Consider the following 144,179-nt stretch of genomic DNA (forward strand, 5'->3'; position numbering starts at 1 on the left):
AGTCTAAAACCAGTAGGTGAGAGAATACGAATACTTCTGTGACTCACTGTACATATCGAAACGTTCGAGTTCAATTTAAAACGTTAAACTATCAAATAAAGTTGACGTCAGAAGTAGACAAGTACATCAACTATATACTTTTGTCTACATGCTAACACGAGGATACCATGTCTGGAAGTAAGTACGAGCATTCGTTAATTTGCGCCTCGTGCAAACTGTTGGACGACCGCGCCATTTTATTCTACATAAAACTTCCAATTGGGGTTCACGTTACACTCGTGATTAACAAAATAATGTAGTTGAATTCTCTAAAAAAGCGCGGTCGTCTAGGGGTTAGCGTAAGTATGAGCAGCGCGATTGGTTGCCCCAACCCGTTACTATTCACACGTAAATTTGGCAAACGCAAGGGTGGTCCAGACGTTGAAGAGATTCTTTCCCACTCGACAGGGCAAGACAATAGCAAAGGTAGCGGAGTTTTTTTCATTTTATATAAAACCTTCCTAATATGCTGGATCTCCTTCGGATTGGGATACATCGTTATGATCATGACTTTTATCGCTCGTGGTATGCGCAGTAAAAAGATCACGAGAATCGAACGTAAACTGGCGTTAAATTTAAAGCACACGCAAAGTAAGATCTGGAACGAATTCAATAAAGAGATAGACTATGTGCGCCGCGTCTTCAATGAACTCCAACTCTCCAAGGTCAAGGTAAAGGAATCCATACTTTAGCTGTCTTCGATTCTTATCTATCTACGCTTTAATTCTACAAAGCCATTCTTCCGGTGCGGCTTCCAAAATCTGCAGTGGACTATCGATCGATCCGCGATTGTTAATATTCTTACGATCGATTTCCAATTCGTTTCAGAGAGTGTACGTCGACGAATGCATTTACGAAATTCCACCTGCGAAGTTTCCTCGAAGCAATAGCTTCCCCGATCTTCGAGAGTTATTGCACGGCGCGAGGGGAAACGACAGTATGCGTCATTACAGACCTCGACGTCGTGCCAACAGCGAAGTGGTACCCACCGAGGTAAGAGATCTGGTCCCACGAGACGGCATGCGTCAGACGAAACGATCCATAGATCCAGGTAACGCATCGTTCCGTTTTTATTTTGTAGGAGGAGAAAATAACACGCGTCGTTTCCGAGACGGACCTCCAGAGGATTGATAAAACGGCAACCTTCGCCACTCACGCGATGGTTCAACCAGCAGAGCTCCTAGCGAGACTGGTCAATATCCTTGGTTATATTCCGCCAGCCACGGACGATATTGGGGTCGACGGCTCGAATCAGACCACTTTCGTCGAGCCAGAGATTATGCACCGAAGCAGAATCGACGATAACCTCAAGGATTCAACGGGAAAGGAACCGATCTACCCCCATACTTCAAACGGGACTGGCAGCTGGGCGATCGGCAACGAGCGAATTCTCCGATCTCCGCAGCCTCGTTCAAGAGCAGCCAGCGAAATCAGACTGCACGAGACTAAGAACGAGGATCGACACGTCGACTGGACATGGTCCGGTCCAATGGCTACCAGGAAGATTCGAGAGATGATGAGATCGCGAACGAACGAACCGCCGAGCAAGGATAATCGCGGCGGTAAGGATAAGTTCTCCAGGTTTCGTACCTTCTCGTTGGCCAAATCCGTCCCGAAAGCTTTGATCTCGTCAGGCCCGTGGAAAAGTCGTTTCTCCTCTAGCATGGAGAAGAAAAGTACGGAAGTGGAGGGCAACGCTAAGGACCCAGAAGAGTCGTTTGTATCGGGAGCGTCGTCGTTCGACGATAGACGACAAGACTCGATCACTGCATCGACCTCGAGAAGGAATTACTATACGCACACAGGTGCTGGCAACAACAATACTTCGGAAACGGAAGGCAGCAGTCTGCTCGAGGAAACCAGCCTGGCCGATTTCCTGCGGGCTCTTACTCTTCTACACGCGAGTGTAGCTACTACCGGCAGCTGGACTGCCGGGACCACCGACGATGATCTTGCTAATTTATCTCGACCACGAAGAAAAATGGGAACAGCCTCCCTGTCACCCCCGAAACTACCCAGCCTCTTCACTTTGTTTTCGTCTCCACCGCCTGGAACCACCACGCAGAGCAATCAAAATACCATCACGCAAGAGTCGAGCCTTCCCGCAGCTCATAACTTGAGAAGGAGCAGCTTGGTTTTCGCCAATCCTACGACTGTAAAACCCAGGCGATTTTCACTGAGGCCTGTGCCAACACCCATCAGTCCCCCAACACCACCAAGAAGTGGTTCGCCTTTCTTATCGGTAAGTTTAACTTTCGATAACTGTCAAATCGAGGCCAGTATAGTTGAATAACTAGAACGGTAACTGAAATTATATAATTCGGTTAATGACTTCTTTTATCAGGACTCGCGGCGTATGCCGTATGTAAATAACTCTACGTTTGCGTTCGATTCGTACAAGGAACCACTTATACGAACGGAAGGAGCGCCAGGTTTGTCATCGCCGATGGTAGGACCTCCACCGCCGTCAACACCCGTTAACAGTCGCCGTTTCTCGTTGCGACCCACTCAAAATCAAGGTGGAATTTCAACACCAGGAAGTACAACGACCACCCCCGTTCCTCCCCTGAAAGGTCTACCTCGTTGGAAGGCTGGTATGCTGCAACGACAAATCGGTCAAAAGAATCTTCGACGTCGAGTCAGGGCTTTCAGTCTGAGCGATGTTCACGTGGACGATGGCAAAGAAAAGACCGCCGACTCGTCATCCAATATCTATACGAAGAAAAACGGCCGCGACATACCTCGTAGAAACGATGGACCGCGCGAGACCGGTGGCGAATCCACGAGTTCAGATCTACGAGAAACAGTTCCCACTAAAATTCGGTTCGAGGACAAGGGCACGCCGCTGTCAAAGGATACGATCCAACGTACAACACCAGATGGAAGCGAAGGAAAGGAACAGTCGCGAGCGACTGTCCCTAGAAACGAATACACTTCGTTCGTCACCGCTGACATAGAGTCGCGGCAACCGTTAGTGGAAGTAAAAGTAGAAAATCCAGCAGTGAGTTCTGTTCAAGGAACAGATTTCCTCAATCTCATGGAACTGAAAGTCGAAAAACCGAATTCTAGTTCGAGCGAATCGTGACACAACGCCACCGTTGGAATGCCTGTAAATGCAATACCATTAACGAAGGAATTGTATTTTTTTTTTTGCGATACGATTCCTGAAATCACTCAAATTTTATTTGATCATTCAATACAATAAATTAAATATAATTTATATTATAATGGAACAAAATCTCTCTCCCCCTCCTCCCTCCTTCATTTTCATGTGCCGGGGGAGAGTATCGAACGTACGGATCGGTAAAAACAACCATAATAAGTGCATCGGAGTATCGAACAATCACGGTTTGGTATCAGATTAAATGCATGGAATAATGTTCTAAATTTTTAAGTAATTCATCATTGTTGTAGCCTTTTTCTTATTTCCTCGACGAGAGATGCTCGGGGAATCGGGACCTGCACTCGAGTCACGACGTCTCTCAACGTGACTTCGCCTCTCATCAGTTCCCCTTCACCGATTATTATGGCTAACGGTATACCATTCTCTTCGCAATACTGTAACTGGCCAAGTAATTTTATGTTCTTTTTGTACGAGTGTTCAGCTTTGAGTCCAGCGTTCCAAAGTTCCGATAAAATTCGCATTCTTTCCTCGTGTAAATTCTTTTGCGCACTCGCCACGAACACTTCCACCTCGGTCGTGCGTGTTTTTAAACCCTCGCGACTCAGTCTTGCCTCGAGGACACTGAAAATGCGTTCAACACCTAACGACAAACCGACGCACGGAACTGATTTATTTTTGCTGTCGAACATCCCTACTAAATTATCGTAACGTCCACCGCCCGCAACGCTACCAACTTCTACGTCGTCGCCTGGAAATTAAGAGAATGAAACAATTTTAATCGATTCGTAGGTGCTTGATAAAGTTCCACGTCGAACACTTACCGATTAATACTGCTTCGAAGATTACACCCGTGTAATAATCGAGTCCTCTGGCGAGACTAAGGTCGAACGTAACCTTATCCGTTATATTAAAAATATTACAATACTTAAACAATAGCTCCATAGATTCAAGACCTTTCACTGCAGGCTCGTGTTTCATCAATTCGACATCTTTTCTCAATTCAGCGATAAGTTCCACTCCACCGCTGCGCGACACGTACGTTCCAATTTTGTCAGCGCTCGATTCATCCAGTCCCTTTTCTTCTATCATTTCTTTCTTGACTTCCGCCCATGGACTCTTGTCGAGTTTATCGACAGCGGAACAAATGCCGCGAAACTTGTCTTGCGGAACGCCGCACGCAGCGAATATACCGTCCAGCAACGATCTATGGTTCAATTTGATTGTATAAGGTCCTATGTCTAGCGATCGTAACGCTTCGGAAATAATGAGGATGCATTCCACGTCTGGCATCATAGGATCATACTGACCAGCTATATCAAAATCCTTAGACAGAACAAATAACAAATTAAGGAAATGTTCGAGGACCCGTTAAACGTTACCGTTACTTCACTTACGCATTGATAAAATTCTCTATATCTGCCCTTTGTTGTGGCTGGATTGTCCCTTCTGTAAACTTTTGCTATATGATATCTTTTGATGGTAGAGACTTTTCCCATGGCCAAATACCTGGCAAAAGGTACAGTTAAATCGTATCTGAGGGCTAAAATCTCTCCTCCTTGATCCTTCAAATCATAGATTAATTTCGAATCCTCCCCATATTTTCCTGTCAATATATCCTGAATCAAAAGCAATTTAAATTAAAATACATACATAATTTTATTATATTAGTAGTACTTTACACATACTTTCAATTCAAACACAGGTGTATCTATTGTCTCTGCTCCATGTCTCTTAAAGACAGTAATTATTTTATCCAAAACTCCCAGCCGTAATGCCATTTGCTCTGGTCCATAATCTCTGGTACCTTTAGGTGTCTTAAGAATGAGCTTGGACAGTGGAGCATTTCGTTCGCCCAACCTAGCCTTTAGTTCCAACAATTTGGCAACTTCGTCCGCTATCTACGCAAAACAAGAACGATTCGAGTTAAATGTAATCGACGAGTGGATTAAAAATCAACAATATGATAGATTTAGTTCGATTTTTCTTCTTGTTGTTAGTCAAACAGAATGCTTATCCACTTTTGCATACCTTCGGCGCCGAAACCATCGTCGCGTAGCAATATTTTCGTACACCAAGGATGATATTGGTCGGCGTTGGACGTAGCATCGCGAATGATGCAGTCATTTTTAAACAACCAGAACGAAAGAGAAAAGTCCGCCTCAATGGTGATTATTAAACTAGCCGAAAGAACAGACAGTACCATGTAAGCAAGTCGACAAGCAAATGCTATAAATTACATTTTATTTATCTCTGACTGTGACAGATGCATGTATAATCGGATATTGCAAATATGAAACAAGAAAGTAACAATCATTTTCTGGGACCTATAATTTATAGCAACTTTGCTTGCGAGCAAACAACTGCCTCACCTTTTCATCAATTATATTTCTATCAAAGAGACAGAGGTTGCTTATACGATCAACCTTCTTCATTAAGGAAGACACAACTTGTCCTTCTGGATCAGGAAATGCAATACGTTCGGCTCTATCAAAGCTTTGAATATTTGTAAACCACCTTTTCAAATGTGACCATTTCGAGAGTTGCTCTGAGAGATTAACACAGAAGTCAAACAGTACAGCATCTTTTGTTGTAGGTACCCAACCACAGACATAACTGACATCCGCGAAATCTTGGTTTATGCTTTCCAATTCTGCCTCTATATCCCAAGAATTTGTTAAATCCTAAAGGATGGAAAGCATTGCGGCACTATGCGATTTTCATCAAAAATTTATATAAATAAGAAGTATTAAAATCCTTAATTGTTACAGGAAGTCAATAGATTTATTCTTTCTCATAAGAAAAAGCAGTGGGATGTTATACCTTCAGGGGATACAAGACAAAATGAAATTTGGAGTCCCCCTTTTGAAGCTGCATGCACATGTCTTGTTTATCTATAGAATAACACGCCATTGAAAACAAGATACAATGAATTGAACGACAAAGTATTGGTTTACAGCCATGTGCAACCAATGAGAATATGAATGTTAAAGCACGGTGTTGAATAACGTTAAATTCGGACATGTTGATGACGAAAGTTTGCGTTCCCAGAAGGTATCGGTTTCTTGCTCGTGGTGAAAGATTATTGTTAATAAAAACCAAAGACGATCATACTTAACGAATAAAAATACTTTATCGTACCTCGTTACTGTTGGTCTTCGCAGCCTTTAACTTTCGTACGATGTCTCCTTGTTCCTTCACCTGTTCCAGTAGTCTTTCTCTGATTTCGTCAGCCATAGCGCGTGGTTCGGTCTCTCTCCGTCAAAGTCCAATTCCAAACGTTTCACGCAACACGGCATCAGCGTACTTTCTGCTAGGTTATACCAGGTTATACTGACGTTACATTCGAATTTACTACGGTCTGCTCGCTTCGATGACATTACGATCGCCTATGATTCGTCCGTTTACGCTTCCCTGATTACTTTTTGCGAAACGTGGAAGTTTAGACGATAACAGTCAATTACGTTAGCGTTCTTACTGTTTCTGTAATGTGTATTCTACTAACGATAAAACATACCCGCGACCATTTCCTTTTTTCTTAAAATGAATTTTTTAATACACCAGAGAATTAAAAAAATTTTTTTTCCCATTCATTGATGCAAGGAAACTGTTCAATAGGTACATTGTTGTGTCTACATTTTCAAACGATGATTTTGAGAGGCATATTCTTTCTCATCTTTCCCTCTAACTAGGTATCTAATAGAAACAAACGAATTATAGGTTAACGATACATACTGCTGTCACGCATAAGTGACAAGGAAAGCCAAAATGAATTTAGAATTATTAGGTGAGTTCTTGAGAGTACTTATGGTAAAACATAACGAATTATCATCTTGCTAATGTTCTCAATTTTCTTATAGAATCGTTTGGTCAAAACTACCCGGAGGTAAGATATGAGTTTAAAATGCATTGTGCATTTTTCATTTATCACCAATGAAAATACTTTAATGTTTATAATTATTAGGAATTTGATGGAACGTTAGATTGCATATCATTAGCAGTAACTTGTACATTCAACAAGAGAGGAACTTTACTTGCTGTTGGATGTAACGATGGTAGAATTGTTATTTGGGATTTTCTGACTAGAGGTGTTGCCAAAATCATTAGTGCACACGTACATCCTGTGTGTTCTTTAAGGTAAGTAGTTCAAATTAAATTATATCATTATTATATTATTAAATATACTTCAATTATATAGTATCATCATTGGTCTTAAATAGCTGGTCTAGAAATGGACACAAATTGTTAAGTGCCTCCACAGACAACAATGTTTGCATATGGGATGTTCTATCTGGAGAATGTGACCAAAAGTACAGATTCCCTTCTCCTATATTAAAAGTACAGTTCCATCCAAGAAATCTTAATAAATTCTTAGTATGTCCAATGAGACATGCAGCAGTAATGGTTGATGCTGAGGGCACCCATAGAGTTATACCTCTTGATGATGATGTATGTTAATATAAATTTGGTAATATGTGTGTAATGCTTTCAATGTATATATTATAGTTTTCTTATTTTAGAGCGATTTGAACATAGTAGCATCTTTTGATCGTCGTGGTGATTATGTATATACTGGAAATGCACGTGGAAGAATTCTAGTTCTTGATGCAGAATCTCTAATTGTAAAAGCATCTTACAAAATATCGCAAGGCACTGCTAGTAACACAGCAGTAAAGAGTATTGAATTTGCCAGACGTGGATCTTGCTTTTTGGTGAATACATCAGATAGAGTAATTCGTGTGTACGATAGTACAGAAGTGCTGGCTTGTGGAAAGGATGGTGAACCAGAACCGATACAGAAGTTGCAAGATCTTGTAAATAAAACTATGTGGAAGAAATGTTGTTTTTCTGGAGATGGAGAGTATGTATGTGCTGGATCTGCAAGACAGCATGCTTTATATGTATGGGAGAAAAGTATTGGAAATCTAGTAAAAATTTTACATGGAACTAAAGGAGAATTATTACTTGATGTTGTGGTAAGCAATTAATTTTTTTATGTTTTATCAAAAGCAGATGGTTTACAAAATTATTGTGAAAATTTATTTTCATACAGTGGCATCCTGTAAGACCGATTATCGCTTCCATATCGTCCGGTGTAGTTTCCATTTGGGCGCAAAATCAAGTTGAGAATTGGTCTGCATTTGCACCAGACTTTAAGGAATTAGATGAAAATGTTGAATATGAAGAAAGAGAGAGTGAATTTGATTTAAGCGACGAAGATAAATCTGTTGTTCAAGGTGAAGAAGCCCAGGATGAAGAGATCGAAGTAGATGTTGCATCTATTGATAGAGTTGCTGCTTTTTGTAGCTCTGATGAAGAGATGGAAGATATTGGTTCACTGCAATTTTTACCAATATCCCCAGATGTAGAAGATTCAGAAGATAATCAGACAACACCACACGAACCGCCTCTGAAAAAGCATCGTTCTCACGATATTCATTTACAAGGGGCTCCGGTAGATGGTAAGATTTTTGAGGTTAACGTACGGTAATGCGATCAATCGATTCGTACAATTTATTATTAATATTTTTGTTTAAAGAAACTCATCCGTTATTGAATAAAGGAAAGGACAAACCTACAACCAAAAAGGGCAGACCAAGATTAGAGCATAGGAAGGGAAAATAAGTTAGAATACATTCTTTGTATATTTCTAGTGTTAAGAAATATTTTATAATGTACAGATTCACTAAAAGTACTTCAAATATATTATAAGTTGTGGTAATATTTTACATTGATAAGATATACCATAAAATATGTTACTACTTCCTATGGAATGTATCTTACATGTTGTTGCATGTACTATTCTTATACATATATGTGATATTGAAAGTGTATATACATTAGCATAGATAACATATTTTCAATTTCATAATTATTTTTCAAGTAAAAGAGTATACTTGATACAAACCCACCAAATTTTTATAATTATTTGTATTTCACATTAGTTATAAATATACTTAAATAAACCAGGAAAACAGAAAGTTCAAAATACATATATATAATTGCCCTCCACGTGCTCCTTACTGTTTTGGTTTTTTCATTAGCGCTGTTTGGCGCCGTTGAAATGCACTTAACCTGTAGTGTAGTTTTAAACATGAAAATTAACAAGGCGATAAATAATTTATCTTATCGTATGTAGCAATTTATGACGCACAATTAAAATTCCGTAGTTACTACGCCAACTTTTGCCACGAGTAAATAGTAATTTGTTTGCAACAGTTTGCAATGTTAGCTTCGAGGTTATTAGAGCTAGTCAATAAAAAATGGTTCAACGTTCAAAGAAAAACATCGAAAAGTGTACAGACCGCCAGAGATGTAATTTTAAGTGGCGGAATTATTATTGTTAGCGCAGTCTTCGTCGTTTGGTTATCTGTATTTCTCTATACGGCATTTTATTATGCCTACATGCCGAGTATGTCGTACATACGACCGGTGCATTTGCAGTTTAAGTGAGTTTTACTTCTCACTTGTACGTTGGTAAAACGAAATAATTTATGTCGTATTGTTTTTTTATACAGTGTTTTTTCACTACAGGTCATGCAATGAACAGAAAGGAATTTGTAGTTTTCCATTGGCACATGTACAATTAACAAATAAGCAGCAACTCTTAATGGTTGGACAGCCTTATAAAGTCAACTTGCACTTAGAAATGCCAGAATCTCCAGCTAATAAGGAACTTGGTAATATTGGCAATTATATTTCTCTCATAGAAAATATGAAAACATAATTATTAAAGTGTAGTCCTCAAATATAGGGATGTTTATGGTTTGTGCACAATTACGTAGCAGAGATGGTTTCCTTGTAAAACATGCATGTAGATCTACCATGTTGCATTATCGCAGTACATTGTTACATGCTCTTACAACATTTACATTTTCACCTATGATGATTTTTGGTACCACGGAAGAGAAGCAAAACATAAACCTTGAACTGTTTGGTAATTTTGAAGAGGATCAAAGTCATCCAGTTACAATTATTATTATTGAGATACAATCAAGACACATTGAATTTTACTCTGCAAACATTATGATTAATGCACACTTATCAGGCCTACGCTATCTAATGTTTCACTGGCCAATCTTGTCTAGCTTTGTTGGTATCAGTACAAATTTGTTTTTCATAGCCCTTGTGTGCATTCTTTCTTATCTCCATTTTCACGCATACGAGGAAACTGGAGATGATGGTTTCAGTTACGAAGAAAGTAAGACTGAAGAAAAAGAAGAACATACAAATGATTTAAATACCAAAGAAGGAAAGGAGGATACAACTGTTGGTGATCGTAAGTTGCTTTTTTTTTCATTTTTTTTCTAACGTGATAAACGATTGTACACGCTTAATACTACAATGCTTTATCTTTTAAAGAGCCATCCGACTCATCATCCTCAGAAGATGCACTTACATTGCCAGAGTTTGGCGAGGCTGCGGAAACAGCTCATTTATCTCACGTCGAACCATTGTAACTTTGTTTACATTCCAAAAAGTATGCACGAGTATAAATGATTCCTAAATAAATTAGTAAATAAAGATAAGATTTGTTATAAACATAATGTTAAAGAAAGTGAATGTTTAACAGATGGTTTTAGCTTAACACGCATATTTCTCAATCTGTGTCTCTAGTTTTGCAAAGATAAATGTATATTTAATAAATGTTTATTTTTCTATATTGATTTCTTATGACTCCTTTAGGTGTAATAGAAATGTATCTGAAGAATAATGTCTATAATAAAAAAACTACAACAATATATTGTGTCTTTCTTTCTGTCAAAATTATGTTACAAACAACAAGTGGAGCAATAAATGGTTACTATTTATGCATAATAATTATAAATTTACAGAGAAAATAAATATAAACATATAAAATAAGAAATTGCAATTCAAATTTTCGCGCGTTTTTCTTTCAACTCCGTAGTCATCTAGCGGTAGAAATGACGAACTAATTTTCGGAGTTTGGTCAGCGTCTCTATCGGGAAAACGCTCAAGTTTGTTGCCGAATAGTTCCTACGTGCACTGGTAGATGGCGTCATTTGTTCATTTACCGACATGTCGGTAAATGACATGGCAGCGCTCCCTATCGGGAAAACGCTCAAGTTTGTTGCTGAATAGTTCCCACTGAAACGGCTAGATGGCGCCATTCTACCAGTGCACGTAGGAACTATTCGGCAACAAACTCGAGCGTTTTCCCGATAGAGACGCTGACCATACTCCGAAAATTAGTTCGTCATTTCTACCGCTAGATGGCTACGGGGTTCAAAGAGAAGAGCGCGAAAATTTGAATTGCAATTTCTTATTTTATATGTTTATACTTATTTTCTCTATAAATTTGCAGTTATTTAGCATAAATAGTAACTTATGTAACTTCTGTTGAATCTATGTCTGCTTCGTAGGCAGCTGCGAAGTCCTGGTCATACGTAACTTTCATGAATTACACTTCTTACTGGAGACATCTAAAATACTAAGTACAAAGATTTCTGCTAGAACAGCCCACAGACAATACTTATGCAACATTCTTTTAAACTTATTTCACCCGGGAAGGGCTTTGATTAATGAGTTAACATTTTTTCTGTTTGCGAAGATTCACTTTCATCATGAACGACGCGAAGGAAACTCGTTTGAAGTCTAGAACGTGTGAGGTGACACTTAAAAAAGGGGAAAAGATTGACGAATGTATGGAAAGATGTCTGGTGCATGCATGTGTCGGTTTGGTAAAAGGAGGCGAAAGGGCTTGAGACGGTTGGGTGCATCAGATGCAGTCGTAGGTGCAAGTCGCATACGCAGAAGGTGCATAAATACTACAGGAACCGGTTTCATGCGTTCTCCAGGCTCCGCGCATCGCGGTGGGTTGAAAAGGGGAGCTCAAAGGAGCATCACGAATTCGTGGGGTCGCCTTGTGTTTCTCTTGGCTCGTTACTCGAGATTCAGACAGGTGTGCGAATCTCTCTCCTCTCGTTTTCTCTCCGTCTTGCCATTACTTCTCGTCTCTGAATCTTCTCGAGGGTTCTCGATTTACTTCAAAGCTTGTGTACTCGAGGATAGCCCTCGACGCATGCCATGGAAGTGATGAAATTGCATTGGTTGGACTGCAGTTAGGTATGCTGAAGGAACAACGTGACCGGCGAAATTGAAAACTTGATCAGTTGATTTCGCACGTTTCGAAAAATATTATGCATTAGATACTATAAGCGTTGTAACAGGAACACTTCGGGTATACGTTTTCATACTCAATAATTTTGTTTCAAATCCCGTTCAACCGCACTGCTGCATCTGGAATTTTGTATGCACCGGTATTCACTACCATGCACTACTAGACTACTGCTATATCTTCCAAGAGACCAATAGAAATAGTGTACATATGTATTCTACAGAGCGATTTTCGAAATAAAATTAGTTATAGACGTACAATTAATATAAATGTTTACAAATACAAATTATTATTTACGGGAAACGACTGATCGTTTTTCTTAGCCCTCTGGTGGTATTTCTAGCCTGTTAAAGAGGTCTCTATTTACAACAGTTTCTTTTATAATATCAAACATTTATTTATGTACACGTATAATATTAGGTAAACTTCAAATGTAAAATCAATACAGAGAAGGCTTATGTTTTACAATACATAAAGAATATTTAGGAAATTAGACATTTACTTTGCACCGAAATGGATAATTCTCGATATTATGACAATCCATTTAACGATTGTCTTGACAATTCAACATTGTGTCGTCCTCTTGTAAATGAAGATACGAAGCAGGTAAAACATATGTAAATATATATATTTATTTGTATAAGTATCGATGTACGAAACTAAAGAAATTTGTATTTGTTAGGTTAATGACGATTTTAAAGAAACATTACGTACACATACAAAAAGTTTGGTGGACCAGTTGATGGTGGAACAGAAAAATGTTTGGACAAGGAAAGATGACTATTCTATGTACACAGGATCAGCTGGGATTGCATACATGCTTTATCATTATGGAAAGTGTGTTAATGAACCTTCTTACATCGATGTAAGTACCTTTAGCTATTTTTATATCGATACAAAATAATTTTTTATTGAATATAAATTTTGCACAGAAAGCTGCAGAATTATTAAAAGTGTGCATAAGTAAGTTTAGAGGTAGAAGGGAGATTACATTCCTAACTGGCATTGCGGGTCCATTAGCCTTAAACGCTGTTATTCTCCACACTCAAGGCAATGTAGAGGAATCACGGAATATGATATCTAAGTATATTTATATATACATATACATATATAATTAATTAGTGTTTCATAATATTTACATAGAAATATATTGATTTGTATTGTACTATAGACTAAAGTCATTTTCACCGTACATACTGGAGGATGTCACCTTGCCTGATGAATTGCTTTATGGAAGGGCTGGCTATCTATTTTCTCTTCTATTTTTAAATTCAAATATATCTCCACCACCTGTAGAGGGTGAGCTTATTAAGCAGGTACATTCTGTAACAGTTAAAATAAAAATTAAAACATGGATAGTATGTACTTCATTATAGAATCAGTCGTGGTTATTAAAAAATATTTTCTCAGGTCATTGCAGTTATTATTCACTCTGGACATACATATTCCACATCAACAACATACAAAACACCTATAATGTATGCCTGGCATGATTCAGAATACCTTGGCGCTGCACATGGATTGGCTGGAATCCTATATCTATTATTGCAAGTACGCTTGATTTACCGATTTAATTTTTATTTTGAAAAATATACCAGAAAATAATTTTTCGAAATGTTTTAATCTACATATTTTGTAGGCACGACAGTACTTAACATCGAGCCAATTGGAACTGGAGATAAAACCGGCATTACAATTTCTCCAGAGCTTACAGTACCCGTCTTGGAACTTTCCATCTTCCATTGGAAGTCGTACAGACAAATTAGTACACTGGTGCCACGGAGCACCCGGAATGTCTATGTTGTTTTGTTTAGCTTACGAGGTTATTGCTATTATATTTATATAATACTGTCAATAGAATTAAATTCCTTCGATACGACGATATCTGTGTTTAAACAGATATATCAGGATGATCAGTATCTGAATACTGCTCTACAATGCGGAGAAGTGGTTTATTCCCGAGGATTGCTTAAAAAGGGATGCGGAATATGTCACGGAGTAGCTGGGAATGCTTATACATTCTTATCTCTCTTTCAGCAGACAAAAGTTAGATGACATTCATAGTAAGGTTATGTCAAGGTTGATATAAATACTAACGGAATATCAAATCCTTTAGGATGTCAAACACTTGGATAGGGCTTGTAAGTTTGCTTTCTGGTGCATGGATTATGGAAAACATCAAATGAAACTTGCCGATCGACCATTTTCATTATTCGAAGGTAGTTATTATAATCGCGAATATTTTCTTTGAATTAATAATACGCACATGTATTATTCTAGGTATAGCTGGGACCATTTACTTTTTAATCGATATGCAAAATCCGCTTTCAGCTAAATTCCCAGGATACACGGTGTAGAATATAGATATTCTAGCGATTAATACCTATTTTCCATAATTTTTCAGCCAACAAAATATTTCATGTAATTCAATGTATACTTCCCTGATAAACAATAAATGACAAAATTGACAAGTTGCATGTTATTACAAAATAAACCATTACCATTATTCGAAAAAAAGTTTAGCGCTTGTGTATTTGCACTTCCCCCCCCCCCCTTTTTTTTTAAGTAGTTACTAGTTAATTGCGTGCTGCTGATTTCGAGAACATTTTCGCATAGATATGCATCGTTGGTGCTTAATTCAATTTCTCAATGCCAAAAAACTGATCTAAATGCAAATTGGAATATTTGCACGCGTACGGTGTATTTTTTCGCTGCAAATGAACTACCGGTTGAAGCGTGCTACCATTTCCCAGTGAAATTGATCCTTGACGCGAGACAGAAATTACGAGTACATTTTCAGAGATTTTTCGGTTACAATATTACGCCAGTTCGTCGTGCTATTTATATTTGACCGTTTAATGGCAGTTTATTCGAATTAAAAAACACGTACTCGAAACCTATACCCTTATTACATATTTAATTCTCAGCGCTAAGGAAATAACGGATTGATTGGGTTTCCATACCTTCCATAGAGAAGTTGAATTAGATGTAATTTCCACAGGATAATCGTTAAAGATTATTCATCTAAATTATTTAGATAACAAGTGCGAGTTAAGACGTGTGCAAATACAGTAACCACGCGACAGTTACCGAACCGACGAGTATGTTTATTCAATGAGTAATAGTTGCTTATAATTTTTTGCCTATCCCCGAACAACGGTGAGCGATTCGGCGCAACAGAATGCGGCTCGGATAAAGACGTGAAATAAATAAATAAATACAAAAAATAAATAAAGAACGGTCTACCGTGCAGCTTTCGCGTCGGGTTTATTGACGTTTCAAAAATCGAAGCTCCGCGCGCAACGTGGAAAGCTCTGATTACTCTCATTGGTGTTTAATTTTATCGCGCGTGCTGACGTTTTCAATTAATGAATGCTCGATCTGCGGACCCGAATTACAAATTTTATAATTCGTTCGACGCGGGGCGCGGTAACGACGTCATAAATTGTCCGATTTTCGATAACTCGGCCGTGCATGCGCCGCGAATAACGTAATCGAGTAGACGTCATTTTTAAATCCATTACATGCAATTTCGAATCGCTCACAGTATTCTACAATAATGGATTCCGTAATAATACTTTCGTTTCGTGCGCTGTTTATAAATTAATTTAAATAAATTCGTTTTAAACGTCAATTTGGCGAATTCATTTGAAACGTTTACAGAGCCCCTGGCGATCGTAGAACAAACAGTCGAAAACTAAATTAAATAATGGTTTGTTTGCGACAGCAAACTAATTATAGTCGTCCTCGTTACTTTCAACGTTACGAAGAAATTTCTCCCGATATAATTTTGTACAGTTGCCTTTCTTCGACGGCCGACTTCAAGGAAAGTTATATTTAAGTAGTTCGTGCTGGTGCTAGCAAATCTCCGCGCGTCGACGCAGTTGCAGCACAACCAGACTTATTGCTGCTTCACGCTAATTACTTTGAGAGGTATTTTCCTATTTTCGAACGTTTTACGAAACGGCGAATAAAGAACCGACAGAAAATTTTAAATAAATTGTTGACTTACTTCCTACTCGAAGGAAATGAAATTCTACGTGAAAAAGTTCAATCAACTTCTTCTCTGCCTTCTTCAACGAAGTTTTGTATAGAGTGAGGAAGTCTCGCGACATATCCGTCTTTGTTAACTTTTAAGTGCAATCCTCTCGCTGTATTTCTGGGTGCTCCTCTTCGTCCACGAGCTCGACGCCGTAACCGACGCCCTATAGAGAGATGTTCTCCACCGAAGCTCGGTGATAATTCGATTTTCTTGCCGGCACGGCGGGTGATTGTCGCACAAACGAGGGACATCCGAGCGAGCGCGGCGTTAAAACGGTTCAACGACATTCTCTCAGTCACGGTGCCCACAAAACTTCTACAAAGAACCGCGAACGCAACGCGGCATCGCGCTTCGAAGAAGCGTATTATCCCACTTCGGCATTCGTCCCGCACTTTTCTAACGCTCGTCCCGTCTTTCTTTCCTCTTCTTTGATTAACCCCGGTTTAACGAGGTTATTAAATCATAGCGTTGAAATATTTCGAGGTGGATACGATAATTAGCAGTCATTAATTCAACCGTTCCCCGTCGGTGTTTTAATTGAGACAGATGCGGTGAAAGTTATATCGCCGGAACGATGAGCGCCCGATTCCAGGAACGATAAACCCGCCGCGCGTGAAAACACGAGTGATAATTCTCATTACCATTTTTACCCTCGTTACAGGCGTTCGATTCGGAACAATTCCGCAATTAACCCTTTGCGTTCAGCGAACGCAGACCTCTTGAAAATAACGAGGGTACGAGTAATACAGGGCATCTTTAAGGAAAACTCGTATTTATTTCCTTGGAGTCAATTCCCAAAGGGGAGTTCATGTCGGAGCAATTTGTCCCTTAAAAAGCGCGAAAGTTACCGCGGGGTCCGCGACGTATTGTCAACAATCCGAAACCCGACTGTTTGAGTCGCCAACGAAACACCATTGTCGAGTTAATTCGTCGAGTTTCGTAACGTCTTTAGCGATGCGACCTTTCTGGAACGGTTACGCAAGTTCGCGATACAAAGCTGTCCTCTAGGCTTAGGGGTGGCCCGTTCGAGAGACAGTTACTAACTGGGTTTACGAGGTCTGGTAATTTTAAGAGATTCAATCCGTTGGCAGTTGGCCACCGGACGCGAAAATCTCGTTCGCTTAACCGTCACGAAATGAAATCCGAGCGAATCTAATAAACCTCGGCCCGGGACGCGTCTCGGGGGTTGCTCATTCCAGATTTCTTCGGTTCCCGCTACACTTTCCGGTCAGGCCGACCGCGAGGGAGCCGCGGTTGCGTCGACGTGCAACTTTCTCAAAGGATTAAGCCGTATAATTCCCGACGCCTCGATTTACAGTCGGTTTCGTTGAAAGTGTTCGCGTTTGTTCGATGCACGAACGCGGCGCTTTCGCTCTCGGTGGATCGCAGGCAAAGCGAACAATAGCGAGGCTGCCTTCTAGACCCGCGCGATGTTTTTACCGGCCGTGGAGAACTCGCGCCGTGTCAGGGTAGGGTTACCATCCCTGAATCGCGAGAAAAGAGTACGCGAGTCCAGTGGAGCACTCGAAGATTTACCAAGGGGCGCAATTAAAAATTAACGGACACGAGTACGCCGCGATGCTTGCCGACACTTTAGAAAACTTTGTATGACCAGGTAGAAGAAAAGTTTGTTTCACCTTTTTATGGAACGTTAGCGGGGAAGCGGAGTTGGCGAGTTTCAATCGCGCGATTCCAGTAATTCCTATCCGAAACTGTAATGTGCCGCTTTCGAATTTCTCGATGGTGAATGGGTCGGTATTGGAAGCATCGTCGCGTTGAAAAATAAAAGACACGACGGGCGAAAGCGATCTCCGGTGTCACGCGATTCGAAGGACGCTCCAGATGGCATTTTACTCGATTTTGGTCGTACTGAAATGTCGAAGGTGCATCGTAACACGTTTCGTTACAAGGTAACGGCTTTGATATGCAAATTCTTGGGGGGGACGCCGCCGAAGTTATTTACCCATGCAGCGAGAATTCGTGTTCTTCGATAATTCACACGTGCTCCAAGATTCTTCTACTGCAGGCATGTCGAATTCACCGGAAGGTCTATTCACGCTTTGCTACCTTCTTGTTAAATTATCTGACAACGATCGAAAGCATTTTAACGACCATTCTTTTCATTCGTATCGAAAGCGATCCAGTACCAAGGGTCATAGTTACTCCTTCTGAACCCAAGAGGTCTAGGATATAAGATAAAAAAATCTTCGGAGTTGTATTTTTGAAATATATTCGTAAGTGTACGAATCGATCTTTATCGCGGCTAAAATTCCAGGATTTCCCTTTAAATCTTCCGTCCAACATCGAGGATACCTCGGTAGGATTTTAAATCACCCGACGGGTGATTCGTCCTTGCATTCATTAAGAGACTCGGTAACATCGTAATCGTTAACGAAGCGATGCGATTCCGGGGAAGGAAACCTTCGTGGAGTCTTCTTGGTATTCCTCGCCATTTTTCCGGCCTTCTTCGTGAGACTCAGTTCCAAACAAACCCTAGGATATATACGTTATGTCGTATCCCTGTGTTAATGGGACAACGGCTCGTGAATGTCCGTCAAACGGCGTAATCGTCTAAACAACAGGTGTTCGCGCCGCGTCGTTAAAACATGTTTTAGCGAACGGTACTTTCGCGAGTTTATAGTATCGCGTATGTGTTGTTGGCAATATCGCCACGTTTATTTATCGACAAAGCGACTGGAACTACTCCTTTTCGCTAACGTTAACTCCACTCAACAAAGTTCTCGTATGACACACTCGAGGTAAAAGAAATATATGCATTTTAGCGTCCCGTCGACTTTACATAATGTTGCCATTCGAATCACGCAACGGGCTGTAGTCGACTCGGTGCTGGATGCATTGGCGTCGCCAGAGGGGCGCAGACCACACCGAAGGCGAAGGGGTTGATGACGAACCAATCGCCTGTAGAATTTTTCTGCCTGTAGAATTTTCGTTCCCGTTCGCATTTCGTTTCTTGAGTAGCTTTCGAACCGTTTCACCCTCTGGTTAAGAGATCTATCTTTCAAATTAATAAATCCATGTACACGTTGATATCGAAACGAATGATATTCATCATCGATTAACGTTGTTCTTTATAACACACGAGTACTTGGATACGGTTCCGATTATTTTGTCTACTATAAAATACTGTAACAGTACGTTACATTTGTTCCCAAGTTTCTGGAGCCGCTTCTATGACGTGGCGACGCCATTGTCTAGATGCCAGGAATTTTTGGGCGATAAAGAGGGAGCATGTAGGGATTAATACCAGTGATACGTAACGCAAATCTCTCGCGACGATTCACTTTGTACTCCTAATCAGTCCACCTGCGAATGCGCAGCTGAACAAGTCCACGGCGCTCGGATATGGTAAATTAGGGTCGATGCACACGTTATGGCGTCTCGTCTCCCTCCGCGCGGATCGTTTCGCGTTTTGCTCGTGTTACACGATTCTGTGGCAGAGACGGTGTAGCAATTTATTCCGCCAGCTATATAATCGCAACTATCCGCGTAGCTTTTGCAACGATCGTTGCATCCACTTTGCCGTGCGCAGCTACGAGACGCGTGGATAAGTGAATCCACATTCCTATCCAGGACTCGTACAGTTCCCGTATACCGGTTCCAGTTCCAGTTCCGAGAAATTCGAAATAAAACTCCTGGCGAACGCGTTTCCGATTGGACCTGCCAGCGGTGGCCAGCAAACGTCATATAGATATACTCGTCGTCCAGCTACGGATTCCTCAAAACTTGGCCAACGTTCGAACGGTCCAGATGTATGCGTTCAAGAAGCGCGAGGGTCACTCGACGATTATTAACCCTTTGGCCTACGATTAAAATACAAGAATAAAATTCCTTGCGCTCTTTCATGGCGACGTGTCTGATTCTCACGTTCCACTCAAATTCTGTACCACGAGTCTCGCACGTTGTTATAAGTTAAAGGGTTAACATTAATCGTCGCATTTTCCACGTTCTGGTACCATCCACGATTCGATGTAAATTACGTCTCTGGTCACGTTTCGGGGGATTTTGTCTCAACGTGCGGCGACGAAGATTTATCTCTGGGGCCACGCTGGTAACGAGGCCGTAACGCTCGCATCCGCGGTTTGTGACGTTTTCGCGTTTCACTTGGCGAACGAGTGACGCGATACGTCACGGGGCCACGCAACTTTCCGGAACTTTCAACCGTAATTTCCCTACCTGGTCATGTGTAATATGTTCGCCGGGTCACGGGGTTGGCACGGAGCGAAGCAGTTTGCGGAGTTTCGGCTCGCGTTGCCTCCAACAGCGGGAGGTTAGGCGATACGCTTGACCTTGTAATAAAGTTGGACAATGTTTCGCGTCATGGCGAAATTTACGAGACCGTGCCGCGTCTTCCAAACAACGATCGAACCGACGTTAAATCGGCAACCGTAACGCTTTAACGAGGTGATGTCGAACCAGTTCCGAGTTGTCTCTATAAAAAACTGACATACCGATCTTAGTATAGAATGCCTGCGGTTTTCTGTGGCCTGTGACGTGGCGAGAATGCTTTGTTAACCGTGTATCTTCTTCGTTTGTAAATTAGGTAAAGCAGTTGCTATTTTGTACGTTATTCGAGCACTATGTTAATCGACCGTCTTTTCCAATTCAAATTTGGAATTACTTCGAACTCCTTGGCGCCGGCTTATTAGCGAAGTTTGAATTTGCATTTAAAACTATTGTCGGTCGGCAGCAAGTTCTCCGAGTATGGAAGAAATAGCGGTTCATTTTTTATCGAATCGATATCGGAATGCCGGCCAAGTTAACGACGCCAACGTTTCGCTAATTGCACGACTCAATTCTCTATCTGCCCGGCCTTATCGACGCATAATTTCCACCGTATAATAAGCTATTCTATCCTAAAACAAAAGTCGAAGGCCTTAGGAATTAAAGGCAATTTGCTACCTCGGATTTCTAGTTTCCTTATAAATACGACGCAATTAGGTAAATGTAGCGCTTCCTCTCTAGCCGTATTAAGGCATATCCAGGTGGGTCTGTTTAATTAATTTATATTATTTTATCAATTAAAGATAGTTCATTCGACGTCCTCGAGATTGGAGAAGAGAAGAAGAAACACGCGGGTTGCTGTTCGTTCCTGAAATTCGTTCTCCAGATGTAACATTAGGGTTGGTATTAGTTGAGAGTTGGTCCCAGGTCTGAACAAGTATCGGTCTACCCGATCCTTTGGTCGTGCGACGATGATTCTAGACTACCTCTGCGAGGACCGCTAACACTCCGTTAAGGGTCTCATTAAGGATCCGTAAAATTTACGTTGCGTCACTAATTGCGGTTCGGGTAGTGTCGCAGCCTGGATAGTTTCAAGTTTGCTTGTAACGACCGATCGGAAGAGGTATTCGCCGAATGAAATTTAGAACCAGCCGTAGATCCTGGAATGCCGCATTAGCGGCCGAACAGTGTGAATTATTTTCGAACTTGGCTGTCTGAACGAGCGCTACGGGCAAAATAAACCATCAAGATTATTAACTCTTTGCATACCGTCTCACGCAGGGAGATTGAAAATGCATTCCTCGATTGATCTGGTATTTCTAACCCTTTGCACTCGAGAGGTGACTCTCAGTCACCATTAGGTTTCACGCAGCAAATTTACAATACTAATGTTTCTTTAGGTACAATTTCTTTAGAGTTCGAAGTGTCGATAAAATGATTGTCGGCGAGGTAAAGGTGACCTTATTTTCAAATCTAGATAGCTTAGAATTCATAGCGATAGAATGCTAAGAAACATCTCGAGTTGCTGGCAGATACCAGAAAAAAAGGCCTCGAGTGCAAAGGGCTAACTCTCCCTCGACAACCACTTGAAACTGTTGTCTTCAAACAAAACAGTTCTCTGCAGCCTACAGTGAAGCCAATATCATCCAAGACGAGTATCAGCAGAGTACATACAGCGTTTCCAACAAAATCATACAGATAATTATTCCATTCATTGCCATCGATATCGTATTTTAATAAATATTTTCGGTACGAAACATTCACAAGCGTCACGTTAAATTATTTAAATCCTCTGCTGCGACTATAAGCGCGTTCCAAGGGCTCGTGCACGTATATGTACGTGTCGTTTCGAACGGCGAACGATTAATTGTCAATGCATGGAAACGCCTCGGGCACGTAGCGTTCTGACGACTCTGTTCGATTACACGATATTACAACGTCTCGAATCCCCGATTCCTATGATTATCTAACGAGAACGCAGGATAGACGCCCCTCGACGTGCTCGAACGATTTGAATGATCGGTTGTCCTTCGTCGAGAACTTCATCGAGAGCTCCCATCGGTTGCACGGACAAAATTCCGTTGCGGATTCGATCAACCTGCAGCGATTGGTGTCTAGTTATTTTGTTATCTACGAGGGAATCATCTACACTTTTCATTCTACAATTTATTTACGTAAAGTTCCCGTCGTGTTTTGTGTAAAAATTTAACGCGACGCGGTTCTATAAAGGGAAGCGTCACACGAAAACAACCGAAAGAAGTTTAAGAGGATTTGATAGTTATAACGAAATGGAATCTAACCAACGTCGCGTTTACTCTCGAACTCGTCCTTCGGGTTGACGCTTCCACTTCATCTTTGAACCCGCGAGTCAGTCAATTAGCGGTAGTGACTGACGGCGGAGTTTCGTTCGGTAACTTTGGTCGTAATTGGAATTCGTCGGAAGTCGAGTTAGATGCGAAACATGTGAAACGTATATACAGCTGTTAAACCGTAAATCAGTCTCCGCCGATTCGCGCATTTAAATTGTATTACCCTGATACGTGAATCGAAGTCGCCGTGTCTTTTCTCCTTCTGGCCAAGTTTCTAGTTGTCGCGCCGCTAGAACGCTAGATGGAGTTACCGCAACGATGGGGAACTTTTGAAAGCTCGCAAAAATCGTCGAAGGGTAACAATGTTTAAATTCCGTTTTCGTATACTTTTAAGGCAACTTTCACTCCCTCGCGTGATAATCTTTTCTTTTTTTCACCTTTACTATCATTACTAGCTAGGTATTCGTTCAGCCACCACTCGTTTACAGGCTTGCTGATCCGAATCTACATTTTTTTTTAGATCGTCGTATTTAGATCGTCTGCGATCTATGCAGAGAGATCGATTGCGCCACGAACTTTTCGCAGAGTCTCTCGAAGTGAGAAAAAAGTTGGATGGCGAAGAGTGGAGGTCACGGAGACGCAACGCGCAAACATTCCTTCGGGTTCGATCCTCCGAGGGATTGAAATATGTCGTCCCAGAGGATCGTCGGGCGTAATGAGGGCGATATTGTCGCGGAGAACGAGCCAGCCATCGGCGAAACGCGCTCGGATCGCTTACGGCCCATAAACCGGCGATGCGAGCCAACAGGATCGTTTTTTTTTCCACGCGGTAAAATCCGCGGCGGAAACACGAGCAACGAGGAGGACGCGCGCGCGCTATCATGGTCGCGCGGATGCTCCCTCCGTGGAATCCTCCAGCGATTCGAACGAAGAAACGAGAGAAACTTGCCCTGGCATACCTCGTTAACTCGTAGAACTGTTTTGTTCGATTCTGCTCGGGGGCTCGCGATTGAGACACCGCCGTCGTCGTCGCAGGGACGTTTTTTGCTAGAAATTTTCCGAACGAACGAACCCAATCGAATGGCGACCCGTCGCGGGAAGACTTCGCGCGAAGCCGGGCTTCTGGTTAGCTTGGATTAAAAGTCGACTTTCTTTACCCGAGTATAGTTATGGGTCTTCCGAGTAATGCCATGAAACGCGTGCTCAAATATGCGCGCAACTTATATCACCGTTCGAATAAATAAATTGGTACCAACACTCGACACATTCCAGCCCCGTCTAATCGTAACTCTTCCTATTCATAGTTTAAACGCAGACGAATCGTGGCGTGGAATTGAAATTTCGCGTGATAATTTTACTTCCAATGGTGCGCGTTCACGAGAATTGCTCGCTTTATCATCCAACGAACCAGAAATCTGCCTTAAACGCGATACTGTACAAAACGACGGCTTTAGATATTGCCGCGCGACAGGAACGTTGCCCCGTAGAAAATCGATCAGTCGAAGTGCTTCCAGATGTAAAACGAGATTAAAAATACTTTAAGCTGCCTCGTCTCGGGGCGGAGCGACGTCCCTTCTAGGAAGCGCGTTTTAAGAAGAAAATCGAGGAAGAAGGGGGCGAATGATCAAGAATTCGGTCGAATATCTTCTCGGGAACGTCGCGTTGTTGCGTCGAAAGTGGATTCCAGCGAACACCTGGACCGAACGTTCTTATCAACGCCCTTCGTGCTGAACGGTGGCGAGAGACATACGCCTCGGCTGGGAATCTGATCTCAAGCACGATGGACCCTTCCTGCTCCGTTTCGTTCCTACGTAAAAAGACGTCGATTGTTTTTACGTTCTTCTCGACGACTAGGCGTCTTCCCTTTCCTGTGGCGCAGTGACTCTTATCCCAAGAAAGGGATATCTTTCTTCTCACAAGAAAGAATTAGCGGTTGAATGGTAGAGACACCATCGAGTAGAGCTAAGTGAAAGAGTCGACTCGAAAGACCTCCTGCCAGTTGCCACGTCGAAGGGAATTCGTTCAACTGTTACAACAGTGTCCTTCGGGTTGAGACTCCGTCTTGCTTGAAATACTGTCGCGAAGGTTACAAGGTTAAGAACCACTGAAGCAGCGCGTGTTGCGGGAAACTAGAGGGGAGGAAGATTGGAGCCGTGGCCTCTCGTAAAGATTGCTCGTCATCGTGATCGTCGACGCTACAGTGTTTTCTAGCGCCGATCGGCACCGCCCAAGCCGTACCAGCACCCAGGATACACAGGTTGGCAGGCACTGGCGCGTAAGCGTGGCCCCGGATTCCAGAACCGGTTTCGGAGCAACCACGGTGGTGAGCCACCATCTTATGGCAGTCGATTTCTGTCCCTCCACCTATCTCGGAACCAGCTCTCCCCACCGTGACTCTACCTGAAGCCACACGACAGGTGCCAGCGGCGTACGCAGCACGAACAACCACCGCCTTCTATATTTATAGCCTTCGAGAACCAAGGGCCCGTGATATTTTCACCTGAAAGATTTTAAACGGGGTCGACGACAAAGTCGTTAAACAAAAATCAACTCCAATTGCTACGAAGAAAGAATCTACGAAGAAGATCGCTCCCTAACTTAAGCAAGTCACAACGGCGAAGGAAAGCTTCCGATTCATAAGTAGCGAGATGGTTTGCACCTGGAGCAGAGATCACGTATTTGCAGGTACTTTGGAAGTCTTCTGTTTCAGGATCCGTTGACCTCGAGTCTTCTGCTGTCCGTGTGTCAGAGCGATCGTTATCGTTATTAGATGGAACAATTGGAGGGAGGGAGGATGGTTTGAAAAGGGAAGGAATAAAGTGGAAAAGAGGGAGCGCTTCTAACGATCGACGATCGAAGAAGAACCTGTTTCCGTTTAAATTGCTGCGCCGTGGCGGCTGCTGCTTATTGGTTCAACGGCAGCGGTTCTTGCTGTAACTCGACTCTTGAGAGTCCTGGTTAGGCGCGACTGTTTACCTTGGGACGCACCTTGGATGTAGGTGAAGGGAATGCTGCGAACGCAACTGACGAGGAGCCCTTGCGAAGCGCGAGCGTTTTCGTCCTCGAAATTGGGTAAAATAAGGGGGACCCGGTGAGATACGAAACGAGAAACCAGAAAGCAGGCCCAGAAAGGACCCGCGAACTGTTCGCGATCGCAGAACCTGTTTCTATACAGGGTGACACACGCGATTGAACGCAATGTTCGTTTATTGGAAAGTGGCAGCGATTTGGAAATAAAGCGTGGACTATTTCAATAATTAAATATTGGAATATTCTTTCGGAATTTTATATTGGAATAGCTTGGTCGTGTTCAATAAGGAGGCAGCTCCATTTTTTCCTCAAATTTTTGGGAAATTAAAAGAGACATTTCACAATTCAGATTTTTGAAATTTTCTTATTTTCTCTTTTTCGCATAGCATAGGTGTTTAATTATGAAATTATGTCGTTCCGGATTCCATTCTTCCTTTTCAAATTGGTGGAGGGAGGATCAATGTTTGGAGCTGCCTCCTTATTGCGCCTTGTTGTAAAGAAACACCTGAAATTTAAGGGAGTTAAGGGATTTCCAAACAAAAAATGCAGAATACAAAAAATTGTAAAATTAGTGGAAAATTTTTTCTAGTGACCGGAGATGTCTCCTTATTGCAGCACATCCCTCAATTATGAGACTCTCGGGGAGAAGGATCAAAGACAGGCATCATGCTGATTTGTTCGGCGCCTCTCTATGCAACGCTCTTAATTAACGGGAAAATATTAAAAATTTCTGGATCCCATTGTCTTTTGTTTATTACTCGCCAAAGCAGAATGGGGGTAGTTTTTAATTAAGAAACGCACGCAAAGTCAAAGCGAAAACGCTTCACGGCGAGACATCGAGTTCCTAATTACGAGCGTTATTAACGAATAATTAAGCGGTCTCCTTCGACCAGAGGTTTAAGCTGCGATCGATACTATTGGAAAGTTAAAGACGCTAATACAGCCTTTAATTACGTTTCAACGACTAAAAGCATGCCCGTGTTAAATGGCGACACGGTACTGATTCACCTAATAGCCTGCAACAAGGTTACGTTCGCGGTACTGTAATTTTCGCGAGGCCAAAGCCCGTGAAAGCTCAGGTTTCGTCTCTGGTACTCGATTTCAGGCAGCTTTGAAGTTTACCAGCAGCTTTTGATTTTATCGGTATCCAAATCATCCATCTCGCCGGAATCCTTTAATCTCCTGCATTGTCGGCCGGTTTAGTCATTTCGAGCCGAAGCTGTTACAATTGTTCCCATCCTGGGGCTGTTGATGAATTAGACTACAGCGCAGCGATTCGCCAACATAAATGGTACACCGAAGGATTAGTCCAAAGCTTACGGTCAATACTGCGTCGAGTCCGACTGTTCCGTCGTTCTGACGTAACGTGGATTTCGTCGTTTTGTCGATGTTCGTCCCTTTTCGGATGATATCCACGTAGGGAGAAACTGGACGCAACAAAATGTTTGTTCGTTTTCGATCGTCAGATTCGTCGACGCAAAGAAGCTCCCAGACGCCACCATTTGTCTATGAGAGCGAATCAATTAGATAAGAGAGCGATCGGGAGGGCGGAAGGGTCAGGGAGGTCGACGTAGAAGAAAAGTTGCAGCACGAGGGAGATCGGTATACGAAGCAAAAAGTATCGTTTCCTCTAACTGCGGAAACTGATCCACGGGAATGGATCGAGGATCGGAGAAAGCTTCCGGACGAAAGTTCGCGCAAGAAACTCAGTCAATGATGGCCGAGACGCGTGATCGAGTTACAAGGGTGAGGCCTCTTAACCGGCGGGACCTCGACGGCGTCATTCAGCGGATACACAGCAAGGTAAACGTTTATTTAGAAGATATCATCTCTCCACCTTTCTCGAGTCGAGTAGACCACCGCCTTCGCCGCGTCGCGGGGGGATGCTTCATCCCGCCGACATAATCTGCGCGAAAGTGTTTACCCGGGGAAACGCGATCGCAAGATTTCATCTAATCTCGCGACGTATTCGCGACTGCTTCCGCGTGTCTCGAAGAATAATCGTGACCTCCCATGGGATCGCGTCGAAAGAACGAGGACGAGGAAAATGGGAGCTTTCGTGACTCGAAAATAATTCAATTCATCCCCGAACTTTACCACGCTTCGTCTTCGTATCGGACGAAGTCACGAGTCACTCCAGGCGTTTGTTACCTAAATTTTATTTTGGACTATTAATGAACGGTATAATTTATGGAGATATTTTACTTACTAAAATATCGTATGTTCCAAGCCCCTTAAAAAGAACAGAAAAAACACTGAATGAATAATGAAAACATTGAAACGTAGATAGACAAAGACGTTATGAATCATTCAATTCATTACGAGTATTTAAATTTTCGCCAAGAAATAATTAAGCGCGGTTTCGTCAGCGCGGCATTAACATTTCATCGACGGCCCCGATCGAGACTCGGTTTTGATACCGTTCTCAGGCGGTAATGATTAATCGACGTGGCTTTCGGAATTATTTTTGCAGCGACACTTGATGCGTAATAAACGAACCAGACGTATCCAAGAAGCGGGAACTGTATAATTCATTCGACGAGTAAACCAGTCTAATCAGGGATGGCAAAGCACGCGCTACATCAAAATTATTTATTTACCGTGAGCTCGGTTTCAACGGAGCACGTGTTCTAAAGGGGTTAATATCCTTGGGAAATTGGAATGTATTATTTAGCGAACAGCGAACGACGTAATTAAAACTCGCGGCGTCTAACAGCGCGGCTATCGAAAGTAAATTCTGTTGCGCGGGTTTACGTTATCCGCAACGTCTCGGCGTATCGCCGATAGATCCTGTCTTACGGTTTCAATTTTATGCACGGTTTCGTAGAATTTTATATCGGGTTCGCGGCTCCTTAAAGGTAGGTAACGTTTAAACGTTTCGAAGCTTCGCTCTCTTCCGCCATCCCACGAATGATGGCCGTATAAGTATCCATTTCACGCTGAACGAGTTAATATACTCGGAAAATTGGAATATTATTTAATGAACGGCTCTCGACCTAATGGGATTTTACGTCGTATAACAGTGCAATTTCACTGCTCCTGTATTCACGGTGTACGCCGTGCGCTGCATAATTGATAGAAACGGATGTACCCACAATGCACGTCAATTTGATACAATCGAAAATTAATTCGATACTAGCCGGTGTATGACTCCCAATCCTTTGCTTCCAGAAGTGTATTAAACAGCATTACGCTTTAAAGATCGCTAAAATAATAGGTGCTTCCGATTTAATCCCGTTTTCACGTATGCGCATATGTAACGATCGTGATAACGCCGTATCACAAACAATTTGAGTACATACCTATATGGGATCGGATCGCCGATGAACCTGGTTCGAAATTGAATACAAAGAATAAAAGATCAGAGTGAAAGTAAGTTGAATCTAAACCAGAATTAACAACGAAACGTTTCTATCACCCTTTGCCTTTTGAATTTTTCAGGAAATTTTACGGGGATTGGTAAAATTTCGCTGTGGCTCGAGGGCAGGGTACTCGAGAAAGTAAACGCAATGGTACTCGGTCGAATCGGTGGCTCTGGGCGTGGGAATGTAATCGGGAAATTTGCTTAACGGCAGCTGCAACTGGAGTCGACCGAGAGGGCCCTCGGGCCAGCGACGATTCCTCTTGACCGTGGCCAGATCCAGCCAGAGGTATCGAGAGACATTGTTCTCGGGCTGAGCGAGAAAATCGAAGGAAACGGGTGCAGGTTGATATAGAGAAATAATGGGGAGAAACGGTAACGGAGAAGAAGACTGGAAGCGAGAGAAAACAGACGTAGCACGGGAGGAACGGTGCGTAGGAAGAAGAAGAAGAGGAAGAAGTCGAGGACGAAGAAGAAGTGGTAGTATAATGTCCCGGACGTTAAAGCGGGCGAGGAAACAGCGGCTGTGCACGGCTTCGGCTCAATTAAATGATCGTCTTCTGCTCGAGGGTCTCGGCAGAGGCACCAGCCATTAATTTCGAAACATGGGGAACAAAGGGTCTACCTCGGAAATATTCTTTTTTCCCCACGTTTCTCTCCCCCTCGCGCTGCATTTGGTCTCTCACTCTCTCTCTCTCTCCGGCTAGACGGGCTCCTTCTTGCAGCCTCCACCTTTTACATCTCGACCTGCCGCCAAGAGGAGCGAGAGAAGGCTAACGAGCAGAACAAAGACGCGATTCGGTGTATCCCGGTGAAGAAGAAGAAGGCAGAGCAAACGCCGCAACCTGCTCAGCCTGCGGCTACGTTTCTCTTTTCCTGCGGTAGCAAGAGCCTCTATCAAGCCACGCTTCTTTCCATCTCTTTCTCCCTCTGGCACCCCGTGTCTCCGTTCACCTGTCCCTCTCGTATTTATTTTCCTTCTCCTTCCCCGGAGTGTCTCGATCGTTCCATCTTCTTCGCCTCTTCGACGTGCTTTCAGCATCACTCCGCAGCACGGTGCGCGGATAAGGCTACCTTCACACAAATCTCGCAGCCCTCGTCTCGAACGGCCGGTAATATTTTCGAAACGGAAGGTAAAATAAAAGTAAGGCTGCAATCATAATTTACCGTCGTGTTTTTAAACAGAAATGAATGGCAGGAGAGATGGAATAATCGACTGTGTCGGATCCATAAGTAATCGAGCGCGGACGATTTATTCAGGAACTAACGAAACTTTCAGATCTTCCCTGGCTACGTCTAGGGGATGAACGGTGGAGAAGGAAAGGCGCTTAATCAGGGATTTTATCTCGTACACGGTTAATGAGAGGCTCCTCGAAGGTGTTCTCCGCCACTAGGTAGGCGGCTATTACTGTATTACGTCGAACTTTCAGTTAAATATATACGGCATTAATAGACAGGATGCAATTTAGAATTCGCGACGGCCGGTTTTGGCTGTTTGCTAATACCATGGGAAAACGTATTAGATGTATTCCGGATTCTCCTTCCGAAGCTACGATCGCTTGCTTTCTTTCCATCCTGTCCGGTGGCTATTGCAGCCTGGCACTGGGAAACCCGCGATTTTTGAATTACGTACCTCCTGCGTTTATAAATTATGCATTCCCTAAATGACGTTTGGATGAATCTAGAAAATCCGCGACTTCCACCTCTGCAGGGTGGAACCTGCAGACACCCTGCCCCTATTATTATTATTAGTATCTGAAGCGGAAAATAAAAGAGTACGGAAATCGTTTTTTCAAAGATCTTTTTGGTCGTTTCGAAACTCGGCCAGGATTTTAAAGCCACGAGCTCTCCGTTGTTGATTCGTTGCTCCCGCTTTTACTTTTCTTGTCCGATCCGGCGAACGGTATCCCAGATAGACTCGGGCGCTTTAATTAATCACCAGGAGCAATCTTTATTTTCGCCGAGCGAACCGCGCAAGGAGAGTTTACCTGGTCCACGGTAAAAATTTTTGCATAGACCAAAGAGCGGGTAGAGAGCGTTCTTGAAATATTCACAGAGCCGAGAGTAGACTCTGGGAAGGGGTTTCGCGTTACGTTTTCACGACTTACGTGTCCGGTTGTTCCTACTCCTCTGCTCGCCTCTACCTCGTATTTATCGTCCGGGTTACGACTCCGACAGGGTATACAAGTTAACTTTAAATTAAAGTCTCTCCCTTAAAACCAAGGAAAATGCCAGTTAAACTCGTTCCGCAGCCCGTAAAAAAAAGATCTCGCGCCGTACACTGTATTTCTTCGACATACTCGTACGGCCGATGATATATTTCTTGCGCGTTTAGTGCGCGCGATGCGCTCGATATTCTACCCAGGGTGTAGCAAACTCCATTAAATATTCGAACATGCGGTAAAACCGCCTTTTCTTTGAGGCGTATCAATTTTACGCCAACATGCATGATTCACTTTCCTCCAGGAAGAGCGTCTTTTTTACACGCAGGAGAATCTCGGCTAAGATCGTGGCGATCCGGAGTTAAGTCTGGTTGCTTAATTAATACAGAGCATTTACACATTTATCGGAACGTATCCGACATTTTGTCACATAAACTCGAACAGCTCGAGGTCAACTGTTGGGAGAGTACAAATTCCTCTTGGCGTAACTGTATAATGTATATCGTTTCGCAAGTACGCGTTCTGTCAGGACATAAGTCTTCGTTTAGCAAGCATCGAACGCTTCGGTGGAAGTAAATGAATATTTGCGATTTCGATCGATGATACAGCGTGAACATGTTAATTATACCTTGGCGTTCGCGTCGCATGCTTTCGAAGAAGCTAATGCCTCAAATGTTCGTTAATTAACAGACGAATATCGACTAACCGCGCGTATTAATTGTGCTAACTGATATTGGCATGCCAATTAGGGGTCTCACACGCAACTTACATGTCAGTTTGCGCGACCACGGCACAGTTAGCTCGGTATTCGATTAACAGCACCCGTAGGTACTCGCGTAAGTGTGTACCGTGTACACCAATGGCGTCGTCCTCGGGGAAATTTTCTGAAAACAGGCAGTTTATGTTTGCGGTCAGAAAGTATCTAATACCTCGTTCGCTGCGCCGACGTATCCGTCCGATGATTTCATCTTCCGCCGGTTTACACAGGCAGCGGCGGTGGCCGCTCTGCGGAAGCTATCAGTTTTAATTAAATTTCTTTTTTTTTTACGATACGATGGGAACGCTTTTTACATGTACAGGCCAGATATTAAGCCGCACGTTTTTCTCGCCCACCATCCGCTTGTCTCCGCAGTCTCCCAGACCGCAGGCGTCGCCGTTTCGCGCGACGTCACCTGTCTACCGGAGGAACGAGGGTGTCGAGTCGTGTCGGAGAACGATTTTCGCGTGGATCGGTGGTCCGCGACTTCTCTCGACTCTAGGACAAACACGACGAACGGTATTCGTTTAGCAAAGTATGTAAGTATTCGTGACTGCGTATGTTTGTCGCAATAGTGGGGTGGTCAGCGAACATAGGCATTTCATATTCGTAATTTAATTCTGCGATTCAGGCGGAAATTTTATATATAACGCCGTTATACCTTTTGTGCAAAGGACGTACTTTAATTAGATTTCTTTGGGGCAAGCGCTTCTCTGCACTTGTTCGAACCAACTTAATTAAAGTACAGTCCCCGGGCGAACGCCGTCTGATACGTAAAGCCAAAAGGAAGAATGGTTTCGTTTATCTGTAACTTGTTTATCTTTTCTTTTTTTTATTGTTTTCGCCATCGGACAAACGCTTGTTTCCGGGGACAAACGCTACGCGAAATCGTCGAAAAATATTTCCACCGATTGGCAAAATTCGGTTATCTCAATTTTGCAGATTGTAGTATTTCTGGCCACGGTCCGAAACCCAGAAAAACTAGACGAAACGCTGGAGAACGGTCGCGGGTGGCCCGGCGAAGGATGGAAAGAGATAGACACGTAGGAAACAAATGTGATTCGCCCGGACGGGCAATTTACAGCTCGAAGAATATGGCATGGCGTGTAAACCGCATTGAAATTCACGGCGAGCACGGAACTGTACCGGGGTTGAACTATGGGCAAGCTGTTGCAACTTGCTGTTTTCTCTCCAACCCTCTGGCCACCTCGTTCCCCTCGCCCGTTCATGCCCGTCGTCCTCGTCCTGTCTCCGTCTAGTTGCCATTTAATTCCAGGCGTATGGCTCCCTTCGGCATCCATTTAAAATCCCCGGGTGGCGCACCTATCAGGTGGTCTCCGCGTTCGTACGCGTGGAATTCCTATGCCGGCCCGGAAAGACGCCACCGGAAATCGTTTATACGTCTGACCAGGACAAGCCTCTTCGTACGAGAACGGTCGCTTTCAAGGAGCTCCAGGCTCTTACGAATCGCGATAAAATTTCGGTTCGTCTGTGTTTTATTGGGATCTCGACTCATCTTAATCACCCCGAGAGGAAGACGAGAGGGTAAAAGGCTACAAATAACAGGGGTGGATCGGTAACGACGCTCAAGACCTCGAACAAAGTTTTAACGAAGGAATTAACTACCGGCACGTTCGAAATATAAAGACAAGTCCATCTTCTAAGCGCAAAGGTTATTAACGTCTTCGACGTTTTATTTCTGGCTCTGCAGTTGACAAAAATATTTGTTTAAAAATGATACGTGAAAAACGAATCCTAGGGTCCCTGCGACGTTTCGGTCAAGAGGAGGACGAAAGTGGACGTACCATATCGGCGATCGATTTGTCGCGCATCAGCGGTAATAACGCATGATGAGTGACGGTCTGACTACGACAGTACTGTGACTACTTGTTTCGTCGGCGGTCGCTGTGGAGATCGAGATCAAATCGCACGGTCCGCTGAGCACGTTGAACCGATCCCTCGATTGAAGGAAACAGTTGCTCGGCTACGAGGATACACGCCAAATCCTCGGTTGGAGGTCTTCGTTGTTTTGTTTATGTTTTCAAGCGATTCGCGGTGCTCGATTTGCATCGATCGTTGATCGATGCTTTCAACGATATCCCTCCCGGTATCTCCACACTCCGCACAGTGACTTAATATAACTTAAAAAAGTGAACCAATATTACAACAAGAAATTACCTGATCATTTTTATATTTGTATTTAAAAAAAGAAAAGAAAGAAAAGCTAATAAACGCTAATATTGCATTCTGGCTCACCGTGAGTCGTGAGGAGCTGTTTGTCGGGAAACAGGAGTTTCTTATTCGTCCCAACGACGAATAGAGTGCACCATCTGTCATGTGCGACGTTAGGGAACGATCTACGCGATTCCATCGGAAATCTATTCGTCTAAAATTCCTAATATAACGTGGAAGGCTGGGAAAAGGAAATTCCGATACGTTCGAGACGTTCGCTAAGTATCGAGAAGCTAGAGTATTCCTTTTGGTTTATTTTTCTTGTATTATTTGATTTATAAGTCCCATTTGTCTGTATCTTCCAGGATGTATCGCACCACGGTTCAGCACTCCTGTATCGCTGGTAATTATGGTGGTCGGGAGTATTATTGTTAATCATCGTTAAATTTAGCTTAGTCGTGCTCCTAATTCCCGCGTTACCGTTAGCTGGAAGCTGGCTCGCGAGGTCTCGAGCGCCTCCGCGAGCATTTATTCCCATGTTGATACATCGCCGATACGGAGAGAGGATGTATTCACCGCGTGTGCAGAGAAAATTCCAGCCGTGTATACCAGTCGGACGAGTTAAGTATAATGCGAGCAACGCGCCGCGGCCTCGAGTATACGTAGGTACAACGCTGCCAGGCTCGCCATCGACTTCTTCGTAATTTTCTGCGATACGAGCGCCGCGCCGTACCCTCTACGGGCTGATGCATCAAGGGGAAACTGGTGCCCTTTCAAATCGAGCAGGTGGCTCGACGGGTCTGCGTATATTTTGACGATTAGTTCAGGACCGAGCTCCTTCCAAGCGCGGAGGCTGCTGTTCCTTTCTCCTGCGCCAGGGCCGCACGCTTTCGACCGAAACGATTTCACGTGTACTCTAACTTGTTCCAACATGCAGGATTACTACGATGCGAAGGTTCGAGGGAGAAAACGATGGGAGACTGTTGTTGGGCAATTTCAAGGTGACCGTTCCTCAAGCTCCGATCGAACCATTTCACGGCTGTCGTAGGTTGATTTTATTCATCCCGGATATGATCGAGAGGGAAGGAGATCGAAATTTCCAAGTCGCTCGCTATTCCGTTTCAGTATTCACGGTATTGTTCATCATCGAATTTTATTCGAGACGAGAATGGATACTGAAACTTTTACTACCCCGAACGATAGGCGGAATACAAAGAGAATTGATACCGACAGTCTGGAGTGCACCATCGGATAACGCGTAACCATTTATTCCGCCCATGGTACGTACACCTTGCATAAACATCTCGCGCAATAATATTTTACGCCGCCGGTCGTAAAGAATCTTTATAGTCGGCCATTTTTCCACGCTGTCTCTCGCTAGACGCCGCCAGAAGTTCGTTAATGGCCACACTAATTTCGACGCTAATGCCTATCGTTCTTGGCGCGTATCATCGCTACGGCGACGTCTCCTTATTCGAATGGGACTTTCCGTCTGCCCAGGGGACCGCGTCGGACCATTCGCTTCTCTTTCCGTTGTTATTTGTGCAAATTTAGAAATATTTAACAAATAAGAGAAGAAACTGGCGAGTGAAAGTTGCGAGACAATCATAAAAATGTTCCGTGACAAGCTCGACGTTCGACGGCGTTCTTCTTGACAGTTATTCTACGCGTCGAGTAATCCTGCCCAAGATTACGAAAAGGGGAAAAAAGATTTGGAGTAGGGTAGACGTTTCCGCGAGAATCGTGACAGCCGTCGATACGGATGAAACTTATCCGAGGATGCATCTTTTGATGCAGGTACTGCAACAAATACTGTAGGTTCACCTTGACTTTCGATTGATGAAATAATAATGGCTTACGTATGGAAGACATAGAAGAATTAACGAGCCATGTAACGTTAGATTAGATTAGAATGCGGTTGGATGCCCGATGGCATGGGCGAGTTCCTTTGAAGTCAATAATCGATAGTGCTTAATTTTATTGCTGTTCTTGTCGTCCTGTTACTTCACCTTTCGATTAATTTCAGATGTTAGTCTTGAACGGTTGCCAATGAGGATTAGCGTTTGAACAGATCAACCTTCTCTTATTCGCTAGGTGTCGGCGATACGACTAAACGATATTAAACTTGACAGTATTATGGTATATAATATGGTATATAAGATGGTATTCGAAAACATAGCACGGAACGATTCGACGGGAGATTATCGATTCGAAAGATAGATGTATCGATAGTATCAACGTACATCTTGGTCTCACGGCTAGCCGTCGATCCGATCCTGGAAATGAAGACAGGGTAGACGCCTTGGAGGTGGTACCAAGCGACGACGTTCCTTTACAATGCCATGCACTTGCTGTCGGGGAAAGGTAGACGGCCCCGACCTTGATGCGCGTGGTTCTCGCGTGCCCGAAGGTTCACGAACATCCTCGAAGTCTGCCGAAGCAGGATAGGCAAGAGCGTGCGCCTATACCTGAATAAAAGTGGTCGCGCAGCCCGCTAAGGGCTCTCGAGTTCCCTTTTGCTGGCTCTCTGTCGCTCCCACGTTCCTCCTGCTCCTTCTACCCTTTCACCTTACCGCGTCTCGCCTTCCTCGGCCTCCTCCTCGATCGGGCCAGCGATTCTCGCTCAGCTCGCAGGTAAAGGGGAGTTGCTCGTGCCTCGAAGCTTCACGGAAGCAGGAACGACTATCGGGGCACGATAGTTGGAGCTCGACTTACCTGCCTAGGATGGGACCGGTATTTCAACTTAACCGGCCAGTCATCCGGACCGGAGCAGTGTCGCTCAACCGTGGCAACACGTTTTCCGCTGGCCTAGCTCGGAGAATTATGTCCGCGCGAGACCACTCTCTTTCGTCTCGAATTGCTCCGGGCGAGTTTAGCGTTTTCCGTTGGTTTTTCTAAAGGATCCCTTTCCTGCCAGCGTCGGTCACTCGTTACGCCGACTTCCGCTGCTAATTACCTCGTCGTATCTCCGCGATCATTCTCAAGCGTTTATCGCGCTGAATAACTTTGACAATTCGACGAGGAATATTATTATTATTATTATTATTATTATGTGTCTGTACACGTGTAACGAACGTCGAAGTTTATCCTCCGATAATTGTTTCGCGGAATAGAGAGATTATGTCTCTCGGCTCGCGACAGGATGACGAAAAAATTCCAGCAGTAATTGCGCGCCCGTTACTCCTCTTCCGGTTTCTTGTCGGCAATCGATCGACGAAGTACCGAAAGTTTCGTCGATTCGCGGCCACTTGGCAAACCTGTTCCAAAGCAAAGAGGGAAGATTAGGGGCGAGGGAGAAGGAAAAGCCGGGAGGGAATCGAGCGAGGGCAGCAGGATGGGAAAAAAGATACTTACGCTGAGGACCTGGAGAACGCCGCGTTCCCTCCCGCTTCCACCCAGAAAGCGGTCGAGTGCTTAGACATCTGATATTGACAGGCCTGAGATACCCTATCGCGAGGAGATCATACGTTACGTTTTCCAGGCCGAATATCGAGGATCCACAGAATGGGAATTTCTTTCCCTTCTCCTGGAACTTGGTCGCGATCGCCAAGGGACCGTGACGTTCGATAAGGAATTACATCTCGAGTTTCTCTTTGACCTCGATGGTCGATTAGTCGCGCAGCTTGCGAATATAGTAACGAAGACAGCTTTACGATTATCGCGATACCGCACATTTTACAATCGTCGTCCAAGCAGTCGTGATACGGTGTCAACGATAGTTGTACACCTTTACGACTGCACAAATTCGATTCGACGTTGGCCGTTTCCGTATTTAGCCCGAGGACTTCTCAATTGCGGGTCGGAACTTCGGTTGTCGAACTCTTTAGAGAGGTGTCCGTCTCGTGGTGTTAAGCGTCGACTACTATTAGCCATTAGCCGAGAACTTTCAGTTTTATGTGGATTCCGAAACGCCCAATTCTCTTAAACAGTCATCTGTACAAGCACCGGGGAATGCATCCGGGACAGTTTAACTCCGGTAATTGAAGGTGAACAGTCCTTTTACGGTGTATTAACTAGATGAATGTTGTTTCGCTCGAACAAATTTGTTACATCGACTCAAACAGTTCGCAACGAGAGACGCTGATAACTTTGATTAGCCAAACAGGGAGAAATAAAGTAGCGCTTGGAGAGGCGGCGGAAAGTAAATGTTTTATCGCGTACATTATTCGCTTTAATGCGCATTCTTAGGTACAGTATCGTCACGCCGATGTCTTTTATTTTCAGCTACGAACCTTTTAGCGCAGCCGATAAGAACCACGGTCCCGCGTTTTTCCAGGACAGCCGTGTAATTTAATGCATTCTATCCACCATCGCCGCGGGGCCTGAATTTTCATCGCGCGTGGCGGTTAACGGACCCGACATTTCCTAGTCCCGAGGATAATAATTTTCACGGTTCGCGCGTAGACGAACATTGTAATCGACGCAATAACGATCGCGGCCGCAGAAACGTAAAACAGTTTCGAAGGCTACCGCGTCGGATAATCTTCGAGTTGGCGAGTTATAAATTACTGCAACGCTGGCTCCGAGGTTTCATGTTCCCGAGTTGTATCAGTCACCCGGAAGCGAAATTTCTTCTTTTCTGACTCGAGCCTATGATATTTCGAACGTTTCTTTATACAGCGCGGTGAATCTAAAATTACGTAACGGTTCGATTTCAACTTCTCCCGCGGTGTATGACTTTTCCATCTAGAGCAAAAACTGTTGCTCTCAAATACAACCGTTAATTAAACGAGAAAAAACGCGGATCTTCGACGATTAACGATTCATCGTGAACTTCTTTCGTTTGAACTGTATTTGAAACACGCCACGGGCAAATATTTATTTCATCGTCCACGAATTTTCTTAACGTTTACATTTCTCGTAGCTGCACGTTCGATAGATCGATCGATAATAGTTAATTAAATGCTAGATGTTCGATGAAACTCTTCCACTAGCCCGTCATATTTCTGTGATTACGTAATGGCTGAGTTTCGACGTCATCCGCGAAGCACCGCGTAACTTTTCCATCGCAGAGCAAAAGGAATCGCTTTCCGAATACAATGGTAACGTTAATTAAACGAGGAGAAACATTGAGTTTAGCGGATTAAAAATTCATCCCGAACTTCTTTCGTTTAAACTGCCTTCGTGACCAAAGTACCGACTACGGAACTTCTGGAGAAGATTCTGAACAAGATTCTCGAGAAGAAATCGAAGAAACATAATTGCAGAGGATACACCTGTTCGTCCCCGTGGCTGGATTAAAACTTCAAACCTCGGCACGATCACACGGAAAAGAGCGAGTTGCCGTGGAAAAAGCTGCCACGTGGGAACGATGGATGACGGTAAGGGACGTCCTTGGCCGTAGCTGTGGCAGAAACCATCGACGCGACAGGCACCACCGCTGCTGAGGAATGAAGGTCGCCCGAAAGGACGTCCACGGCATGCAGAAAAGAGCCACAGAACGAGTTGCTCTATTTGTCCATGGTGAACCGAAAGGATGCGCTGTCCTTCGGAAAAGTTAGCTGCGAGCAAGCGACAGTAATACTTTAATAGGCCTGGTGCACGCGATCCGCTCTGCCGACTCGCCTCTGAAGCAGTGTATGTACGGTGCAACCTGCGCGCGTGTGGCTGATTGCAACTGTTGCATCCACTGCGACCATAACTACAGCCGAAGGACTTTCCAGACGTATCCTGGCTGCAACCTTTATCGATCGGTATTAGTCGCAGTTCGAACAGTCTCCAGTCCTCGTAAGGATACGCCGTACGAACACCGTGTGAGATCTTGTCGGGCATCGACGTTTTTACGACCTCAATTAATACCAGACTTAATTGCCTGTACACCGATAGGAGAATATCAAGGGAACCCCATGGATTTCGAGGAAAAAAGCAATCGTGATAACGGTCGCGACGTGTAGTAGATAAGCTAGGGGATGCCAAGACTTTGGGCTCTTTAAAAATACGTTCATTGTGCATGCAAGGCATAGCCCAGGATTTTACAACGAACCAAGAATCCTGTTGAAACGATTAACGATTTACTCACGATTGCCGCTTTCCAACTGCGAGTAACGACAGCTAGAACGAATCGGGTAGCTACATCGCCAACATATCACCGCGGGCACCCTGCGTTCCCAATGAAATAAGACTCCTCCCTATCGTGCCTCCGAACCACTCTAATTCGATTAACTCCCATGGAATTAATTTGCCGCGCGAGCAGAGCTGTACGAAAGTCGCGAGCGAGCTCGTCGTTCGCGATCCCCGCAGCTACATTAACATTGCGGCGATTGCGAGTCTCTCAGGAGGATGTTTTCCCCGTACGACGGTGCGCGTACGCGGCCAGCATCCGCAACGAGACCATTAAGGTTGCATCACGGGTTGCATCACTGTCATTGCAAAGTTACGCCGCAGATGCAGCCCGCGATGCGAGCTGAACGGCGTCGGGGCCAAGTTTCTCAGAAGATCTCGGGGATCGGAATGTCGATCGGTCTTCCATCTCCGACAACAATTTTCTTTTCTTTGCGCCACGCTCGAGCGATATTGGCTTAGCAGCTGTCGCAGCGTCACGATCCATCGCTTACTCGCCAACGGCTGGTAATTTTAATTATTGCTCCTGTCGCTGAATCATGCCGCCACGCCGCGCGGCTCGCTCCCCGCGAATACAACCGCGATTTCATTCCGGCAATTTGAGATTCGTTGTCCGCAATTCGAAATCTCTGAAGTACACCATTCGCAGGGACCGCGTACCATTATAATCGGCTTTTCTTATTAGAAAGATTACGCGTAGTACTCGTTAATAGGTGCTCGCGATTCAGTCAGAGCTTTTTAAGAGAGAGCATTCAACTTGGAAATCAACTGGCAGTAGCTATCAAAATAAAGTACGAAAATTGCTACTTCCACGTAATGACGCAGCTTAGGTAAAACGTAAAACCACGCGTTCGAGAGATGAAATAACGAGGCCTCCATTCGGGGGAATGATGCGCAAAATGAGAGTATCGGAAGCGACGGAATTATCCCTAAAAAACAGTCCGCGGTTTAAGTACATTCCTAACTGTCTCAAAAACATTAGAAGCGATCGTTGAGTGCCGAGAGCGGCGAAGAACAAAAAGTTCTGCGAGGCAAACGCGAGGTGACACCGTTAATTTCTGTATCGCGAACATGTCCGCTGGGCAAAGAACACGGTACCACGCAAGGTGTGATTTAGAAACGGACAGAGGCGTAGCAGCGACACATTTTTTGTACCGGTGAAATGCAACCGCAAAATATGGTGTTCCCGACTATCGCGATAATAACTGCAGGTTGTGTTCCACGCGGCGCATTTGGAACGGTTCTCGGTACACGAGCGTGTAATCGTACCCGTCGATGACGATCGTGTGCCTCCAATCGCGAATGACAGCAGGTCTTTCCATTTCTAATTGCACTCGCGGATATTCGCGAAGACAGTGTTGTAACATCTTCGTGCAATGAAGAATCGATAACTCGTTGCACGACAACTCTCGACGTCAGCTGACTATAATGTCTGATAATAATTTAATAATATTCTATTTTGCGTAAGTGGATATATCCTGCATAGGTTTTGCAAGTGTTCGCAGTTGCATAAAGTCCGTGGTTTAATAACTAGAACTAGAACGTCAGCTTCGGTAACAAGACAAGGAATATGATCAAGCTAAGTGAAAAACTATGTTTCTAGAATAGTTTAGGACCCAACGGACAGTTTAAACAGCAACACAAGCATAGGGAGCCTTTGCTACCGTTGCAGGTACCTCGGCCGTGACTCGTTTAAAACAGTCACTCTGGTTAATAGTTAATGCTCCTCTTTTGTTCGTTTCTCGTCGAGAGCTAAATCGTTAAAAGGGATGAAAAAAATTCGTTCGGTTCGCGACGTAGCGTTTCACCTGTCGACGTACGACGATTGACGCGGTAACATTGAAAACGGTTCGGGTAATCGCCACTTGTTATCGAATTCTTCGAATGACGTGCATCGTGTGTTCTTTAATTTACAGATCGTCCACGTGATTTAAACGTTACGCATTCCGACTCGAGGCACACGTACAACCCCGAGCAGCAACTACTCCGATCGCGGTATTTGCGTCGCTACATCGGTAAATAAAAGAGAAAAAAAAACATCTCGTACAACTTTTTCACGGTACGACCGTTCCGACTGACAACGTCCCTCCACGAGTTTCAAAGTTCGCAACATTGGTCGAAATGTAACTTCACCGTTGGCGCGTTATGTGTCACTCGGCGCGCATGCATGCTTGATAGAGTGCACAGGCCCATTGTACACCTGTACGCGCGTGCGTGTCCATGCAGTTTCGAGGAGAAGTGCTCTCCCGTGAATATAAAAGTTTAATGCCCCGAAGATAGAGTCAACTTGGAAGTTTAATGATATTTTATCCACGGCTATGGACAACGTCTAGACCAGTGGTTCGTAATCCCTTCGAGTTCAGAGCACAGGAATTACGCTTACGCGCGATATTACGAAATTTTGTGTAAAATTGTAACAATATACACCGAATAGAACTGAAACGTTGCACCGCTGATATTACGTTTAATTAAAAGTGGAATTTGAAAAATGATAAAAGATTAAAATTGATTACATCCCTCGTGAAACATTATTTTTACGACACAGTGGTCAGTTAGTTTCCCAGTGTAGGGAGAATAATTCGAAAAGTTGCAACTGGTGAATTTCCCGTGCTTCGACAATACGCACTTTCGTTACCAACGTTAATTCATTAACGCGAAAATCTCTCTTAACGGAAAACCCGTATAGCGGCGGGATCTCATGAAATTAGTTTTAAAAGCCCTATCGGAAATCACCCAGCAAGAGTCATCGACTGCTTTCAAACGCGCATGAGCACGCGATAAAGAATTTCTAGACGGGGACTCCATTGCGCTTGTTGCGTAGCGGTTGATTCCTTTTTTGTTCGGAATCGTGCGTCAATTGGTCGACCTCGTTCCGAGACGTACCTTCGAACCGAATATGTACACTCTCGGTGGATTAATAATTTTAGTCGGCCTCGGCGAGAAAGCGAGTCATCGACACGAAATGAACGAAAGTTCGTCACATATTGCTGGCCCCATTTTTCTGTAACTATCGCAATTTCGGCGTGTATGTTCCAAGATAAATAGGGGGTGCGTGCAAGTAATGAGATGCCGGCGGGCATGTTCCACGAGGCACCGACACATTAACGTTTTCCATCCGGCAACGGGGAACATTAACTTTTCCGGTGGTTTCGGGGCGACCCCACTTGCGGGCTCGTTCGGCGGCGAAAGACAGACGTGACAGGGACAATGCGTGTACATCTGGAAGGGGTTGCAAACTCCTGTCGGCAAATTTCGAAAGTTTCATACCTCGTATAACGCGCGCGTCTGTGATTCGAGGCAGCTGCTTTCAGGTATCCCGCTTACGTAATTAAATTCGAGCTCCGCGACGGTGCCGCTGGCCTTTTGCTCTAGCACGAATATTCGATGATTTTATTTAAATTGTAGCGAAAAAGAGTGATCGACGGTGAAAATAGTTCACCTATTTACAGAGGAATAATCCGTCTAAAATCACCTCGATCTATATAAGTCGGTTAACTACATACAAATAGCAAATCGAGGGCTCTTTTTATTTAACTCTCCTTCCTTTTCATTGGATCATTATCGTGACCGATTTCCTTAACACATCCGGTCGGAGAATGGATATAAGAGCTAGCAATCAGCTTTAAATTGTTTGTCTCGACGATTTCATCTGACAATTTAACTTGTAATTTCCGTGAACGCGAATCAAGAATATCGAATATAATCAGTGTTATTCAGTTTTTCTATAAAATACACCGCAAACGGATTTTAATTGTTTGAGTCGACTACGACCGGAGTTGATTTTAAATTTATCTCTCCCGTTCAATATTTTATTATTTCACTCGAGGTTAATACTATCGTTCGTAACGCCCTCGGTAGGAAATAAACGGCGCAGCAATGGAGTTAATCGCATTGTAAATTATGTCGTCGTTTGTTTGCTCGTCGAGGAAAATTCTACGAGTGTAAATTACGCACGCTCCACGCGATTAAAGGCAGGGAAAGGCAGTCGTACGCGAAAGAAACGTCGCGACATTCGAAGAAACGCTCTATTGTTCCAAGTTCGTTAACAACTACGTTCGTTTGATTATAGCGCCTGACGCACTCATCGCGGTCGATGGTTAAGCAATTACTCGAGCGCGAGAGCAAGGTACGTTTAATCCTTGCACGCAAACCTGTTTACATTTTGGATTTTCGTATGTACACGCGTGATCTGGTGCCTTCCATTACTTTCACTCGAGGCTACGGTATGGGGTTTTCGAGCATGTTGTTGTTTCGCAACGGTGTGTTCCGACTGACACCATCGCCGTGAAATTGGTATCGATAATACAGCGTTTGGGTGCCGGAGGAATGTAAATTTGATTAAAGCCGCAAACACAAGCGTTCGTCCGGCTCGAATGGTAATCGGCGAAATGCAAACTGAAACAGGAAACCGTATACTATTTTTTTTTCATCGTGCGTACCCGCGTTTCCGTTGATTAGAGACTGGGTTAGGAGACTTCAAAAAATGTTCGTGGTTCATGGAAAATGAACGATTGATTTTTTGTTTTGTTATTTCTATGCTAATTAGAGAGGTAACGAAGAAAAAGAACAACCGTTCGGAGCGACGAAGCGTAGGGGTAATGCACCGTTTACATAACCAAACTAATTTCAATGGAGTTTCACATCGCGGTGGGCATTTGAATTTGAATTGCTTAATAAGACGGGACGCGTGTTTGTTGGATCCCATCGAGGCGCGGAGAGTGCGAGCCTTTTGCAATCTTGCTCCTGTTATTAACGGTGGATGTCTTTGAAAATAGACTCACGATTCGCGGGTCTTGGAACGGCTCTGGAGAGGAGGGATTTAAACGTGCCCGGAGTAAATGAAATCGCGCTGGATGTAGTTAAACGATAGTACGCTTGATATACACCGAATATAATGGGGAACTGCAGACATTACGGATCCAACAATGTTCTCTTAATTTCCCGGCGAGCTTAATCGTTAGTAGTTACGCGTTAACGGGTACACTAACAGGCGCGAGGACGATTTAGGAAGTATTACAGTCACGTGGAACAATTGCAAACGGAAACGTTCTCGGTTTCATCGATCATCTCCCGAGACACTTAGTAATTAAAAGCGTCGAGTGTCCGTGCTTTTACGCGCACGTATTTCGTTTACCCACCTGTGCTTCCTCGGGGCCAAATCATTTTTCAACATCTCTAATTTATTTCGATCTTTGCGACGGCCGTCGTCTGTAAGTAAGTTTCAACAGTTTGGACGCTGAGAAAGAAATCGATTTAACGCGAACTTCCCTCGTATATCATCGCAGCTGTATTTGTTTAGCGCGATTTACGTAATTCCCGTTCTACAGGATACGCTAAAAGCGATGACGCGTTTCGAAGGAAGCTTGTCCTATTTTACGAAGGCCAAGTTTATACGATTGCTGAACCATCGGATACAAAAACTCACGGATTCCTCTTCTATAAAAACGAACGGATAAAATCTGCAGCAAGCGGATCTTCTAGAACGGGAGTATCGCCACGCGTCTTGCTATCAGATTAATGAGAAAACGGTAGCCAGCTAACTTAGCGAACTAATTCGCGTTCTAGCAACCTCGACAACGTTAGACCAGTAAATATCACGTGCAAGACCCGTCAGCCCCATTTCACGCGTAGGTCTCGTGATCGCCCTTAGCAGCAAAGTTCCTAATACAACGTAACAGCTCATGAGACTATTAGCCGTCCTTCCGAGGGAACCGAGCCTTTTCTGCGTCCACTGCCCGACATCGATCCCTTGGAAACTTTCCTCTTTTACCTGTCTTCTTAAAAGGCACCGTAATCGTGACTAAATTAACAACGAACACACTTTCACGAACACCTCTGCAAGGGACCTCGGTTCTTGTCTAATCTATGCAAATGAGTGGTGAATATATTCATGCATTAATATCTCCGGTGCGGATTCTTGTCAACTTTCATATCTGCCCGCATTAAGTAACTTGCGGAATTAAATAATCCTAACGAGACTCGTTTAATTTCATTATGCACGTTATTTCTGTCAAACAACAAAACCGATTTAAAGACTTGCTCGACAGTTGCAACGAATATCCTCGTACTATCGCTATACTTCGAGATCCTCGCATCCCGCATTAATCATTTCTGCCCCACTAACCTTCCGCTCTTATAAAATCCATATAAAACTGCCTGAGTGACGGATAACGTTCATAACAATATTTACATGTCGCGCGACACTAAAATTAACTATCAATTTCGTGCGAAGCAAATACGGGAGGAACCGTAAGAACCTTCGTGTGTATAATAAGCCGAACCGAAAGGTAGCAGGTTTCGAAAGCAAACACGCGAGACATAAGACCGGGGTAACTTCAACCCCCGAGCTGCTTCGAGCGACTCTGTCGGCAATCATTGGCGTCACGAAGAGACCCGAAGCGATATTCAACGAACGTCCCATGTTGACCCGATTGTTCTTTCTTTCGAGATCTCCCAACCCTCGGCACTTGGCTCCCTTGACGCTTTATCTATTCGCTATTTTTTTTAACCGCCATTAGGCGTAATAGGGCAATTTGTGTAATAGCAGGACTCGGGAGTTTCCGTCCAGGATCGGGACGGATCGGCCACGCGAGCAACACGCGATCGGTGACCTGGCTGGACCAGTCCTGAAGATCTTCCACGTAGGTCTGGTGGGGAAAACAACCGGCCTGGTCGCCCTCGTGCGTGTGATTCCACGCTTACGGGTGTACGTGTCCGCTACTTTTTTACCACGTAGCTGCCGGAGAAACCGGAGAACGAGGGGTCCAGAGATAAGGACGCGGATGGTAGCAAGAAGGACGGAGACCTGTTCTCCAAGACGCCGGGAGGCTTGACCCCGCCAAGAATCTCGCATCTGCTCTGTCTCTCTCTCCTTTCTCAACCTGCCGCTGCTGCTGCTCAGGGACTAATTTACCGACTCCGAGAGTCGGTTCTACCTGGCAGCTTCGCAACGTCCACGGATATGGGAACAACGTGGTACTTGCGCGCCGATGTGTCGGGGTTCGGGGGAGATGCCTGGATTTATGTCTCGGAGAAGTTGTAAGGTCGGAGGTGGGAGTTTCGTGTGCGCTCATTGGCAAGATTTGCTGGCGTTTTGTGCATGGAACACGCCACGCGATATGCCCCCACCCTAATTAATCATCGCTGTACCGAGCATTTTTCGTTACTCGGACTACCATCCTCGGGGTTAATAATGCGATCACCCCGTTAGATTCCACAGCTTCTCTCAGACGCGACAATCGCGTTCCCTTTGTTAATTCCCAAAGTTCTTCTTTTCTTTTCGCGTCGAAGCAATCCTGGTAAGAGGCGCCAGCCGACGCGGCGCGTCTTTTGTTCCCGAATAAAGGCTACTCCGTCGACTTAAACTAATTAAAGAAACGGGTCCGTCGGACGCGTTACTCGGTTCCTACGAACAAATGTTTACGTTTGTACGATCCGATACTGTATCCGGTCAAAGAAAGCGTCTGCTCCTTTTGAGCTTTTCTACCCGTTGTTTCTCCGCTCATTCGAGTTCTTCGACCGGATCGCGAACGAGCGCGAGGAAAGAAAGCACGAAAAGGAAAAAATGCAGAAAGAAAACGGTCGCGCTATTCAGTCGGTCCGCGTCTCTGAACTCTGAACTGAATAAGTACGGCGACGACGGACGGGAGCTTCTCTTTAATTCATTAAAACTTTACGCATGACGTTTTAGATATTTATCTCGGCAACCCCTTTTATCCTCTATAACTCCGCGTTCTTTGAGTCTGCCTCGGAGGCTCGACTACACTTTTATTCCTGCACCCGCGGTTTCGTTCTCTTTTTCTCCACCTCTTCCACGATCCTCCATCCTATTCCGGCTGTTTCTCTTTCGCGCCGTGTTTTACTCTTATTCTTGCCCACTCTTTTTCGCGCTCCTCTTTTCTCCTCGTAGTTCACCGTCTCCCGTTCTCCGCTACCCATTTCCAGCGCCGTACTATTCTATAGGCAAACAAGTCATCTGCCTAGGGCCCTGATCAAAGGGGGCCTCTTACGCGAATGTTTCGGAAATACGTGCACAATATAAGGAGAATGACGGCTATTGTACGCGGGGAGAATAAGCTTTTTCATTCGCGAATATTGGTACGTCGTAGCGAAATTGTAAGGGATATTTGCACTTATGTGCACGTTTCCTTTCATATCAAAATGATTATTACTTTCGATCACAATACTTTGAGAAATTAACAAATGTAACATATTAAGGGGGAAAAATAGATTTAGGACTACGTTTTTTAACTTCTAAAAAATTACAATATTTACTTGAATATATGTATATAACGGTTTCAAAGTTTCGTTAAATTATATACGTTCTTTTCTTTCTAAACAAAATTCATGCAAATCGCTAAAAAACACGTAATCCAAAACCAATGTCTCCACTTAAAGTGAGACAGCATACTTGTACTTGCTGCCACCTTGTCGTTCAAATGCAAGCTCCATTCGTCGATTGACCGTTACAAGTTTGCGACATTCTGAAGAAAGGAGGAACGAGGATTCCCATCACGGATCAACGAAGTCGTAAAGGAAACAAGAATGCTCGCAGCTTCCAGGATGAACTTGAACCGTGTTTACTCCGGGGTTAGATACGTTCTAATGATGCTGTCTGGCGCGGAGGTAGCAGATGCAGTGTTGGCTCGTTACGAACCGTGTATGTATCCGTGGGCTCGACGATGGAAACGGCGAAAACGGGGAAGCTGCGGGGAACTTTCAGGTGCCCCGTCTCTTCGCTGAGGTAAGCAAAGTCAATTTTCAATGCTCCGAGCTGGCAAGCGAGCACGCGTGCCGTTCAATCGTTCGATTTAAATTCAAATTTCCATGCGATATTGTTGCCAACGAAAACGAGTTTGTCTCCCGAGCGTTTTCGTCTCCTTTTGTCTTTTCCTTTTGTTTTTTTTTCCCCTTCGATCCGCGAACGCCGCTCGCAAGCAGAGCTACATCGATATTTACACTTTTCTCGCCCCGAGAACACTGCTGAAATCGCTTCTCAAGCGTTCATATCGACAATGCCGTTTGTCGACGCTCAGACTCGCACCGGAAAGATAGGCTTCCTGCCATATCGGAGTAGCGTGGACAACCGCGACATCTATAATGACGCGCAATTTTTATCGCGTCGTTTTTGACTCTTCGATTAGCTATAATTCAAATATTTTGTCGACGAGGAATTATTTCGTTAGCGTTGTTGAATATTTTATTTATGAGAACAGGGTGTCGTGGTTGATTTTACGCATTCTTATTTAAAGAAATATTTTTATCTTTACATGAAGTAACGAAAATATCGATAAATCGATGACGAATAGATCCGATTTTTAATTGTGAATTTCGATCAGAAACTCCAACTTGTTCTCGTCGTACCTTGACTTGCAAGTTTTTTAGCGTCAGATTTTAAACTACGAAAAGCACAATATAGTTTTTTACTCTTTTATAGGTTCTACGTCAATAGTGTGTAAGCTTCTTGGCTTATAAGAGTCTACTTGGAGTAGAACGGCGCACATCGGTGGTGCTCGAGAGGGACACTTGGAGTATTAAGGGTTAAGATACAATTTTTCTTTCGCTTCCGTCGTCGTGTACAATAATACAGGTAAGAGGTTCGCAAAGGTTACTGAAAATTACTGATCTAGACGATCTTGTTTTCCTTCGGTATTTTACTGTTCGATCGCATAGATTTCGCTAATTTTTTAACCGACTTCGGAAAAGGAGGAGGTTACTCAATTCGACATGTATATTTTGTTTTTTTAATTATGATCGATGTTCACCGGTGTATCCCAACGTATTGATCTTTTCATACGAAATACTAATATTTAGAAACGTTTCCTTTCATTTTTCGCCCCGGGCTTTTACAAGTATAATCAGCCAATTATCGCGTTCGAAAGAGCCACAAAACAGTTCTTTCGTCTTGCCTCGCTTCCTTTTTTTCCTTTTAAAACGCGGGATGATGTTGCCGAACGCTACTCGATTCGTTGAAACCAAGCCTCTAAACGAAGGACGAACGAGTTTCTTAGCCGTAACCTGCTGTTATGCTCCCGCTGAGGGCTTAGCCGGTTTTGCAGGTTGAAATTGGCTAGCAGTCTGTATTATGGTCTCATTATGTTGCTCCTTTTGCGGTAATCCGGTTGCCGCGTCGAAATTCGAGCTGTGATACGGAATACGGAGAGTCACGAAAACGGGCACGATCTGAATAATTATACGCTAGCACCTTCGTAACGTTTCATCTCGCGGCGAGGGTCTGCTATCCTAAAAAACTTGAAGGTCCATCGTGACCGGCGTCTTTAAATAATCTCGAACGGTGTCTCGATACTCGAGCCGAATTCAATTTCGGCTATCGGCAACGTAAGAGGTGTTCCCATTAGCCTGGTTAACGATCGTGCCGGAATTAAACACTCTATCATTAGGGCGATCTTCATTTGCATGTTTGCGGCAATTTCTGTTGGACAGCGCCCGACGTTTCGCGGGTCCTTTGAGTGATTCAACGATAAACATTGTATCGAGTGTCTGACGACCGATACGCGAGCAATAGTCAGTTTAATAATTACACGCGTTGGTTGGCATATGTTCTGGGTTGATGTACGGCTTTTCATTGGAATTATGAGGCGAAATTAGCGTTAATTGATTAACGAAACACGCGCGATATACCTGCTCTCAGCTGCGCGCATTGCGCGCACGTTGGGCTTCGTTTGCAAAGCTATGAGCTTTGTACGCTTTGGTTCGTCCCAAGCATTGGCATAATTAAATTTCTAACTATAGCGCAGACAGGGGAGCTGATATTTTATCAATTCAAAACTAATCACATTGAATAACGCAGCGGTAACATCGTAGAAATTGCGAGTCCATTATATTTGAATACCTTTCCTCGAGGAAAAGTGAAACGAAGCAGGTGGTTAGACTTATGGGAACTAATTGGATCTGACGAGTTGGCTTGCCGGTCAAAGAATTGGATTGTGGGAGGTTAACGTTTCGACGTTCCGTCTAGCAGTGCGAAATTAAAGTCCACATTCAGCCTGTACCCACTGTTTCCACGCGGAATTTGAACGTATCGAGGGGTAGTTTGCGCCATTCATGCTAAGACTTCGTGTACACATTAGAAGCGTAGCATTGCAATCCGCGCACAGACGGTTACCGAGTATTCAGCGTCGCGCCGCGGTTTCCCCGTCTGCCATGAAACCACCACGCATTCAGACTAATCGGCCTAAAAGCATTTCAAGAGTGACTCGTCGTCATTGCGACTTTCGCGAGCGTTCGCGAATGAAGGGATAGAACGAAAGGAAAATAAACACGACGAGTCGCATAAAGTCCGAGTACGCGGGGCTTTTCGGACCGGAGAAACATGGAAAACGTTTGAAAATCTGCCCCTCGCGACAGGGACTCCTCGCGCGACGTAATACGTATAAATCAGCCATTCATCGATTCCCTATGCTGCCTTCCCTATTCGCTTAATCAGCTGTTTTTTGCCCCGTGCTTGCGGAGTGCCGTCGAGTTTCTTTTTCAACATTCACGTCAAAGCACGGACTATTGGTGCTTCGAACTTTTCTTTCAGAAAATGCAACTTCGCGTGGTGTTTTCGACCTTTTCGTTAATTCACTCGTTGGCAATAAATCAACGCAAACTCCGACCTGCTTCTTCAGGCGTAACAAACATTTTCTTACCAAACAACAATTGTATCTCTGGCGGCGCAACGATGAATCGGCCACTTATCGATTCCCTCGCTTGCCTTCGCTATTCACTTAACAACCTGTTTTTGCCCCACGTTCGTGGAATTTCTTCCCCAACTTTGCATCAAAGCGAGCACCTGCGTCGCCTCGGACTTGTTTCTTTTCGCGAATTCCGAGATGATTCGAGAACTTTGATTGCACGTACGGTGAACTATACACAGGGTGTTTTGTACTTTTCCGGAAAAATTGTAGGAGCACGATCTAGAAATGAAAACAGTGAAAATTTGTTAACAACATGTGTCAAGGTCAAGGTCATAAGAGCTGCCTCCCCTAAACGTAAGGTTTACCAAGTAGGAAACACACCCTGTATAATGTCAATTTTCTGGATTTGTAAAAAATTCCAGAGACACGCTTACACTCGTGCGTTTTATTTTTACATCCGCCTTGATGAGCTTCGTCATTTGAAGAACCCTCTCGAGGGGCACTTGAATTTATCTTATTTTACACGATTCAAAAGTCTTCTAAAGACCGTGTGCGCGGCAAACGAAGCAGTCGCGTGCAAATATATACCCCGTGGAGTGTTTTTTTTTTGGTTTCCTTCAGAAATATTTTACGACGTTTCGTCGAAAATGAAGAGATCTTCTACGAGATTGGGATAAGATCGCGGAGACCTGTAATTTTCCTCGACCGATCCGTTTTCATAGAAATAATTAAGGTTACGCGCATCCTTTCTCGAATCAACCTGCAACTTATCGGTATCCTCACGGCTCTGGAATGTCATCGATCGTCGATAGGGACATTCTCGATGACAATAGGTTTGTCACAGTCTTGCAAGAGGCTACACACACTGGAAAGCATAAAATAAGAGCTTAGTTAAACATTTTTGAAATACAACAACAACAAAATTAACGTTGCTCATTATTTCTTTATAGTCTCAGGAATGTTACACTATTTTGTAACATTTAAGATATGTTTGCCTTTGGCCGTATCAATGAAAATTCGTAGAATCAGTTTTGCACTCTAATTTTTCGTAATATTTTGTCCACGATTCTGTCACTTTTATAACAGCTCTAATGCGTCTTGGCATACATTTGACTAATCTTACAGAAAAATCCTGCGGAATTTGATTCCATTGTTCTTCAACACGAGCGTGTGATTCGAGCAGTGAAGTTGGTGGTGAATTATTTATGGTTGACCCCTCTTGTAAGTTGCCTGGTTAGTGAAATTGAACGATCCCGTGGGTAGATGTCCATATTCGTCTGTAATTGTCATGCTGTGAAAGGTAACTCCTGGTCGGAGGTGTATCGCATACCGAATCGCACCATCCTGGCTTTTCCTGGATGTAACGGCCATAGTGGAGCAACCGTATGTACTGTTATGCGCCTTCGCACTGGTTCTCACCAGAACGGGCACCGTTACCCGTTGAAAATGGACTTTTCCTATTTCCTTAAACGTAATGCTCTGGATGCTTGTAGTTGGTTTCCCTTTGTCGTGCACCTATTAGCGAGAGAATCGATAGTGTCTTCGCGTCGAGTGTTTACATCGTTCCCAATTCCATTCTCCATTGTCTACCCTAACTTATCCGTATTGTAACTTGCTCAATAGCCTAACACTTTCGTCTATGATCGCTCCACCAAACTTGGACCTGCGAAACTACAGATAGTTCTAAAACTACAGATAGTTCTATAATCGAAAATGGTTTAGTTTGTAGTCTAGGACTCGGTGGTTCTGGAGATTTCTTTTTGAGGAAATGGTCGAACATATAATTTTGACCAAAAAGAGAGGAAACGCACGACGCTACCCATGATTAAATAATGAATATTCCGTTCCGGAATATAAAGCTATCCGCTTCGCCGAGCAGAGAAATTACTAATCACCCAGTAAAATTCATCTCTCTGCGTTGAACCGCGTTTCGACTGTTCCCACGACACAATATCGAGACGGGTAGACGGCGAGGGTGCGGAAATTCGTAGAAATTCGTATCCGCGCGGCGGCGAATTGTGCAACGCAAAATGTCTCGTTCGCTGATACGCGGATTGCTTTCGCAACTACAGTAAATTCGTTGGAAAATTTGCATTAAGATTTACATAATTAGCGTACGTACATTTACCCAGATTCAATTCGAGCTAGACAATTTCAGGCGATATTCCACGTAGTCCGGGGACTACGCGAATCAGCGAAGCGTGCGGGCAGGAGAGAGAGGAACGTAGGGCAGGAAAGGGATGGCGGAAGGAAGCGGAATTAATTCTTTGTGGCTGGCACATTTGCTGCGCGGAATTCGCACGGATTACCAAGACTTCCGTCGCCCGGTAAACGAACCCCGCAGAGTGGACTGATCTGCCGGAGATCCGTATGCACGTGGCGTTGCATTTCATTAGAACCAAGGTACCCGCGAATGAACTCTGGAAAAAGAAAGTCGCGGGGGCGCGGGGGAGGGCGGGGGTCGGAGGAACGGCACGAAAGGAACGTGTCCACGCTGGTCCAATTACCTCGCCCTCATGAAATTCCACCGGCCATCCTCGTTAACAAAGCCCCGCGACCGCGAGCGCCTCTCCGCGGAGCATAATAAATTTCAATGTTTTTTCCCCACATAATTATAATTTGAAAACTTTTTCTATTTCGTTAGGGGGCTGTAAATTAATATCACGCTCCCCGGCCTTAGCAATCTTGCTGTCCGCCTTTCTTCTCCGCCCGCGATATTACGCGAGTGTAACGTACTTGATAATTTTATACCGCGAGGGTGGCGGGGAGGGAGGACTAATAAGGTGTGCGCCGAGTTAACTTTTGGCGAAGGGAGTCCGACGAAATCGGCGTTAAAGTTTTTCCCCGAGGTTTACCTTCGCCCCAACGACTCGCTCGCGTTACCAACGTTTATTTTTTTCGACCCAAACGGGCGCCAGCCGAGTTCTCACCCGGATAAAATTCTCAATTAACTAACAAGAGATAGAAACGATCGTTAACTTGTAGAATTCGAATTGCAAAATGTAGGAAACGATGCTATCGCTTATATATTAATTATGTTCATTAATTCAGTTGAGTAGACCCTCGAAACAGTGGAAACATGCTTCCTTGGGCACGATTAGCATTTCGCCGCAATCGCGATCTGGGTAATAACGCGCACGCTGAAGAACTGTGCTCAGAGTTTGTTCATGCGTCGCGAAAACTGGATTTCGTCCGTTCGCCTCGGCTGTAGCATTCGTACCGGTCGCTTGTCGCGACTGTATTTATGCGAAAACTTAATTATTCTCGCAGTTACTTAAGAAATTCCACGCACACCGCGCCCCCCCCCCTCTCAACCCCGGCTCCTCACAAATTTACATTGCGACGCTGTTTCGAAAGTTCGTTTCTCTCGGTGGCCGAAGATGACGCGAACTTTCCTATCCCGACGACGAGGCGTCGAGCGGAAAATTATTGTCGAAGTTCACCGCGCGTCGACCTATCGACTTTTTCGCTTCTTTCAGCCGTGTACACGCGACTTCGGTTTCCGTCGCCGCCGACCAGAAGTTATCGCGCCGCGACCGGAAAAGCGCGGGGTTATAAGTTTGAATATTCATGAGCCCCGAGACTCGGCCAGAGAAATGTTTAGCACAATTATACCCACCATCCGCGTGGCTCTCGCGACGGTTGTTCACCGATATTTATTCTTCGCCGAGAAGTTCGTACTTCGAGTAGCGAGATTCTTCTTCTTCCCTTCTTCTGTCTCCCGGAGTCGGTTGACTTTCATCTTCGTATTTGAATGAGCAAACATTTCTTCGTTGATTTTATTTCAAGACGTTTTCTTTCGTACCGCTGTACTTTTACTTGGACGACGTTCTTCTTCTTCTTGGCTCTAGAAAAAAAAAATGGCGGTGTTCCACTTGCATTCTCGTTCATCAAATCCTGCCAATAATTGTACAGTTTACACACAAGGCTCCTTTTTTGCCACGAGTTAAGTCGAGTCGGAGGAGAAGGAGATATCGATCTTTCGGTTCGTATCCTGGTTATGTACACGCGATTGCACCCCCCGCCGGAAGATATCGTGCCGCCGCCAGAAATGCACCGAGACACAGATTTAAATATTCATATACAGTGAAAAATGGCAGAATACTATTTATTAGGGGTCATATTTACCCCGTGCTCTGAGGTGTTGCATACTGCTAATTTCTTCGCGTTAACCAACGTCTGAAATCGCTCAGCCACTAGATGTTTCCGTTCCGGTGGGAAACCTCGTTTGGTGGAAAAGACGAAACTATTTTCCGAGTTTAAAGAATTTACTTTGAAATCCTTTTGCTTCTGCTCGCCGCGTCGGAGGCGGGTTTCTCGGGCAAAGGGGGATGCAAACGGAAAGCGGTCGCTTTGAAAAATGAATTCCCTCTGTTTTCTTGCCCCGCAGACGTGTCCGAACCACGCGAAAGTACCGCGTGGAGACGCGACGGCCGCTTAGTTACCGCAAATCGTTCGAAATTCCGAGTGATTAAGTAATACGTTAGCAGGATGGTCGATTTTCACGCAAGAACCGTGGCGGTGAGCGTCGCTCGTAAACGGAACATAGACGCTGAGCCCAGGCCCTTTCTTCTTCGCCTCCTGGAAAGGCAAGACCGGATACGTTCGGTCCAGCGCGTCATTACAGAACCCTAGACGAATGCAAGCTCGTCTTTCCCGCGAGGAACTACGGGTACACTCCCAGATAAAAGAGCAGTTTGTATGCCATCTTTAAATTCTCTGGAATGCGCTACATATTTAAAAACAAATTAAAATTGACCAAGGAAGATTCTCAGAAGGATAGATTCTCAGTTTCCGTGTGGAAATTGTTGCCAAGAAAATTTCAAAGAATGTTCGATTATCCATCTACGGACACAATTAACGTGTTTTTTTATTTGAAAATGCCCGATGTACCATCGCTACCGCGACTCAAGCACCGGAATGCATCATCTGAAAACGAAAGATAGCGCGCGTTGTGTACCATTTCGTCCGGGATTGTAGTAAACGACGGGGAGGAGATCATGCTCGCCCGAGCCGCGAGTTCCGCGCCAGGGACAGAGGGAGAAAAATGTTAACATCCTGTTTTCGAGAGTGGTTCGAGTTGTTCTGTGCAGGGAGATCTATGGTTACAGTTACGCAGCGCCGAGCGGTCCGTTACACGGGAAATCGCGTCCAAGTTTTCAGACTCTCGAGAGTTTGAAATTCGTGCCGCGAAGGAAACTCGTTCGCAACGACGACTTTCGTGCAAGTTTTAACGGGCCTTTGTGTTCTTCAAAAACATCCGAAGAATTCGTTAGCCCGCCGCCCACTCCCTCCCCCCTGGCTCCGCGAATGATCCTGCGCGCCAACTTTCCTTCCCTCGGCTACAAAGGAATGCTCCTCCGCGAGCGCGAAATAAAATTACGTAATCGCGGTGAGATCGGCTCGCAGTCATCCCTATGGAAGGTGGAAAGAAGTTGCGGAAGAATGCCGGTCGGTTCGTTCGCCGTCTTCCCGATTTCTGATAATGTCGCAGCGGAGATTCGTACGCTGGCGACTTAATTGACTGCAGTGTTAAGGGTCCGCGTTTCAACTTCTTCGTTCGAATTTCCCCAGGAATTCGCGGGATGCTTGTTGAAACATTCTGGAAGCAGCACCCTTCTCAGAGACCAACACTCGTTTCCGATACCCAGTTTATCACATTCACCGTAATAAAAGTAAACAATAACATAGAACGTTTATTAACAGAATGAACGTCCGTTCGGTTCAAGGCTCATCACCATTCTGACCATTTAAATAATTCCCGGTCCTTGAATGACAACCGGAAGAACGGGACATCGCATCCGACGTTCGACATCTTCGCACGTCGCAACGATGCAACATCAAAATATTACGCGGCATTTCCATACCGTCGCAACAATAATTACGAATTACGGACTCTATTTCGAAGAGCAAACATTACAAATTATAAGCTCGATGCATTCGACCTACATGGCAAGTTTAGGACTTTGGAGTAGAACCGTTTAGGTTCGGAGATAGCGGTTCCCCTCGTCGCTGTGCATGGGGTTCTCCAGGGTTGGCTGGTATTTTCCAGGCGTCCCAAAGCCTTTAAGAAACATAACGGAACGGAAATACGCTGGCGGACGATCTCAAAAATGGCATTGTTCCCTTCGCGCATAGCGACGAGACGTTAACGGAATCCTTAGCAAGTGGCAAGCCAGAGACTCGGGCTAGTGGTCACACGAGAACCTCAACGCCGGATACGGAATTCGCGGGGCCATAGTCGGGACGTCGTTGCACGGCGAAAATTTCAGTTACAGAGCCGTAGTCCGGAAACTACTCTACAACCGGCTGGGCAATAAAAGTCTCGTGAAACTAGAGGATCTCTCCCCTCGAAATGTTCCGTTCTCTTGCTCGTCTTTGACGTCTCGCTCTTTCATCTTGCGTTTCTACTTTTTTGTTTCCTGCTCCTTTGACTCGTTCGATCCAAGGGCGCCGTTCGTCCCTATTTTACGTCTCGAAAAGGTAATATAAAATATTTTCATACAGAAAATGTCTAATAGTCCGGCAGATTTAGCGAAAGTATATGCAAGAGTATATAAGTATTTAAATTGTGCACGAATACTTGTATAAGATTCTACATCGATACGTCTAATGCTTTTCCTTAGATTGATACGAAAAGAAGCTTAAATTTGCGGTCCCCAGACCCGGCTACCCCCTTAAGCAGCTTACTTTCAATACGAGAAACTGGAAACTTGCACGGTGGGAAGATTCCGCGATTCACTCTCTCCATTTCCGTCACCAGCTGCCCATCTCGCTCTACCAATCGCGATCTCGACGTATCGCTCTGGGTTTTCTTCCCTCCAACGTATCAGGTCTTTTGTCCCACCGTCGCGACCTTCTCCTGTCAGGTTCGCGACTCCCGCTATTCCCTCCCGTCTCTTTTGTCGATGCCAGACGCGTCAGACGTTGTCTGCCGGTGTTCGTCGCGCCAAACTTTTGACGGATCTGTTTTTATCCAGCTATCGCGTTCCCAGAAGTCACCGTGATAAATCGTTCGTCTCGAGTTCGCAATGTCGCGCGGATCTCCGCTACGCGTCAACCTATTTGGTTGTTCTTCCTTCTCTCCTTCGTCCCGCGAACTCGTCTGCGAGGGTGAGCTCTCAGTTAAGCGAGGATTCTGATTTAAGACTCCTCGAAGAGGATATAACATGAATTCCTTAAGAATTTCGTAGAACGGAATCGTTCATCGGAATGCAACAGGCTCGAAGAGATCGAGGTCTATCCATCGTGCGGGTTTTTAGGGTGGCACGAAGCAGTTTTGGATGATCGCGAAGCTGTGGAAGATGACCTTCGTTTCGAAATCCCCTCGCACGACAAAAACTGACGAAAAGCTGACAGAAGCGAGGATTCTCATCACATCTGATCGACGTCCACCGTGAGGTTCTCGAAAGGCTCAGAAAAAAGGTCGTTTGTGTCCGGTCTGAGATTGCTCGCACTCGGATGCCGCATCATGGCGACTCTCGTGTCACGCTGCGCTCTTTGTGAGCGAGTTTTTGGCGAATAAGAGTGGTTTAAAGATTCTCTTCCCTCCCTGCCACGGCGTTTCTTTCCCTTCCTAAACATCGAGACTCGAGGGTCGTTATCTTTGCGGCGGGGACAACGATGCAACGCAAACACCATCGTCGCGACAAAAGCGCAATTAACGGTGGTTTTTCTTTGAGGTTTCTTCGGTTACGTGACTAGCGATACATGCGAGACGCGTTTAAAACCCGCGTGTCTCTTACTTGTTGCGTCTTCTACGAGCACACGGATTTTCAGCTGGGAAATATGGCAGGATTCGAGTCCCGGCTCCTCGTCTTTCCATCACCTGCGATACGACACGCTTTTTCATCGATACTCGAAGCCTTTCTTTTTTATGCTCTTGTTATTCCCATCGAGTTGTTACGGAGACTCGTTGGTAAGTTTCTCAGGGATCCGTTGCAGCAACGTTTAGAAATTCTTTTAACGTAGAAGTTTCGTTCGTTCTTGGCAACTTCGCATTTTTCCGAAGTGCAACGAAGGAAGTTTGTCTCTGCTCGCATCTCGAAAGACCTTTGTCGGGTATGTAATAACTCTCTGCGTACGCCCACGTAGATGTAACCACGAAATGTTACTTTGTTTTGGTGAAAATCACAATACGTCATAGAACAACTCATTTCTTTTCGAAACGGAAGGAGTCGAAGGCGATCCTCGTTTCTGGAGTTTCGCAGGGAAGCAATATACAGGAACGGCACGGTACCAGTGCGAACTTGTAACGGAGTAACAAGCATTCTCGCCTGCGCGTCACGTCGTCCTCGACTAGGTGGAAAACAGGAATCGCGACGATCCCTTGTCCTCGATTTAGTTCGGATGTTCGCATCGTTAATTATAACGATCGTTCGAATTACACGGCACGACAAGACGCTCGCCCGCACGAAGAAGACCACGGTCGTTAAAAGTTAGCGAATATTCCCCGTTGCAATCGAGCTGCGGAACCTCTCTCTAACCGAATTCCCGTTTCACGATCTTATTCCACCTTTACGACGGGACTCTAAATATTTTTAACAGCTACTCGAAGGCTGCCGGAAATTCGCTCGAGAGTTTCCCTGCCCGTCCGTGGAATAAAAACGCTTCGAGAAAATCGATAACGCGACTCCACTCTGCAGGAACTTGAATTTTACTCGGTTCGCTCGAACTCCTGGACTGCTAAGTCGCCAGAGTTCTTGTCTGTTTGAAATGAGAACGAAACTACGAGTCTCGTTTTATTTCTTAATTTAGAAAGAGGAGAAAACAAGAGAAACGTAATACAGAGAATGTATTAAAAATATTTTCCCGTTGTCGTTCATCTCGTTGCCATTATTCTTGCATTTATTATCGGTACCCCGTTCTCTCTTATTGTTTATCAAAATTATCCACATCCTGATTACATTTCGGACACTTCTTAGTCATAAATCAGTGAATTGAAAACGCGAAAGCAAATTATGCCACTGTCCTCGTCGCGAATCTAATTTAAGTCTCTGCCCTCATCAAAGGCGTGTCTCGTGCGTAGGGAACTTATTCTTTCGCGAACGGTAACGATTTCTAGCGAAATTGCGCACGTCAGTCCGATTATCATCGATGTCTACCCGCATGGTGTGAATCACCTCTGCTTTATGTGCAACACACCATCCGCGCGGTCGATTAATACGGCCATTAATGCGGCAATTAGAACACGGTAGCTGTTGCCCAGACAGGTTGGGGTTAACGCGTCAAAGGTGTCCAACGGTTTGATGACTTTTTTTCCTTCCAAGGTTCGCAGGGCAGCTCTCTTACTCGTCTACATAGGGTGATCTGTAAATCGCGATACAACAGAACCAAGAAATATTACAAGGGGAAAAGTAAGTCCTTCAGTTATCTATTTTTACTATCGGTCGCGTCACCGGTCATCGACGGCCTCCGCGGCAGTCAACTGTTAACGTTTCGGTTCTCTTCAGCATTTATGCGATATATTTTTCTAAAAATTTTGTTAACACATTTCACCCAGCGTTGGGCAAAGAGCGTTCGCAACTACCACGAGTTACAGGACACCCTATGCTAACAACGGTCTATCTACTAATGCGGGCCTCGCTGTGTTTCGTTCACGCGATCATTAGAGCTCCGCTCTCCTGACGTCTTATTACGCCACGCTCTTTCTACCGTTTCCACTTACGAGCCTCGGCATATTAATGACCTTCGCAGTGTTATTAACAAAAACACGGGTGAAGGAAAAGCTGATGTCCGTTGTGGTTTCGACATGCAACCAGTGTCACCCAACTCCGACCACCGTGTGGCCATGATTCATGAACTCTTGCGAGTAGAGCAAGGATATACAGTGCGAACCTCTCGTGTTTACATTTCGCGGAATCCATTTATCGTCGAATATGAGAGTCTCGCGTTCGAGTTACAGTCGAGCGTAGCTCAACGGATGTATTAAACTTCCACATTCGTCGTTTGGTGCAACTGGTCGATATTTATTGGTCTGGGTTCGTTACAGCGGGGTTCTATTTCTATCGAGGAATTTTCATTAAGGGTAGAAAGCAGCTTCGTCGAAAACTAATTGCCCGCCAGACGTTCCAGGATTTGGAATCTATGATCATTGAGAATCGCTGCGTCGAACATCGAAGAAAACCGCAAACTCAATTTGCGACGCAAATAGCAATATATTCTAAGTGTTGCACAGCGCAAAGACGCGTCGCTGTTTCTCTTATCTCTTCAACGTCGTCGACGAGTTTCTCCTTAATGACTTTACGGATGGACCGCGACGATTATTAATAGTCGCTGGATGTCCCATTTTCTTAAACAAATAGCGCCAATAATTCAATAATGCGGTCATGTTAGCACATGGAAAATACCTTCCGACGTTCGACATTCGTTACTGCATCCTTCCAGTTAGAAAATGTTGGAATATTTACTATGATTCACCTATGATCGCCATGTTCCCTTGGTAGTTATTCGCGACTAGAGTAACGTTGAATTTTTGTTCCCGTGTCGTCGATGTTCGCGTAGAACAGTAGGTGTAACCCATGCACGTGCGTTGGTACCAACACGCGACACTCGATACACCTGCATTGGATATTCCGAAATTTTGCTCGACCGTGCATTGTGCACGTGAAACACGATATCCTTGTAATGGCATTTGCTCGAATGAATATCACCGATGGCAAGGGATGAAACGAACAGCGACAACGAATCACCTCACACGTCTACGCTTCCTCGGCGCCAGAGCTCTTTCGCCTCTAATTTGTCTTCCTGTAGCGACGCCGCGTGCAACAACGTCGCGCGCTATAAACTGCATTACGGTGATCTTATTAACAATCAGATTCTCTGTGCTCTGTGTCACGGCTCTGCTCGGTGTCGCGGCTCTGCTCGCCTCTAGCTCGTTACAAGCAACGGAAGCATGTGGCACACAAACACATCAAACCCTTCGTCATCAGCGAGTCCCAAATTTTCCTGTCATCGAACGCGTACAGAGAAAGTGTTGGTATCGGTCCGTACCTCTGATTTTACTTTCCAGGTGGTTCCTTAGTCTGTATTGTATCTTGTTGTGTATGTGTATAGGTTTCCAAGGTAGGAAGTGGTAGATTTAGAGTGATACGAAGAAAGTACGTCGTAGTAGTTGTTCAACTTTAATGATTAATGCATTACCGTAAAATCTCATTTATACAACGCACCCGCGTATAATGCGCGTGCTTGATTTACCTCGGAAGTTTCTCATAAAATGGAGATTTATTTTGACATCTTTTGTTCGCTGGAACGTGAAGTTTCAGTTTTACAACCTTCGTGTGCGAGTGTAATATACACTTCCCACTTTGCTGAATTAAAGTAGCGAGAATGAATAAAAATTAAAGCCGAGCGTCATAATATTCATTTAAAAATTCTCGTTTGGCTGTAGTATCCCGTCATCTGCGATATTACCTCCGCACCGAAGGACACAGCTGGATATTTTTGACAGAAATGGTAAACGAGTGGAAGTAGTAGCGACCAGAAATTGGAACGACCAAGCTTTGCAGAGCCGGTCAATGTAAAAAGGATTTCGTGCTCGCAGTCGGCCAGGCTCTCCTGCGAGTTCGAAAACGTGTAGGAGTCGATAAGCGGGTGAACGACTTCCTGGAGTTTCCCGAGTTTCCTCGTCGCTGTCGTTATACCTGCGAAACATGCTTCGCGTAAGATCACTGGCACGAGAAGAAAACTCGAGCCGAAGAATTTTCTCCCTCGCCGCGGTGTCTCTTTCCTCCCGAGTCGTCAGACTGCAATGTTTATCGTCTCTGTGACTCGATACGTGTACCCAGCTCCGTATAGCTACACGCTCGACCTATCCGCAATTTGCATTCCAATGTCTTCCATCGATGTTTCCGATTGCCGTCTAACGTTTTTCGATTTTCTTCGCGTCTCGTGGTCCCGTGTACCGCTGACATCTCACCAGGAACCGCGCAATTTGAGGCTGTTATTGGCTCGTCCGTAAAGCGGCGTCGGTTTCGAGACTGCCTGGGCGGACAGTTTATAGTAACCAGTTCGTATTTATCCTAACATAAATGCAAGGATGTTATCTGTTTCGAATCGTTGGCGTTCACGTCGACCAGTAAGTTTCTATCCAGAAATCGATAAGGCAGATATAATTAAGGCAGATATCGTCAGCTGAAAATGTTCTTAAGTTCTTCAGTCGGAGCGGTGGAGTAAGCGACGTTTCAATCTAAACGTTTCTGCAATCGCCGCTTACGCGAAGAAGAAACGAGTACGAACGACTAGTACGTTTTCGACCGCCGGGTCGGCGCGAGTAAATCAATGCGAATCAGCATTGGCAGCAATTAAAGAAATTAAACATGGCGCCATGTTTGAAAAAACAATGTGATATTTCATCAGAATAATGGCAAATGTTCAGCTGCCACGTGCACTCAAAACAGATTGAAAAACTGAAAACACGATCCTCTTTTTATTTTTCGAGAATCGTTTGTACAGTACGTATGCTAAACAATTCCGGCAAAAGTTGGAAAATCAATGTCGGTGAATTTTTTCGGTGACAATCAGATTCATCGCAACAGCGACGTAAACGAACAGCGTCACAAACAAATGGAAATGGTATAATTGATCGAGTGAAGCAGGAAAATTTCGAATAATCTCGTTCGCCATCGCGTTGAAAAAAAAAAAAATGCGTGAGTCGTTGTCTTCTGATGGACAGCATGTTTATAAAACGACCCGTCGCCGATCCGCGTGCTCTACGTAAATACACTAATTGGCAACAAATACGATCGTTTCGGTACATTTCGCAAATCGAGTTGACGCACGCGAAAAACCTCGCGCAGCGAAACAAAATTTCCAAAACGTGGTGAAAATCCATAGATTTGCCGTTACCTTGACTATTTTGCTGGTTTGACGATTGTATTAAGTTCGTTACTACACTTTACAAGAGTTAGTTTTTTGTTTTTTCAATTTAGTAGTATTCATTCTGTTTCCAGTTATTAACGACGTTTGCGTTTAGAGTATTTCGATAAATTGTTCGTTTGAATTTCGGCGACGTTTTAGGAAATCAGTCTCGCCGCGACAACCCTTTGCTTTTATAATATCTCGTAACTTAACGTCCCGCTGGGATATAATTTTACGCGCGGAAACAATGCTCCTGTGGAATTAGTTTCTGCTCGAACAGCGGATAAAGAAAGGCCGAAACCCGCCGGGGGAAAAAGAATTTTATTTCTGGCCGCTGCAGTCTCGCCAATTTCGGTGGAATTATTATGTTAACCTCCGACGTGTTCGTAACCGCGCGTATCGCAATTACTTCTCGCCCGATTGCGTCGGTGCGACGCGGTGTTTCCGCGTTCCGTGTAACGAACCGATCAGGCATACCGGAAGTGTATCGTTAGCCGAATTAACAAGAACGTAAATTAGCTCTTTTATCACGTCACACTGCAAGTTATTTCTGATAGTACTCTCCCATATTTTTCTTTAACGTTAATGTTACGATGTTCTAATTGTAATGTTCTTTAATGTTAAGTAGACATCGTCTGTTATTAAAAGCTAGTTGATTGGAACGCATCCGAGAACAAGAGTTGATCCACTACCTTTCTATTTGCGGGGAGACTCATCGATTCGAGTGACTGAAAGCTGTGAATTTACAACTGGGCTGGACAGCCTTCTAAACGGCCTAATGAGAGTTCATTAAGAGGGTGGCAAAGGGTCTATTTCTCTTAGGTATTGATCGTTTTCGACCCTCTTAATAGGCTTAGCGCTGAACCACGCCCGAATGAGACCACGGTCGAGGTTTCCGTGGCCTTTGAGCTCGACTAGTTCCGAGAACGCAGTCCACGTGACGTCCTCTGGTTCCAATTTTCAATCACAGTGAAAATAATAATAGAAAACAATACAGAAAATATCCAGAAACGTGGCACTAAGTCTATCGTCACTGGACGTTGCCTCTTCGTCGTCAAACCCGTCATTTCAGCGAAACTGTTTCGATTATCGCTGATAGATAATCGCGTCGAATCGGAGATTTTGCTTTCAGCTGACACGATGTCGAGTATATCGCGTCTCGCGCCTCGACGGCCCGTCGCACCGTTAACGACGGTCCGCCTACTGGGGTGCGTTTACACGGAAACTAGTGCACGATTCCTCGGAAACCGCGAGCACACATATTTGCGTAGGCGCGTATCTTTATGGCGAGTGTACACGAAACGAAAAGTTTCCGCGTACAACGAGCTGCCAGCGAGACTGTCCCGACGGTCAATTTTCTTCGTTCGCCTCGTGTACGAGGAAAGGACTCGTATTATCCCTCCACTGTTTGGCAGGGCGCGGTACACGGTACGCAATTGGCTGGGGTGAGTTTCACTCTGCCGTAGGAAACTGCTGGAAACACTTATCGTTATCTCCTCACCCCTTCCCTAAGGGTCAAAAACTGAAGTAATAAAAAAAGCGGTTTTTTGCACCGATCTCGGGGGAGTTAAGAGCCAAGATGGCTACCATTAAAAATGTAGCGAAACGACGTAGGAATGAATGACTGTGGATGGGTAGGATGAGAATTGGCAGAGTAAGACGGGAAACCAGTGTTAAGTGTCTTGCAGATGAGGCAGCCAGGCTATTCAAATAGAGGAGAGATGAGATCGCGACCATTGTATAGGAATCGAACGGCAGGATTTTGGACACGTAGACGGAAGGCAAGGCAAGTGGAAAGACAAGAACTATGTATATGCAATGTCGCAGTAATCAAAGAGGGAGATTATGAGGGACTCGGGCAAGAGTCTCCGAGGAACGGGTAGAAGACGACGAGACGTAAGTTACGTCACGTAACCAGATTAGCGATGTTATGTTCAAAATTCCTAGTTGGTTCTAGATGGGATTACCGTCCTTGCATCGTAAGAAAAGAGTACGACAAGACACTCTTTAGAAAGAGGGATATATCTTTTTGTACGTGTAAAATAATACCACGTTCCGTGCTAATGCTACCAACGCTCAGGAGGAAATTAAGTGGGTATTTACCATTGACTAACTTCGATTAGTTTGCCAAGGTGCCGAAGGCTGCAATGATTAAGTTGCGCGACTGTAAATTACGCGGCAACGAACAATGCCTCTTTGATTAAGGAATTCGCCCGGGGGATTTAGTAAGCTGTAAGAAACAGAACGAGGGGAGATGCGCGGAAGCAAACGGAACCGGTGAATTTATGTAGCCGGCGAAATCACGAAGAAATAAATTAGGATGGTACGAATATTGGACGCGGGCAACAGGGGCTTGTGATTTCAGGAATAATAAATTTCGATATCTTTACGACCGAACGTAAATTTAATAGATAGCAGCAGGCGCGCTAGACCCCATTTCGTTTTCCGACATCCCTCTATAGATGCGTCTATTGGTCGTTCGCTAAAACTACGGTAATTTTCATTTTGAAGGCCACCCATTATCCGAATTCCAATTTTCGTAGAACAGAGGAATAATGTAGAAACACGTGACAAGTTTAAAGGGAGGATTAGTTAAACTGGCAACCATTAATTCAATTAAGTTGAATTAGTTATCAAGTAAACAAGGAGGCCGAGGTCTTCGATGGTCTTTCAATGGTTACCGATCTAGAATCGATGCCTCTTTCTTGAACCGTTTCCCATCAGTCCCTTCACCATATCGTACTTCGATCTTTCTTAATCCACTGGACCCAGAAGCCAATTAATGCGAATCTTGTAATTACAGGCTCCTTGGTAACTCGATCTGGAGTTCCGTTTTTACGACAATCGATTTTTTCTTGTTTGGCGATCGGCCATTTTTCTGTGGTTATTTTCTTTCGTTGCCGATTCCTCGAGCCACCTGCTCCCTCTGGATCGTTAGAAGGAATTATAACGCTCCTCGTGGTTTTACAGCGAAACTCCTTCGAAAATTAACAGAAACCAGATTTCGAAGGTCGTCTAGACAAATCGTAGGATTGCGTTCTGCGTTTAGAATTCCCTAGAGGGGTGTCCTTGAACAAGAATACCATTTTCGTGGCACCGTGGGTTGATCATAAGCACCTATACGATATGGTTAAGTAGAGGAGTCGAAATCCTCAGTCTACCATTTCAGGCTATACTTTAGAAAAGGCTGGGTACGGTTATACGAGGATGAAAGATGGGGAATTGAAATTTGATTGATCATACTATGAAACCGACGTCTTCTCGAATCTAGAATCTCGAATATTTCGCGAATGTTAATTCGTATCTCTTCGCAGAGGTACGATCTCACAAAGCTCTTTCGCCCCTGTAATATCTAGCGATTGTTAGCTTTGAATTTATCGGGTCTAAATTAACCGCCATATCCCCCTATTAAGCAGCAATAATTGCAGAACACCTGCGCTACCTCGTAAATCAATTTCGTAGATGCGCGCGCAGAAGTGTAATTGCACGTACATTAACATTTATATATCCGTACATCCTCGTAATTAGTCTACTCTATAACGTACAACGCGGAGGGTTACTCCTAAAGATCGCGCGTTTAATAACCCTTTGGTCTTACGTTACGAGCACCCCCAACGTTTCCTCGCCGCTTCGAGATAAAGAGAAAAAGTCGAATCGCCTCGCCACCTCGAGGAAAGCCCACGTTCACGCGCGTAATCGCGATAATGTTACCGATGACCCCGTCGCGACGCTCTACCACGTGTTGGCGAGCGTTTCGTCGGTGGCACGACGTCCGTGTACATAATACCGCGAGGACGACCGACTGAAAATTACCTGGCAGGCGAAATTACGAGTCCTAGGGTGTGTATTAAGAAGGCTGGTTATTTTCTCGCTGCACGACTACAATTTACATTCTTTTTTATCTTGCTACGCTCCTAAGCCACCGATCGCGATCAGTCGTGCGCAGGGATGGGCAAAATATTTATCTAATGGATACGAAATTTCGAATGAAATAACGTTCCTCGGCTTCGTTAATATAAAACTTTATGTTCCTTGTTTTATCGTACGTGTAGTGTAGTAGGAAGCAGAGACTATTGCTCTCGCTCAAACAGGTATGTATCCGTTTTCCATGGACTCGCGAGAATGTTGATCGTGATTGGAGCAACGTAGTTTTTAGAGATGAATCTTCCTCCTAGGCTTGGTTTCCTGTTAGACCAGTCTGGTCTATAGTAATCCTTTCCTGCGGTGAGTTATCGTTCAAAACACGCAACGATTATCCGTGTTTCAGGGTGTTTTAGCATGCAGGTGTCACAAAAGTCATCGAATTATACGACCAGAACTATTAAAATAGTCTCTACATCGGATGAAAATCGAGAAATGGTACAGTTAAATTGGATTGGCTATTCCACTCTCCCGATGCTAATCCCATCGAAAATGTATGGTCGATCGCGAAGCAGCGGCTTCGCGGAGAGCGCAATTTTATCATCAAAAGCACTAACGCGTCGCACCCAAATTGATAGAAAGCGTGACGTAACGATACCAAGCCACAATCACTAATGGCGGTAACTGGACCTATTATCGAATTACTGATGATACCTTTTTAAATGCACTTTCGACGTGCGCGCAATTTTTCGCATAGTAGACCAATGTTCGCGAAGGCGTAGGCGTTGCGACGTAACTTTTCGACTCCTCGTCTATTTCGAATGAAATTTTAGCAGTCGATAACTTGAAAATTATCGAAAGGAAGCAGCGTCCTGTAGACGATGCTCATAGTGACGCTAGGAAAAAATTCACTCGAGTCATTTATCAGCTTGCGTACACATCCTGGTGCGTAAACACGTGAAGCTGGAGCTGGCAATGATGGAGCTATACGCAAAGATCTGAGGTAGTGGGAGAAAGAGAGACCAATTGGGGGCGAAGACGAGAGAGGGAGAGAAGAACGGTTCGGAGAACGCAGGTAGGGAAGAGGCGATAGGATGTTGCGCACCTGCTCACCTCGAGGCGGTGTGGTACTTGTCTAAACTATTCCTGCTCACTGCGCTCTTCCTCGTTCGGTCCACGCAGTCGACTCTCCTTCGATCTACTGGGTACCTTACTACACTCTTTCCCTTGTCGCGATCTGGTTACGCGGGGTCCAAGGCAGGGTCGAGTCGCTTGCAACCACGGAGCTGATGCGTCACGGTGATGTTGTCTGAGATATTAGCACGATGTAGTACAAAGTGCAGCGGTGCTTTCGCCGCGCTTTTATGGAAGATTAAAACAGTGCGCGGGAGTCCTGCGGTTGGTGGGTGCATGGGGTGCCTGATGATGGGTATCCAGGCCCCCTCGAACGTGACAATATTTCCATGGCTGGACTCAAAATGTGCCCTGGAGCAATTTTCGTTTATGGGGAAGGTTCTTCCTTGGGATACTCCTCGGTAATTCTAAATTTTGCGAACACACTCTAATTTGGGGTTAGTGCGGGAACGAATTGCGAAAAGTAAAAGATTGGAATCATAACGAGCTATTTTCACATTGTACATGTTTTAGGCGAGAGCTCTACTATTTACTCTACTATTTGGAAAGGCTCATATTCGTTTGTTAACCGAATACTAGCGTTAAATAAGTTCTTTTACTTTCATTAACGATCAACGAAGTATCCTAAAGAAAATCGGAAAGTCATCCTTATTACTCGCCATTGTTCGACTACGCGAGCAGAGTGGCCCGTACAAAAAATTTTATTCCACACCTTCGTTTTGTTTTCGGTCTCGCCCTCTTTTTTGACTGTACCGCTAAGATCCTCCACTGGTAAAACGATTGCCACGACTTGTATAATTTCTTACAACGTGAATGGCAAATGACGTGGCTCTTTTCTCATCACTGCAATTATTTCTCTTGACAGGTAGATTTTTCATACCGATTAGAGTTTCCGTGCGGAAAAGTTAACACCTCTGGGGCGCAGTCGATGCAAACGTGGTTGCGTGGAGTGCCGCGCGTTACGAGTGTAACTTCTTAGATATAATGGTGAAATTCGATTAATCTCTCTCAGATATTTGGAAGATAGCAATCTTTATAACCTGGAAAGGTAGCGAAAAAATGGACATCAAAATAAGGTAAGCAACACACGGAACTTGGCAATCACCGGAGCAGTTGGTCTCGGTGCGTATCGCATCGAGATGAGTTAATAAGCGGTATTAGACGGCCTCGTTCGCCGTATAAATCACTAGGTCTGAGCGAAATCATAGTCCCGGTGGTTGCGATTTGTAATTTCTGTAACGTCTACACTCGCGGAATTAATCGATCACCGTAATCGTCCGTCTTTACGGGATTCGTAGGAAAAGCAAATCAGTTTCCATCGCGTACGGTTCGACGTTTATCCGATGTTTTCTTGAATTTTCTCCAGGCTTCTGATTACGCTTCTGAACTCCTCTTGCTGATTGACCCCGTTCAAAGGTATAATATCGAGGCTGATTGAAATAGAGCGCCAATTACCCGTGATTTCATCGCGAGACGAAAAATGCGTGTCAAGTGAGATCGGAATTATCTCGATTCTCTTCGGCAATTTCCACTAGACGATTTAATCGTCCGAGTGGCAAGTCGTTTCAACAAAGGGAACGTAACGAGAAGTTTACATCTTGTTTAATAATATTGCGTCGAGCTAGGAGTTCCAACGACATCAAAGGAAGCGCCTTGATTCCTTTCCCGTTATCCTGCAAATGGCTCGGGCGAAACGAGGTGCTAGCGCCCTAGCGCTTGGGACGATTTTCTCCAGGCGGACATGACGTGATAGGTATCCATCTTCTGTCAGCGTCGAAGTTACTTAAGCATCTTTCGAATAAAATTAAAAAGTAATTAGCTAGCGATTCCTTAACAACTTTTAATCATTTTCTCGTAACTGTCCACCAAAAGCGACGTAACAGACAAACGAAATGACACTTTCGACCAAACTTATCTCAAAGGCGCCCGTGTCGATATCTTATTTACCCGCGAGAAGGAGGGTCCCGCGCCTTCTCCTTGTTCGACTTTCGGCGCATCAGTTTCATTCGGTCCGCACCGAAACGCAACCTTTCCTAGCCGGGGATCGTAGGCGGAGCATTGCACGACGAAGCCGCTGCGAAATAAATTATCCCTCGGAACTAGCGAGAATCCGAAATCTTCGCCCCGAAAACAGCAGAATTTAATTAAAGCCCGACTCGACTGTTTCGCGCCTGTTGTGCGCTCGCTGCTAACGTAATTCCTCGAATCGTTATACTCCTCGATCACGGGTACAAGAGTCGAAATTCTCTGGTACCGTGTCGCGCTTCATTTTTGAACGTTAGGCGAGGAGGATGAAGATAATTTAAGCGCGGAAGCGTGTATTAATAATAAATTTTATTTTATTCTAACCCGTTTCTTCTTCGGCGCCTCTAGTAACTTGATCGTCGACCGAGTAGAACACCCTTCTCAGAAAATAAAAACTGAAAACGGTTCAGAGGTGCAACACTCTTCGCAGCTCTGTTCTCTCGAACTAGGTACGATAACCTTACTACCTACCCAGTCCAACAGCTTCGAAACTTGTTATTCGACCACTTTTTAATTCAGACTGGATGCACTTTCGCTCCGGGCCCGTGAAACCGGGGTTTTCGCGAGATTACGAGCGCCCTGGGCTAATTCAGAGTGGCACAGTGAACTCCGCTAGACGATCCGGGGAAATATTTCTTAATTTCCAAGGCGAGGGCATTAACTTCTAAGAAAATGAGAATAAGGAGGGTCGACGGTTCGCGGGAAGACACCATCCACCTTCTCTGCAAATTGCTTCTCCTCTTGTTCTTGCCGTGTCGCTGGCATGACTCCGCAGCAGCCTCGCATTAAGATTTATGATTTTATCTCTGCGCACCTTATTCTCCCGGCGATCTCCTTGTAATTAAGTACGAATCAATGGGAAGCATTCGCAGCGGGGCTTTTCTTGCCATTCGAAGGTCGCCTGCTTGCTCTCTCTTTCTTTATGCCTCTTAGAATGCTTTCGAGGCGTGCGCTAACGATTCTGTCCATAGGTGCTAATTAGTGTCACTGTAGGTTGAGAAGATTCTAAATTTAAATGTTTTAATCAAGAATCATAATACAGCGTCATAACACTATTTAATAACGAAGATTGTTGTCCCCTTGTCAGAAATTTATTTTCCCCATCCACGATACGCTCTGACTTTCTAGACCAGTTTTTCACTCGTGACTGACAAGATGACGGTATCAGGCTTAAATTACACCTTGCGTTTAGCTGCGTTTCATCAGAAAAAGGAGAGACGTTCGTGTCGCGTCGCATTTAAAGGACCTGGCGCAACGCATGTACCAAACGGATAATTAAATGTTTCGAAATCTACCGGTCCCTGAAATTTTGTTGAAATTCCACCGTTACATTTTGTCGCCTTCCAATTTATCAGACCGACACGGTAAGCAAAAATTAACTCCCAAATGAAAGGCTGACATTGGTTTGATTCCGTTCAAAGAGCACAATTTGCGCAATCTGTTGTTACAGATTGCAACTAGTTCCCCTCTTTTTATGTCACTCTATAAGTACCGTCCGAATGACGATTAATATTCTTTGAAATTTTATTCCCAACGAGTTTTCCAATGAGCACCTCACGTCGTGTTTACGATAACATTGTATTTTATTCTAAAACTGATTTTTCTTTTTAAATCGTCGATGATTTGATGTCCTCGATTGCTCAAGAAAGTTAAACTTTATGTTTCAGAAGCACTCGAGAAATACAAAACAGTTTTCATCCGTGGAATGGTGCCAATCGTGTCGCTGGAAGAAACTCGAACGGTAAGTTTAAAAGTCGATACATTTATCTAGTAACTTTTACATTTCGTCGTCTTTCTAATGGAAATTCCCCTTCGACTTGTCACGGGACTGTGAACTTCAGGACTAATGTAGGAAATGGTCAATGGCACGGCAATTTAAATTGCCATCGTGAGATACTTATTCCGGCGCCGCACTAACGGTTAAATGCTTTCCAAAATGTATAGATCGAAAGCGATCCGAGAGTAAACTTGGTTGTACACGCATTTACGTGTGCTTCTATTCGTTTGCCCCGAATTATCTGGGATAATTTCGAACGCTGTTCGGTCGGTTCGGTGTTTGCTACGTTTCTAGAAGCATTCAGAGAGAATCTTTTCGTCCATTTCTCATTTCACAATTCTCTCGTTCGTACACCGTTTCAAATTCCAGCGCGAGAGCAAGTTTGTCGGATCGGGAAACATCTCACGCGCCCGATGTGCCAATCTCGTTGCCGAAGACGGACTTTAAGACGCCGGCAATGAATTTTTATGCGCTTAACGTCAGTCATTTGTTCCGTCTTGAAACGAGGAATGGTAATACTTAATCTCTCTAAAAATTCCGCCCGCAGTCGGTTCACGTAGATCCTTTTTCTAGAAAGGATATTTAAATGTATTACCGCGGAAGCAAGGGGGGCCGGGGGGGGGGGGGGGTCCTGCGAGAATATTTCCTGAAATTCATCTCGTTTGGCAGCGAAAGCAAATTATTCGCTATTTCATCCTTCTTGTTGTCCGAAGGTTGAAGCTTCTTGCGTTATCTTTTCAAGTAGCCCCCCGCGCTCTTTGTCCGGCGAAGAAAATTGTTCGCTCGAATCCCGAATAAAATTACGTTCCCTTCCTCTTGTTCCGCGTATGCTCGAAGCCTTCCAAAGGATCTCGTCGTTGAAATTTCTTTCTATTCGAGTCGCAACTAAACAAACTTACTGCGATCGCGATGCATTCTCCGTACAAGTAGATGCTTACCATCGTATGGGGATCCGAGGGTAAAGATATTCCTTGCGATAGCGCGTTTTGCTTTGTGCATTATTTGGACAACAATCGCAATATCGGCGCGTGGTATTCACCTTTCGTATACCGCCACTCTAGACGGAAGTACGCAGAACCTTGTAAAAAAATTCATGTTAAGCTGTTTTATTGCGCGCATACTTATTGTATGTTACAAGTCACACATTTCAGTCGATTTTTCTTGATAGCTCACGGACTATTAGCATAGTCTCTGTAGGAGAATTGGTGGCGGGTCCAGAGTAGAAATAAAAGTTTCCGAGGCAAACGGGCCCCGTGGCGTTTAATTGGTTTAAAGAATTGGATTTATCGCGGAACTCGTCACCTAACGTTACCGCGGGTTTCCGGCGCGTAGCAAAGGAGGCCAAAAAAGATTCCATCCAGATTTTTCCAGCGATGGGTCGCGTTATTGATTTCCGGAAAGGCTGACTCCGGTATTCCTGCCGCGAGGATGAAATTTGTACCAGTCACGGGTGTACCTCCTGGATTTTCACTTTACGGCCTGTCTCCCTTGTTTCGTACCCTCTCACGGTTCGGCTTTTTTCCTCGTTTTTTCCACCCTGCCGCTCTCTTTTTCTCGTCCTCTCACCTCTCACCTCGCCAGACCAAAGAGAAGCTGTACTCGTTGGAGCGGACGCGTTTGCTCTGCCATTATCTCGGCTCGGGGTTCTATTGCCCGAACGAAACGCGTGTAAAGTGAAACAAACGATTCCCTCGTTCCCGACGATGTGCGTTCGAGCCTCGCGCCGTTTATGGCGACGTATCAGCCCGCTTATCGTCCAAGACGAAGCGGAAAGGACCGAGAGCGGTCCAGCCAAACCCGTAAGTCACCCTCCTAATTTCATTTGCCTTTCGGATGACTCCAACCTGCCATCCGGACGGGATGAAGATTTATCGACGAGTTTGAATGGGCCGCGACGTCGACCCTTTATGGAACTCCGCGCTCAACCGAAAATCTAGTACACCCCTATCGCGGACAGACCGAGATTGATCTTCCGCGGGCGTAGCCGTGGATAGCAAAATTTCGCCCCAAGTTCCGAAAAGCGAACCCGTTATCGTCTGCTAACGAGCGCAGCTTTAAGATAGTTTGAGTCGTTTAACCCTCCGCTGCATAATGTTCTCGATCGAGAACACCGTGAAAATTAACAAGCACGTCTACTTTCTGACGCGTTCGGAGAGAATGTTATCAAGACAAGAACAGGTTGAGCGTAGATTTATTACAGAGAAATTGCAAGGAAAAGGCTCGGCTGTTCCGGGGGTTGCAAAACACGCTCTGATAAAATTTTCTACGTATCTTTTCAATTTAGAGATTGTGGTATTTTATATCGAGATTTAATCGACGTTTACGCGAAGGAAGTTGGAGGAAAAGGGTAGTATAGAATAATCGGTCTTATTGAAAAAAATAGACAATTTTTATTGCGTGTCGAAATGGCATCTTCCAAATTTCATGTAACATCATCATACGTGTTGCAAATCTTTCTCTCTTGTTTCTGGGGATGCAAATTTCTCTCCAAAGTTCGAAATGCGGTCCTGTTATCGGTTGCTAACGAGCGCAGCTTTACGATAGTTGGCGAGTCGTTTAAATCCATGGCCTGGTGGTATCGGCTTGCTTCGCGACGGTGCAGTCGAGTTTTGTACGGCAGTAATTGCCGAGAATAATTATGTTTAGTTTATCGATTCGGCGCGAATCGATTCGAACGAAATCGTTTATGCGGGAGTCAACGATCAAGAAGGATCTTGCTTAAGACGAGCTCCATTTCGAGCGTGTCATTAAGCATTCCCTCTTTCACATCCATCTTCGATTGAATATTTTATGTGGTTTTTTTTTTTAAAGCGGTTCGGAGTATTCCCGACGAACTTCGGGGGAAAAGTTTCTTCCTACCCTTACGATCCTCGTTACCTCTTCGCTCGCTCTCTAGTCCGTGCTCTGTATCGAGAACGAACGGGTAGAAGGAAATTTAATATTCGATCTCTGCTTCCTTCTCGAGTAGAACGATGTATGGGATGAGTCGTCGCGAGACAATTTTGCCAATATTCATGCCGTTCCCAGAAAACGAGCAAAAATTCTTTTTGTTTCATTTTTTTTTTTAATCTTAGGGAAGTGTTTATTGAAGGCATGTTTTAGGGGAGAGGAACAGGGAGGGACAAAAAAGGGTGAAGAAAGAATAGAGTATTGCATATGAAACGGATATAGTCAGGAAGGGATAAGAAGATTGAGAGGAGCATATTTAATTATTAGCTACATAAATTTATTGATCGTTTAATTGTTTTTTTCGTTTTAGTAAAATCATGGAAAACTTTGAGATTTGAATAAAGGGGTGGAATAGGGTGGACGGATGAGTGAGTTATCGAAGATGTAAAACCAAGTCACGTCTCTGAACTTAATGAACTTACTACTACTTTTTATAAAACATACTTTCCAAGATGTTGAAGAAGGGAAATTCGAGGACCTTCCATCAACGTTACATTACGTGGCAATTAACGTGATTGGCGATAGTCATCGAATCACCAATTGTATCAACACCTGCGACAATCTGCGCGTAACGCGTATTCACGTTTATCGGAATTCGAATGCCTTGTCGGCGATAATGCACATACTGGATTGATTACGAATTTGCTGTTATATCCGTGTACGTCACGGGGTTGGATTAAACGGCCTGAAAATGGATGCAATCAGCGGGTTGTCTGTCGATTTAGAGGGAAAAAAATATTGATTTTTACGCATTTAATCATTCGAAGCAAGTAATTATCTTTTCTTTAAATAACTCTAGATGTACGGACTATTACCGCGTCTCTGTTGGTAACAAAAGCAACTACAATTCATTAGCGATTCATCGTTTCGAATGTTTAATTTATTACAAACACGTTGGACCCTCCCTTCTCGTTGAAAAAGATTTTCCCTGGTCGATGCGCGTGCGTTTCATCGTATTATGCTTTCCCATTAAAGCCTGAATGAAAATCCTTATCCGTATAAACGCATTCAACGCGCACAAAACATATCCGCAAAGAACTCGTACGTTTCGTTGAATGTTAACGAAACTCCCGTCGGCGGTATGTTTAATCGATCGGATGCCCTCGAACGGGGGAACATTTACGATAAATGCAAACACTTCTCGGATGTTGTTTTATCGTAAATATTGTCAAATCTTATGAATTCGAACGCGTTTGTCAACTTTCTGTTGTTCTTTTTCTTGGACAACTCGGTTATCCTGTTTGTCGACGATAAATTATGGCTGGAGACGGTGCTCGTAGAAATTGAATTATTTCGATGGCTGCACGAGGAAATAGTTCGAAGACAACGCGACGGTTCAGGTTGAAATAACAGGTTGAAAATTAATATCGATATAATATATCTTAACGAGAATCAATAGAAATATTGTTCGACGTATTTGCTTTTAAGCGAAGGACGGTGTTCGCCCTTAGGGTTTCACTTCCGCGATCGAAATCGGACTTAAAACGAAAATAATCGATACCACAGCCTTCGACTGGCACGAGGGGGCTGACGCGTTAAAAAAACACGATTCAATCCGCGAAAGACGTCACCGAGCGGAACGAATGGTCGCCGCTCTTCGTCGTAGGCTCGTCGTCTTGTTGCAAAATTAGAGGGAGGCTCGGCTACGGAATCGATTCGCTATTCGAACAATTTCTTGCGTCACGGCTCGGTTTTATGAGTCGTCATTTCCTTTCTTCGCTCGCGCGCTCTTCCTAATTTTATTGACGCAATACACCGCGGGGGAACTGATTCCCCAGGTGTCAAAGCTTGCGCAACGACCGCCCACGGTAATCACGAGGTTCAAAGATTATCGTCCTTTCATTTCCGTCGTCAGAAGCCAATCAACGACGTCATTGAGAAACCTGGAGGGAAGGGAGGAATGAAACGTGGGTAGAGAAACCGTCGTAATTACCTTTGCTCATTATTGGCGATACATCGGAAGTAGAAATAGAAACATCGAGGGTCGACTCGTTGCTGCGATCGAACGCTGAATTAGCAAAATTATTGGCAGGAGTAATGATAATTCGATAACGTCGTTTAACAGTTCACAACTTAACACAAGTCGTATCAGAGACGTTGTAGGGCGACCGTGCCAAATGTAAATAAAATGTTTCAGAGGCGTTGTAAATATTCTTAAATATCTAACGCGGGGCTTCCTTAAGCGGTAAGGTCGTGAAGATTCCATCCGCTAACTTTTTGTCATTCCACTGAATATTTATCTCTTTACAGCGGAATTGATACTTAACTGTAATAGGGGTTGATTCGCGATAAAACTTTTAACGGGAGAAGTTAATTGGGAATACAATACGAGGTCTGTTACTTAACGAGCCGTCGCGAGAGCCGGACAATAAGGTAATGGTAAAACGGCGTACTTCTCTTTTCGCTTTAAAGGTTAACCGATATCACAGAAATGGTATCATTCAAGAATTATATAACCATTTGCTTCAAGGATCATATTATTGGCGTATACTGCCGGTAAGTGATGAAAATGAATGGTACGAATGTCGGAATATAATCAAATGCTAAACGTCAGTCAATATCAGCGAGTTCGGCAACTTCTCGTAGACCATGCTTTGGGTCGACGAAATTGTTGTTATCGATCCTGTCAGAGGAAAAGAAATTTAGAATATTTCCGTGTCTCGTTCTCAACACTTCGCTGCACGATTCCTTGAAATTTAATAAAGCACATTACAATCGCCACGAATATCTATTACGATCGTATTAATTTGGCCACGTCTGCGATAGCGCGATGCGGGAAACTCGAGGGAAAAGGAAGATTTTCAAGCTTCGAGTACTCCGTTTGGACGGAAAATGGATTTTTCGCATCGCAGGAAATAACGCGCGAATCGAGTGACGTCTCTCGATCGAACCTGGGTTGTAACATGCTCTCAAGACGTATCGTAGCTCCGGGAACACCGAGAAAATAGGGGCGAACTCGATCGTGGACAGGACGGAGATGTAACGAGGGAAGAGGGATGTCGTGGTTCGATCGAACCACGGAGGATCCATCGCTGCTCTCGTAGAAGTCACCACCTGTCGTGAAAACGTTAGAGTGACACGGTACATATAACGCGTTCGTAAATTTGCTGCTTGGTTCAGTAAGATCCTGGAAAATTTCAAGGCGTTCAAGGCATTCAAGGTATTCGCGACTTTCAAGAGTTCCGAGAATCTGCAACACTTTCAATCATAGCAGGTTTGTGGAACGTCTGAAACGTCTGGAAACTGCTTGATTTTGACTCTTTGACTCGAGATGTCCTAAAATAGTTTGCGTACCGACTCTATCTGAAAGAACCTCGTTTCTTCCATTAGCGAGCTTTCCGTTAGCAGTGACAGGAATGTCGTTCCGAAGTGACAATTACAACAACGAACACGGATTGCCGTTTAGATCCGATTAAATGTACACGATTCTTCTTCGATACACGGCCCTAGGAATATTCTCAAGACGAGTCGTTCAAGCCTGATCACGTTATCGACAGACGTATAACATAGTGGTTTGCTGGAACCGCAGAGGATCCGTCGCTGCTTCCGTGAAAATCACCACCTGTCGCGAAGACGAAGGAGTAGGTGTGAAAGCAAATCGACCGTGAGCAGAGAGAAAGAGACACGGGGAATAGGGAGGAAACGGTGAACACCGTATAAATGAAATTTCACCGTGGTATCAGGCAAAGGACAAGCTAGTAAGCTAGGTTGAAGACGAGCTTCTCTGGTCTTTGCAGGGATTCGTCGATCCTCGGCGTCAACCGTGGATCTTTGGATCGTGGTTTCGGATTTTTGTTCGGATCTCCGACCTGTACCGTCTCTCGAGAACATCGACGACATCGTTGTCTCGTCGTCGACGATTCGGCTTGAAATATTCGCGCAAACAGTCCCGTTTACCGGAGTCGGGGGCAAAACGGCAGGCGGACAGGGGTTTCGATGGAATGAAAGTTCAGAGAGCATTCGACGCGATATAACGCTACCGACTGGTCGCGATAACGATTACTGTAATGACGATAGGAACGGTATTATCAGTGTCACTGGCACTGTTCGCTGCACAAGAGGGCTAAGAAATGTTGTTCGATTTGCTGGCTGGTTAAACGCTATCAGAAAATTTAATCGAACGACGCTGTACTCCATTGAAACTGGATTAGAAATGTTGGTTTTCGATTAATGAAACTACAGAGGAAGTAAAATGGATATAAAAATCCGCTTTCACATTATTTTCGGCGAATATAAATTCATTGGATAGAAGTTTGCATCGATGACGTGACGTGACGTATTTAATTCAGAGATCGAAACTTACTCGCGTTTTAATTCTTCATGAATTTAAATCCGGATAGTTTCGTCTGTGTAGTTTCGGGTTTCCGTTTTCAGTTGTACCTATTTGCCAATAATTTTAGATATGTTTATAGTTGTCACGCTGGGTAAATGGCTTTTAAGCGTAAAAGGAAATTAAGTTTCAGTAAGATAGATTGATCCTTGGCGAAAATAAAAGCCTTCCGAGAGTGATTCTCCTTCGGTCCCACCGTTTAGACTCGTTCGCTGATGACGGCGAAAAGTTTACGTTAAAATGGAAATTGCGTTGTATTCTCATGTCGGGACTGAAAAACCAGTCGCGAGGAAATTGCGACGCGTAGCGTGCATCCTAAATATTTACTCGGCTCTCGCCGTTACATCGTGCAGATATTCCGTTTGCGACTGAGAAAACACGCATGTCTACCACCGTTCTACGGACTGTCGTCGCAACACCCCCAGGCGAACAACGTGGTTCCTCGTACCCTCGCCCAAAGCTGAAAGCGCCCGACAAACTTGTCTTTTGACTGACATCGACAGCCACGGGCTGACCTCGATTCTGGTCACTGTTCGCGGTGGGAACTAATGAGAATAGCGTCACGTGTGTTACCAGGGTGGCCCATAAATCTTTCGCTTTTTCTACCATTATTTTCGCACGAGTTTGACATGCGCCGTAAAGAGGAACGATCGAAGTCTGATTATATTATCGTCGTATTATACGATATCTCTATTGGCTAATGTCCAGTTAATCATAAATTAATTTTGATTGGTCGGTTACAAACCTGAACGTCGAATAAGTACAGCCGATCGATCGTTATTCTAATTAAGCCGACTCGCCCGAGGTATCGTACCGGGAAAATTTTGACTCGCCCCGCTCCGATGTAGGTCAACTACTCGATATCTCTTTCCGATAACTCGTTTCCATTAGGGGAACGTAACCTTGCGATTTATTCACCCCGTCGAGCAAACTATAACCCGCTGAGTACTCTTTTGTCCACGTTAATGATTTACAAAGTTTGTTTCAATAATTCTGGCTGTCAGGCTGGGACTGACAGAGCTGACTTCAAGGTCTCGCCGTATCGGAAATTTATTTATCGTCAACAACAGTGCAAACTGGGATTCCTGGAGAATCGAGCAACCACGAAACGGTCGTTGACTTTGTTGTCAAATTTTCCAAATGGTTCGACTCTAGTGTCAATTTTCAAAACAAATGAACGATGCGTTCTTATTTACATACATTCTCCATCGCAACAGCAGGCTTCCAACAGCAGGCTTCGGGACAGATATATAACATTCTGTCGTATATGTTGTATTCTTGGATTGGTGTCCTGTTAATTACAGGAAAAAAGTTCTGTTTACTTCCTTGATCCCTTCTAAGAGAAATGGTTGGAATGTACCATTGGAAGGTCCGTCAACGTCCGTTGCGTGTGAAAAGTATCGTCTCCAATTGATAAGCGTCGAAATCAAAAGTCGTTCATTCTGGGAAAGCGTTGGCCCCGAATCGAGCAATCAGCGGGGACGATCGGTCAACGTCAGTCCCTCGACATAATGATCCAGCAGCAGCGGCTTAAGATTATTTCGAAAACCGCCAGGTCACCGAAATCCGTCCGAGCGTTTTCTTCGTCGTTGTCCCGGCGCCGATCCGGCAGAACTTTGGTTAAAGTGCTTGCGTAATGAAAGCCTTTTAGATGGTAGCGTGACACTGCGAAGTTCTCAGGGCAAGGAAATTCGAACGGTTACTTTGAGGGATATCTCCCCGGCAGAGCAACTTCGGCGGAGCTTAGGTCAACGGCCGAATTAATGTGCAAACTTCAACATAATAGTTGCTCCTCTTAGGGGTCTTAACTATCGAGTGGTTCCCTAAACTCCTTCGGACAACTTCATTAACTGCTGGCATACGTTATGCCGTTCTTTGTTCTCCGATTCTCCACGAATACTTCCAGGCTCTGCAATTTCGCCGACTGCTTCGAACCGTTCTCGTCGCGCGGAGTTTCGTTGCGAGTTCGGCCGGTTAACTATTCGCGAGTTCGGAGACGATAAGCTTCCGGTCAACGTCTAGACGTCGTCGTCGACGCAATTATCACCTGTCGATACCTTCACTCCGCTGTAAGCATTGTCTCAAGTTGATCCCCTCCACCAATTATTGATCGAACCGATACCATGGAAAATCGGCTGCAAACGTTTCGAAAAATATCTCTATTTACTTGAATAGTAAACGAAATACTTCCTGAAATTCCTTTTAAACATTAATCTCAGTCTGTCACCCATCGCAGGCGCACCGAACCCCGACCAAATACACGCAAAAAAGAGTGCACTGGCCATGAAACGAGTTAGCTTTTTATCCAGTCGATAGCGCCGGCCGATACTGAGCTGTTTAAATATTAATATGCCAGGTACGCGCACTGGTACCCACCGAGCTGGATTCAGTTAGCAGCGGCCGTAGCGAATTAATAACGACCAGAAATAGTAGGCGGGAATTGCTCGCGTAATTTTCACGGCAATTATGTAAAACACAGTCGGTTTTGTCCGCGGCGCATTAGCGTTTGTAACCGAGAATAAACCGAGTCGGGTACGATTCGTTTGCGAGCGTCGCGGGCGAAATCAATTACGCGCGAATAATCGCCCCGACGACGCGGCTTGGTCGATGGTCGCGCATTTACAAATTGTTTATTATGTATAAATCTGTATTATCGAACGATCGATGCCCCACCCCTTCGTTCCACCCGAGGCAACGAAGCTCCGCGAGGATGGAGAACGTGGGTGCTCTTCTGTCGGGGATAAATGCGTTTCTGAACGACCGGGAACGAGTTCCATCGAGAGCATTCGATAGCTGCAATTTACCGGCGATAATTTCATTCAGCCAGTTTATCATTGCCGGGGATATTTTTCCATTTATACGAGTCGCGTTTGGCGGAGAACGTTGCCGTCTCTCGTAAAAAGACATTTGAATTCTGGCTTGACATCAATTGAAACTGCCTCATATGTAGCTGTCGTATTATTTAATGGAGATTGTTCAGCTGTTCTGAACATTATGGAACTGCTGAACTTGAAAATCGGGCTACAGATAAAAAATTACGCCGATAGCTACGACAACGCACGGATGAAGCGGCAAGCCAGTTTTGGAACTAACAATTTTTTTTTTTTTTGGAAATTGAGGTTCATCCGCATTTCATATACATGATATAGAAGAATTTGTTTTATTTTATGTTTCTTAAGTTTTCCAAGGACACCAGGTGCCTCGCCGTTTTGACAGAATCCTTCGCTTGTCACTATTACGTATATTCAAATTACATCTACAATGCCACATTTTATTCTGTGAACGTCCCTTTGTGTATAAAAAAAGTTTCAATAACAAAAATAAATTATATCTCGAAATAGATTGGAAAGAATCATTAGGTGGACCAGCCTCCCCTCTTAAATATTCTCGTTTTTAATTGGGTCGTAATATGTCCATCGCCATAAATTCTGTCATATTCGGAGTTTTTGCGGGACGCATTAAATCGTTTTTATTCAAGCTTAACTGCTCGCACGCGGACGTTTATGATCGTGCAATTATCCAGACTACAGGCTACCGTGTTACCCCCAAAGTAATAGAAGCCGTAATTCCACGGAGAGTTGATGGTTGCGATTTTCTAGCGTCGAGTAATCCATCGTCGTAATTCTCTCGAACGTTCGTCTCTGTTCAACATTTTCCTTCCCGCCATCTCATTTCGTAAATAATGTACGTCGAACGTTAATGTATCGACAGATTTCGGCGAGGAATATATGAAACGTGAATTTAACGAATCGTCGGAATCTCCATTTATCGGGGTCCTCTCATTAATTAATATTGTTCGATTTCCCACGGTTTACGAGATCGAATAGATATAATTTATCATCATCGGGCGCTGTCGATGATTTTTCGACTCTTAATTATCACCTAAATGAACGAGATTACGTTGAATAAAGTCGTTCGTTTCGTCGGTTCACGATAAATTTCCGTACCACTGAAATTTATCTCGACCAGCCAGCATTCTACAAATTGACGTAATTCGATGCATCGCCATCGGCCGGAAATTTAATCGGGAATTACACGTTTTTTGCGCTCCTTTCGATTGAAATTTGCTAAATGCAACCAAGCATTGTCGGGTATATATATATATATATATATATATTTTTTTTTTTTAATCCTCGTTTCAGCCGCGTAGTTGAGTGGTAGGTCCGCGGCAAACATTATTTTCTCCTCTTCGTTTTGCCATGCTTTTTCCATCCCGAAAAATTGCGTATATACCGGGCGGAAGGGGAAAAAAATGAAAATCAGTGTTTCGACAGAAACGCACTCGAGCGCGAGAGACATGCGGGGTGTCGGCGTCGACGCATTCGGTTCGTCGACACGTTTTGTTTTCTGGTCCCGTGTCAGACCAGTCAATTAACGTGCTTCGTCTTTCTATTTTGCTCCCGTTGGGGTTTGTTTCGCACGCGGCCCACACTATTTTCACCCCCGTGGTCCTGCCCCCTCGGCGCGACTCGTACGAGCCCCAACACTTTGTTTTGATCACGTCACACCGCCAGGAGGATTGTCGACTTCCCTCGGGACGCACGGCGTACTTTTTAATTGCACTCCCAATTAGTGCACGCGTCCGATCAAGAAGTACTCCACCTGCGGTCTCGCCTCCGACGAAACACGTGTCCAATTATCAACCACCCTGCGATCTCTCCAACTCGATCGCCGAACGGGTCTTTAGTTTTCGGTCGTTTCAATCCACGGGACTCCTTCGAGCAATCGACACGCGAGGATCGAGGATGTCTCCACCTCCTTCGTCTGCCCTTTGTCAGCGGTCTTTCGGGCCTTCGTTGCAAACTCCTTCGCAAACATTCGCGATTTATTTCCTTTCGTATCTTCCTCCGAGTTAGTTTATGTTTTCTCGTTTTTGTCTCTTTGTAGGATCGACTCGAACTCCTTTCGCGCTGTTTGATAAGCAGTAATTGTATTTTTCCGAGGGAAGAAAGTTTTATTGCTAATCCAACCTTGGCCGGTTTAATTGTTCTTCGCGGGGAACTCGGCTCCTTTGTTTCTGGCTTCCTTTCGCGAGAAAGTTTGTTTCTTCGTAAAGTTTTTTACGAATATCTCGGAAGCTAAGGCCGAGCGGCGGTAACATGTATAGTAGAAAGTTGTTCAGAATGATGGCCTTGACAACATATTTCAATGTCACCAGAATCAGCGAGGAGGGTAAACTTCTAAATAATTACCTTTATTTCGATGGAGTCCTCGTAGTATGAAAATATTATGTATTCATATCTTACTAATCTGCTCCACGTGGCCAGCTATGCCTCTAATGATCCTGCACGTGCAACGTATTCCTCAGAGATGTAGTCTAAGAACGGTATTTAATCGCTACTGGTGCAAATATTAAAAGAGATTTTTCTTCTTCGATCGTTTGCCGGAGCTGCCACGACTTTCTAAAGAACTCGATCGTTCCCGGCGCGCAGCCTGTTTACGACCATTACAGATTCGCGGGCAGGATTAAGTGGATCGGTCCAGATGCCGAGCGCTCTAATATTAAATTTTATTCTATCGATGTTCCCCGTAGTTCGTAAATTTTCTTCGCGAAGGACGCTTCTCGCAGAAGGGAAGACGTAAGATGAGGCCCTGTCACGACTGTCGAACACTGCACCAATTTATCAAGGAATAAGAACTAATTGTCCTCTTCGAAAGATGACAGTTGGCCACCCTAATGTATAACAATATCTCTCGCGTGGCACGGATTTTACGCTTCATTCGAGACCCTTGCAATCTACCTGGATGATTCAGGATGTTCTCGAGTCTTGAAAGTCGTATCGGGTGGCGTCCAGCGAATAGCTCCCTGTAAAGTCTCCGCGCGTTTGTAAACGAGCTCGATGCACTGAATATGGACTTACCCCCGTTATATTTTTCACCGATGATGCGCGTCGCGACGTAGTAAAGCCTACAACTCAGAATGCAATATACAGAACGTAAGAATATCGCGTGGCATTGCACGATCGTATATTCTCCTTTTGAGCGTTCCCACCGTTCCTTCCTTCAACCATCTGCTAGAGGTATATTTTTCTTCGATGTAATCCGAAAGGAAGTTGACGTTCTTCCAGCAGGCCACACGATCACGCGGGAAGAAACGTTATCACCTTCCGAGTTCGATATAGGATTAGATATCGGATCGTCATAAAAAGCCATAGGGAAGAGAACTTCTTCACCTTTATATTTTTGGCAACAGCCTGTACAAAATTGAGAAGTATGAAAGAGGTGAGTGTCCCAAGTCAAGTCCAAAATAGACGATCTTAGTAACTCGTTTGATTTCAATAAATATAACAAATTACTGAGTTCGTCGCATACCGTTAACTATTCATTTGCATCTTCCGAGAAAGATGTAATTTTAACGTCAGTCGTTTCTATCGTTAAACATTTATAGGACTAGACGTCTCCGAATAGAAGTGTTTCATATTAATTATATTCATATTTTTTGCAACTGAATATAATATTTTCTTTGCTGCTTCAGTAGCATTAAACTCTTGCGTCCAATTTGCACATAAAGTAATTTCAGTGACTTTAAAAAATTGTACAAACTGAAACAACGTAAAAAAACGCACGAACTTTTGCTTCACCCTAAGATTATCGTATTTGGAATATTTAGCTATAATTTCGCCGACATTGTATCCGTAATCTGTCGTACACATAACCAACAAGATTGTTCTCGTCTCTTTGATGTCCTGTCTCGCTGAATCTCCCAAAGCCTCGCGGTTGTTAAGGGTGGCTTTCTCGGGATGCGGCCTGTTCTGCTTGACAGCTGGGAAACGGTTGTTAAGACGTTTGAATTCACTCGCCATTTTCGCGTTTACGTTGCCCTCGAAGAAAAAAGAAAAGAAAAAAAAAAGAATAAAAGGATCGTTAGGCAGGTAAGGGCGGGACTTCACGGACTGCGCTAACTAGCCCGCTTATTATCGCATAGGAGACGGCTAACATCGGCCGTGGGACGACGTCTAGCTCGGTAGCAGAAGAGGAGAAAGTCTCGGGGGCGCCGGAGGGACGCTAGGATGACATTAACAAATGATTGCACGGCTGAGCTTCGGCCGCCCGTTCCCTTTCCTCTGGTCCCTACCTGCAGCCGCCAGTTCACCCGGTCTCCCACTCTCTTCAACCCCTGCGAGCGAGCCGCCACGGCTTAACCGACCCCGGGACCGCGCATTCGCGAAATCTGGGCAAACTTTCGTCATAAATAAAGGGTAAACAACGACGCCTACCACCCCGAAGCCGGTGGTGGCTCCAGCCACCTAAGTCACTCTACTTCTCTGCTCCCTCCCCGTCAACCCCCCTCGCTTTTCTCGCTTCTTCTTTTCAGCCGCTTGGCGAACTTCCGCCGCCCTCGAAACACTCGACGCTGAAACTTCGAGGTCGCGACGCGTCGAGATATCACTTAATTGATACGATTCTTGGAAGGATTGTGCACGCTTCTCAGTGCACGCTCGATCTCTAATGGCTGCAGGTTGGAAACAGGAAACTCGCGGTAGACCGACTTTAGAGTGATTTTCTTTTAATCGATATTTTCGCAAGCAGAGAAATTGTGAATACACGGTGTAATGTGCGATGCATGGTAGGCGAGACGCTCCTTAGGGGTGAGTATTCCTTTGATGCGTTCCAAGGGTCGGTACCTAGAGTTGAGAGCCGCAGCTGACCCCACCCCACACAGGTGATGGCTTTGTAAAACGACAAACGGGCGCTTAATAACTGATTATTAGTACCAGTGACCACTGGTAGGGGTTACTTCTTATTCTAACGAACCCTCACACAGCCGACCATGAAAGAAAATAAAAAAGACAAGAGCTCTCCATTATTACATTTCATCGAGGCAAGTACTTGGGCCCCTCGTTTAAACTCTGGTCTCGAGCTTTTGTAAGGATCTTGCTTCTGGGTCCTGTATTTCCGGGGAAGTCCCCGTCCTTAGGGATAAGGCGAGAAAACGATTCCTTTTTCTTGCTTTCATCGAACCGATCCCCACGCAATTAATTCGAGTCACGGTTTCTATTACGTGTATCGCCGATTCCATTCCACTTAATCGAGCGTCGAGCGCAGCCTTCTTGCCGCCGCGTTGCGGGCATCGGTTGCGAACGGTAATTGGACGCGAAATATATACGATAAAACGCGATACAGATAATTTACGGCGCTGTAAAGTGGCACCCCCGCTCGAAACCGTACATCGTGCCACCGTGAAGGAGACAAAAGCCGATGTTGAGCGTCGTTTTGCGTAGGCTCGATATTATTCGAATATTTATTGACGAGTATTTGACACCTTTTATATGGAGAAAGCAAGAGTATTGCAAAGATATCTATAAAAGATACATTTCCAATTTTCAAAACATGGAACTATGCGGATCTGCTTAAGTCTGTTCCCGCGAAACGATCCCGTTACGATGCCTCGCGTCTACTCATTATATTTCAAAGCCTCCGTTTTCAGATTACGCTGCGTTATACGCGTATTCTGGATTCCTGTTTCTCGATGATGCGAACGAGACTTTTCGAGGAGTCGAGCACTTAAGGAAATGAACCCGCTCGAACGATCATGGAAGAGAGACGTTGAAACGAAGGTACGATTGTATCGTCGTCGAGGGTTCGATGATTGACCAATTGTTCTTAATTGTGCCGCTTGAGTTTCCACCTGTTTTCGTTGTTCGATTCGAGGCGCATCGGTAATCAAAGACCACGAGTGCGAAGAGAAAAGTGCTCGACTCCGGCCGATGTTCGCATCAAACGATCGTCGAGTGGTGGCCAGCAACCAGCTAGTCGTTCGAATCGATAGGTCGAGGAAACAGACAAATTCGATTTTCTTAACGATTCTACGGGAAAACTGAAAACACAGCCTCGTTTCGTTGCACCAAGTAGATTCCAACGTAGCAAATGCGTTACACTCGTGAATATTTGCTCGTCCAAGATTAACATCACCAGTCAGACTTTGTCTCGCAATAGAAAGGTAACTGCCAGCTTTACAGCAGCTATTCAACCCGGTCAACGATGTCCCGATTCATCTCTTGCTAAAGTTCCTCTTTTTCTTCAAATTCATCCTCGTCATTCCCTTTGCCCCATGCGATTGCGACGCAGCCTCGGCTACGACACTTCAATTAATCTGCATAGACTCTTCAATGCAGAAGGACGATCGCGGGACATTGAGTGCAGCTCTATTTGTCTCTCGGACAGGAATTAATCCGCCAAAGTGACGCGAGGCAATGCAAGAAACTCGAGAGCCAGCTTCTTCTGACTGTCATTCCTGCAAAATAGTTTCCTCTCGCTTTTTCATTCCGTATTTTTCCCAGAGATCATTTCAACGTCCGTCGAGCTCTCTTCCCTTCGGTTCGAGGATGTGCGTGGCCGAGCCGTCAACGTGTCCGAAATGCCGTTCGATTCGTTTGGATAAATCTCGGTTGCAAAAATCGCTTGGCGCAAACAGAATTAGCTACTTTCCTCTGGTTGCCTCGTTACGATTCGGTGATGCAGAGCGACGTAGAATTCGGCAAAGGGGATGTTCAGGATTAAATGACCTGGCCGTGCATTCCCACGCGTCCGTGTCCCCATTAGACCCTACCCATCTGTCATACTCATCAGGAACGACCCTTGTTTTCGTTCCTTAAGTGGACTCTCGGCAGGAAAAAATGTATTCCGCACCCGTTGGCGCGGCAAACTCTGCGGGATCCTCGTGGATCTCGCGCAAACAATGTTTCCGAAAAACAGGCTCCATACAGGATGCTTCATAGGTGGTACTTGCTTGATTAGTGGACATAGGGGCGCGAAAACGATTACAAGAAGTCACGTAAACGTGTGTCCTGTTCGATCTGGTGTCTGTTTGAAATAGTGATAGATGAGGAACTCTCTCAAAGTATGATATCTTGAAAATATTCCCTACAAATTTCAAGTTAATCGTAAATCAATCAAGTTAACGATAAATATTTTGTTTTGAAATTTTTGTCGAGTAAAGTTAAAACATAGTATACTATTGTCAAAAAAAAATTATTCAAAATTTTATAATGGCGCCTAGATCAAAATCTAAAGCAAGAGCTAATCGTTCCAAATAATACAAAAGTTCAATTGTTACGGTTCGGAGTTCTACGAAGTCTTTATTCTGTCTAATTCGCCAATAAAATTCACGAGCCGCGACGTTGGAGATCGCGCGGTTGAAAAGAAAGAAACAAAAATTGACTTTTTGTAGCCGTCGCGTTTGCGGTTCGCGGCGCCATTGTGCTATTGTCCGGTACTTCTGACAGCAAGCCTTTCAAATTCATAAAGCTTTTCCCAATATTCGTCCGATGACGTGACATCACGTGAACCAATCCCCTTTCCTCTTTCCTGTCCCGTACGTTCGACTATCGGCCAGATCGAACGCGAGCCGCCTTTCAAAGCGGACGACAAATTAGACGGCAATTTGCACCTTCACGATCCTTGCTCGCGGTCGAATACCGAGGGTTCCTAAATGGACCTCGCATTGAACGCGCTGATTGTAGGATTTCGTCTTTCGATACGGGAACCTCCTCGAATCGCTTCGAATTTCCAACCAGTTCGTGCCATTATAAATACTTTCGCGCCACGTAGCACACCATTTACCGGCGCCGATTTACCAGATCGAGTCGAGAGTTATCCTCGGTTTATTTTTCAAGATATATACAGCGATAACAAATGAATCTGTCCTTGGATTTCATCATTTCAGGTTTGTTCGTTTCTTTAGGCCTTTTGGAACAGATACAGAGTTACTTGAATTATAGTACTTTTAGGACGTTCATCGTCGTCGCATTATCGACTCGCCCTCGTGTACCAAAGTATCGTGAATTTCTCCTTACCTCGCGTATCGATTTTAAAATTTATTAATTCGTAAACCCCCCGTTTCGCCATAGAATCGCCTGGGATTTATGAAGCCTGGGGTTGGCGCAGGATGCCCTCCGGGGTGGAGGAATGTTATTCCGAGAGGAGATTCCTCGTTTACGAGGGAAGTCCCTATTCGCGTGGGTCGAAGGTCGAAGCCTTAAGAACAACGATCCTGTGGTGAAAAATGAGACTCGGTGTGCGTGGTCTCTGCCTTCCTGACCGCTTGCTCGAGCGACCTTGCTCACGTTTCTATTCCGTTACGAGCCTAATGTCGCCATTCACGTGGTCACCCACGGAAAATTGATTCTTCGTGACGTACGCTCATCTCAAAATTAATTTTCTCCACGGTCTTAGAATTTCGTTAATTTCCTTCGAATTGGACCTGTATAAAACAGTATAAAAGAAGGCACATGATCTACAAAAAAAAAAAAAAAAAAGAAATTGAAACGTTATATCTCCACCGTACCGAACCTCGGGTACCACGCACGAGCCACTTTGTACTTCGCGTCGTTCCGCCAATTAAACTTTCCATCTTCCTGACTGATCTCGATAGCTGGCGTGCGGTAGTATCGACGTTTCCCGGTCCACTTTCTCGTTTTTCTCCCGCGGCTTCAATTTATCGAGGCAATTAATTAACAACGATCGCGGAAATAACCGGCTCGCAAAGAAACAATATTCGATCGGGAACTTCCCGAAAGTTTACCCTGTTGAAAATCCCAGGGACCTGCCGCGGTGGTCGGGCTCTTAAAGTTTCGGGGAATCGGGTCGGCGAGCGACGAGAGCTGAGAATAAACGAGGAAATACAACGAGGAGAACGGCGAGACCGGCGATCTCGGAGGAAAAAGTTGCCAGGATTAATTTACGAGCCGAGATGGGTTTGTACCGATATCACTGGCGATCAATTAACGGAATGAACCTGGGCTTGGCTAGCCAAAGGAAGACCGTATCCGTTTTCTCCGCGACTCGTCTTCGGACTTCTCTTTGCCAGCTGTTGCGAATAAAGGAGGGGGATGGCGACCTGGCCGCGTTACAATCGACTTTTTTCCGCGATATTGCGATCGAGGACGCGACGAAAGGAAAAAGAAGGTCAAACGATGGGCTAGACGTGGCCAATAACTCGTTCGAAAAATAGATAACGAGTCAAGCGACGTAAAACGATTTATTCTCGACCTTTACCCCGTCGGGGAATTATATTTTTACGTCACCGTGGAATAAATCCAACCAGCAACAATTTATACTCGATGTTCGATAGATTCGATAGAGCGGTTAAGTATTTGTTGCTCGCTCTGAGACACTTGATTCGGAGTTGTATATTTTTTATTCGTTACTCGAGATTTACATCTGGATAAGAGAGTTACCCACCCTTGGAGGTGAGGATACGAAGAGAGAGATGACGCTTTTACGGCGAAAACAGAAGAGGAATAGGAACGGAGAAGTAACCAAGTGAATCCAACCTACCATGCGATATCCGATCATACTGATTCAGTGTTTCCATCGGACGAAGGCGGAAAAAGGTTATCGCGACGATAAAGTTCGCGGGGTCAGACGTATTTTTAGCCACTTGTCCTCCGATCGTCTTATTCCACGGGAAAGATGGCGGCCATCGAAAAAATATTCAGCCGTGAGAGAGGATTTCGGAAAACGGCGCTCGCTGGAAAGTCCCTGATTTATACCTCGGAGAACCTCTCGCCTGGAACGTGGCTGATGCATACGTTCGTCGTTTAAATTATGGCCGCTCCGGAAAGTTTCGACCCTTAAAAAGGATCCATCGTGCGCCTTCGAGTCGTAATTTCGAACGGTGCGCGACTCCCTTCGCGTCAAATTGCGCAAGAAGCGGCGCCATAGCGGCCATTTGTTTTCGATTACCTGTCGATGGCGTGGAGAAGCTAATTCGTCACGGCCCCGAGGAATCGACGCGAAATCCGTTTCGGGACTGTGCGAAAAAGACGTGACAAATTTTAAACCAAAGGAGAATACAAACTCGCAATATTCCGAAATCGAGTACGTAAACACACGAGGTAGATGTGCTCAGTCTCGAACTTATTTTAACATTTTTGTACTTACTCTTGCTTTTTATTGTTGAATCGTTCGAAAGCAGGTCGCAGACAAAATCCCAAATTGAGAATAAGATTATCCAGGGGGCGCATACATACATGCGTACAATACCCGCTGATTCGACTGTCATGTTAAACCCGGGCAGAGTGACTGCGCATTCGCCTCGTATGTTCTGGTTAAACAGATTTTAATTAGAAAGCCCTGGCCGGGACGTTTTAGTGCGTTTTTGCCTTGCATTTTAAACCGGTTGGCTGGATAATGCATTTCACGTCATTAAACGCGCAACTCCGAGTTGCCGCTTTCGTTTTTAGCGAAAAGCCGCACGGAAATACAAGTAGAAAGCATTTCGACCCTCGTATCTGGCTAGCGCGGTTTTTCATTTTTATATTATCCCGCGGGAGTTCGCCCTTTACCCATTTTCATTTTCTTCAACCTCTACGCGCGTGACGTAGTTCGACCTAGAGAAACAAAAAAAAAAAAAAAAAGGTATGATCGAACGCGATCGCTCTCTAAAATTGAATTTTCTAATCGTAAGAGTCGAAATATTATCGAATGGTTTTATCGCGGATCGAAGTATTCCGTTTAAATTATTTACTTCGCGCGACAGTTTATGGTTCTTAATAGCTTCATGGTTGAGCGCGTACGGAAACGATGGCATCGAGTTCACCTGCGATTAATAGGAAAGGAAGGGCCGCGTGTATGAAAATTTTCTATTTTTATTACCGCCGTGGAACGAACACGGTCTTCCCGATACGGTCTACACGGTGCGTTTTGCGTGTTCGCTCGTTCTCGAGCCCTCGTCGTTCGATTTTTACTAGTGAATCAGCCGAGGGTATAGGTTTTCCTTGATGCGAATCGGCCGGTGCATGGAGTTACCCGTTCCGCTGAAAGCTCGTAAAACGAAGGGGTTACATCAGCCTGACAAAACCACCTATACACCTCCTATGTCACCGTAAACTCGTTTTCCACTACGGCGGCTCATGGCAACGTATCGGAATCAAGGTATTACGACGCGCAGCTGCGCGCTGTCCTTTTTACTAACCCCTAACTCTGCGCTCGTCCGTGTTGTCCCTTTTTTTTTCTTTTATCGAGAAGAATTCGTAATAACTCATAGGAACAGTGACGAAAACTGGGTCAACCTTTACGACGGATCACGGCCGAAGAGTTCGCACAATAGGCGAACGTAAAACTTTCGAGCGAACGGTTCGACCTTCAGCCGTGCTCTCTCTTCGGATGAAGAATTTAATTTCCGTCGACCAAAGGGGAAATCCGACTCGAGAGTATCACCTGCGTTGACTCTCGACACGCGGCTCATGTAATGTACCGATCTCTCGTACGTAAATATTTGTGTACCGACTCTGAACTCTCCTCGCGTCTCGGGGCGAGGTATTGCGTTGAAAAAACAATTTTTTTTGTTTTCAAGTAGTATGGTCTCCGCACCTCAACAATAAAGAGTCAAACGAGGACGCGAAACGTAAGGCACGGGATTGGTCGCGTAGGTAAAGCGATCGACTGTGGATCCGAGGATCGTGGCTTCGAATTCCCGTGCCTTATTTTTCGTTTAGACTCCTACATATGGGGGCTCGTCCGGGATGGGGGGTTACAGCGGCAGAGGACCGGCCAGTGACGATGAGTCACGATGAACAACAATGCCACGCGAAGGACGGTGGAGTGGGCAACAATGAGGCGTCGAGAGAGAACAACGTTCCAGAAAGAGAGAGGGGAGTACACTCGCGAAAGAGGGTGCGGCGCGCACTGCTGTTGAGACGCAAAACCCGAGAGAGAAAGAGAGAGGGGAGTACACTCGCGAAAGAGGGCGCGGCGCGCACTGTTGTTGAGACGCGAAACCCGAGAAAACGGACATTCGAGGGCGAATTAATGTCAATTCAGAATAGCCGAGTGTAGTATCCGCGCCTCCCATACCCAACAATAAGGAGTCAAATAAGAACACGAAACGTAGGGTACGGGATTGGTCGCGTAAGTAAAGCGGTCGACTGTGGATCGTGGGTTCTCGAATCCTCGTGCCTTATTTTTCGTTTAGACTCCTACGATAGTACAGGGCATCTTCGTTACAAATTAGTTTCGCTTCTTCTGACGCAATTTTCGTCTATTCCCTTCCTACAGTTCTGAAACTATACCAGAGCAAATCGTCGACAGGAGTCTCGAATATTCGTCCAACCGTACCCCGGCAAATGTCCCCGAGCGGAATAGTAAGAGAGAAGTCTCACAATTTCGAAAGACGTTCGTTCCGCGTTCCTACGAGCGAGGAGCAATCACTTTTTCAAGCGCATATAACGAGACAATCCCGAACAATTTACGGTGGGTAATCTGAGCGGAAACTCGATTCACGACTAATGGCGAGCAACGTTCGAGCACTGATATATCGTTACAACGAGGTCGCGCTATGGGTCTCGTGTATCAACGTTGCTCGATAGAGGGGTATCGTGATACTTGAGGCTGTTTCGGCTCGTAAAATCATGTTCGTGTAATGCCGTAGGGCATGTTATGCTCGTTTGAGGTCAAGCTCTTAATCTCGCGGCAGCTTAAATCGTTTGCGCGGGAGTGCGTTAAGAAGAGATTGCCAGCGACAACGAGACCGTTGGGTCCACTTGTTTCGCCTGCAGTTTACAACGCGCCTCGTTGCCAGTAAACGACATTACTCCGGTTATGAAAACGTCCAGTTCGAGACAGGAAATTTTCGAGAGAGAAATACTCCGATCGCCGCTCTACGTCTGATCTATCTTTCGAACGAAAACGAATCCCTGACGAATCCAAGACGACGATAGTTTGTTACTCGGATTCACTCTGATTTGTTTACTAAATGGTTCCAGAGAAAAAGAAGGAAAGCAACGCGACCATTTGAAACCCCTGCGTGGTTAAGTCGCGAGATTTCAGGGGGTAGGAGTCACAAGAGGGAAAAACGAGTTAAAACAGACATTCCGTGGGAATGTTTGCGCTTCTCTTGACCCGTTCCTGCATCGCGGGGGACAGCGCGATTCCCGCTGAATATCCGCGATTGTTTTTAGGCCGAAGCTTTGTTTTTCAGAAACGCGCGAACAAAAGTGGGCCAGCTCATGGTCGAGCACCGACACCGAAAACGCGCGCAGTCCGTGTGAATATCATCGTTTTTCCAGGCGATGGCTGAGCCAGGCAATTCTTCGTTTGTCATCCCTGGAGCGTTGTTCCCTTATAAACAAAAGCCTCCAACCGCCGCGTCATTTGTCTGTTCTCTGAGTATTTTGTAGATACCTTACGAGGAAAGCTGCGGTTGTAGATCTTTTGAGGGAGGCGAGTTCAATTTTGGTTTGCGCGGTGAAGACTGTTTCGATGTTCCGTTTCCGAGGATTCTACCGGTGCGGTCGGTTGCACCCTCTGTATGCGGACGAAGAACATGGGGTTTCCTCCTTCCAGTTTCACCGATATACACTATTCCGCATTAGTAGGGTATTTCGTAGAAGCCTGATAAAGAAAGCTGCGGTTGTGGATCTTTGGCGAAGGGAAGGCGCCGTTAAATTTTGGTTTCCGCGGTTAAGATTCTTTTGACGCTCACGGAATGAATTGTAATTTTGTTATTTCAATGTTAATTCCGATGCTACTTCTGGAACACGTTCTCGAGATATCGTACTTTTGATTTATGCAAAAAAAGATTCGATTTTTTGAACCTGTTACACCGGAATCTTCCCTTAAACTAAAGACGGTTGTAATAATCACGGCTAAGAGTAACAATACGTTTGTCTCGACTCGTATACGTTACGTGGCACGTACCGAGGCCGACGAGAGAAGAATCATACGCCTCCAGTCTCCAACGACGTTGCCCGTGGGATGGGCTCGACGCTTTGTAGTCTCTCATAATTGATTTCCAGTCACGTGCTTCAAAAACACGCTCGCTCGCAGCACAACTCCCGAGAACAGAGTCCGCGTATTCTCGCAAAGGCGATTTCATCGTGCGCCCCCGTATTGCCTTCCGTCTCCGCTTTATTTATTTCATTGTTCGGCAGCCTTTCACGTACACAACGAATACGGCTGCTACCCTATTTCCGGTCGGCTTTGCACAATGCTCAGCTGCAAATATCATTGACAAATCCCGTCGATGCCGCGCCGTTCCATGAATCCAAATTCCTATCGAACACCTATCGTTCGCCGCGACGATTTTCATCTTTTATTCAATGTAAATAATTCGCTTTCGACGAGTCAACTTCCAAGCCCTACGCGGGACTTAATAAACGCGACCGAACAATCGAGGGATCGCGACGACTAACTCGGCCCCTTAATTACTTCCGAACGATGAGAACTAAATTTTAAGCAACGTCTGCGAAGGCATTATTAACCGGAGTTCCGGGAATTCAACGGGGTGCTTTTTCCTCACTTCAATAATTTAATTTGTTGCTATGCGAGAACGGCGTTGTTTGCCAGGAAACAATGCAATTTGCTGTCGAGCTCGTGGAAGCGAACGGCAGGTAGACCTTTTAAGGGAAAAGCTATGCACACGAAGACGCTGCTTGCAGTTGGCAGACTATTCTCGCCCTTGTATAATACGATTCGTATTTACCTATTCGCAGTCGTTGCAGTCAGCATCTTAGAGCCGCCAAGGCGTCGACGAGGGTCCGGGCAATAATAAGAAATTGATAGTAAAGGGGGCATAATTCCGAGTATACCGGCACTCGGTACCCCATGAATTTTTCATGAATTCCAAGGCTGTATATATGCAAATCGGGGCTACTTTCACGATTCGAAATGCCTTAAACGCCTTAAATATACGACCGGGAATAGACGCGGTATAACGTAACACGGTTTGCCGCTCGGGACCATTAAGCTTTCACTTAACCTCGGCTTTCTTCCGTTGTCTTGTGTCACAATGTGCACGCATTACGTCTCGTTATCTCGCCCATTGCTTTCGTTCGAATGTGTCCACGGGAGTCAACCGTCTCGTTCGTTCCTCCAACGATCCATCATGTTCTCACTGGCTGAAATTACTAAGTATAACTTCAGCAATGCGATAGTATTTCTTATGTTTTCTTTGATCTAACTTCGAAGGTACCTAGATTAATCACATTCCCTTAAGCAATCGGCCAAACTTCATCAACGCGTACAAATTCGCCTCGGATTTCCGGTTTCAGGAGATCGGAAACATTAGACGCGACGAATCCAGTTAAGCCGGAATATCGGAAACAGGATATTTTGTGGCTCGCTATCGTTTCGCATTAATACATCGGATACAAGTTTCGTTATCGCTCGCGGTAGGTGCAGAAACGGGCGCATCGTCGAAGGTGAGTCTTCGCGTGCGCCGTCGGCTCGTTAACGAGTCCGTAAGAATACGCGTAAACCGTGAACGCGTTGCAAGCCGACGTGCACATGCCTTAAACGTTAACGGCTTCATAAGGATATACGACACGCAGGGAGCTGTCTACGTTTTACGGGCAGTAAACTCGAACGCGGCGGAAAAAGGAAGGAAACCTTTTAATAAGTAGATCGCACGCGGCGCATCCGATAGCGAGAGTACTTCGAAGATCGAAACGCTGCGATGACAATTTGGCATCGTTTGGATGTAGAGTAGAGCAGTATTCCGTGGAGTTGTTGGAAATGTTGACCGCCGAGTTATCGCATAGTTATCCCCCATCGTCTGGAATTCAACCCGGCGAGTCATAGCGGCGAAAGTATACTCGCAGTCGTCTGCACCCAGGTTTTAATTATTTTAACGAACTTCTTGACGTTAAGGGTCTTTCATTTTCGTAAAGGCCCTAGTACACGGATGAGTGCAAAAGAGCAGGCAACCCTCATTTTTTAAATGGCAGTATGTGAACATTTTTCCTTCTTTGTTTTTTCTCTCTTTTTTTGTATTATATATTAATAATTATCCAGAAATATGGAAGCATCTCGGAGGTAAAAGAGCCGTTGGGTAAATAAAGCAGCACGACGGGCTCGTAGCAACTTCAAAATGGACTTGCGTGGATGGATCGAATACCTCCGAGAGAAACCTTCGCCTGGGGCTTCGCGGGCAAGTTCCTTTCCTCTTTCGATACTAACTGGAAGATCCACAAACGCGGCAACCTTCTTAAAGCGTTGCGCAAACCAAGAAATCTGTGGCGGCCAGGAGGTGGGCTTAGAGCGGTAGAATCGGGGTTAAAGGCGGCAGCGATTAGGGTAAACGATCCCGGAGGGTCTCCGAGCCCACTCCCTCGCCACGACGTCCCAATCTTGTTCGCAACCTGACATTAAAACTTTCTCAAAGCCCTTACCAACCATTTTCGAGACATCTTCTTGCTGTTCCAGGCCCGTGACAGACTGGATCCAGATTTGATCCCACCCCTGGACCTGGCTCAATCGGCTCATGGACTTACACGGATTACTATCCACGGTTTTGAGGAACGTCAGCCGTTCCAGCCGGAAGTATTACTCTCCCTCCTCCAAAAAAAAGTAATATGTATGTAGAATCTGAAGCAGCCTCGAAGGAAGGATTAAGAGGGGTAATTGGCTGCCGCGCACTGGTACCATAAAATTCGTGGTCTTTATCGTCCAATATTCCTCGAGCACCGACATTTTCTTAGGAACTCAGAAATTAATCATCGTTTAAGAGACGCTTTGCATATAATTTCTTACTCATTTCCTTCGAGTTTAACATTTTGTAGAAAGCGTGATAATGGCCAGCGTCTTCTAGGTTTCCAAACAATACAATCTAATTTCTGACTTATAATTGTCGTGTAAAATAGCACGGGTTAAAATTGGCCCAGTTCCGCAGACGAACTGTTAGGGGGTCAAAGGGGAAAATAAGAGAGCGGCGAGCAGATTTCCCCGAGCACTTTATAACGCGACCAGTTCAAATATTCGTAAAGGAACGTCGACGAATAAAAATTCCACGTTTGTACGCGTCGAGGAACCGCGCTCTGTAAGCAACGCCGAGAGTCCTGAATTAATATTATGCTTCCTTAATTAAATAAAGCTCGCTCGCTGCTCCGAAAAGTTCGCGATGCGCGTGGAACTTACCGTTAATTATGGAATTCGTTGGTTCGGCGTTATCGAAGCTTGCCGACGATTCGATCGCGGAGAAATCAACTCTAGACTTCGAGAATGTTGGAAAAGTATCGCGAATAGTAGATACTAATGATAGTTTCCCGAATGAGTTTCGTTAATAATTAAAAAACGAAGCAACATCCGACATTTTTGCAAAGGAAATCGTGGTTCAGAATCGTCTCAGCTACCCCCCATTTCCGGTTCTACATTCTCGACTTTCTCAAATTTTGTAAGGCTTTTATCTATTACTAAATATTTATTCCAACGCGGGGCTCGTTTCTGTCATCACTGAGTTGGGAGGACTCGCGGTCTTTTTTGCTTTGAGGGTAAACATAATTCGCGACGTGCCTTTCCCTTCTCCCGCGGGGAATCTCTCCCGCGGCGCCGCGAGCTTCTCGAACGCGTTTCTTACCTGAGTCTACAAATTATCTGGCGAATGAAACTTTTATGCGACAGTTTAAGACCTGGGGTAATTCCGTCGTTGATAAGCTGCCGCACAGACGAGCCGGGGGTTTGTATTGCAGACGAGGAGGGCAGACTTTTAATAATACGCCGCGATTTCGACGATCTACACGTTCAATTATTCCATTTACGAAGATGTAACTATTTCATATTAATTGAAGTGGGTAGGAAAGTTTTAAAGTAAGAAGAGTGGTTGGGCATTCATTTTTCTACAGTGTTAAGAAATGCAAAAAATTCTGTAAAATAATTAGAAACGTGGGACGAAAAGGTAGAAAGCGTGTGGCACGATGACTCAAAGGTTTAATAAGAGGTCACCAGGACGCGGTTCTCCGAAAAATGTTACAGTCGAAATATTACAATCTCCAAAGTGGCGAAACGGGTGCTCTGGCGCCGCAACAATGCCAATTTTAGTTAGTCGAAATAATTGGGTCGCCTTCGTTGCGCTTCCCGTAGCTTTGGCCTCATCTGGCCGCGCAACGCGGCAGAAAAGACGCGAAATTCGTTCGTCGAAATTCAATTTTTCTCGCGGTGCACGGAACCGCGGCGTAGAAGATGCCTTTCTGTCGCACAATCAAGCGGGTACTACGTGTGCTCGAGCCCGTGCCCGTAACTTGCACGGACCTTTTTGTACCCCTCCGCCGACCGCCCCTTTCGCTTCTTAGTCTTTTTTACTTTTGAAAGCGAAATACGCGATATGCATTTCTTGCACGGGAAAAACAGCGGAGCCGCTTTTGTGCCGAACGACGACGTCAGTTGGGCGAGAGTCAGACCCGTGTCTCGTCTTCGGCGGCAGCCTTCTGAAAGTAAAACAAACGTTTTCGCAATCACGGCCTTTGTGATGGGAGCGAGGTTTTTTTTTCCTGGAGAAAAACTGGAGCGCGCCGAGAATCCGTTTATTCGATGGAAGAAAATACCTACGGGCCTGTGTACGTTCCCGAAGCGGTACGAAAGAGATATCATTCAAGAAGATTTTATGAATGGAAACAGCGACATCGCCCGCCTAATAGGATTCCGTATCGGATCTGTGAGCCGTAGGTCTTGAATATTTCTGATAGTCGTGCACGGGGCGACTCGAGAAACTGAGACAAACTGTAGCTCATTTCTAGAAGATACAAACAATACAGGAAAAAGTAGAACGCGATGTTGCGCTTCTTTTCCAAATGTAACCGCGCGCCTTTTTGCCGTAGATCGATCCTTCTACTCATTCTACGCGTAAAAGAACCAAGACCGTTGAAAACGTAACTCGCGAGTAAAATATACTAATACCAGAAGGTGTTTTATAGTTGAAAGGACTCGGAAAGGGGTCCCAAAGTACGGGACTTTGACGACCGAGGGTGGATTGGCGAGCAAATAGGAAATGGCTTTCGTACGTGCTCGGGTGCTCGTTGCACGGTGCAACAGCGATATTTATGGCGCAATAATAATATTTTACGCTCCTGCAGCGTCATTAATAACAAATACTTTGCGATTATTTCATGATATTATACGCCGGTACGAATGGTATAAATAATATACACGGCTGGGAATTACCCGGCAACAAAAGGACCGTGAAAGGAGTCAATTTATGGAGCGAAATTTCGCGATTCTCCGCGACGAAAGAATCGTCGACGGCTCCCGGAATTCTGTGGCTACTATCTCGTTAAACGATCTCGCGGCCTTCCCATCGCGGACTTACAAGCGAATCGCTTTATTCTACACGCGCGATCCAATTAATTAAACGAATTCGCTCGCGCACGTTTTAATTATAATCTTGACCAACGGTGAATGTGTTCGGGCGATGTAACGCGCCGCGAAATAAACCATTATCTCAATATAGTATTAACTCAATGGATACAAACGATGAAAGGTTTACAATGGTCATTGTGCAGAGGTATTTAGTAAATGAGGAATAGAACAATATTATGTGCTCGTCTCGTTTATTGTTTCGGTCGATTTCGAATGGCGAATTGTGACGCGAATATAGTCGACGTCGTTTATCGAATACGATTTCAATTCGATTGACGGTTTAAACCACTGACATGTTATCCGAGTCATTCCAAGTTTGTTATTAAATTATGCGCCCAACGTAGCCGCAATTTCACTGGCGAAAACAGTTTGGCTCTTGGTAATAGGGCCCGGCAATTTCATAAACGACATTTTAACGGTGCTGCCGCATTTGGTTCGTTAATTATTCATTTGACATGGTAGGATTTCTTGTTACCCATCGCCGACGATTAGTGGCCTTGTTCGTTTATGCTGGAGGAACTTTTGATTACGATCCGTCTGCTCGTTTGTTTAATAGGAAAATGAACGATCGCAAAATTCGATTCAAACACCATAAAATGTCTTGGAATTTTGAAAATTAATATCGAACATCTGTCGCGTTGACGTAATATTCCCTCTACGTTTGAATTGATCCTCGTCGTCGTTCTGACAGTACTGACACCGTTAATATCCTGAATATTCATGATCCGAAACACGGAATATTCAATAACAAACTGGGAATCGTTTTCGAAAGCTAATGCACAACTTTCCGGTATGTTAATAATTTCGTAAAATATAAATCCCAGAGCGCCGTCAATCTCGTGCGCGCCATTCCGACGCGTTATCGAACGTTCGGTTTCATTGCGAAGCGCGAAGGTTGAAATTGCAATAAAACGCAATCATGAAAATAAATATACACTTTGCCACGGAAGTCTAAAACCGTTTCATACAAAATTGCCTCGAAGTGTTCTCTTCTCTGGATTAATGCACGACGAGGTCACGAACATAATTAAAAGTTAATAATAAATGCCCAGCGACTGGTATCGCGTTCACGCGACACGTATCTTCGCAAATCAGTGAACTTTATGTCATTTTCCAACCGAGCGTTACATATCTGGCATCTGCAGCGACAAAACGGATATAATTTTCGCGTAACGCGTTTTAACTTTTCCAACCGCGTAACGTTTTGTAATTAGTCGGGCGGGCGCGTCGAAACGCGAGACCATTCGACCGTCATCCGCAGTTCATCCCATTTGCCAAGGAGAAAAAAAAAATGATATTACCCAGAAAGAATATCGTTTACGTTGAATTACAGCGAAATGAATGTTACGGGATATGAATTTTAACGCGAGAGAAAGGCGACGGTTAAAAGGATGGGAGTCCGCGGGGGATGAAAAGCACGAGGATGAGTGTGATTATGAATGGAGCGAGGAAGAATTAATCATCCGAGCTTTTGCGCGTCGATAATTGCAACGCGTTTATGAGACTCGTCTCCGATACGTACGTGGAGGGTGTAATGGATGTTGCGAATCCGTTCACGATTTACCGCAGCGCCAGCCACTGTAACCAACAAACCGTAAATATTTACGTACTCCATTCCGTTTTTCCAGTATTTCTTTTTCCGGGGGATAAAAAAAAATATACACGCGGAAACTCGTACGCCCGCGTGACACCTGCGTTGAAAAGCGTTCGCGCGATCCTCGTGTCCGCGACACATGGAATTCCATTTGTAAGGTACACCAGGGATGGGTAACCTTTTATTCCGGTAAGTCTGGATGGGCGAATAAATTCAAACGTACAGAAATTTAGATACAACGTTCAGCGAGACTGGTGATTTCCCGTACGTTTACATTTTCTATCGAAACATTAACGGAATATAATCGTAACAGTAAGCGAAGTGTATCGGCCATACAAAGTACATCGAATGATATTTTCGATATCGGCCATTTATATCTGAAATTAAATGTCTCTCGAACTAATTTACCAAAGTGAAGTCGGTGAAAGGTATACAAGAGTAAAAGGATTCGGTATCGCGATGGCATCGGCGACATTGGATCCTAGTTCCGCGATGATATCATCTAATTCGACGACGTGGAGGAGGATACCGTTTATTCCACGGGGCACCTCCAATCGTACAGAGTAACGATGTCTAGTGAAAGAAAGTGCATCATTTCTTTGTTGCGTGCCAGCTGTACAACCTCTTATCGAAATTCAAAAGCGAAATCGTCGCTCCGTCGTTGAATGCTACATAAAATTCGAGTTTCGTCAAACGTGTTCAATCCGATGCAAAGCGTTGACGCGAATGTTGCGCGAGCCGGGACGTTCCAATTTTATATCCTCGCTTTAAGAATCTTTTGAAGACCACCGAGTCAATCGAAGGCGAACGTCAACGTCGCGACTAATTTTTATAAACCTGGGCTATTTAAAACTCCGCGAACGCGGGGGACGAGTAACGAACGCCGCGATTTAGGTTCAGGAAATGCGAAATAACAAACTGTAGTAGGTTACGAGCTGTAATTTAATTTTCATAATACATGCCGTAAAAGTTCAGTAGCGCGGACTGCCGTGGAACAAATTTGTCGGCAACATGCAACGAAAAAGGGGAGAGTAGTTAACAAATTGAAGCTGTGTTTTTCGTTAGGACGATGCTCGTTTTCTCTCGTTCTCCATATTTTTCCTTGTAATTTCGTATCATAGTTCGCTTTCGCGTAATTTATATTTCTCACCGAGCTCGTTTTTCTCAAAGGAGAGTAACATTTCGAGTTTGTTTCATTGTTCGAGCGAAAATAAATACGTAGAAACCTCTCGTCGCAGTCTCGTATATGACGATTTAATTTTGTTCCGTGAAAGAGCCGCTGAAAATTGTTCTCCATGGAGTCGATCGAAAGAGCGAAGGTTGAGAGACACTGGCTCGACGCTTTTAGGGGTTAATACGACACGAATCTGACCGATCGTGTTCACGGGCGACAAACAACGAGGAGCAAAGTTGACGCGACGTTAACGTCATCGTCGAGCATTCCAACACCATCGTACCGCGTTTTAATCAACTTTCACGAGCCGGGGCTGCATCGAGTGTCGGCTCCTCGAGGAACGCTAGCGTAAAAAGATACCTCCCGCGAGGAACACTGTTATGGGGACGTTAATTATTTCAACACCGGTGCTGGGGCTTTCCCACGTCGGATTCCACCTGCGTCGGTGCTTCGAATGCGCCGTTGTAAACAGTCGAGTTTCCGATGATGGAAACCGTCGGTCGAGAAAGTTCAACGAGGAGCGAAACTAACGCGGTGCGATGGAAAGAGTGAGATGGGGTGGTTAGAGGAAGGAGCAGGTCGGAGTTCCCGCAAGTAGCGGGCTCTCTGCGGTTATCCGAACAGGCTTCATAATTAATTCTATTGTTCGAGCGGACGGAGGATATACACCTACGTCTAGTATACAGGCACACGCATACGCGCGTGTACAAGTGTATATAGGGCAATGCCAACAATTACGAAGGACGATCGTAGGCCGTCTCCGCGTTTCCTTTACGCGTCGTAATACCGTTAATCATGTAACACCCGCTGGTCGCAATTGACTGATTGCGTAACGATGGTCCGGTTCAAGCTTTGCCGCGAAATCGAGTTTCGTTTTCCTCTGTGCTATACCATTACCTTTTGCAAACAGACGACGTTTGCTCCTGCCGGGTAATCGTTTACGTCTACGGCGACAAATTGATCGCAGCGATGCCCAAGGATTTTCCACCTGTTAGCGAAATTTCATCAACACTCGTAATTCGCGTTCGAGGTCACAAATTTTCATCCCAAACGTTCGAAAATAATTTCATAGAAGGTTGGAACGTCGCTGGAGCTTGCTCCGTGTGGCCGTTCCACGACCAGGAAACATTTTCATCCGAATCGCGCAGGAAATAATCGCGTCCGTGGGCCATTACCGAGTCGAGGGTCCGAGCAAGCAGCCAACCGAGGGGACCAATTGCGAAATTCCTATTACCGGCGCATCGCGTCGACTCTGTATGTATTCTTGCCCGTATTTCACTGGAACTTGTTCTGGAACGTGGAAACGGTAGCTATTTGTCTTTCGGGACGAGCGAAACAAATTCGATACTCGATTCCGCGAGAATTTGCTTCGTTATCGCGCGATAGAGCGTGCGGGGGATCCGGGATACAGACGCGGAAACGACTGCGGTACTTTGCGGCAAACTTTTTGTCCGATTGCCGCCACCGTTACGATCATTGCAGCTTCTCTCGCCCCTTATTTCTCCTCGGAATCCTGTTCGGAGTCTCTTTTATCCAATCTAGCCGAGCACATCTCCAAAATCCTTCCCGCTTATACAGTCGCCTGGCGATGCGCAGTCTTCCTCCCTCTATCTCTGCACGGAGGTGGCCAAAATTCTTCTCTGGATACACATAGAAAAATAAGATTCGCGAAACAACAGCTATGGCTTCGCGGCAACGCACCGCCAGATTTCGAGTCCGAAATACCAAATTCTGTCTACTTTGTTTGTTCTTCGCGTACAAAAATCCACCGTCTTCCGTCTCCGTCTCGGTTCGACGTCGATGCGGTAGAGCCGGAGGCGAGCTTCTTAACAGAGTTTTCGCGAGAATCTCGTAAACGACAGGTTTACTAGGCGAGCCGCAGCCCAACGAGAAAGCACGCACGTCCGAAACGGAGGTGGGGTAAGTTGAAGAATGGCGTGTTACGGACTGGGAGGGATGCTCGAAAGGGTAAATGGACGGCGTTGGAAGCTCGGGGAAGCAGTAACAGGGGTGGCCGAGCAGACAAGAGGGAGGACGAAAGGTGCAGAGAGGGTTAGGCAAGAGAGGATATGGAAGCTTCGTTCGCAAAGGAATGATGTATGATCTATCCGTGCCACGCTCCGCGGTGGCGAGATTTTCAACCCCTTCATCTTTGCAGCGGGCCGTGCCGTGGCCAGCTATCGCGAGCGCGAATTGATGGTGACGTTCTTCGTAAAAATGGCCCTAATGTATTCCCATCCGAGAATGTATCTCCGTTTACTCGATATATCCTCCGAGACGCGTTCTCGATGATTCCTACGATTTGTGTGTACTTACCCGCGAATAAATCGGGGCTAGGTTTACGGGGCTGGTTTCACTTATCTCCGCTCGAGACGTCTTCGCTTTTAACATTCTCGCAGTGATAAAGATGTTTCTTCTTAGGGTATGCACGACATGATTGACGACGCTTCTTTTATAGAGTTATTTCTTTTGGGTGGATTGTAGGTCATCGAAGAAATATTTTGGGGAATGGAAATGTCTCAACTGTCCTCGCTTTGAGCGATGTTGGCATGTTTAAAATAATTCCTTTCGTAGTTCAGACCGCGAACATAATTTACACTGTATCAATAGGCTGGAAGACCGTGTACTACTTCACGGACATGTTAAAACCATCGAAACGGTGGATTTTAGCGACGAAATTTCCAGGAAAGCCGTGTTGAACGTTCGGATAATATTTGCTGATATTCAACAGTGTTGATTTTATTCATCGTAAACCTCGGCTCGAGTGTGTTGAATAAAATGAAGCGCTTCGCGTGGCGACGCTTACCCCACGGAAGCTTCCACCATCGCGACCATTTAACCAGCGTCTTTCATCGCTGAACCTCGCTTCAATCCAAAACTACACATCCAACGTTCCTTCTCTACTTCTTTCTAATTTCAGTTCAACAAAAAATTCTTTATTGCGACGTAATACCTTCACCAAACTGTCAGTCATTGTACCACGAGGCGGGAAATATTCTGACACGATCGTCCCAGTTAATTATCATTCCTTGCCTCTCTGAGCGAACGAAGCAGTTCGTGCACGTGAACCAATTGTTGGTCGAGGAACATCGGATATCTTTCATCCGCACAATTGTAATTAAATATGCATCACGGAGGGTTCTGTAACGAAACAGTCGCAAATTGGAATCCAGTAACCGAGAAGTAAAGTCAGATCGAGCAATGGACCGAAGTTTGCAGAATTTTCCGTGTATTAATCGCGACGCGCGTTCATTAAGTTATCACACGGAGTGGAAACGAACAAAGGTTAATTACGAGATAGCGATTCCATTCGGAGAGCAACGAAGACGCGTTTCCCATAAAATTATCGCGACCAACCGTGCTGCTTCCGGTCACGACATTTACCAGCATCGTTTAACCACGGCTCGCTTGCTTATTTTTCCGTGTCGCTTAATTTGATAACTAATGCTCCGTGGTTCGATAAATCGCGCGTTGACCTGCTGTTTGCACGCGGAGAATTTTACCGGTTCGCTTGTCCCGTCGTTGTCAGGTGGACACACCATGGATTCGAATATGCGCCACGTAATTGAACCGGTCGTTTCAAACGCATCGCGTGCATGCAACGAACCGGATTCGCACGAACGAATCGGTACGGCCTTGTTTTCAGAGACGGGCGAAATTCTTTTCTTTGTCTCGAACAACAAATAAATTATTTCCCGGAGTATTTTATTTCTTACATTTATTTCAACGCGATTTATTATGGATTCGAAGATCGAAGATCCATCGATGCGTCCCTATGTCGAATTATTTCGCGTACCAAATCGCGTCCGCTTCGTTGTTCTAGTTAATCTCGTCATACTTTGGATCATTCCACGTGTCGTCACGGATCAGCGTGCCTACAAGTAGAACGAAAAGGGCAGGCTTTTTTTTATTGTTTCGAATCGCGATCGCGCTTCGGAGCCATCGTAAACGGCGCGCCAGTTAATCACAGTTGATTAGTCCGTTTGTTTCGAGATATCTGTCAGTCGATACAGCATAAACTGAACCGGTTCGTCGACGCTATAAATTCCGAAGAGAATAAACGTGTCAGCGTATTATATGGCCGCTCCACCGGCCGAAGGGTCGTTTTTAACGTTTACCTCGCGAAACTGACAATTCCTCCAATTCCGATTTAATGGACAAATAACGAGTTATAACGAAGTTTCTGGCGTTGAAATCGCGGCCGATAATAATATCGTTCCCAGCTGGGAAAATGAACAACGGAAACTTTCAGCCAACGTTGCTCCCTCGTGTTAGGTTGTCTAAAAAGTTGCCTTCGTTTTCTTCCGAGGCACTAAGTGTACAAAATGTTACGTCAGATCCACTCTGCTTTACCACTTTCTTCCGTCTCTCCCAAAGCCTTCCTTTTGTAAAATTCCAGAAGCGAGGGAAACATTTAACGCACGCTCGAGTAACCTTTAAAGTTATCGACGATTACGCCCCCCAAATCGAGCTCCGTTGTTCTTCGGACGCGCAAAGCGTTTCACAAATCGTCGATCTCGCCCGCGATACTCGTGTCATTAAACGAAGAGATGGAAAAAAAAGAGGACGCTCTTCGTTCGTTAGTTTCGCGAGGAACTGTGCACGCCGGAGCATACGTATTCGAGTCTCCGATCGGTCCGCAAAGCTTTCAAGGACGGGGCGAGAAGGAAAGGAAAGTGGAGAAGCGTGCACTGGAACGAAGAACGACGGGATTTGAATTCCTGTATCTCGTGGATGAGCGATTAACGAGGACGAAAGGGTAGGACAAAAAAAGGAAAGAAAAATAGAGATACCCGCGCGGAAGAGGATGAAACGAACGAGCGTAGAAGGCAAAAGCGGACGAGGTCGCGGAGAGACGGCCAGAAGAGAGTCTCTGTCACAAAGCTTCGAATCTTCAGGCCACCGTGAATGAGTCTTCGGGGGGATGAGAAAATGGAATATAACCCTTTGTGCGACACGACATCAGTGTCTCTGTTCGCATGGGATTTGCGCGGCGCATACAGCTAACATAATACAGGAAGATTGTAGACACAAGGTAGTACCTGTAGGTCGGTGGGACGTGTACCGTATACCGGTGGAAGGGCCGGGGTTGGGAAACGGGTCAGGGGGTGAGAGGAAGAAGGAGGGCCTGCAAAGGGTACAACGCTGGGGGTTGGAGTGGTCGCTGCCATAGGACGACCAGGAATGGCACAGAGGTAATGGAATCAGGTGCCGCGTGCCGTGAATCGTATATGCTCCAAGGGGTTCTCATTTGCGAACGAAGCTTCTCTGCCTCTTAATCAATCGGTGCCCACCGTCTAATTACGCGAGTAACTAACGCGAACAGTTCAAGTTTTACAAATAGGACACCGTTTCTTGTGGGTCCATTGATTCCGCTACGAGCCCAGTAGATCGTCGGCGTCGTTTCGTGGCCTCTAATTACGAAACAGATCGTCGCCAGGATTCGACCCCCGCGTTTCGAACACGCGATGGACTACTTTCTCGCACGATGATAATTAATACAGGAAGTTTCACGCGAAGGATTTTGATAAAATTCGAGGGTTTTAAATCAAAATCGTCGTTTTGCTGGGTCGGAATATGTTTGGAAGACCTCAGCTGCCGAATTTTGCAATTTATGCCACCGAATCATCGATTACTCACGTTTTAGGGACGCGGACCGACGTCAACGTATAGGAACCCAGTCGATATTTGCTTCACGGTACAATACCACCCGTCTTCTCAATAAATCAGTGTATTCGTGTCCTGGTAATCGCATTAAATCGTGATATCCATGGTCGGAGTTCGTCGGACATTGATTTTTCGCGGTGCGCTCCACCGCTTCCCGGCGAGCTTTACGAGATGTTCCTCAAGAAGCAGTTGGTAGCGCGGAACACAGCGACGACTTTCGAGGAACAAACATTGCACTTTCCAACAAAGCGTCACAGACACCACGACCACCTCGCAGCCTCGACGAAAGCAATACCTGAAACACGTTACTCTGAAGTGCATTGTTTGTCTACCAAAGGTTGTCCCCATAGAACCGTAGAAAGAGGCGACAATGAGAGCTTTGCATAAAACGGGAAACGGAAGTTTATGGAGTAACCGAGTGCCCCGTTAAACTTTAAGCTACGATTTCCTCGCGGGACCCCCAGACGCACGCCTTCTCGCATTCTTAGATAACGACGACATACTGTTGCGCTGCGAGTTCGACACCAGAAGCGAAACAGTCCGCGAATCTGTGGCTATGCGTCGAGGAAAGAGCCTCTCGAAGGCCAGGAAAGACACGGGCTACTTACCGTTTAAAAGCATTCCGAGATATTCACGATACTCGACACCTACCGAGACTTTCGAGACGTTTAAGACTCGTAAAGACTCATTGTGATATACAACGTCTGTCAAAACATTTAAGACACTCTGAACTTTCGAGACTTTTAGGACGTCCAAGGTATTCAAGACTTTCAGGACTGCCAAGTTCTTCGATCGCAGTAAGATCGAAAGAAGTCCGCGAAACTTTTTGAATTTCGCTTCTCGATCGAAAGTGTCTCGAAGCAGTTTGAATCTCACCTCTACTCGGAAGAACCTTTATCGTCTCTTTCCGTAATTGGCTCACCTAAGATCAACATTTTGGTTAAAAGTTTTGATAGTTGCCGAATGTCTCGAATATCTCGAGAGTCTCGGTAGCTGTTGGGCGTATTAAATGTCTCGAAAGTTTTAATAAGTGTCGAATGTTTCGGCGAGTTCTATAATTATTCGCGAACTGGACCGTTGACGAATCTTCAAGATTAATCGCGTGGACGCTGTTTGTTTCCCCGTTACTGTAATGCAATCGATATGGCCGAGTCCGTTTGGAGATCCGACGGAAATCCTTTTAACTCGATGAGTTTATATCGGTCGTCCGTTTAATGGGATAGGATTTATCATTTCACGGGGCGAAGGTGGTCGGGAAACGGAAAGCCTCGGATACCGAGATGGGTTTTGTTGGACGATTTCCTGTCGGAAACCCGAAAGTTTCTGGCTTTAAATTTCCAGCCAGCCGTTCCGGGAACGGACCAAATGTTTCGAATTTTCAGTTTTCATGCTCGCTATAACAACTGTTCGCGTGCGCGCTCCGCTCGGCCAGCGGGCAAGTTTACAACGACGAAACTTTATAATATAAAATAATATTTTTATCAACGGTGCCGGGGCGTTTTATTTCTGCGCCGGTCGCGTACATCCGTTGCTTTAGTTGTTCGCGCCTTTTTTTTTTTTTTACTTTCGTTCCCTTCTTTTTTGTACGCAGACTCGAAAATAGCGGTCAGCCGAAACTTTTCTCGTGTCACGGCGTAGATTTGTTCCAGTCGGTGAACAAAATTATTTTGCTAGCATTGTTTTAGAGCAAGTCAAGCCGAGACGATGAACTGACGGACATACATCGAAACAAATTTTCGCCAAGAATAAAGACGATATACTCTAATATTGTCCGCACACGAAGCTACTCAAAATATAGTAACGGAAGTTGCTTCGGTTAAGCGTGATTTACCATGGAAGCTAACAAAATTGTGTCAAATACTGACTCTAGCGACGAGGAAAATACGATACTCTACTATTATTATAGAAGACACAAATACACAGAAAAAAAGAATATTCCTGTCATAACAACTTCTGTTCCCACTTCACTCCAGGCTTTTTACATTGCATCTTTCATTGAATATTCTGGAAGCTTGTAATCATATAAAACTGGCCGCTTTTCCACTCCTCCCAAAACTTTGATGTTAAAACTTTACTCATTCATCACAAGAAATGTATTATATAAATATATAAGAAGAAATATTTCACTTATATTTATATTCATGGATATTATGCCATGAAAATACTGCACGGTTGTCAACAAACTGGAAACTGTAGTTGCTAAGTGATCGAGAAGCCGAGCCACTCGGAATAAATTAGTGACGCTAACTGGTTACTAATGAGTAGCGCCGTGTGCGACGCTACGTACATATAATTGTATTGGAAGTGACTCAAAAGTAACAGATTTGTAACTAGCGTCATTAATTAGTTCCTTGTAAGTAGCTTCGTGTGCGACCGGCCTAAAACCGACTTCCGAGAAATGTCGAGCCGTTGAACATCGACTCGATATCCTCACAGTGACTGACGGATTATTCAACGGAACGCGAATCGACGCTCGCGCGAGTTGTATGACGAAGTCAGTCTGCGTTCATAGGGCTCGCGCGGCGTGCTGCCCGCAATTTCCGTGTCATTGACATTATTCCTCGCTGGAAGACTATAAATAGAGGGAATCGATACTCGACCTATTCATACAGCCGCAGAACTCAATTTATTGAAACCGTTAGCCAACCCCGTAGTACGGTCGTTCCGTCATTGAATCGTTTCCGCGCGGCCGGATTATATTCTTTTCGCTCGTAATTCATCCGCAACAGTTCCGCGATTCAACGACGCGTCCCAGTTGGATTACGCAATCTCGCCGAATATTTCGTCCCTTCGGGACCAACGGAAGGTTCGACGTTTTGTTTATTCGACTTTCGAAGCTGTGCCGTCTGTTCGACGTCTTCCGGGTATTCGCTCGATCTCGTCGGTGTTCGCCACGAAAACCTGAAACACGAACCGCAGTTCCTCTGCGACCGCTTACTCTTCGTGTTCCGCGAAGTCGGTCCCTTTCCTCTACGACACGGCTTTCCTCTTTCAAATGCTTCCTGGTACGCGATCGTCGGCGTCGCGCGCCCGTAACGAGGACGATGTTCCTTCTGGCACATTTCCACGCGTTTCCTCCGATTACGTCACTGAAATGCGCCTATCTTCGTATTACAAACCGCTTATGGTTCGCTGGTTCTATGGTGGAAGGGTGAAAGTATTTAGCTCTTCGGGTCTGAACATTTAAATAAATACGGAAACCCGATTTCTGATCGCGCGAGATCGAGGGAAAATTGTTTTCGATTACCCCTTTCTTATTTATGAAAGGATCGCCGGGACGGAAGTTTCGATAGGGGTTCTTTTTAGGAGGGTGGCGCGAAGTAGCTCGAAAGAGACGGCGAATGGCGGTAACGTCGGAATTATTATCTTATCGGATTGTTGACGTAGGTCGTGTCCCCGTCGGCGTCTACGGGCCGGCTGCCTCGAAGTAACGTCATTTCATCCCACTTCCGTAATCTGTCTGCTTCCATTCCAACCCTGCGGCCACTGACACCTACCATTTCCGTTCTTTCTCCTCTTTCTCAGGACGTTGCGACGCGTCCCGTTCCTCGAACAATGTTTTTCCCAGCTGAATGCGTCCTGGCTTCATTTTATATTTGATGATCTTTGATAACTCGACGAACTCCTGATTAAGCCCACCAGAGCGAGGGGAATAAGAGGTCGCGTCGTTATTCGCCATATCCGTTCGTTTCTTTCAAGGAGACGTACACAAATGTAACATTCATTCTTTGATCTGCTTTTCCTACGAATACTTTCTCAATTCTCAGCATTTCGATAATGTCGACGAACCCAAATTTAAGCCAACGTGAAATCGCTTATTTATGCGCCATGGTTTGCGTTCGAACGAAAGAAGAAGATTCGGTGAAGACGTTGCCCGCGACCATTGAGAAATTGTTCGTCCTTAATTGTTTGCCTAACCGCAAACGCTGGCATTCGAGGCTCCTCTCTGATCAACCGTCACATCCGCTGCTCAGTTTTTCATCTCGCGTGAGGGTAATCTGGCCCGAGGCACCGCCAAGCTAGAGTTCCCGTTCCTCTCTTTTTCTTAACGTTTTCTCCGCCACGCCTTAGTGCTCTCCTTTCCCCGTATAATGTACGTCGAGTTAATTGGATGAGGCGGCCTCCTCGTGACTGTTCAGGCCACTTCAACCGACCAGTAGAGAGCTAAGCTCGTCGTAGCTCGCGATTTCTAAACGCGTTGCAGACGTCGACAATCACCAAAGCGACAATGCACTGGGTACGTACTTGCAAGAAGATCCCACGTTACGCTGGCTGCCGATTTAATCGCTTTTTGTAAGGAAGAGCAAATACCTTTGATGTTTGATAGAAAGGAGTCGAGTCAACAGACTGTCGATCCAAGACATGTCTTGGAGCATCGGAGTATTAATCATCCATTCGATCGACAATCAATTTTAAAACCAAGCATAATTCAGATGTTATTTTCATTTGTGCCACAAGGGTTTTTTTTCTCCCTTTTTTGATAGATTAACGACGACACCGCTGGATATTCCATGGAACGTTCAAGCATTGCGAGGCAGGGTTATAATTAACTGCGAATGCTGTCGATGTTCGTAAACATCGGACTTGAATGGCAACTCTAATTGGCTGTTCAACGTTTTTATCCTTCTTCATCCTAGCGCCTGTCCCTTTTTTGCAGCGGTATTAATGACTCGCGCGAAGTCGATTCACCGTTTATCTGCGATCGAGCCTCAATTAAAAGCGGCTTCATGCCCAACTGACTCCGATTTCTTAGCCAAGATCACGCCAACGTTCGCGATATCGGTACGTTTGTGTATCTTTGATGTAATCTGCGAGTAGAAATGATCAGAATTTTGTTCGATACTTTCTTCGATCGTACGGGGACGTAGAATGCTAGGATTAAAATAATTAAATCTTTGAATAACGAGATCAGTGCGCAACTGATGAGAAGGTATCCAACCAACTGAACCGTTTAATACAGTATTCGACATCTGTAATTTCCCGTTAGCATTTCTCCCATATCCGTTTATAAGTTTATCGCTTGATAGAAGAACTTGCGTTCTCATTGTTGTTCATTATAAACTTCTTCGCAGTCGCACGATTTAGAGAATTCGTATATTCCTGGCTCCAACGGCGCAAACTTGGCGCAGAAATTTCTTGCTTTAACAAGCTGCGTCTGCGAAAAACTTGTATTCCTACTTACGTCGCTTCCCATCGAACCGAACCCTCCAGGCAACCATCAGACTTCGGGAAGTGTCGTTCCCGTGATTCTCACGCAGTTAAATCGTGAGACATCCTGTCGCTATCGTGATTGCTTTCTGTTCTTTATTAATCGACGTGAACTTATACCGATCAAGAACGCGATGAAAACAATTTCTCTAACGATCAATGAGAAAATCGATCGATCCATCATGTTCTTTGCGCCGTGGTTACTACTCATGGTAACGTAAAAGAATAAATAAAACATCAGGTTGTTAGCTCTTTTCGTAAAACACTCCTCGCCCCGATTTAGGAGAGTCCTCCGTTACACATTCGACATTACCTGTCTATCGTAATCTCTTTCACGTCCAATTGATTCTCTAAGCTCCATGAAGAGCTACGGTGCAACGTTTGGTGAATACAACACGATGGATCGCGTAACTGGATAAATTCAGCCCCCGAGCTCATTCTTTAACGGTTGCTATTGGATTTTGCTCAACGGTAGTGTCTGGAATATCTTTTTCCGTCTTCCCGGAAATGCCACAAAGATGATTTCGAAACCAGACTGCCTAAATCTGGTACTTCCTTATAAATATTCAATCCGTCCATCCGGCGAACTTCCGGGCGTCCTCAAAGGACGGATTTGGGTTTACTAATGTTTATACCGAGAACAAAGCGTCGGGTTTGCGTCCCGTTATGTCGCCTCGCGTCACAGAAAGATCTCTTTGCTCGTTCCACGAGCCACCAATCGGCTCACAAGTGGATCGGCGCGGTATTTCATTCCACACTTTTGCTTTTCAGCCTGTTAGCGAATATAACAGAGAGGCAGTATTGCCATCGATCACAGTTTACCCTCTATTCCATTTTTTTTTTTTTTTTGTATTTCGAGATATTTCGAGGAGTTCCGAGTCCGAAAGTGCAGTTAAACCGATTACAAAAATCTGTGCGTATGGATGCCTGTATGTTTCTATTTTGTAACGTCAGATTTATGGTTTATACAACTATCGAATACAGTGATTAAAGAAAATGCATTCCCGATAGAGTTTTCAAACGGACAGTCATTTAAACCATCTTCCACGTAGAAATGTTTGATCTTGCCGTAGTGAAATCGCGAAATAATCAAAGAGCTGCGACACACCTCGTTCGCCAGTCCAGAGAAGTCTCGTTGTTCGTGGAACGGTCTAGTAACAGGCTAGGCGAGCACAGGTGGGCGGTCACAGTGAATCGATTCGGTGTTTCATTCGACGCTTTTTCTCTCGGAGAATGGTCTCGCGGGCTGATACAAGTTGGAACAAACTGGCCTTGCGGATCCTGACGGCAGTTTGTCAACGTGACAATGCACGGCGTTGTTACACCGCTAAAGTATTGGGCGGGCGTGTTTACATAGGCAGATCTCGTAAGCGTTGGATATCAGCCGTCAGCCGTCCACGTGCAAAATTGCTTCGTGACGTGTTTGCCGTTTCGCCCTGGTCTAGGCACGTACGTGTGCGTTTGAGCGCGTATCGCGGCGAAATCACAACCCGTTCGTCGATGGGGTTCGAGCCAACGGGACGGGGGAACCAGGTACATTTCGCGAAAAAATCTAGTGGAACACCCTCTGATCTACGTTACGTCCCCGAAACAGTTGCGGCACACGCGAATTTTGTATAAGGAAGTCTTTCCCCTGTTAAGGGGTGGTTTTTCGATGGAAAGTGATTTTTCTGGAATACTCGACAGTGTTAGGAGAATTATCATCGGTATTGTAAGATAACTCGCGACTGGAGCGAAGAGCGGAAACGCCCGCTTCGTTAAGTCAATTTGTTTCGCGGCAAGAAACGTTACCGGTCGATCATCGAACAGGCAACGGCAATCGAGGAATTCATTATCGTGGATGGAATATCGCGGCAGTAAAGATAGATTTACGCGGCCGGGAGGTGTATCGATTTTCCCTCCTGATTGAAACGTTCGCTTACGAAGAGGGTACGCGATCAGCTTTATCGAAACGTTCGCGGTCGAAGCGCGTTCGGAGACACAGCCTCGACGATCACCGCGAGATTGCCGTCGATTAACTTGTCATCCAGGCCAAGACGTATTTATGCGCGAGGTGGCGGGTGCTTCCAGTCGGTTAAAACGCGGTTATGGGGGATTGGTCGTTTGAACGACAACATCGATCCCTATCGGGCAGCGAGATCGTGACTGGCGAAGCCAACAGATATCTAAGCACGTGCCTGTTTTCCATTCTGAAACGGGAAACGAGGCTGTTCGTTGTACTCTTGTTGGATTTGCACGTCATTTCGAACGCAGTTCGTTACACCGACGTCGGTGCGTGCGCTAATTCACCACGCATGGTGTGGCATAGTCATTCGAGAAGGGTCCATTCGCGTAGCTCGTTCAACAATCACGCGACCATAATCGTGTCACTGGTTCGTTGATGTGAAATTAATGCAATTTGCTCGTATTCGTCTTTATGCGCTGCACAAAATTCGCAAATGGGTTGGATAGAGACTGCTGCGTAACCAATTAGATCCAATGCTTTGAAAGCGCATCGTGTGTCATTTGGTCTCTTCAGCTTCGCTCGAGGGCCGAGGTAAAACAGGCCAGAGATGAAAGTAAGAACGTATAAAATTTATTATATTTTACGTGGAACGTAATTAGACACGGCAAAGGAGCGTCCCCGTCTTTCAAGTTTTCAATTACCTCGTTTGTGGTAACTCGTTGCTCGTCGTTTTCAACACAAACGTCGTCGTCGCGGCATCCCCTTTGCCGTGCGACGAGTTTTCAGTTGAAAACGCGGGAGACATACACGTTTTCGCGCTTTCATTCCAACAAGTTACAGGCTGTGACTTACTTATTCCACGAACGACGCGGGCGTCGCGGATCGAGGCTCGGAAGTTCGCGTGAACCGTGGCAAATCTGGGTAAAACATTATTTCAGACGTAGCCCGAATTGTTTTTAAATAAATTAACAAGTGTGGAAGGTAATATTTTGCGTAAAGGACATTTCAACTGAATTTTGGAATATTTTACATATTTCAATTTATTTTCACCTTGCGTGAAACGTATAATATTATTGCTGGGTATATTGATATTTCAACAGTTTGACGAACCCGTGCATACGCGTAATTAGTCATATGTATGTTAAAAATAAATTTGCTGCGGCAAATATTATGGTTTCCTGCGATAGGATATTAATTTCTTTCTCGATATATTTGCATTATATAGCGACACTCGAAGTACATATTTGAGGTACAAAGTTGAAAACATTTCGTTATATGCTTCGAAGTATCGAAATTAAAATATTTCATATATCGAAGTCTCGTTTCATATTATTTTATTCGAACGAAATTGCAACATTTGTTTTCTCTAGCTTCTACCCAGCTTTCAATCGAAACTCGCTGAAAAATGTAACAATACGTAAATAAGCCAACCCGATATTGCAATTTTTTTGTATATTGGCTTTTCTGTATTTTCCCTAAAATAGAAAGCGGAAGTGTAAATGAATAGCAGCACGTTCGAGACTGCAGAGTAGGCGTTCCTTGAGAGAAAAGGGGACGAAAGGCGATCAAAATGACGAACAGCTAGATTACGGAAACGTTATTAAGAGGCGTGTTGCGCGGCTTGGCGGCAATTAATTGAATTAGCAGAGCAGCTTGTTGCCAAAGTACACCGCGAATCGTGCCGCAATCACCGTAAACACGCCGCGCCGTTCTGTTTATTTTGGAGTTACAATTCGTTTCGGCGTTTCTGCTTCAATCAACGTTACGGTCGGTTCGATTTTCGCGCGATCGAGCGTGCCGTGGCGTTGTTTCGTGGATTTGCTCACGGGAAATCGTGCGATCGACGACCAGAGGGGAATCTAACCAGGCCAGAGGGTTGACGATATCGGAAAGTATTTAAGTCGAGGTGGTAGCAGTAATACGGTTGGGCGATGTCTGATTCGAACCTTCGATAACTCTCGAGACGCTGCTAAGACGCAGAAATCATGGGATTGAATCGTACCGTAATCCAACTGGGCGATGGTCCCGTTGAAAAGTGGAAAATTATCAGCGCCGCCCGCTTATCAAATAGACGACGGATTAATTTATCGGGTCAGGTCAGGAACGATCGAGTAATTCGAGTATAGTTTTCTCTCCTCGTGAAACGAAACAATCTATTTACGGATCATTCGGATAATTTGATACAGCGATTCGTCTATTTGTTAGATTTTCTACAAATTAGAAGCTTTCAACAAGCAGCACGTTCTAAATTATGAGATTCCCAAAGTACACGGCTCTTACACCCTCCAAGCTTGGCGACGCCTGATTTACATCATCGATCGTGGACGCGGCGTGAAATCCTCCGGCTTCTACGGTCAATCTAACCTTTGAATGCATATTAAATCGCGCGTTCGTTATTTTACCAAAGTTTGCTCAAAACTTTGCGTAATAACTATGCGCGAGCCCAGCGGTTCGGTTAAGCGGATCGACGTTACGCCAAGCTTATTAGAATTACGCGCTGTTATCGCTTCCTGTTCGGAAGTATAATCCAATCGACGAACCGCGCATTTGACAATGAACGATGGAAGAAGCCATCGATCGAGACCATTGCGACGAGTAAACGAAGGGGAACGATTACATTGACTTGGGAGACTTCGAGTGGAGCAACAAATTTTGTACAGTTAATTTGGTACGATTTTCAAATATAAGCTAATTTCGAGAATTTTTTTCAGAAATTTATGAAAACCAGTGAAAAATTCGGATAGGGTATTTTATTAAATGTATATTAATGCGTAGACAACATTTTTTTCTTTACCTAGTTCCTTAAATGCTATTGGATTGAAATCATTCTCTTTTGCACTAACGATGAAAAATTGTCCCATTTGTCAGTTTAATTGTTATGAATTTATTGGCTTGAAAGGGGTTCGAGAAGAACAAGAAACCCATCGACGTGATACTCCACATAAAATCTCGAGGGGACTTTAAAGCCTTCCCGGCGACTGATATCGATTTCTCTCTCGGTTACCGAAGGAACGCAATAATTCCGTGTACTTTCAAGATTTCCTGGGCAAAGCTTCGCTGACAGGCTAATCGCTTTGGCGCCTGTTTCTTCTTCCAATTGATCCTCTGTACGAACCACGCGTGCTCATTGGATTGTCCTGCGAGGACTTCAGGGGCTTCGAAAGACCCTCGCAGTGTTTGTGGATTACTGCAATCTTATCCTCGGAATTGTTTTACCAGATAGGCTGTCCGCTCTGCCAAACTCTAAAACGTTATTTCTGTTCATCGACAGCGTTGAAGTCTATTTACGCATATCCGTAACGTGTCAGTTCCGTATCCGTACCGTCACGGAGAGGTGTCGGACGTGTGTGAACATGCCCATTCAAAAACAACGGAATAATATTTAAAATCACTGACACTGATGGAACGTTACGGAACTGAACGGATACGGAACTGACGCGTTACGGATATGTGTAAATAGACCTTTATCCAACTACTCGTTGTTCGATCATTTGTTTCATAATTCAACAGTCCATGCGCCTAACTCCCAAAGGGACAGGACTAAAATTCTGCTCGGCAACGTCTCCAAACGAAACCTGACGTATCGCAGCTGCAAGTTCTCAGGCATTGTTTGCAGGAGTCATCCTAGATTGAGCGTCTGCGTCTTAGGAATAATTGAGCGTCAGGTGGGAAAACGCAGAGGTACCTCTCGGGGTCAGGGTAACCCGAGCGTAAAAGCGGGCGGTGTTTCTGCTGTGTGCAGCGGGGTAACGAAGCGCATCGGGATGCAACGGCACAAAGTAACGAGAAAGACCGACCCCGACTGTCTTGGAGTGTGAAAGGTGCGCGCGATTGTCGCACGGCCAGGACACAAAGGTTGCCCCGCCGCCGTGTGCATACGATTTGTCGCGTGATCGTGCGGCCACCGAGAATTTCACAGGCGACGCGACGCGTACACGTTGTGTGCAGAACTGTTGTTATTCCCGTTTGTCACGAGAATCCTCTAAATGCAACGCGGTAATTTCCTCGTCCGGCCACGATGACCGGGGCAATTTGCTCGCGATTCCATTGTTTCTGTTGCTCCCTTCCTGACGACGAAACGCCGTGAGGTTTCGACCGTCGTTGCGCTCCCCTTTCTGCATGCAAATTTATTGGGCCCCAGAGACCATAAAAGTGCGACAATTAGAAGTATTAGAATGATTCCATTAAGGTGGAATGACGTGGTAATGGGTCGAGAAAATCGATTCGACGCGTTGGTTTAAACCTTAGAAGCCTGACTTTCTACATTGAATTTTAAAAAGTATCATTGTATTTATTATTTGAACAATTTTTACAGCTGACGTTTATTTTTTTAACTCTTCGTGGCTCGAATGAACGAAAGTTTTTTCGAATAACGTTGTATCGAATAAATTACTGTACAGAGTATCCATTCGTCATTTATCATTCGGTTAAAATTCAGCCCTCCTCGGAGCGCCCTTGCGCGACAGACTGTATATCGGCCGCGAGCGCGCACCCGGGGGGCAACAACTCGTTATCGTCGCGAAAATTTATAGGAATTTAAAAAGTTTAATCTTTCCGAAACGATCCCGTTCGACGTGGCTGCCCTGGAAATGTGTTTCCTCGCTGGCCAAGAGGTCGTATTCCGCGGGGAATTATCCAGTTCAGACAAGCATTTCCGAAAGAGGAAAGAATGTTTCGTGATAAAACAGGGTCCGCTTGAAAATTTCCCTTCGAAGACGATACGCTATAGAGGGGGATTAGGTTTGAAACAATGGTCATAAAAGTGACATACCGTCCTAGGGATCCCGGGAATCGATGGAATTATCCGGCCAGCTATTTCGACGTGTTTGTAAGTTCTTCAAGATGGCAGATCGTTAAACTAAGCTTGTTTATGTTCAGCGCGGAGAGAGAGAGGTTATCACGGTTCGAGGAAGAATATTGATCGCAACTAGTCATTGTGGTTCGCTCTATCAAAAATAGAGAGAGTACATTTAACACAGAAAAATGCGAGGGGCATAAAGGTTTACCCTATTTTATTCGCGATATTATAAATTTTCATCTTTATTCTCGAATATTCCGCACTGAACATTCGCGCGGACCTAAAACGAATATTCGATTTTCTGATCCTGCAAACAGAATATGCAATTTTGATACATTTTATGCAATCTCATCGATCTTTTTTCATGCTTGCCATGTACTTTCGTAGTACCTATTAAAAATTCTATTTCATTCCTTTAACGCGCTCGTCGCTTTGTTGCATTATCTATGCCTGCATTAGCGATCAAATATTCTCCTTCTGTGTCCTTAGAAATCCGAGCCATTGGTAGTAAACTGTTTATTATGATAATAATACATAGTTTCTTTACATTATATTAACGAAAAGACGAAGAGAACGCTAGGTAATAATAAGTAGAAAGGGACTCGAGATACCATTGACATAAACGTCGACGTTTTGAAAATCTTTCGCAGACAAAAGCCTATATTGCCTATAATATCTCCTTTCTCGCGTGCACAATCTTCCAGACCCACGGTACGGTTAGTTTCGTTTCGTTTCGTTCCCCTTTAGAAGCTCTTCCAGTCGACGAAATTCCTACCCCGCGACTTCCCGCAGTCCCGTACAATTTAACGCTGAACAGAAGGTACTTCTAAAAACGGTATTTCCAGTCTCCTATTTACCAGCGAACGGAACTTTCCCAAGCAAGCCAACGGTTACGCGAAAAACACGTCGCGGTCTGCCCCTCGAAAGCTGCGCAAAGAAAAAGGGGGGAGGGCATGCAATTTAGATGCAAATTGCAATCATATCGACGCTTCGATCTCGGCTCTGCAGGACCTTCGAAACAGATCGTCGTTATTTCAGTTCCGTATATGTTTTTTTCGATGCTCGTCCGTTCTTCCGCGAGCCACGTATCGTTCGACGAAGGGCCTACTTTTCGAGCGTAAACTTTCGAATGTATTCCAGTATTCAAATCACGGCCCCTGTAACCGGTGGTTATTCTAATAGCGATGAGGAGAGATAGCGAACTCGGACTGAAGTTGGGCGAAACGTCGGAAGCATCGCCAAGTCTCTACCAGAGGTGTGCGAAATTTTGTTCAAATAATGGACGACAAATACAATCGATAAAGTTTTGCAGAATCGTTGAATGAAAAAATCCATCACAGATTTTGAAACTGGCCGACTTACTCGATCTGTTCCCTTTTTCGACACGAAGACTGTCCATTTAGCTGTTTGTTTAGATAAAAATTTTGCCAAAAGGTACCTTTTGCGCGACTGGCAAATAGATTGTTGATCCTTTTAACGCCCGTCCAAAACTGAGCGAGACGAAGCAGGGGAATAGCGTGCACCGCGAGCGCATTCGAAATTCCAACGAGTCCCGATTACGTCATTCAATGAATGCCCGCAGGATTACTCGCGCTGCGAACTTTTGAATGACCTTTGAAACAGACACTCTGTGACTAAAGCTCGTTTCCTCCCTCTCGAGCTCTGCTCCCCATCGTGCCACGCGTTGCACGTTCGCGCCATTAAATTCTGCGCGTAATAGCGCAAGTATCGTCGTGCAAACTTTTAGAGACGTGCGCAACGGTGAGAAAATCCGTAATACTGGTCCAAGTATTCTTTCGAGTGGTCGGCGTAAATTATTTCGGAAATTGGCGTAGAAGGTATTACCCGGTGCAGAATTTGAATATTTTACAGATCGAACTTGTGTTCGTCGCGAGTGAATTATATTCATATTTTCACGTGGTAAACTCGGTGTTGTAAACTCCAGGGCATTTTTATGCGGAATATCGTGATTTTTTCGATGGCTTTTCAAATATTTGTTGATGCTATTCTGGGCAATTTTATTCGATGGTACTTAATGCGGACGTATCGCATCGTGGCCATTGTTACTGATATCGATTAAAAAGCTTTAGTAACTTGAACGTGAGGAGTTAGACATCCCGATTGAATTTTTTAAAAGAATTTAATACGATTCGTTGTGGCTGTAATATTTTCAGTTCGATGACCCTGTTGGCAAATATTCTGAAACAGTTACGATATTCGTGAGATATTTACTTCTATCTGATATAAAACGTTATTCACATCTGACTCCATAAATATACGTTTCCACGTATACCGAGGTGCACTCGTGTCCGTCATGATTTTCACGGTTCCGCGCATTTTAAAGCACGCGAAAGATCGAAGGTTCCGACACGTCGACGACCGCACTTGCAGCCGCCGGTCGCGTATCTCAAACGACTGGCAAAGACTGCGCCAAAGATGAGTGGGTACAAAAGGGTCGGCGAAGAGGCCCGACGAGAGGATCTCGAAAAACCGACAGCATTTCCTTCCTTCCTTTTCACCGTGGCAACGATGGAATTTTACCCTTCCCCGTCGATTGAAAAAATATTCTCCCGGACGATCCATACCATCATCGTCGTCGTTGGATCGGTATCGCGGATCGCCGATCGATCGTCGAATCGTGCGGAAAAAGCCATCGAACGGAGGCTGGCTCGAACAGAGGACACTTTGAAAGCGGGATTTGAACGGAAGCGGATTCGGTGACGATTTACCCGCTGCGACGTAAGAGACATTAAAAGGTCGAGGGGTTTTCCGTTCGAGGGGCAGCCGCGAAACGAGAAAGCTTAGGAGCGCCGGGATTAACCGGAAGTGCTTTTAACGGGAATAAACTGCGGGCCGGGGAGTGGTTCGTTGGCGGAGGGCTGCTTCATGACCGGTTTGATAAAAATTACCAGCCAGTAGCGAGACCGCGGCTGGGCTCGAGTACGAATGAGAAAGCTTTGCCCCTTTTTCGGTAAGGGCGCGTCAGATGTAATTCCGAGAACGAAATCACACGGCGAAAAACCGCGGTCACGCGGTCAATGGAAATATCACGATTTCGACTAAATTAATACCACGGAGGCAAACCTTCTTGAGCGGCGCGTCGTTCAGCTCGAGTCGCGGCACGCCGTGGTTTCATTCTCTCGATTGATAGCGTTCTAGGCGAGTTTCAATTAATTCTGGAAGACCGCGGTTCATTCTTAGGGCGAAAATGAAGGTATTTTAACGTTTCGCGCTCCGATGGCATCGCTACGCGAACGCTTACAGCACACGCCACGAATCGATCCGAGTTCTATTTACGGTAACGCAAACTGAATTAATGAAGTGAATGAATTAAATTTAAATTGGAAGCATTTATCAGTTTTCGCTGGGCGAAGGGACGCTTTTCAATTTGCGGAAGTGACACTACGAAATTGCCGCGATGTTAATAATCGTTTGCATAAAGCAATATTCCGGGAGTACGAAGGCTTTTCGTTGCACGATTCTCCGGAATCCGTGGTCTGACAAATTTACGGTAAAAGGGAATCCACGAGCCTATCCTAACAATTGTCGGTTATCTTTGTCCAGGACAAAGGCCAGTGTCGAGCACACAGTTGAAAGAATTCTTGAATGGAATTCTAAAGGTATAGTTAGCAAACGTAAGGGTTTTAGAAACTGTGCAATTAATGAAGAAGTCGATTTTTGGTCTAAAGAGACCAGAAGCCCGACTCGAGGCGAGTTGAAGGGTGGCAGACGAAGAGAAACGAGCGCATTGTGTCCGACAAGCGTGCAGCTTAATAATCTTCCAATTACAAAACCGTCTCGGCCGTGCTTCGTCCCCTAACCGATTACCCTCGACGCTTACCGTCGCGTTTAGCGACGGAGGGTGGCTGAGAACGCGCGCGCGGTTTCTACTTTTTCGATGCAATCGCGAAAAAACCACGCAGACGTCGGCGAGGTTTCAGACGCGTTCCAGTCGTGCTCGATGGCGAGTGGTCGTCCCTGAAATGACTAGTGGTGCCTGCAACGGAGGACGAAGGGCGAAGGGCGAAGAGGGCGAGAGGGTGTCGGGTACGGCGACGGCGGTGGTGGTGCACGGACGATGGTGGATGTGAAGGGCCCAGGAGGGCTGGCAGAGGGTGCTGAAGAGCTCGAAAGAGTGGCGAGTAAGGGTGGCGAGTGCCGCGGCAGCGTTTCTGCTCGAGTGTCGAGGAAACGGAGACGCTGGGGTCCGCGACGCGAGGAGAGAAAGAAATAGGGGAGGAGAGGACTTCTGACGATTTCTTCGAAAAGCTTCGAGGATACTAATGAAGGGAAGAACGATGACTTCGAAACGAGCTCGCGAGACGTCTCCGCTTCGATGACGAGGCGCTAACCTCGTTGTCTACGCGAGTAGTCGAATGGTTCGACCGTTACGACCACCTCATTGTTATCGCTCGAGATCGCAGAGTAGCTATCGCGACCGTGAAACGCTCGCATTTGGGATAGGAGAATTTAATAGTTATTTGACGTTTCACGATTTTATTGGAAAATCGTGTATCGTAATCGTAGGTTGAAATTTTAATCATAAATTAATAGACTTTTCATCTCCATTAATGTCTGCTGTTTTAAATATTTCAATAACGAATTAATTACTTCAATCGAAGAAGGTCGCCACGTATTAATTTAGAACACGAAACTGGTGTGATTTCCCAAAGAAATCGGTGAAAAATAATTTTTCCCGGATGTCGAAGATTGTCATTTGAGACAATTAACTGAAATAGGACAGGACGATGCGCCATTGACCGCAAGCCAGCTATCTGTTGCGGCATTACACGCAATCCTGATCCGTTTGCACATCGTTCGATCGGCGCGCGAGCATCGAGCGCGAGAAGATCGAAGATGATGAAGTCCACTGCAACGTATCTTCGGATGATCCCATTGTCAAATGGTTCGCACACGAACTCGTGGCACGCATATGCGCATGCACGTGCATACGAACGGCCACGCACACGTTGTATCGATTGCTCGGCAGTCGGTGGCTTACGATTTATGTCGTCGCAGCCACGACCGGAATAACCGATGTCACGCCGAAAATTCACTTTTTTCGTCCGCCACCTGCGTCACCATGAATCCTACGTGACAACCGGAATCGTCCTGAGCCCGACGGCCAGCGCGCACAAAAGTGCGAAACCGAAGAACGGACGGAATTTATCATCGATCGCCGCGGTTTTGGGAAAACTCGTCTTGTAAAAATGTCCTCGAACACTCGACCGGCAAATCGACGCGTGATCGACGCGTCGATCACCGGGTTTGCAAAGTTTCTTTAAACGAACGCTACAAAGCAACAATGACTCGGCGAACTATTGAATATTCCTGGGCGTGAAAACCCATTAAGGCGGTCGAATTGGGTGATTTCTCTCGTGTATCGGCCGTGTTCTACCCTGTCGAGATCTCATAGGAATCCGCGTGAGAACGAGTCAACTGTGGGATTTATTTATAAAGAAAGTAAATGATATAGAGTGAAAAAGCTCGTCACGCTTTGTTGTGAATGGTCGAAACATCGTTTCGCGAAGAAAAGAGAAGTTTGCTTGGTGAAATCGTCAAAGTACAACTGCTTGGAAAGGGAACCACTGGTCCGTCGAATGGCGCGACCAACCCCCTCGTTTCGTCCGGCATTCTGTTACCTCGCAGCATCGGGAACCGTCTTTTCAGAGTTGAAATCGTCGAGGGGGTGGAATTTGAAACTAAACCGCGAAGCAATCGAGCCTCTAATTGGCCGAAGATTGGAAAATCGTGTTTCACCGGACCGCGAGAGGCACGGAGGGGTTTTTCCTCGGCCCTTTCAGCCGGATCCCATCGATCGATGAAATATTCGAAGAAGCTCTAACCCAGCGAAACTCTCGAGGTCTACTTTAATTAATCGCGGCCCGAAGAAACCAGAGAGACCCTCGTTAAGTTACAGAACGCCGGGCTCCGCCAACTTTCTAGCTGGATTTTCTAATTTCGCGTGCATTTAAATGCGAGGTAAAAATCTGGCAGAGGTGTCAGATACGCGGGACGGTCCGCGCTACGACAAATCGCTTATTCAATTCTAGCATGAGAAGCGAATTTGATGCTGGTCGTATTCTCGGGGCTGAAGCCGAGGGAATAAAGTTCTTCCTCGTTGGAACACAGGGGCCGGGGGTCGTTTAAAGAACGACGGAGGTCGCAGTATAATTTTGGGGATAAAGTCGAATTGAAATTATATCACGGCCGCGGCGCCCGCAACCACTTCCCCTGGTTTCACGCTTCGACCTTCCGACGCACGTTTCCTTTCCGTTTCGTCGCCTCGAAATGATCGATCATTTTTTTCCGCCCTGCACAGCTGTATTTTTGTATGTCGAGCAGCTTTTCAGCGAATGAAAATAATTTCTCATCTGGATTATCAGTTCTTCAGCAAGCTTGCAAACTTTTGTATTCGTACATTTGTTGGTTCCTTTTTAAAGTCTCCGAGGTTTCAACGTTCCACGATCACAATCGCTTTCTTAATTCTCTTTCGACGCGACGACGAGCAGTTTTTCAACTCTGTCGTCGCGTTTTTGGACAACAGAATTACGTCCGTGTCTCTTTGTTCGGAATTACCAGACGTCGTACGCGCGATAGTCGTCTATTCAATTTACGCCCGCGAGAGAGAAAGAGAGAGGGTGGGCTCAAAGGAGAAACGTGTCTCGGGGATGGAGCCGAGAAACTTACATTTTCGAAGCACCGAGAGCGAGCGAGAGGGAGAAATTCTTGAAGGAGGAGTTTAAAAAAGAATCGTATAAAGCGAAGATAATTTCAGCGATAAGACTCTTGGCCCGTATTACCCTACTAGTTAATAGGATCTACGTTGCTAACTTAGTTTGGAACTTAATTGGACTTCCCAGAGTGCAAAGAGTCTTCTCTTCCTCTCTTCTCAGACTTGCCGTAGATTACCGACGCCTGGTGAGACCCGAAAATCGTTGTACACTTTGACTCCAAGATTTCACTAATCTCGTCGAGAGCATCCTTTGGCTCGAATCCTTTCCTTCGCGCCAAACGTTCCACGGAATCTCCCTCCAAGTGCTTGTATGCATGAACAACCAACTCGAAAATGAACTCGTTCAGACGCACCATTTCAAATAAAATTGAAACTCGACCTGTATAAAAATATCCGTTTTTTTTTTATCAACCACTTTTTTTTTATCAAATGTTTTTTGTCAACCACCGAAGTGGTAGTTATCGCCATTATCATATTAAACGGTGGATACCTCTGGTACAGCAATTACCTTTTACAAAAACCAGAGGTTCTCAAGAGTGCCACTGTTAACGTTTTTCGATACAATTTGGAGGAATTGTTGTCGAAAGTGTGCACTTTGAAACATTAATAACAACCATTTAATAAAATCAATGATACAGGTGAAAACGAATGTTCAAATAGCCTCTCAATTAGCCTCCCTATAAAAACAGAAAAAAAAAACGATCAATTGAAATGGATTTTTAGAATTATTTTTCAAAATTTTTCGTTCGATTTGATAGTGGTACCATGAAAGACCAATTAAGGGGTGTGGATCAATAAAGAGGCAGCTCCACTTTTTTAAATTTTTGGGAAAGTAAAATTCAGTGCAAACGTGTAAAATTAGTGCAAAATTTATTCATACGAATTTTTTAGTGACCGGTGCTGTGTTCTTATTACACCACGAAGAAAAGGAATTTTTCCTTTAACCTTAAAGCGTTAAAAAAATGTAGGTGCCTCCTTATTGTAGCACAGCTCTCAATTGATGTATAAAATCTAGGGAAAATAACAATTCGACTCTTTGACGATCTCATCCATATAACGAAACAAATAACCTCCGAAATGTTATCAGGCCTGCTCGCACATTCTCTAATTGCTTGGAGACAAGTATTCTGCTGACGGTCGTGCTCGGTGGAACAACGTTAGCATCGTTGGTTCCCAGACGCGATAAGATTTCCATTTTGTGTCGACCAAGAAATCGACGGACAGAACTTCCGCGGCGACCTAGCGGTTCCGGTAACTATTATGTCGCCGCGGCAAACTCGCTGCCATCTTGTTGACCCTCGTGCTTGCCAAGCTGAATAAAGATCATCCAGACGTCGTCCGTGGAATGGATGTACGTCCCGTATCTATATTCGGTCGTATTTATGACTGAGCTGCTCGTAAACAGGACGAAGCAGCTCGTAAAGTGGCGAGTTGCACGTGATTCCAACAGTGTTCCCTCTCCTGGGGTCAGTTACGTGGCTCCGCGGTTTTCTGTTTCCCAAAAATCCTCGCCACGCGCGACTATTAGTGGCCTACGCGAATGAGAGTGCCCTAAAAAATATTGCGGTTTTCGAAGCTTTACGTCATCAAGTTCTAACTAAAACAAAAAATAACTTCAAGCATCGAACCGCACTTGGTCGTGGTATTGTTGCATATTTCAGCGATGCTGTATTGCTTCATTGGATTAAAAAACAAACCACCACAGATATACGTTTGAGGTCATGGTCGTTGGTAGATTGTCTACACGGGTCTACTCCACAGAAAATTCATCAGCTTCTGTACTCGAGCTCAGGGATTTCGATGAAATTTGAATGTGTCACACCGAAATAAAAAAAGTTGAACTCCTTTCTCCGTAAAATAAATGTATAAACAACATTCCGCGATGTTTACTGGAACGCTCCGATATTATTTCCATGCTCGGGGAGCGCGATCGATGGTCGTTGTCGTCGTTGGTAGTTTGCGGTTCTCTTCGCAGCTGCACCAGTTGCGTTCGATCTTTAAGTCGCTCTTATTCAATTTGCTTCGAGCGGGACACCTTCTGCGACCGCTTTTCTATCCGGAAATAACAGCCACGAACAGAAATTGCAACCGAGTCGTCCGCAGACGCGACGATGTAAGGAGGTCCGATAGAATCAGGCTTTGTTTACCGCGGCTAACAGCGCCGGGGCGAATCGATTCCCGTTTCGATATGCATGGAATAGCGCAACCGACTTTTCATGCCTTCCGCTACTCCCTTGCTCGGGAGATATTATTGACTCGACTGATACGGGGGCGTTTATTGTTTTAACTTTGACAGGCATCCGAGATCGTATCGAGACACTCTACGAGAGAGGGTGTTTCGTAAATGGCAGTTCAAAATGGGTTGGGTTCTCAGGTGTGATAATATCGATTGTAGAATAAGTTGATTTTGTGTGGGGTCGATCGAGAGCCACCACCGTAATGATGGTATTCGTTAAGGATTTTCAATTTATATGTAATAGTTTACTCTGAAAAGGGCCTTTGATTTTACTCAAAACGATCGTATAGAAATCTACGCAATTAGTAGCTCACTAGCCCACCTAAACTCGTATTATCCCATAATCCATAGCGATGTCAGTACGTTGCTGGAAAGAGCTCGACGTGAGTTCGCGGGGTTCGTTTTTCATCGGATGAATTCTCGTATGAGTGAAGCGTCACCTGAATACGATGGGGTTCTGAAAAGACTTAATACTCTACATTTGAAAGATCGCAGACATATTGCTGACGACGTTTTTCCTTTCAAAAGTCTCAACGGTCTTAATACTGGCTTTGTCGTTCCAGAGCTTGTTAGATTAATACCTGACGCGACACACGCGGCTGATACTCGTTCCTTCGTACTGTTCTCTTTCACATACAGCACTCTGCAATAAACTCGAAGCGCACCATTTATGAAAATATGTAATTTCGCTGGCTCTACGGGATGGTCCAAACGTCGAAATCATCGATTAACGAGCGATGAAATTTATAACATTTTATTGAAAACAAAATCGTTGCGTTGGCTTCGTGTCTAAATCTATACCATCTCTCGCGATTGAGAACATGTCATATCTGTGACTTCATAGCGTCGAAGAGACCGAAATAATCGAAACGTAACGCTATTACAGACAAGTCAATAATCGATATAACGAGAAGTTTAGGATATTGGAAACGTGTCATGGATAAGGTCTTGGAGCGAAAATAGGTAACGTAGATACAGTGACACGAGATTCAATGGGGCGCCGGTCCACGAAACAGTTGTTCGTTGGACGTAAACGACGTCCTAGACGCCGATGGAGTACTCGTAGATGGGTTCACCCCTCTCGTTCCGAGAACCGAGATGACTTGGCGAGAGCAGAGGAGGTTGACTAACTCGTCGAGGTCAGCCCCTTTTCTTGCGAAAGAGAGCAAAAGACCCCTCGATAAATCCGCTGCGAAAGACCTTTGACTTACAGTGTCAGCCAGGGGGGCGTACAGTCATCGCGGAAGTCCAACCCCCGCGGCACTGTCTAGACGCTTGCCCCTCTATTATTGATCCTGCCACGGGAGTGGGACGAAAGTCCCGTTGACGTGAAACGTCGAATTTGCAGGAATACCTGATGGCGATCGACGCGTCACGCACGCCAGACGATTCAGGACAGTCCTGCGCGGCTCGTCTCGATAAACAACCTCCAGACCACGAGATTTTCCCTTTGTCACGGGCTGGATCGGCTGAAAATTTTCTCGTTTTTATTTGAATACTTGACAGCTCACGCTCAAGGGGTTAAATTCACCCGATAACGCTCCGAATAGTATTTATAATTATTTTTAATCAGTGGTGTCTTCGATGCTGAACGAATAAGTGTTTTTATCTAAAATCATTTAAATTCAGATTCGTCCAAAAATGTACGTTCCAACCTTTTACGATAGAACAATTGCACATTTCACAGGAGATGCCAGCGTGGCCTGTGCTAAAGCATAGAGTCTGCTAATGTTTGGTGGACGTCGTTGCATCTTTCAACACAATGAAACCGTACGATACGACGGTGAAATATCCGCGAATTTTGGATTTTTCCGGGTCAAATCGAGCAGGACCACCGGGCCGAACACGTTTCCCTCTGTTGTCCAATAAATTCAAGGAGAATGTCGGTACATGGCCGGGCAGAGTCACGGAAGTTACCCTTCGAAAGAAGCTCGGGAAAGTTTCAGTACCGCGCTCCCACCGGAGGGACCAGGTGAATTCGATTCAAACTCGGAAGTTTGTTGTCGCTTTAACGACGGAATTCTCGCGAGAAGGGATCGGGCTCGCAAAATTTCACCGTATCGTGCTCATATTTAATCCGCGGTGAGCCTCGACTCTCCTTCAACTTTCTGGGACAAATCTGAGCGGAGTACGTTCAGTTCGGATAAAGTAAACGATTCCGGTATCGATTTTCGATCGTAACGAGCGGACGTGGTTTTAAATGCGCGAAGAATTGCGAGGGGTCGTTTCATTGATAAATAATTTCTGCTCGAAAGGGTTATCCGTCGTTGCGAATTGTTTCAGAACCGAACGTCTCGGATTTCCAACCGCGATCAAGCGTAGGCGTGAACTGTAACTCCAATTTGGGCAGGTTTGTAGGATACAATTGACGTCTTCTGGCGGTTGATGATCGTTTCATTATGGGCGTACAATTTCTGTGCGGTGCATAGGCGTAACTGTGCATGCTCGCGAGAGATTTGTTTTGAAAGCTCGACTGACACGCCGCGCCGTCGTCCCACAGGGAAATGGGATCTCGATTGAATGGAAATGACGTTCGAGCCAGACACGTGTATCCCGCGCGGAATGCACGTGAATAGTGCTAATCGGTGTCTATGGCAAACGGTCGCGGCTACGTGTCCCCTTCGTGGAGTGTTAATTTCGGAAACAACATTCGGCATGCCCTTACACCTTGTCCTACAGCTACTAAAGCCTACCTGATAACGTTAATGCCTCGGGTTTTCGACAATAATGCGGTTTTAGTGACGTCGTTCCCTGCACTGTCGCAATTTGCAACTACTTATAGCGATGCTATTCATCCACATTATTTTCCTCGCTGTCAATAATGTTCGTGGCATAGATCGGTTAATCCAGACGAAATATTCTTGTCTACATAGATCGCAATTTAAATCTTTTTTTTTCCTTCTCGATTTCGTTCTTTAATCCCTCGTTTTTCGTTGATCGGGAAATTTCGTTTATCGCGACCACGTCCAGAACGCATCCTTCGCGATGAACGGGGTTTACCTGTATTCTAATAAAATCATTCTTCGACACGAGACAATCGAAGACTCGCGTTTCGATGCAAGCTTTCCAACGACTTGGATGGATGGGTACTTTGTATCCTCAGCAGGCGTCTCGAATGACATTTTCGAAAACCAGTTTCGGTTTCCCCATGTGTTCCGTTATAAATCAAGCCGATAATTCTTTTAACGCCATCTCCTCTTTCCAACCCCTCGACCTAGTCGGCAGTTCTACGAAATTCTAGACACCGTAACCGAAGGGCCTCGCGCAGCGGGAAACGAAGGTTTCGATTGGAACGATAACTCCGGAATACTTCCTGGGTGCTATGTTTCCGATTAGTTTCTATAGCTCGGAAACCATTAATCACGTACAAAATTGTGCGATTAATTTATTTGGCACGAATCGTATTACGATGCAGGTCTATCCGCTATTCTTGCACGTGTCATTAATTTGACGCGAATGGTGCATTGTACGCGGAATTATTCGCCGTTCCCTGAAATTCGCGTCTACTTCATGGAATATAAAAATTAGATCGAAACGTGGGTAACCCAAACGTAACGTCTTTTTCTTCTCGATGCTGTGTGCTGGACGAACGAAACCTCAGTCGTACTCGCGTAAGTTCGGAGTTACGAAGCGCGATCGATCGAAACCATCGTCTCCCGTCTTTTACTTTGCCTAATGCCATCATTAGGCATTCTAAATAGATGGCTCCTAATTCGGGATCCGCGCATTACTTATTCGAAGATGAACCTCTTAACGGAACGGTAATACCATCCACGTGACAGCCTCCCATTCCGTTTCTCGCTGTGCAGCGCATTATCGAGTCGTAGTTAACACGCACAGACAATGTAACGCAGTTAGCAACGTCAATATTAATTTGTGCCGATGCAATTTGATTACGCTCCTCGCTGTTCGGGTTAACGGGCTGTAATAGCAGGTTGCATTAACTTACTCGCCATAAGATCTCGTCAGCCGACAATGACGACGTGTGCGACAATTTTCGACGACGATTTTCAACCTGGCCCTCCTCTCCCATCCACCGGTGCATATTTGCATAATTTACTTATAAAAATGGTGCCTGCTCGTGACGCGTCGCGTCGCGTCGCGTCGCGTCGAGATGAACTTTCCGACGCGGCGATGAGCTTTCATCGATACTCGCGAGCTACTGGTTAAAAGTTTCTCGCCGAGGCGTCCTCGACTCTCTCGTTATTCACTTTGATTTCGCTTTGCTTCGCAGCGATCCTCGCGTAGGAAGATATATCCGTTGAAATTCGCTTACCCGAGCGAGTTCGCGTTATGTAATTCACAGGATCTCTCTAGACTTCGTTTTTGCCTGGTGTCGATCTCGTCTCGATCGTTAAACACTCGTCGCGCGTCGCTATGTCACGTATTTTCCGCTGTCTACTCCTTCGAGGGAGATTCCTTGGAAAAGGACCCGGCTCCCTGAGCTCAGACGCGCGGTTCTCTTTTTCTCGACGCGCGATTCCGAGGTGCAGGGCTGATCGCTCTGAAACCTTTCTAGACAGCTGGAGGACTCGAAAACGCGAAGTCCTTTTTCTTGGTTGACGAAAGGTGGATGATTATTATTCAAATCTGAAAGCGTTCGAATCTTTCGATATAGATAACACTTGTCAAAAGGTGGTTTATGTAGTTCATAATTCATTTAAATCCATTCGTGCGGTGGCTACATGATGTTTGAAAGATGATAATTTTTTAACGTCCATAATTACTTTATTGTATTTTCGATGTACAATCTGAATATTATTCGACAGCCATACGTATCGGCACTTGTATACTTTGCATGTTTTTCGTGCATATGTGAATATTTTTCACGCATATACGCACTTTCCCGCGAATAAATGTATATTTTGCATGCATGAAAGGCGCACGCTGTTTGCATATCCGCTAGTTATAATTCGATACATGTATTTCATCGAACGGGACCGATATACCTTTCGGTCCTTCTGAAAAATCCAAGAATTATTCTAGCCTCCTTATAGATAACATCTGTCATAGCATGGAAAAATAGATTCTTATCGAGAAGCGTCGTACCGCGAAAGTCGAGAACGTGATAAAAATGAGGACCACGAATACAGAATTGACGATAAAGAATGATCGTGATCCGTGGCAACTTCCAAACTCTAAACCAAACATCGACTTATTTCGAAAACGATTCTTCGAAGTTTCCCTTGTTCTCGACTTCCGTATCGATGTTCGGGGCGATATATTTTCGAGCGCTGCAGGATAAACACACAGGGGCTTCTACGTGGGCGCAGGACCCCGTCCAGGGCACAGCTGCCACGGTGTCGCGTTACTTGGAAATCTTTCGGGGTCTCGTCCTGTCTTCGATTCTGCTCTTCGTCGTCGAACGATAGCCGAGGACGATGTCGACCCTTGTCGAGTCGTCCTAAAATGAGAAACCGTTTACCGTGTGACATTTCTACGGGCTGTCGGCTCGTTTAAATACTCTTATCTAAATCCCAACTACTTTTAATCTCTGCCAGCTTCCACGAAGGGCTGAAACTATGGCCGGATATTGGCTCCGCGGGCTAACTAACGATTCTCACGCAACTGCGGTTTCACACGATATCGGAAACGGGCGGGAGCTCGCGAAGAAATCGACCATTGCCCGGTTGCGTTCATATCGGGGAACTCGTTGTTTAACAATGCAAACGTTGCTTCTACTTTCACGGATACAGCCGGGAAAAATTGATTTATTCAGGGTGAACGATTTATCGAGCAGCCGCGACCTCTAATCGTTTGTTTCCTCTGCGAATTATACTGTCTGATTTTATCGGAGCTCGTCTGCCAATTATCGTCGTGGCAACATATTTGAGTGCGCTGAATATTTTTCCTTTTTTCGCCTGTCGTTTGCGTGTACATAGAGAATGTTGCGACTTGCTAGGAAACGTCCGATAGACGCGCGAACAAAACTTTATTTTAACCCCCTGTTGGACACGTGTATTTTCTTGTGCTCAAAGTAAGCGCTTAATGGAACACGATGGCATGTTTAAGATCCAGATGTCGTGTGTTGATTTGTATCGTAACTTTTGATCGAGTGATTCTACGTTAGCTTCCGAAGGGGAATAATTCTGTGTACAGAACGTTCGTTATTTAAATATTAATCATTCGTCTCGCAGGGCGGGACGAAATTTATTTTTGTAGTTGAATCGGATAAGGTTCGTCTTTCTTGAGTAAACTAATGCAGAGTAAATATGAGAGGCGACTGTCACTTTCATGTTGATATATAAGAGCAAACAAAAATTATAGGTGTACATACGATATGATTTATTAGTTTACAAGGACCGTATACGAAATTCATAATCCAATAGTAATATTTTGTGTAGAATTTAATATTCAAATACTTGGGTAGTTTCTTCATACTACTGAAATATTTGTCGCTCGTTCGAATAGCAAACTACTCGAATAGAGCCAGCCCCAAGACGGATAGGTCTACGAGACTTTTACTGCAGCTGTTTGGAGATGTTACGAGGGTTGCCGTGCGCGAATCCTCTGGAGCTGAAAACTAGCTCAGTGTTACACGCGTCGCGCGTTTCTAGGCGAAGTGCCGTCGTAAAAGTAGTTACCCGAAAAATTAGAGACACCAAAAGGAATTTGGTAGCGCGCCAGGATTAATTATCGAGAAACATTATCGCCGAGACGGAAAAATTCGCGGACATTTAGCCTGGGCGGGGTGGAATATTGCGCTCGGTCTGTTTAATGGCGAAATAATGCAACCTTTTGTTACGGGGTTATTATCGTGATTGAGGAAGCGACGCGTTAGCTACTTTACTCCTCTGGTTTTTAATTACACGCTGTAACGAAGCGGTGGATGTGGTAGAATGAAAGGCAACAGTCATCGCCCGCCTCAAGGCGGTGAGTTATGATTTATTTATTGCAACAATATGGAAGAGATCTCGATGAGTAAATCTGAATTTTTTTCAGATCTTTTGGGAGCTTGCGACGATACGTGGATCTGGCATGAACAAGATGGACCTAGTGTTCGAGGAAGGGGTGGATAAAGGTATGAAGTCTTTCGTTAGATAAGTAATCTTGTGTTTGATGAAAACTATTAGTTTCGATTGACACTTGACGATCTATAGATTAGCGCTGAGTTAAAGGAACGGAGGGTTTTATTATGTAGCGAACTGGTAGCTGGCTCCGTTCGATAAGTTCGATTCACTCGTCTGTGCCGTTTCCCGAATGATTCCATCGAATTTTCATCGCGGTTGGTGGATTTTATCCGATGACCGTAATTCACTTTGATCGTTCGCCGCGATAAGGTCGAACCAATTAGGAGGTTTATCGTTGACCCGAGATAATCGAGGGGGCGAGCAGGAAAAAAGGTTATCTTATCGGCGCAGATTTGTCGTGACTTTGTCCCTCCGTGCTCTCGTCTTCGGTCACCCTTCGCCGTTGGCCTCCATCGAATTTCCATTAACGCTGGCCAATTACGTCGCGACTCTCTCTCTCTCTCTCTCTCACTCGCTCTCGCTCTCATATCATTACAAAAATGAACGGCCACACCGTGCCTCGTTTGTTTTACGCCGACTACACAGGTTTCCGTTAATTAATGTCGCGCTCCTTGCCCGCGGTCCGTACACCGGTTTAATTACGTCATTAACCGACGATCGCAATGAAACGTACGCCCGATCAAACATTGACCGACGGATGATGGAAGTTCCATCCGCACGACACCTTGTGTCTGTCCTGACAAGCGTAAAATTATCATTGCGCGTGCAAATTGGTATCGGATCCATCCCATCAAGATCGCTTTCAAGTCAAATGGTACGCATCGAGGTATTACGCGTACCGATACAGAAGTTGATTTTACATTCAGAAAATACGCTGGTTTGGTTGACGACTCGAAAAAAGCACGTAGCAAAATTTTTAATTGAACGCCAAGTAAGCTGAAATTGGGTACGTAAAAATGTCGCGAGTGTCGCGTTGACAACGAATCACGAAATTGGGTTATCCGCTGGAAAATCGAATAATTTTTAAAATATTCGTTTGTGGTTTTCGTTGCACTGGACACGATTGGTGGAAATTAAAAATTGTAATCTCGGCTCAGGGTGGAAGGAATTTTTACGAATTTTTATGAAAAATCTGAACGACATGCTTTGGCTTGCGTTGGAAAGAATGTACTGCTACGAGACAAAAAAATCCGTGATTTAATACGTACGTTTTGAATTTCGACATTTCTCGTATCTCGAAATATTCGGACAGCGTCAGTCCTAATTTTAACCATCCTGGTAGCAATGAATCGAGTTCAGGGTCGAGTCGACTACGCCCAGACCTATCCCTATGCGAAGTATATCGGCACTCGAGCACTTGCAGTCACGAATCAGCTTTCACTCGAGTCGCATTTAACTTCTAAGGCTCCTCTGGTCGCTCAAAGTAACTCGTTCGCGTCCACACCACCATGCTAGGCGGACGTGAGTGGCACACACCGTGTGCAATAGCGTACGCAGACACTGTCGGAGTCCATCTTCGACCGGGGAGCATCGTCGCATCCGTCGCATCTGTGCATCACCATTCACTTTTTTTTTTTTTTTTAGGGTTTCTCCTCTTCCCCTTGTCTCACACCCCACCCACTTACCGCCACATGACGCCCTTTCCTCGTCCCACGCCCCAAACGCCGGTACAGGGCCGCACAAAAGAGACACGCTACCACTCGAGATTGAAAGAACTTGCTAATAAAGGTGAAAGAACTCCTTTCTGCGAGCCCTTACTCGCGCCCTCACGGCCGCTAATGCTTTTTGTGGACGACGACCCGGCGACCTCGCGTTGCACCTGCAATAATGTCGACTCAATGGGGAATTCAGGGTCTCTTTCAGACACCGAACGCTCCCCCGTTCGCCACTGCCTGTCCCAACCCCACCGTGGCTTTTCCGTTAATATTTACGCCCGTTTGTCCGCGCAATTTTTCGCCCCCACCACTTTTTTACCCTCGGTCGGAATCGTGACGGGTTAATTACTGGCGGATGCGCATTGAATCCACTCCCTCTACGTTGAAAGATTTATCGCACTCGGAGGGAAGGCTTTTTCGTGCTTTCCACGGGGTCCACGCGGAAGATAATGGAAACTTTCGCAGTCGCAGCCTCGGACATCAATCGAATTCGTGATCAAGAATCACCACCGCCCTTGTTCATGTTCCTTCGACTCGAGGGGCTCATTAAGGATCGACCAGTTTCAGTTTCTATCCACTTCCGTCTCCGTTAATTTTTATTCGCATTCCGCTCCTGCCCCTCAAACGGAACAATATATCCCGGAGCACAGTGGAAGACAAAGTCGAAATTTAAACCGATGAGTCCGATGATTTCATTTGCGTGAACCAGCGAGGTCTACTAGTTGGGTCGTTGAATTATTAAACCAGCTTCGCATCGAAGGGGAAATAATATCGTGTTTGCGTTTCCGCGTCGCGCGTTTCGTTAATGCCCGTGCGTCCGTCATTTACGCGGACAGGAAACGGACGAGAAAAAGCACGCGGGGAACGAAAATAAACGAATAACGAGAAAGAAAAAAAAAACGGGGTAAATTTATGTGCACGGCGTGCTTTAATGTAAATAAATCGAATGAAGCCCGAAAGTTCGGGGGCCGGTCGCGTTCGCTGCGAATGGACGTCGCGTATTCATTTTCATGAAAGCGGATATCTGCTGGCTGCTGCCGCTGTTGCTGCTGGCCCGTTAAAATTTCTGGCTTCCTACGTCCTCGTCGTGTTAACTTACTTTCAGAGGCACGAGTAACCGTGTCATCTAACTTTCGCGCTTTTTCATCTCGCCCAACCACCTCACGCCGCCTCGTCCGCCCTTATTTATCGCGGCCGCTTGAAACTTCGCTCCGTGAAATATTTGCTTCGTGAACAAAGAGTAATTGCCAGATAAAGTGCCCGTGGTAAAAATTCCTAATCAACAGGGACAAGTCCGGTAGGGAGCATTAAGCCTTCTCGAGCACGCTGCTTCCCGATGTCCCTTTTTTCCCCTGTCGGCCCGTTAATACCCGTTCGAGGGGCTTGGAACATCAAAATATGAAAAAAAAGGGTCACTTTTTTTGTGGTAGAAGAAAGTGGTGGAAATAATTTGTGAACATTAAAATTCACGTGAAAAATCGAAAAATCGAAAGAAGATACGAAAACGCAACTTACTCGACACGACCGAGAAGTTTTTTGAAATTCCAAATGGTTAATTTAAAAAACATCGGTGCCTTCGTCGTTATGTTGTCACGTTAGCATCCTTAACATATCTACGATTGGTTGCTCATGACGTTGTTATTACCAGCAGGTGATCCTAAAAAACAATTCGTTCCACGGATTCTTACTTAAAATCGATCCACACTCGTGGTGTATTTTATGAAAAATTCTCGCAAGAAGGTAAACCTCTCGAACTCGTGCATCGACTCCATATTTTACCGAGGAGCTCTATCGAAATCGCTCGGAACTATATTTTCCGCGTCAACATCGTCGACTTATCCTTTTCTATTTATCATACGTCCAGCTGCCACGATTCATCCCCTTACGGTTCCACGCGTTACTATAACTCAGAATGAAAGCTACCGCGTGGTAATTCTACGGTTCTACCGGTAGGCTTCATAAAAAGCACGAGATAACGTTTCCTACCGAGACGTTGGAAAAAGATGTGCACGAAACATTGCGCTGCTGCGAAATCAAATAACGACGCAATATCGCAGCCCAGCGGCCGCTTGACGTTTTAACAGAACACCGAGTAGACGTCCGGCCACACGAGAATGGATGCGCGGCTCTGCCACCGAGTGTTGTACCATGAAGAGTACGCTATTTCGTGCCAGTTCATGGCTTTTTGCGACGCGCATCGTCCTCGCCGAGCTTTTTCTTCTTCTGACCAACTAAGACACCGAAGTTATTACCGAATTGTCGCGACGCTCGCTTTATCCTTCGCGATGCCGCGTTACCTCCGGCACTTTCGTTATTATCAAAATCCGGTTGCATCTGGGCCAAGATTTGTTGAGTAACGAGTCCGTCGAGACGATTACGATAGAGATATGGAATAAATTATTCCTGTATCCCATGTTTCTTCTTAAATTTATTTTGCCCATTTGTTGCGCGCGAGATCTTAACGAAAAGCTGCTCTCCATTCGTTGATCTCGGGATTTTCGCGCGAAGCAGTTCATTTAAACGGTTGACAATACTTTTCAGAATAAATGGTTTATCCAGGTTTTAACAGTACACTTCGCCTTCGATATTTCACCAACGCGATAATTCCGTTGACGCGCGATCGCTTTTTCGCGCAGTTCACGCTCTGCTATTGTGCGAACAAAATTTCTTCTCTAGGAGATCAATTCTTGATATCGTTTTATATTCCGATACTCCTCATCGAAGTTTATCATTCCGAATACCACTTCCATTCTTTATTGAGATTTAATTCTTCGATATCGAACCGGGTCGCCGGTGATGTACGTTTTATGGTTTTATAGGGTGAGTTAAACCTAGATAGATTAAAGATCGAGGAGTGACTCGACGCTTTCATCGGATAGCTACTCTTCGTGGCGACGACTTTGCCGATTGCCTTCTTATTTTTCAATGAACCTTACCTCTCGCAAAGTTCGCGAGACGATGAACATTTTTGTAAAGTTTCATCGACTTCGATCCCCAGTGTGCCCTCGTGGGTGTTTTCGGAGTTAACCGTATAACAGCCGAAATGAAATAAAGCGACTCCCTCGCCGACGTCTGGTTGCGCAAAAAATGCAGGTTCCGACGTTGTAATCTCATATC

The 144,179-nt window shown here is 45.0% G+C and overlaps 6 protein-coding genes and 1 long non-coding RNA gene across 18 annotated transcripts in view; 6 read left to right on the plus strand and 1 right to left on the minus strand.

Moving 5' to 3' along the window:
* Positions 1-3,259, plus strand: part of LOC128874181 (open rectifier potassium channel protein 1) — a 12,176-nt gene extending 8,917 nt beyond the window's left edge. For all 7 annotated transcript variants that reach the window (XM_054118627.1, XM_054118632.1, XM_054118631.1 and 4 more), the window contains 4 exons: positions 448-710; positions 868-1,032; positions 1,121-2,281; positions 2,384-3,259. In XM_054118627.1, the coding sequence (XP_053974602.1) occupies positions 448-710; positions 868-1,032; positions 1,121-2,281; positions 2,384-3,124 (2,330 nt within the window). In that variant the 3' untranslated portion in view covers positions 3,125-3,259. The remainder of the gene's footprint in view (positions 1-447; positions 711-867; positions 1,033-1,120; positions 2,282-2,383) is intronic.
* Positions 3,201-6,536, minus strand: LOC128874183 (histidine--tRNA ligase, cytoplasmic). 4 transcript variants are annotated; one of them, XM_054118636.1, is made up of 6 exons: positions 6,302-6,536; positions 5,533-5,844; positions 4,849-5,061; positions 4,558-4,779; positions 3,985-4,486; positions 3,201-3,911 (listed from the first exon to the last, which is right to left on the minus strand). In XM_054118636.1, the coding sequence occupies exons 1-6, from the start codon at positions 6,395-6,397 to the stop codon at positions 3,442-3,444; spliced, it is 1,815 nt and encodes a 604-aa protein (XP_053974611.1). In that variant the 5' UTR covers positions 6,398-6,536; the 3' UTR covers positions 3,201-3,441. The 4 variants fall into 4 exon arrangements, with proteins under 4 accessions (XP_053974611.1, XP_053974613.1, XP_053974615.1 ...); XM_054118638.1 differs by lacking the exon at positions 5,533-5,844 and adding an exon at positions 5,192-5,340 and having other exon boundaries at positions 6,302-6,440; XM_054118640.1 differs by lacking the exon at positions 6,302-6,536 and adding an exon at positions 5,192-5,340 and having other exon boundaries at positions 5,533-5,671.
* On the plus strand, positions 6,422-9,070 carry LOC128874186 (retinoblastoma-binding protein 5 homolog). 3 transcript variants are annotated; one of them, XM_054118650.1, is made up of 8 exons: positions 6,422-6,487; positions 6,881-6,947; positions 7,021-7,046; positions 7,125-7,297; positions 7,381-7,609; positions 7,681-8,136; positions 8,214-8,622; positions 8,700-9,070. In XM_054118650.1, the coding sequence occupies exons 2-8, from the start codon at positions 6,929-6,931 to the stop codon at positions 8,783-8,785; spliced, it is 1,398 nt and encodes a 465-aa protein (XP_053974625.1). In that variant the 5' UTR covers positions 6,422-6,487; positions 6,881-6,928; the 3' UTR covers positions 8,786-9,070. The 3 variants fall into 3 exon arrangements, with proteins under 3 accessions (XP_053974625.1, XP_053974623.1, XP_053974622.1); XM_054118648.1 differs by lacking the exon at positions 6,422-6,487 and adding an exon at positions 6,639-6,778 and having other exon boundaries at positions 6,853-6,947; XM_054118647.1 differs by lacking the exon at positions 6,422-6,487 and adding an exon at positions 6,639-6,778.
* Positions 9,071-9,201: 131 nt separating this feature from the next.
* On the plus strand, positions 9,202-10,902 carry LOC128874187 (seipin). The gene is made up of 4 exons (XM_054118651.1): positions 9,202-9,609; positions 9,695-9,840; positions 9,915-10,439; positions 10,523-10,902. The coding sequence occupies exons 1-4, from the start codon at positions 9,386-9,388 to the stop codon at positions 10,618-10,620; spliced, it is 993 nt and encodes a 330-aa protein (XP_053974626.1). The 5' UTR covers positions 9,202-9,385; the 3' UTR covers positions 10,621-10,902.
* Positions 10,903-12,490: 1,588 nt separating this feature from the next.
* LOC128873218 (lanC-like protein 2) lies at positions 12,491-14,773 on the plus strand. Its single transcript, XM_054116615.1, has 9 exons — positions 12,491-12,905; positions 12,982-13,164; positions 13,232-13,383; positions 13,471-13,615; positions 13,710-13,850; positions 13,939-14,121; positions 14,199-14,345; positions 14,416-14,518; positions 14,580-14,773. The coding sequence occupies exons 1-9, from the start codon at positions 12,813-12,815 to the stop codon at positions 14,654-14,656; spliced, it is 1,224 nt and encodes a 407-aa protein (XP_053972590.1). The 5' UTR covers positions 12,491-12,812; the 3' UTR covers positions 14,657-14,773.
* A 29,663-nt stretch (positions 14,774-44,436) lies between these two features.
* On the plus strand, positions 44,437-104,956 carry LOC128873726 (uncharacterized). Its single transcript, XR_008456473.1, has 5 exons — positions 44,437-44,560; positions 46,979-49,177; positions 49,871-50,023; positions 73,619-73,692; positions 100,154-104,956. It is a non-coding gene; the product is annotated as an uncharacterized LOC128873726 (long non-coding RNA).
* Positions 104,957-138,762: 33,806 nt separating this feature from the next.
* LOC128874273 (irregular chiasm C-roughest protein-like) overlaps positions 138,763-144,179 on the plus strand; it is a 226,297-nt gene continuing 220,880 nt past the window's right edge. The window contains exons 1-2 of the mRNA XM_054118865.1: positions 138,763-139,309; positions 139,379-139,457. The gene's annotated coding sequence lies outside the window, so the exon portion shown is untranslated. The remainder of the gene's footprint in view (positions 139,310-139,378; positions 139,458-144,179) is intronic.

Source organism: Hylaeus volcanicus, chromosome 3, assembly GCF_026283585.1.
Source record: "Hylaeus volcanicus isolate JK05 chromosome 3, UHH_iyHylVolc1.0_haploid, whole genome shotgun sequence".
NCBI lineage: Eukaryota > Metazoa > Arthropoda > Insecta > Hymenoptera > Colletidae > Hylaeus > Hylaeus volcanicus.

Coding starts and splice junctions, on each gene's coding strand:
- LOC128874186 (XM_054118650.1), top strand. Junction 7,298..7,380: donor CATCCTGTGTGTTCTTTAAG/GTAAGTAGTTCA, acceptor GGTCTTAAATAG/CTGGTCTAGAAATGGACACA. Junction 8,137..8,213: donor AATTATTACTTGATGTTGTG/GTAAGCAATTAA, acceptor ATTTTCATACAG/TGGCATCCTGTAAGACCGAT.
- LOC128874183 (XM_054118636.1), bottom strand. CDS start 6,397: ATGGCTGACGAAATCAGAGAAAGACTACTGGAACAGGTGAAGGAACAA. Junction 4,780..4,848: donor CACCTGTGTTTGAATTGAAA/GTATGTGTAAAG, acceptor CTTTTGATTCAG/GATATATTGACAGGAAAATA. Junction 3,912..3,984: donor CTTCGAAGCAGTATTAATCG/GTAAGTGTTCGA, acceptor CTTAATTTCCAG/GCGACGACGTAGAAGTTGGT.
- LOC128873218 (XM_054116615.1), top strand. CDS start 12,813: ATGGATAATTCTCGATATTATGACAATCCATTTAACGATTGTCTTGAC. Junction 12,906..12,981: donor TAAATGAAGATACGAAGCAG/GTAAAACATATG, acceptor TGTATTTGTTAG/GTTAATGACGATTTTAAAGA. Junction 13,616..13,709: donor AGGGTGAGCTTATTAAGCAG/GTACATTCTGTA, acceptor ATATTTTCTCAG/GTCATTGCAGTTATTATTCA.
- LOC128874187 (XM_054118651.1), top strand. CDS start 9,386: ATGTTAGCTTCGAGGTTATTAGAGCTAGTCAATAAAAAATGGTTCAAC. Junction 9,841..9,914: donor TCCAGCTAATAAGGAACTTG/GTAATATTGGCA, acceptor CCTCAAATATAG/GGATGTTTATGGTTTGTGCA. Junction 10,440..10,522: donor GGATACAACTGTTGGTGATC/GTAAGTTGCTTT, acceptor TATCTTTTAAAG/AGCCATCCGACTCATCATCC.